The 108,297-nt window shown below is 37.8% G+C and overlaps 1 protein-coding gene across 3 annotated transcripts; it reads left to right on the forward strand.

Moving 5' to 3' along the window:
* The first annotated feature begins 8,108 nt into the window (after positions 1 to 8,108).
* Positions 8,109 to 107,943, forward strand: dnah5 (dynein, axonemal, heavy chain 5). 3 transcript variants are annotated; one of them, XM_059012810.1, is made up of 80 exons: positions 9,574 to 9,716; positions 30,777 to 30,911; positions 31,009 to 31,093; positions 31,569 to 31,732; positions 32,095 to 32,313; positions 32,584 to 32,721; positions 32,816 to 32,992; positions 33,113 to 33,226; positions 35,269 to 35,376; positions 35,832 to 35,954; positions 36,248 to 36,463; positions 37,067 to 37,093; positions 42,663 to 42,770; positions 43,113 to 43,198; positions 43,708 to 44,029; positions 44,593 to 44,799; positions 45,370 to 45,541; positions 45,919 to 46,064; positions 46,349 to 46,523; positions 46,632 to 46,871; positions 47,663 to 47,856; positions 48,534 to 48,627; positions 48,966 to 49,108; positions 49,484 to 49,685; positions 56,069 to 56,304; positions 56,631 to 56,849; positions 57,078 to 57,140; positions 58,242 to 58,480; positions 58,713 to 58,953; positions 59,286 to 59,485; positions 59,654 to 59,807; positions 60,051 to 60,214; positions 60,358 to 60,514; positions 60,718 to 60,930; positions 61,318 to 61,542; positions 62,024 to 62,196; positions 63,692 to 63,870; positions 64,329 to 64,516; positions 65,102 to 65,296; positions 65,605 to 65,739; positions 65,855 to 65,962; positions 66,691 to 66,844; positions 67,336 to 67,482; positions 73,443 to 73,684; positions 73,835 to 74,011; positions 74,450 to 74,654; positions 75,037 to 75,179; positions 75,524 to 75,658; positions 76,036 to 76,158; positions 76,484 to 76,697; positions 78,182 to 78,405; positions 78,557 to 78,755; positions 79,315 to 79,487; positions 80,885 to 81,015; positions 82,059 to 82,212; positions 83,306 to 83,573; positions 84,139 to 84,370; positions 84,698 to 84,812; positions 86,022 to 86,198; positions 87,072 to 87,275; positions 87,852 to 88,031; positions 88,148 to 88,285; positions 89,785 to 89,920; positions 90,843 to 91,159; positions 91,366 to 91,521; positions 91,931 to 92,113; positions 92,421 to 92,664; positions 93,513 to 93,627; positions 94,347 to 94,537; positions 95,625 to 95,746; positions 96,290 to 96,439; positions 96,811 to 97,056; positions 97,585 to 97,804; positions 98,330 to 98,535; positions 98,762 to 98,965; positions 99,078 to 99,293; positions 99,858 to 100,070; positions 100,635 to 100,787; positions 106,851 to 107,082; positions 107,497 to 107,943. In XM_059012810.1, exons 1-80 carry the CDS (start codon positions 9,675 to 9,677, stop codon positions 107,646 to 107,648), a joined length of 13,917 nt encoding a protein of 4,638 aa, XP_058868793.1. In that variant the 5' UTR covers positions 9,574 to 9,674; the 3' UTR covers positions 107,649 to 107,943. The 3 variants fall into 3 exon arrangements, with proteins under 3 accessions (XP_058868791.1, XP_058868793.1, XP_058868792.1); XM_059012809.1 differs by lacking the exon at positions 9,574 to 9,716 and adding an exon at positions 18,852 to 18,999; XM_059012808.1 differs by lacking the exons at positions 9,574 to 9,716; positions 37,067 to 37,093 and adding an exon at positions 8,109 to 8,389.
* Positions 107,944 to 108,297: the final 354 nt, after the last annotated feature.

The following is a 108,297-nucleotide window of genomic DNA, read 5'->3' on the forward strand; positions in this document are numbered from 1 at the left end:
ATTTGACATACAACTGACATAGATGCCTGATTCACTAAAACTGACCCCTGTGCCCAAGGGCTTTCTCAGTGTAACTCAGATAGAGCATTGCTGGTCAAGTGCTTCCATCCTCTGAACAGAGCTGTATACAAGTTGCTCCATAGACTATGTGCTACAAGACAACATCCAAGTTTCTTTAGCTCAGTGTCAGAGAAGAGCTTCTGTTTCAACAATGAACCAATTTTTTTTCCCTCTCAGCACTGCAACTTTATTTTATAATTTTGCTGTAAATGGTTTAATTTTCCAGATTTTATTTACACTTTTCAAAGGCCAAGTTGTTATGTAACAGCACTGCGGTCCAAGTTCCCTTCCTGTGCAGAAAATAAGACTGTCTGACTGATCACTTTTGTGGAATAGAAAGTGAGCAACAATAAAGGGAGCATGTGTTAGTGTCCTGGCTGTGCCAAGTTGGGTGTTCCTCAAGAAAGGAAGGGTTGCATTGGCTATGGGGCTCCTGCAGGTTAGGAAGGAAAATCATGAGGGACTGATTCTCTTCATTGTGCTACAGTGGACCCTACTGGCCAGGCACTGGGTGAGCTCAGGCGGACCTGCAAGCTGGCCTTTGTCCTCTGTAAACACAGGTGAAGACAATACACCCAATACTATATTTAAGACTTAAAAAAGATAGCTGCTGGTTATTATTAAGTTTTGTAATAATACTGATATCTGTTTATTAACATGTAATTACAATGAACAATAAATAGAAAGTGACAGGATGGGGAAAGATTTATCACAAATGTTTGTGTATAATACACATAAACATCTGCCTTTATGTTGAATGCTAATGCAATTATTGCTGAAATATATTATACTGTTCATGTGTATACATGTATATGGGTGATTAGCTATGTAATTTGCCAGATCTCTGAATTTACAAATCATTAAACGACCATTTTAGCATTTACTGTTTAAAGTTATGAATACATTTATTATACTTAGCAAAATCACATGCAGAAAAGAACAATCACCAACCAATCAATCTGTCTTATATATATATATATATATATATATATATATATATATATATATATATATTATATATATATATATATATATATATATATATATATATATATATATATATTAGCTCAAAGAGCCAGCTGCCCAACGTTTCGATATGTTGTACATATCTTTCTCAAGGGAGCCTGTGTTTGAATCAAAACATTGGAGGTATTTATAGGTTTTTGACGGCATGACAACTATTTGTTATTGTTTACATTCAAATCCATGATTTATTCTTACATGATGTAATGGTGTTCTATATATTGTGACATCATTTTTACTTCTATCTTTGAATCTGTATTAATTCTAATTAACACTACTTTATATAAACTTATATTTTTATTATATCATGCAATGCTGGCTCTGAGGATCAGTCTAGATTTGGCCTCCTCAGCGCATCAGTATGCACAACTTTTGAATGAATTTTGTTTATTTATTTAAATGTTATATATTTATTGAAGTTAATTAGTTCATTCTTTTCTGTTGAGTCCCGCTGGCATAATCGTGTTCAGTCTATTTATCCATTTACTTTCTTTTATTCTTCTATATGTCGCATTGTCTAATTTGAGCTGTTCTAATACTACAGACTTTACATCATTTATGTCATGTCCCTGACTGGTGAAGCGCTGTACTATTGGTTCATTCATTTTTTTATTTCTAATTAATGAAAGGTGGTTCTGAATTCTTTTATATAAAGTAGTTCCAGTCTCTCCAACATATTTGATTTCATCACATTTTTCACAGGCTATTCCATAAACAACATTGCTATTTTTACAGTAGGTATTAGTTTTTAGTGGATATGTGGTGTTCTTATGTTTAATTATATTTTTACTTTTGTCTATGTATTTACACACTTTACATCTACTAGTGCACATGTTCGTAGAACCTATTTTGTCAATTATTCTTTTATGTTTACTGTGAACTAAAATATCACCTAAATTAGCTTCTCTTTTGAATACTACAACTGGGGCATTAAGAAATACTTTTTTTAATTTTTCTGAATTATGTAGAATCCGCAAGTGTTTCCAAACTATTTTAGAAATAGAGTAAGTCATTATTAATGGGACTCTTTTGACCTTTTTATCTCTATTTTTATAATCTAGTAGATCATCTCTTTTTAGTTTATCCACTTTTCTTAACTCCGTCTCTATAATTATTTCTTTGTATCCTCTTTTTTTAAGATTTGTTTTTAATACATTTCTTTGTTTTACATAGTCACTTTCTTTTGAGCATATTCTTCATATTCTTATTCCTAGACCCTTTGGGATTGCCCTTTTAGTGTGTATCGGATGTGCAGAGAACATGTGTAAATACTGGTGCATGTCAGTAGGTATACAGAAGAGGTCAGTCTCAATTGAACCTTCTTCAAGTTTTACTATGGTATAACGAATATATATTTATAGCATGCCCCTTACTGTTTTTTGATGATGTTTCAATCTTGCAGTATCCAGTTATTTGTTTTCTCTAAATTTACCTTTACTGGCTTTGAGCTTGCCCGGACTTTCCTAACTGCATAATTTGAATGAGGAAGTATGTTTAATGCATGGCAGTTAGAATTACCATACAGCAATCTCATTTTCTCATGTAGATCTCATATGTGCAGTTATTATGCAAACGTGTATTGTCATTTTTAAATAATTATATCTGTGCATGTAGGTCGTCAATTATTGTTTCACTTCCAGGGCCATTTCACCTCACTAGGGGAAGCAAAGAAGGCGCTAAAGGGGTGGAGACAAGTTTACTTGGTACTGTAACCCAGGGGTTCCCAAACTGTGGTCCGCGGGATCAATGACATTCTATGATTTTTTTTTTCTTTCTATTAATAGCGAAAAGCAGGCGCCGCGCGCAGCTGTAACTAGAAAAATAAATTGTAGCAAGGCAGTATTGACGGACGTCAATCAAAGCAGAAATTCACAAATCAGAGCTAACAGTTTGGGATGTAGAGAGAGAGCTCTGACAACAGGGCAGTGTTAAGAGGTCATGTTATCGCTCTGCTGGCAGATGTAAAAAGTGTGTTCAGTATTAATAAAATTAACAATATGTCGAATCCTCTACCAAAGAATAGGTTATAAAGAGTATAGTATAACGAACAAAAAAGGCTGCTACAGGAGTTTGAATGCATTTGTACCATGGCTTAGTTTTGAGGTGCTGGAATGTTTTTTTTTTTTTTGTTTTTTTTTTTGTAGAAACGTTTTCATACTAACTTCTGTACTTGATAACATTCATTTAAAAATTGAATTGATGCCTATGATAATACGTTTTGCTACTGTATTAACATTTAAAATATTGAGTACTTTGATGTATGTTTCAGTATTAACTAAATCAAGTATTAATCAAACTGATAAAACGTGTCACATACCGGTAATTGATTTATTAAAATGTTTGGATATACTGTAATTTTATCAATTACTGGCTCGTTCCCAGTCGTCTTAAAATAACGCTAGAATATGTTTTGTTGGAAAAGAATAATAAAAAAAAACGTTTTCAAAACGACTATAACGTTATACACTTTACTACTATAAAATAAGACTTATTGGAACGACATTTTCTAGGTTGTTAGAAACCAGTGCCTTGCTTTAAAAATACTTGCATTGTACATTTTGCATTCCAAATTTGGGAGAAAATCTGGGGTAAAATAATTGGGCACAAAAAAAAAAAAAAATACATAAACAAAATAAAATTGAAAGGAGCAACATTTCAAACTTGAATTTTTCCAACAATTGAGTATTTCAAGGGAGCACTCTATACACTGAAATTAACAGATATATTCATTGTATTATGTGTATAACACCAATGACACACAGCTAAACATGAGACCCATAGCTATCAAAATGCATATAGGTTTGGTCTCTGGAGATCAATTTTTCAAGCAGTTTGAAAATTGTCCATACGAATGAATGTCTCAGTATGAAGTGCAGGCTCCTCTGGTGTTGGTGCAATCTCTATATCGGTGCATCACCAAGCTTTCTAATGTCACATGGAGGGCTACAACACGGGCCCACAAGATGTCATAGAAGGTCCTTTCCAAGATGGGAGTGGTAGAAATTCTGTTGTAAAGCATGTGAGTTCATAGTTAAGTGTTTCTGCTGGAATAACAAAGAACCAAGCATTTACAAAGGTAATATCATCTTTGTAGAGGCTGGAAGATGAAAGAAAGATAAAGCTAGCATGCTGCTGCCATCTATAGAAAAAACACAACTCAATCTTGGTATTTTTTCTGCTTAAATTAGTAATATCAAAATTTAAAAAATTAAAAGAAATAAAAAAAAAACGTATACTATACTCATAGTAACTGACCTTACTTTAACTATTGTCTTACAGACAAAAAAAAAACTTTCATATGTAAAAGGCATCTTAGGCCACATTCACACCTGTGATTTAAAGGGTACATTAGGACCTTTTTATTTTATTGTGTTACATGTTCCCATGTGTTGCTACAACTGTTTACATAAGATGTGTGTATTGTTTTAATTATTATTATTATTATTATTATTATTATTATTATTATTATTATTATTATTATTATTATTATTTTACATTTTGACCACTTTTTTAAACTTTTAAATTACATTCCCTGCCTCAAGATGGCTTCCCATGTACCCACATGGACTTCTCAGAACTAAATTTCCCATCATCATCCTGCTCACATACAGACGTGCTCAAATTTGTTGGTACCCCTCCACAAAAAACGAAGAATGCACAATTTTCTCTGAAATAACTTGAAACTGACAAAAGTAATTGGCATCCACCATTGTTTATTCCATATTTAATAGAAATCAGACTTTGCTTTAGATTTTTTATTCAACATAATATTGTAAATAATAAAACAAATGAAAATGGCATGGACAAAAATGATGGGACCGCTAACCTAATATTTTGTTGCACAACCTTTAGAGGCAATCACTGCAATCAAACGTTTTCTGTAACTCTCAATGAGACTTCTGCACCTGTTAACAGGTAGTTTGGCCCACTCTTCCTGAGCAAACTGCTCCAGCTGTCTCAGGTTTGATGGGTGCCTTCTCCAGACTGCAAGTTTCAGCTCTTTCCATAGATATTCGATAGGATTCAGATCAGGACTTATAGAAGGCCACTTCAGAATAGTCCAATGTTTTGTTCTTATCCATTCTTGGGTGCTTTTAGCTGTGTGTTTTGGCTCATTATCCTGTTGGAGGACCCATGACCTGCGACTGAGACAGAGCTTTCTGACACTGGGCAGTACGTTTCGCTCCAGAATGCCTTGAGAGTCTTGAGATTTCATTGTGCCCTGCACAGATTCAAGGCACCCTGTGCCAGGCGCAGCAAAGCAGCCCCAAAACATAACCGAGCCTCCTCCATGTTTCACTGTAGGTATGGTGTTCTTTTCTTTGAAAGCTTCATTTTTTCGTCTGTGAACATAGAGCTGATGTGACTTGCCAAAAAGCTCCAGTTTTGACTCATCTGTCCAAAGGACATTCTCCCAGAAGGATTGTGGCTTGTCAATATGCATTTTAGTAAATTCCAGTCTGGCTTTTTTATGTTTTTCTTTCAAAAGTGGAGTCCTCCTGGGTCTTCATCCATGGAGCCCACTTTCGCTTAAAAAGCGACGGAAGGTGCGATCAGAAACTGACATACCTTCACCTTGGAGTTCAGCTTGTATCTCTTTGGCAGTTACCCTTGGTTCTTTTTCTACCATTTGCACTATCCTACTGTTCAATCTGGGGTCGATTTTCCTCTTGCGGCCGCGCCCAGGGAGGTTGGCTACAGTTCCATGGACCTTAAACTTCTTAATAATATTTGCAACTGTTGTCACAGGAACATCAAGCTGCTTGGAGATGGTCTTGTAGCCTTTACCTTTACTATGCTTGTCTATTATTTTCTTTCTGATCTCCTCAGACAACTCTCTCCTTTGCTTTCTCTGGTCCATGTTCAGTGTGGTGCACACAATGATACCAAACAGCACACTGACTACTTTTCTCCATTTAAATAGGCTGAATAACTGATTACAAGAGTGGTGACATGTGTGATACTAATTAAAGAAACTAATTAGTTTGAAATATCACTATAATCCAATTATTTATTATCTTTTCTAAGGGGTACCAACAAATGTGTCCAGGCCATTTTAAAATATCTTTGTAGAATAAGCAATAATTAATCTCCTTTCACAGCTTCTTTGCTTTATTCTATGACATACCAAAGGCATGCAAGTATACATGATAAAATAGCTTTTAATGTCATCACTTTTCACAAGGAATGAAGCATTATTTCAATGAGCTGTAAGGGTACCAACAAATTTGAGCACGTCTGTATGTAACTGAGATGGAATTACCAGTGAGCAGGAAGATGATAGGAAATGTTAAGGGCAAAACCCAGCGGTCTGGCGAGTCTAATTTTGCCCAGCCAATGTAGTTTGTGTGTGTGTGTGGTGAGTTTGCCTGCGCATATGGAGGAGCGAGACTTTTTGACTGGACTTTTTGACTGGACTTTTTGACTGGACTTTTTGGAAAGAGTGGAAAGAGTGTCCTCCCTTTTCAGCACTGTCGCTGGAAACCCAGCACACCTTCGTTACATTGTTGTCAGAAGTGGAGGCTAAGAGCCTCTCCTATTCAAATAATAGGCTAATACATTTTTAAGTATACTGGTATTTGAGCTTTACTATGATTTGTATTTAATAAGAATTTGATAACATATTCAGAAGAATAAAATGCATTTTAAATCGAAGTGAGACTTCCTGGTAACTGGAGTTGAGATAGCATTTCCCCTCTAAGTTACTCTCTTTTTTTTTATAAATGTACTAATCGACAATTATTTTATTATTTTCTCCCAATTTGGCATATCCAATTATTTGTATGCTCAGCTCAGCGCTACTACCCCTGTGCTGACTCGGGAGCGGCGAAGACAAACACCCGCTGTCCTCCAAAGCAGGGCAGCAGTGTGGTGTAGTGGTTAGGGCTCTGGACTTGACCGGAGGGTTGTGGGTTCAATTCCCAGTGGAGGACACTGCTGTTGTACCCTTGAGCAAGGTACTTTACCTAGATTGCTCCAGTAAAAACCCAACTGTATAAATGGGTAATTGTATGTAAAAATAATGTGATATCTGTATAATGTGAAATAATGTATAATGTGATATCTTGTAACAATTGTAAGTCGCCCTGGATAAGGGCGTCTGCTAAGAAATAAATAATAATAATAAGCGTGTGCCGTCAGCCAACCGCTTTTTTTCACACTGCAGACTCACCATGCAGCCACCTCAGAACTACAGCGTCGCAGGACAACGCAGCTCTGGGCAGTTAAGCAAGCCGACTGTGTTAAGGCATATGCAATCTTGGCTAGATCAGCCAAAATGTCTTTATATTAACAAGTACCACTAGTGTACAGCAGTGTATTGCTAGCAAAACAAAAGGAAACATGACAGGTCACAAGATGGCAATGGCTACATAAAGATACTTTGGCTGATCTAGCCAATGTTATATGTATCTATGGCACACAACCTGAACTGAAGAGACTAAGGTGAAAGCATCTATCTATCTATCTATCTAAATGACATATACATTTTTTTAATGAAAATACACATTTGACATGTGCTTCTTTCAAAGCTGTTCAAAAGAGACCTATACTTCCACTATGTGTAGTGCAGTAAGATGTGTGCATCTATTTCATTCGCTATACCACTTCAGAAAATTACACCTACACAAAACAAACACAAAAGACATACACAAACACCTCTAGTCGATGTCTTAAACGTTTCTTTTTAATGCTATTACAGCATGTACCGTAGTTTTGCACAGCTATCTGAACCACGTTTTTGAAGACCTCATTCACTGTATTTTTATTGTATGTAGTTAAATAGTGTTATTGTTAAATAGTGGGCCAATATATCAGTGGGATCAAAGACCAGCAGGGTTAATATGTAGATAAAGAAAGGGCGTGGTAATTTGATCTGTTTAGATCATTAAAATACACCCCAGTAACTGTGAAACCACGCGTGTGGAGAGACATAGATTAGGACCAACCAAGAAGTTTCCACGGCAACCAAAAACAACCTCTTGAAGACAAAGTAAAATCTCAGAGCAGCCATATAGGAAACACAAAGCAAAGCGCGCTTAAATACTAGCCAATCGCACAGATTGTCGAGTTGTAAAACGTATTTGCCGATAAACCCGGAAAGTGTGCTTAGGAAATAATGGAAAATGTAAACGGAGATTTTCCAATGAGATCTAGAAGCGCTCGCGCTGGTCTCATCCGTTCATGTTCTACAGAAAATGTCCCAAATATTAATGTGAACGAGCAGCAGGCAACCTCAGTAAAATTTACTTTCAAAAGCAGACCGAACCAACCCATCACCCCTGTGGAGAACATAAAAGAAATACAGGTTTGTCTCTAATCATGTGATTTTGTTGGTCGTACATATTAATTGATCATGGTCGACAATGTCGATTTATTTCTATCAAGTATGAATGCACTCGTGTATGTATTTTAAGCGTTCTTGTTGGAATATTGTTTTTCTGCTGTTCTTATTTTGTATCAACAGCTATCAACGGTAAAATACATACAAAATACCACGAGCTTCTCCTAAAAACCTAAAATTAAAGTCTATACTGTTTTTTTTTCTTCTTAATTTTTGTGATGTTTGCGTTGCTTCCCTGAACAGGCTGCAGGGGGCCTATTGACATTCCCCTGTTGTGCCATACTCTACTGCGACTACCTGTAGCCTGTGCCAGGCATGATTCACAGAGCTGTGTGTTACACGGGCACTTGGCAGACAGTAGGATGAAGTTCAGTTGCATTTGGGACGGGAAATAATCATATGTTAACACTTAGCCCGATTGTGGGACAATAGTGATTACTTCAATTTTAAAGACACAACAATTACTACTAGAAAGGGAATACTTTTTGCAGGCAGTATTAATTAATGTATGTGAAACATTTGAAAAAAGTCAGTTTTCAATCAGATCATCAACCTACGTGCACGATTTATATATATGGAATAAGACAATAATGGTACATACAAGTATCACAATGGAAGTATCAATGTGTTTTTTTCTGTTTTGTTGTGTGGTGATTGAGATGTATCTATTATCACATTATTTTATTATTTTTAGGGCTTTATTGGTGGCTAATTTGATGTTTACAAATGTGTTTACTTGGTTGGTTTAATTTCCCTGATGCGTTTGATTGGTGGTTTGGTTTGTTTTTTTAAATTGAGCTAGAATGGTAAGCAGACACCTGTGTACAGCACAAGGCTGCAGACTTGAGGCCCTTAAGGATACATTGTATCTTGCGTACGATCCTCTGAAAATTCATTTGTGAGAGATAATGTTAATAGTCTGTTTACATTAAAAGTATTATAAAATACCTCTGCTGCATTGCTTTGATTTATTACTGAAATACGAAATAATGCTGCCAGAATACTGTAGTACATTATACTGCAACTACCTATCAACATTAGTACGCCCACCTGGCAACATGTGAACAGTATACAAACCATACTAGCGCACGTTTAGTATTAAACTGAACTGAAAATGTACGGCATTTTCTATTGAAATTCAGGAAAGTAAATAATTAAGTGTTACCCGACCTGGCTAACTAATTCAGTTGTGTTAGCTGTGCTAATTAGGCCAGCAACCGCGTGAACAGTTCTGAAGGCTGCAGTCGCAATGACAACAGAGGCAGGAAGTTTTCCTCGGAAAACAGCAGAGGTACGTCTTTATTTGTATTTATTTTTAAAATCGGATTCGTAAAACATGTACATACCAGCAATTTTTAAAAAAAAAGGAATTAATAAGAATAATTTTATTTCTTTATCCGCTTTTAACCATTTACAGCGTTACAATAAAACATTATTAACGTTTATTATGATGTACTGTAGCCTAACATCAGTTACCAGAAAAGTCGCAATTAAAGAAAAAGATCATTTTTTTTTTTTTTTTATCTATCTAGTGTGTCTATAAAGTTAATATAGGTCAACTTACCAGTAGGTCCTTAATAATGTAATACTTACATGGATAGGGTAACAAGGTCTGGAATGCAATGTGAGCCTGGGAATGATTAATTAACTGTGTAAAAGCGTTGCTACCAGAAAATTCAGAGATGCGGTTAATATGTACACCGCAACGTTAAGTGATCTGTTCCATTTACAAATGGTCAAGTCTTCTTCAGTACACTCCTTTTAAACAAATATATTAGCTGTGCCAATTACAGTATCAATCTGCTTATCTGCCTCCATGTGCTCTCATTGATTATGTATAATATCAATAATGCATGGCAGCTAGTCATGATAGTTACAATGTGATCTTCGCAGTTGAGTAGGCCTACTCAGCGTCGTAACTAGAGCTGCCATTCTACCGAGGTCAAACTTAGGTTTCACGCTATAGCTGGCAGTATTTATATGACTGCTTGGTGTTTACTATTCAACCTCCAAATCTATGTTACACGGCAAACCAACAGAGAAAATTAAGGAGTCTTGTACGTTACCAGAATTTTCACATGAGCATCAACATTGGTGATGCAAAAAAACAAAAACAACCAAGGATAAGACCTAGGTGTCCTTATAGCTGGTTAGGGCCATGGGGCTACTACTTAGCTAGAACCACTTGCAGAGACATTTGCCAAGAGCTGAAGCCTTTTCTGGTGTGTGGAGGGTATTTTGCAGACAACAGGAATAATAGTGGAGGCATGTGTATATATGTCATAATTTATAATTTTAAATCTATTGTGAGAATCATGTATCCAATTGTGATTAAACATGTTTAGAACATTCTTTAGGGGTTAGATATTTGAGCTATCCTTTTTCATTTGTTTTCCTTGTGGCTCATTATAAGGGTATTACTTCTATGTATCAGATTTTAGACAATCTGCCTGTACATATTTGTTAAATTGAGGGTTGAAAAGTCAATATTGCCAAGATATTATCAAGAAAACCAGTAACAAATGCAGATTTCTTTAAAAAAAATGTTTTTCTTAACCCTCTAATTGTCTTCCGCAGACAAAGCATCTGGCTGTAAGCTAGTTTTCTCCTGGGAAATGGCAACCTCAATAATATAGCTTGGAGGAAAAATCTACAGAATATATTATTTATTTATTTATTTATTTATTTATTTATTTTGCTGCAAAGCAGTCCCAGTTGCAATCTTGAAAATCTAGTAATTTAATCCAGCTGTTCCATCATTTCAGATGTTTTGGGTTTTGTTGTTTCTGTAAGGTGTATAATTTCTACTGAAAAGTTCTGAATTTCATCAGATATTGGACAAAGTGGGAGGTGGGGGTAATGATAATAGTGTTTGTAGTATTATCACTTTCTTTTCTTGCATTGAAAGATCTTTCATTTTATATATGAGCCAACTTCCCAATGTTTCGGTATGTTTAACATACTTATGTCAAGGAAAAGTGTGTTTGAAAACAAACAGTGGAGATCTGTATACAGGGCGATTAGAAAGTAAGTTTACCACATCAACGCATTTCTAATCACCCTGTATAATGGATAATATAAATGAAAAAAATACAGTATTCCCAACGGGAGCCACAGTCTTGCAACCTCCTTATATAGGGGAGCAACTTCATTTTATTAATCAAAATAGGCTGAAACATTATTTCAACAACTCACAATTTAAAGCTTTGTGAATATACTAGTATGTTAATGAAGAATGAGCAAGTGACACGCAACATTAAAGGGAACTGAGGGAATACTAAGATATTGCACAGAACCTGTTACTATGTTGCATCACAAATCCTGTTAATAAAAACATAATAAAGGATAGAAAACTTTTGATTTGCAGTTTAGAAAATGATTTCACTGTACTGTATTTTAGGGCAAATGGATTGATACTGTTTAATACAAGAAGTATTCTGTAAAAAAAAAAACCAACACTTTAGCAAGTTTCTTTCAATGAATTTGCTTTTGACCGTCTTTAAAAAAAAAAAAAAAAAAAAAAAAAAAAAAAAAAAAATTAAATAATCCAATGTTCTTGCCAATTGCAGTCATGAATCTAATCCAATGACTGCCATTGTGCCACCTCTGAACCTATTACAAATCTTGGATTTCACTTTGTAGTAATGTGTGAATGTAATTCCAGGGTTGAACATTATGCCCATGGAATGAAAAAGTGTTTTTGTTTGGTATGGGACTGTAATATCAGGAGTAAAGCTTTAGTTAGTGAGCAGTGAGTGTGTTTTATATACTGCATATAAAGTTTGCTAAACAATTAAATCATACTGCAAAACCATTCACTGTACTAAACAGCAGTGTACATACACAAAGTACTTAGTCTTAACACAGTTGTATGGTGCCCTCTACTGCACACATAATGAAATATCTGATTCACACCAATTATCCAGATTCCTTTTAAATCTCTCTCTCTCTCTCTCTCTCTCTCTCTCTCTCTCTCTCTCTCTCTCTCTCTCTCTCTCTCTCTCTCTCTCTCTAGATATATATAAATATGATAGATAGATGCTTTCACCTTAGTTCAGGAGCTGCTCTTCAGTTCTGGTTTCCTGTCATAGATACATGTAACATTGACTAGATCAGCCAAAGTATCTTTATAGGGCCATTGCCATCTTGTGACCTGCCACGTTTCCTTTTGTTTTGCTAGCAATACACTGCTGTACACTAGATAGTGTTGGTACTTGTTAATATAAAGACATTTTGGCTGATACAGCCAAGATTGCATATGCCTTAACACAGACAATATAACAATGCATAAAGTAAAAGGGGCAACTTTATAGTTTCGAGCAGTTCAGAATAGCCAGTGACTTAGTGCAGGGAGGGTGTGGGAGGATCCTGTCTCCCTTTTATATAAGATATCAATAATGTCTTTAATCTTGTAAAGCGATTAGCAAGAGATGGTGACTTAGAGGGGAAATGCTGTCTCAACTTCAGTAATCAGGAAGTCTCACTGCGATTTAAAATGCATTTTATTCTTCTGAATATGTTATCAAATTATTATTAAATACAAATCGTAATAAAGCTCACTTTAGCTGGGATTTGTCAAATACCAGTATACTTAAAAATGTATTAGCTTATTATTTGCATAGGAGAGGCTGTTAGTAATACATGTGGTGTGATTTACTGATAGAACTGTGACAACAAATTGGTCATTCCTATTCCTGGAGCTGGTTTCCTGTCAAGGTCCTTGGCTGAAATGTGGACCTTGCAACTATTACTTCTGCCACTAGGTGACATCATAGTCACACATGCATGCCATTCTGTGAACAGAGGTACAAGCAACTTGATTTGGAATGGTCATCCAGAACTCCAAGTAAAATTATTAAGAAACTAGAAGCCAGCCAAAACTGTGGTCTTATCTGAGTTTCTTAATGATTTGGAATAGGCATAATCTTTTAACCGTAAGGCCAGACATTTTGACTAAATGATGGGAAAACTGTCATTATGTAAATACATTGCTATAGAGTGTTGGGGATTCCACGTTGATTAATTCTTGCATTTTTTAAAAATATGTTTTCGTAGACTTCTTCTGAAACTTTAAATCTGGGGAAAAATAAAAGCTCAACCAACAGAACATTATTCATCACCTAATAATAATAATAATAATAATAATAATAATAATAATAATAATTTAAAAAATGACTTCTGTAAAATAAATACATTTTGAATAACATTTAAAGCCAACACACAGTCTTTTTAAAGATTCTGTTTGTTACTCTTTCTATTTTTAAATAGTGCTTATTGATTATCAGCTGGTTTCAAACTCTCTGTATCCTGTTCTACTTAATTTTCCTGTTTTACATAAAGGAAAAAAAAAACTAAATTGGTTCATGCAGTTTAACAATTAAATGTTAATTGTTACCATACATAATTTTATGAGCCATTGTAATAAATAAATAAATAAATAAATAAATAAAGTATTGCTTTACAGCAAAACGTCATCCTACCTAATTGTGAGATGACTGATTGATTGCAGTACTTTTGTTACAGGCCGTTGCCTGGTGATGTCAAAAGTTGTTGATAAACTGGAGAGGATATGCTTGGTGCTTTCTCTATAATTCAATTGCTAATTCATTTGTTAATTTAGGGTCATACCCTCAGAAACAGAATGAAGGTAATCCTGCTTCTGTAAGTGTGGGATTCACTTTGAAAACTGGTGGTTGTTACTATAACGTTGTACAATGCACATTGTCTGTAGTTTGGGGTCATCTGAAAGGAATTGTTTTACCCAAATAGAAATCTTTCTGAACTGCCTAAAATTGGAAACATGTACACAATTGAATAATTAACATATGCTAAAATGTTTACTTATGATAAAAACAGAAAACAAATTATAGTGACAAACTAAGAATGTCAGTAAATCATGATCATGCAATATATACATTAACATATGGGTTGTAGGGCAATAAATATATGTTTAGTAGAGTAAATATTTAAACTATGTTCCTATTAAAATTATACACAGTTGACTTTGCCTATGGTGTACAATATATCAAGATACTGTAATGTGCAATTTTACAATGCAGTACAGTTAAGTTTAGTAAAACGTTATAAGAAACTAAGTCAAGCAGACAAATGTTTTCGACTTTTGCTTTTTCTGATATAAATAACACATTCAAAACCAAAGGTATTAAAACTTAATATACTGCCTGAGCAGAGGTTTTTCATGCTGTACTGTATAAACTAAATATCCATCTGGTACTGGTGAAATACAATATTTTTGTGAAAAAGCATGTAACCGATCCAAAGAATTCACTTTCTTTAGTAGAATAAATATGGTATTTCCTATGAACCACCCCTTAGGAACCTTCTATATGCTTTTCCATGGCAGATGCTCTGTCAGCCATGTCCCTCTTTATTAATGTAACACCAGCCGGTTTGCTACCTAATGGCAAATTCTGTAAGGTGATATTACAACATAGCTATTACTTGGCTGAAAGGATGACATCTAATATCTCAATAGTGAGATAAAAAGCCACTGTAGGAAAAACAATATTTTAATGTAGATGCTGCAGTGAACTGTATCAGCTGCCCATGAAAATTAGATACTAACGCAATTAGATACTAATGCAGGCTTTTGATATTATTGTCACATGATTGATTTAGAGGGGAGATTCTGTCGGAGATGTTCAATGAATGTTGGCGATGCTTCCATTTAAGTCTGACTTCCATTGCAAGGTAAGTGGAATAGTAATCACGGTAGTTTTACAGAAGTGGAATTCAGCATTATATTCGGTGCTGAATTCCAGTTTGTTTTCTTGATCCACCTTGTAGATAAGGTATAGGACAGACAATTTGCACCTTGGTACATTTTTTTTTGTCCCAGGGGTTGATACTTAATATCCAGGTACTTTATGCAAAAAAAAAAAAAAAAAAAGAATTTGTGATTACAGTATACAAAAATTAAGTCAATTTTGTGTGCTATGACCCATAAGGTTTTCATGTAATGTGTATGTTGACAAAAGATCACCTCAGTCTAACTACTCATGTGACAGTCTAAATAGACAATGCAATACTGGCTTGACGCTGAATAACAAGAAAGCTCTGTATAAAGATATTCTAAATTCCAAATGATACTGGGGTGGCATAGTGAACAGAGTCTTGGTGATTTACAGGTGGAGTTAGTAGTTATCTCTGGCCCCTGGTTGCTGTGACCCTTAAACTGTTCACACAGTCTGACTGCTTCAATAATTTAATTCTGCCATCTTGGTTCACGTTGTCATGTTTCAGTATGGTCAAATATTCCATAAGGGTAATTCCAGCTCAAGTGGACCAAACCCTGGGGAGGTGTTTCAAGGGCCTTCCAACAAAAACATGATTCATTTGAACAATGTCCATTTCAGCAGGAACGTCCCAAATTTGAGTGTTTATGTGCATAAAAATTTGGCAAAAAGAATGTTTATTATCTGTAAAGTAAATGGTTGATGTGGCTTTTAATTAGAACGTTTGTGGCAGTGCACAAGCCCTGCTGTTGTAAGTAGTGTGTGTGTGTGTGGGGGAATGTAAGGTGGGGAGGGATGGGGTTAAAATCTGTCCTTGCCAATAATACAGGTGTGGCCATTCCCCCATTGGGTAATTGGTGCTAACTGGGGAATGGCCACATTTATTTAAAAAATGAAGCAAAATTATTTGGTTGGTTGGAGGAGTTAGTCTTTTGTTTAAACCTTTTAGTTTGGCCCTCGTGTCATATTTATTTTGTTCCTGTTCTTGTGTTTGTTTTTGTTAAATAAACAAGCGCACCAGCACTTAAACTGCAGCTTTCTGTCTCTGGGTCTAATTCCTGCCGGTAACAGCTTGGGCCGTGACGCTACCCTGTCACAATGTTATAAATTGTTTTCAGATACTTTCCAAAATGCTTGGGCGTTTTTTTTTTTCTGTACAAATATGTACAGTAGTAACTGGACAGTACTTGCACACTTAAGTTTTACCTTTCTTTTTTTTTTTTATGTCTTCCACAACAAAATCCTTATGGTCACGAGCACATTCTTCTGGGTTTTTTGTGTGTATGCATTCAACATTTCGTCACAATTTGCAGTTCTGTTTTAAATCCTCCATATCTTAACTGTAATACAGCTTTAAATCCTGCGAACAAGCCTCCATTCATAATTGTAATCTCATTTTAAATCTCGGATGTGGAGTCAAATAGAAATGTGAGAATGTGCTGCCACTCAGTAGTTGGGGCGGGTTTAAAGTATTCAGAATGAGTCAATGATGGATACAAGTCAGGAAGGAGGGACATTGTCCAGCTGTACTGGGAAAGGCAGTTAGTGGGTTTTATTTCTTAATGGGAAAGGGGGGGTCAACGTGAATTGAGTAACCATTTCCACTGTTTATCCGGTGTAAGGGTCAAAGCCAATGCCTTCAGCGCAGAAAGCTATGTCCTCACCCAGCGCAATTGGCTGGATTACCAGTGGGGAGATTTAATTGCCCCGTCAGGGATCTCGGTGCACGGCTACCCCCAGTCTGCTCTCTGTGTGGTCTCGATGATGCCAGCTGTGTTTCTCCGAACATTGAAGCTGACCCTGTGGGCACAAAATTCACCTTTATGCCAGCGTGCCAGTAGCCACACAGGGCAGTTCATACAATTAAAAATGTACAGAGCCAGCTTCTGCCAAAAACTAATTTTTCTGAACAAATAAATAGTTATTATTAAGTTAAATGTTGTTGTTTCGTTCTGTGGCTAATAATTAGATTTATTTATGAAACCTGGTGGGGGGGAGTGGAGTTTTTTTGCAGAAGGGTAATAATTTATAAAAATGTTTCTGTAAGTAAAAATTAACTACATCCAAACTTGCAATGAACTCGAAATCACAACATTTAAGAACCGTGATGTTTCACCTCACAATCACATTTAGAAGGAGGAAAGCATCTGCTCTGCAGAAGCTACTACTACAAAACCCTTTAATTGCAAGACGGTGCCTATGAAGGCGCGTGCCCAGGACCGTCGGAATGACCCGCAGTTGTTGGGAGCCTGGGACTTCGGGAGCAACAGAACAGAAGTAGGTCAGCTTAGGGGATGTGGATCCCAAAACAATATAGAGAGGGTTACCGTAGAGTAGTAGGTTCCTGGAGCGGGATGTTCCTGTTAGTGGGACTAGCTCTCGTCATTTTGTGTGGCAAACTTATTTTTAGCTTTGTTTTGTTTTGTTTTCTTTATTACATGTGACACTAGGGTTACCATTGTTGGTACCCTAGTGTCAGCACTGTGTTCAAATTAAATCTGCATGCCTGGGCAATGTATCAACACCAATGCTCTGTGTCTGTGTCAATATTTTCCAGTGACTACACACATACATAACACATCCTCTGTTGCACCCGGAAATCCTACATCAATTGTAAGATAGCACTGACATGGTCGATTCGCACAGGAGTTAAAACACACAGGACGCCTAAGTTTTAAATTTTACAGAAGGTCCCGATGTCCTGTAAAATAATCGGAGGACCTCTGAGAATTATCTGGGATAAAAAGAAATGGACGGTTTGCACGGGACTACACTTCACCAATGTCAGTAAAAATTCAGAAACCACCGCTTTATATGGTGATTTTTAGGCCTGTGAGAATCAGGCTTTAGATTGCACGTAGTTACTGGTACACCTGACGGTCCCTGCTGGAAACACTGGTACTTGAGATGAACAGGTTGAAAACCACTTGTGTAAAGGCAGTAGAACAAATGAAAAAATCACAGATTTTTTAATTATTTTTTCCTTTTCCCTTACTTGAATTAGCTGAGGCCATAATGTCTTCTATTAATCTTCAACTTCGACGTCTCATCGCACGTTGGTTTGAACAGTATGTGCACACGTGTTGTCCAAACAAAGGAGTTGAAGGCTGAATCTGGTGTAAAAATGACAGGACTCTGCCCAATCACAACTGGATACATGGTTGAATTATTATTAGGTGGGCAGCGACGCAAACAGCTCACGGATCAGAGCTTACATTGGTTGGGACGGGTTTACAGTGTTGTAAGTGGCTGACATTTCCTTCTCTCCAGTGTTGTTGAATAATGAATTTGGGGGGGGGAGGTGGCGGGGGGGGGCAAAACCCAAAACCACCCCCCTAGCTACGCCACTGGTTCTGTCTGACCCCCAGGGCTTAACAAACACTGTATCTTGGAAGGTAAGGGTTATCAAAGTGTGACGGGCACTCCCCCGATAGAACCGTTTATTAGAATTTAGCTGCACTACACCCTATTGACTTAGTAAGAGCAGCAGTTAGAATGCAAGTAATACAAATGCAGATTTGAAGCTATTGAACCTGAGAAACTCATTGACTCAGGTTTAACTATAATTCCTGTCAGTTTTTTACTTCTGTTTACTCATGACTTAATATTGTTTGATTAGTTATTACAATTACTTTATAGTATTTGGACATCAGAGCTTTATATGCACAATGCAAAAGCAGTTGTTGGCCCAGACAGATATGTATGTGGAAAGAGACGTTACACTGAGTGCATAGTCTGGTGATTTTGTGAGCTTTAACCAAAATGTCCAGGACTTTTAAGAAGCAGCTCTGGAAGCAGAGTATTACAAGAGTCCTCAAGGTAAGAAAGACATCTCCATGTAATTTTTTTTTTTTTCTTCCCCATTGCAGTCTTTTCGTTGTACAGTAGACTTTCACTGATTTGAACCAGTTGGGATCGGACCCTGTTCAAAATGTGGTGTTTGGAGTACTGATTGTAATCTGTACCACACCAAGAGTGCCTTGTCTAATCTTTTTTTTGTTTTTGATACTTCTGTTTAATCCAAATTCTTAACCCTTTGCATTAAAAAATCCAGAGACTGTTGTAAGTGTTTTACACACATTCTACAGCAGCGACACTGAAGTTTTGTTTGTACAGCTGCTATCATGGATTGGATTGCAGGTCAGTTTGTAGTCGAGAGAGTTACTTTATCCTTTTATTTTCTTAAAGTAATAGAGTAAAGCAAATTCACATTGCTAAAAATCTAATACATTTTGTTTAACAATTATAAAATAAATGTTGTTTATTGGATGTTTGAGGTTAGGCTTTTATATAGTATTATTTTTCTCTGTCTCTCTTATTCTTATATATATACAGTGTGTATATATATATATATATATATATATATATATATATATATATATATATATATATATATAAGGCTTGAAGTTAACGTATATTTGGTAGCAAAAAAAAAAAAAATTTGCTACTGTGTTTTTTTTTTTTAATTTTTTTATTTTTTTTATGCAGTAGCATTTTTCTGATACCTTATGCTGCAGTTTGTATGACCGAACCTGAGTGAACAGGTACACAATTACCAGTATTAGTTTTTTTTAGAAAACACGCACATTATTAGTATCTTTCATAAAGCGGGAAACCATTGCTAATAGAGCTTCCTGATTTGTAGATGACTGAGGTTTGTACCGTCCCATGTAGATATGCGTGAGGTCCACACTGCAAATCGTATTGGACAGTGCAGTACAAATACCTACACTACCAGAACAACATGGATACAATTTCAAGATATGAAGTTTATTTTATAGACAAAGTAAAATTTCTATAAAATTCACATTTAATCTGTCATGGAGAATGGCAGCTCCGGTTTTGTTAAAATTAAGGCTTCTGTTTTTCAGTTTGTATTTTTCGGTGCTTATTTTTGTAAGTCGTTTTTTTCGGGGGCTTTCGTTTTTGATATACTGTATGAAATTAGTGTTTTCGGTTACTTTCCAAAATGCTTGAGCGTTTTTTTTTCTGTTAAAATATGTATAGTAGTAACTCCACAGTACTTTGCTGTCTTCCACAACGAAATCCCTATGGTCACAGCCACATTCTTCTGGGGTTTTGTGTGCAGGCATTTTTGTACATTTTGCCACAATTCTATTTTAAATCCTCTGTATCTTATCTGTAATACAGCTTTAAATCCCACGAACAAGTCTCCATTCCTGATTGTAATCTCGTTTTAAATCTCGCAAGTGGAGTCTCCAATAGAAATGTAGGAATGTGCTGTCACTCAGTAGTTGGGGTTGGTTTAAAGTATTGAGAACGAATCAATGATAGATGCAAGTCAGGAAGGCGGGACATTGCCCAGCAGCACTGGGAATTGTATTTATTATTATTTTTGTTCTAGGTTTTATTTTTTAATTGGAAAAGGGTAAAGTCAACGTGAATTGATTAACCATTTCCACAGTTTTTCCAGTGTTTATTGGCTATCCACCGATTTGATTTTTTTTGTATTTGGGGGGGGCGGGGGTCAGAAACCCGAAGCCCGAAGCCCTAGTTATAATTTTAACTGTAGTTTCACCCACGCTAAAAATGGACACATTGGAGGCTGTGTGGTCCGTGGTTAAAGAAAAGGGCTTGTAACCAGGAGGTCCCTGTTTCAAATCCCAGCTCACTCACTGATTCAGCCTTGAGCTTAAGTCACTTAACCTCCTTGTGCTCAGTCTTTCGGTTGAGACATTGTTGTAAGTGATTCTGCAGCTGAGCATAGTTCACACACCCTAGTCTCTGTAAGTTGCTTTGGATAAAGGCGCCTGCTAAATGATAATAATAATAAATTATTTTTATTATTACTTTATCAAAATTCTGACTATGGGGGGGGGGGGGGGGGGTAATAAATAAAAAAACAGGAGCAAATAGAGCTGTAATGTTACCATGATTCAAGTAACGGCTTTGTTGTTTTATCAGTATGAATAATAGAAAATATACAATCTAGTTGAGGTGCATTAATTTATCTGTTTTCTTTTTATAATAGATTATCGCTACCTTGCATACTTCTCCTGTTAACTAGAAACGTGTGCTTTAACAAAAAAAAGTTTATATATATATATATATATATATATATATATATATATATATATATAAAATCTTGCACCATCAAACTGTAAGACAGATAGAGGATAATTTTGTACCACTTAATTTGCACTGATGAAACATAACTAGACTTGCAACTTTTTTATATTAATCGGTAAAGCTTGTTAAACGTCAAAATCCCCAAAAATATGAGTTCGATTGAAATAAATTTATATACGATAAACGCCGGTAAAAACACTCGCTATTTTTTATTTTCTTACCAAAGATGATAATTTAGAAATCATCTCTAGTTTGTGTAGTTTATATGTACTTGCTGTCTGTCAGTCATCTCAGTGGTCCGTTAGTACTGGAGTTTCACCCTGTTCTTTTGCTTTAGGTATACGGTGACAGTTACTAGTTTGATTTGAAAATGGGGCGCAAGAGAAAAACACTTAATGAATATTGTGCACAATACCCTGGCCGACGGCTGAAATCTGCATCAGGACAAAGCGGGCCCGTCTGCCTTGCCTTCCAGTGACTGAGTCCAACTGTGCTGAAGTAGGAGAGGGGGAGGGAACTCGGACTCTGAATAATAAGTACAAGTTAGTTCTGTTTAGCTATCTAATGTTTTGTTCTGTGCATAGTATTTTTACTCAAATTTATGATATAAAAGCCTGTTTAATACATATGCTGCGTTTACTACGGTTTATTTGAGACCACTTTTAAATGTATAGCTCAGGTGTGACCAAATGTTATTTCAATTAGAATGTTGGTAACCATGGTTTTGTTGCATGTTGAATATGATAAAAGTTTCCTAGACAGAAAATAGACGTTTGTAATATTTGAAAGAAGTCAGAAAAAAAGAAATGACAAAATAACTGAAAGCAAATAAATAGTTATGTTGAGATCACAAGATCAATTATATCTGGCTCTCAAAAGTATGAAATGGTCAAAAAAATGAGCCACCATATAAAAGTACAGATACATTTATTACAATAAAGTATGATATTTATTAGTCCTGTATTTCGTTGTCAAAGAGGAATATACAGAAATGCAGTGGAGGATGGTTAATAAGGGCTGAAAGGGCTAAGCCCCTTCAGGGACATATTACTTCACCGTGTTAACTTAGTGCCACTATTCATTTTTAGGCTACCAGCTGCCACTGGAAATATGTAAACTATATTTTTATGTAAATCAGACAGGACGTTGCAGGGCTTACTCCAGTGAAATCCAAAGGAAATTTCACCCCCCTACAGTGTTGTTAGAAAGGCAAACTGTTACAGAACTGGTTTGTCTTTTCAGGCTTTACTTGAACCGATTTTGTGAAAACTGTACAGTCTAAAACCAACCTACCCCGCAGCAGGTCTGACTTGAAATGAACAGTCTATTTGTCTAGAATTAGTCTTGGTTTGATTTTTCAGACTAGTCTGAGCACAGCTTTGGTTGGAAGTCAGATAGAACCAACATCCACAGCTAGATTGAAAATAGCTTGTTTGGATTTTATTTGCCATCTGATGAAATCACCTACCTGTCTTAACAGTTGCTATAGCAACAACAACCAAGTAGATTTGACAAGCTTTGGATCTTTGAAATACAATATTGTTATGAACATGATGCAAGTTGGTTCTACTTTAGAATAACAATGAGAGCTAGAACTGTGCCCTGAACTGTATCAGTATTCATAGTTGGATTAGGATATTGGCAAGGGAATACTCTGACCTAGGTAATGGGATTCAGTTAAGAAAGTAATTTGAATCTAAATGAATGCAATGTGAGCCATGCTTACATTGGATAGATGTCAAGACCACACAATCCAACATTACATCTGGCACTAATTTAATTGGTATCTTATTTGGCAGCCTCTCGGAGGTCATGTATTGTACAAGTATGGGTATTAAACTCCACTCACTCTCTCTGAAGGTCGTCATTCAAGTACAAGTACTATAGAAAACATGTTTTCAAATCAGCAAGAACTAAGTTGTAAGTAGTGAAAAAGGACTCCACAGACCTTGTCTTGCATAAATATTGAAATATTTATTTTAATAAAGCTTTATATGTTTTATGTTAACATAATGTTCACGGGACGGACATAACATAACGGGACGGACATAATGTGGGAACATAAGGTTCCTGGTCCATAACACATAAGAAGAACATAAGAACATAAGAAAGTTTACAAACGAGAGGAGGCCATTCAGCCCATCTTGCTCGTTTGGTTGTTAGTAGCTTATTGATCCCAGAATCTCATCAAGCAGCTTCTTGAAGGATCCCAGGGTGTCAGCTTCAACAACATTACTGGGGAGTTGGTTCCAGACCCTCACAATTCTCTGTGTAAAAAAGTGCCTCCTATTTTCTGTTCTGAATGCCCCTTTATCTAATCTCCATTTATGACCCCTGGTCCTTGTTTCTTTTTTCAAGTCAAAGAAGTCCCCCGGGTTGACATTGTCTATACCTTTTAGGATTTTGAACGTTTGAATCAGATCGCTGCGTAGTCTTCTTTGTTCAAGACTGAATAGATTCAATTCTTTTAGCCTGTCTGCATACGACATGCTTTTAAACCTGGGATAATTCTGGTTGCTCTTCTTTGCACTCTTTCTAGAGCAGCAATATAGTTTTTGTAACGAGGTGACCAGAACTGAACACAATATTCTAGGTGAGGTCTTACTAATGCATTGTAGAGTTTTAACATTACTTCCCTTGATTTAAATTCAACACTTCTCACAATATATCCGAGCATCTTGTTAGCCTTTTTTATAGCTTCCCCACATTGTCTAGATGAAGACATTTCTGAGTCAACATAAACTCCTAGGTCTTTTTCATAGTTCCCTTCTTCAATTTCACTATCTCCCATATGATATTTATAATGCACATTTTTATTGCCCGCATGCAATACTTTACACTTTTCTCTATTAAATTTCATTTGCCATGTGTCTGCCCAATTTTGAATGCTGTCTAGATCATTTTGAATGACCTTTGCTGCTTCAACAGTGTTTGCCACGCCTCCTATTTTTGTGTCGTCTGCAAATTTAACGAGTTTGCTTACTATACCTGAGTCTAAATCATTAATGTAGATTAGGAATAGCAGAGGACCTAATACTGATCCCTGTGGTACACCACTGGTTACCTCACTCCATTTTGAGGTTTCTCCTCTAATCAGTACTTTCTGTTTTCTACCTGTTAACCACTCCCTAATCCATGTGCATGCATTTCCTTGAATCCCTACTGCATTCAGTTTGAGAATTAATCTTTTATGCGGGACTTTGTCAAAAGCTTTCTGGAAATCTAAATAGACCATGTCATATGCTTTGCAGTTACCCATTTTCAATGTTGCATCCTCAAAAATGTCAAGTAGGTTAGTTAGACATGATCTCCCTTTCCTAAAACCATGCTGGCTGTCTCCCAGGATATTGTTACCATATAGGTAATTTTCCATTTTGGATCTTATTATTGTTTCCATAAGTTTACATATAATAGAAGTCAGGCTTACTGGTCTGTAGTTACCTGGTTCGGTTTTGTCTCCCTTTTTGTGGATCGGTATTACGTTTGCTATTTTCCAGTCTGTCGGTACAACCCCTGTGTCAAGAGACTGTTGCATGATCTTGGTTATCGGTTTGTAAATAACTTCTTTCATTTCTTTGAGTACTATTGGGAGGATCTCATCTGGCCCAGGGGATTTGTTTATTTTAAGAGCTCCTAGTCCCTTTAACACTTCTGCCTCTGTTATGCTAAAGTTATTTAAAATTGGATAGGAACAGGTCGACATGTGGGGCATGTTGTCCGTGTCCTCCTTTGTAAAAACCTGTGAAAAGTAATCATTTAATATATTTGCTATTTTTTTTCTTCATCTATGATTTTGCCATTTGTGTCTCTCAGACATTTAACCTCCTCTTTGAATGTTCTCTTGTTGTTATAATATTGGAAAAACATTTTGGAATTTGTTTTAGCCCCCTTAGCAATATTGATTTCTATCTCTCTTGGCCTTTCTAACTTCCTTTTTGACTTGTGTTTGCAGTTCCAAGTACTCTTTCTGTGTGCTTTGTTTTTGGTCCCTTTTAAACGCTCTGTAAAGTGCCTTTTTTCGCTGAATATTTTTTTTAATTGATCTATTAAACCATTTTGGCCATTTTGTTTTAGATTTAGATTTGTCTACTTTTGGGATGTAATTGTTTTGTGCCTCTAGTACTACATTTTTAAAAAACAGTTTTGAACCACAATGAACACTGCTGAAATGACAACCTTAAAGTACTGAGAAGGTGAAATCGATCTGTTGTGAGGAGAGGCAAAATATATCTCCCAAGCAAAAAACTTGTACATGCTGAAAACTCTGTACAATTCAATGACAAAAGTTAGATTGAGTTTTGGTTTACATTCTTGTATACTTGGATTTGGTGTGGTCTCCACCCCCAAACCATAGTGTGATAAACTGATAATGGTCCCATCAAGAGGAATGAGTGTTTTGGCACATATTATTTGACATTTAACATGAACCTTGATAGGTGTGAATTGGTCAAGAATTGAGCACTGCTTCACAACCACTGGTAAAAAGAACAAAACCACATGACACTGGAATAAAAACCAGTCATAAATTACACCATGCTACCTGTCCTCTAGTCACCATCGCCACAGCTATCAAAAGTACTGTACAACCACAGGACTTAGTTACAAACTAACTGGTTTCACTGCCAAACCACTAACTTTGTTTACATTATTTATTGTAAAATAGGTACTGCTCAGTACAGTATGTTGGCAAAACTAATCGGTGGCCACTAAATTTGCACAATAAAAATGAGATTTTGAACACTTGGACTCTTAATCAACATGCTCGTAAATTGAAACACCACACAGCAGTATCAGTTCTATTTCCTACCAAAATGCTGCAAGAAAGAATTGTTAGCATAACTAACAACAGACACTCATTCAGAATAAATAACACACAATATTTCACCAGTAGTACACCCTCTTCCTTTGCTTTTACCTTGTTGCTTTCGCTGTGTTCTTAACTTGAATCCATTCAGTTAACTTACAATTTACACATTTTACCATTTTACTTGTTAACGTATTTACCTAACATTTTTTATTTTATTAAATCCTGCATCTTCTCTCTGTCTGATAAGTACCAATTCACTCCACCAGAAGGTTAATTTTAATGTATGTTTGTAAGTGTTTGGTGGCGACATCTAATCAAGTTGACAGTGTATCTCTCACATACTCTTTGCTGTGTCATTTTCTTTTAAGTTTATTTTAGTATTCCTACACCATTTAATGTTTTATAGTTGATGAATGGGTGTCAGCACTTTTGATAAAAAGTACTTAACTAAATTCTTATTTTAGATATGGTAAAAAAACAATAACAAAAACAAAAAAAACTTAAACTTACTTAGGTATTTAAGTAGTAACAGTAAATTCAGACCACATAATGGTTCATTAAGAATCTGAAACCACATTACTTACAGACCCCAGTGTATTTTAAACAGTTATCCATAAATGATAGCATGCAGTTGTTTATAGTCCTGCCATAGTTACACACATAACAACTGTTTCATTCAAAGCAAACACTCCAAGCATAATAAGGTAAAAAGTAACTGAAGTAACATGACACATATAAAAACATAATCCCTTTTTTTGTGATGTGTCATTAAAAGTAATCGGCTGTAAGATGAGCTGATATATATTATTTCATCTTTAATGTAAACAGTATTACTGTCACATTAGTCAAATCCCTTAACCCTTTACTAACAACTGCTTTCATTATTACTTTTGGTCTGGTATTTATTTTGCTGCTATTGAACCAAACAGACCCTTGTTGTCTATCTATCTATCTATCTATCTATCTATCTATCTATCTATCTATCTATCTAATATACTTTTTTTTACTTCAGATTTATCAATACACTAATGTCAAGTATGAACATATGGGGGAAATACTTTTGTCTGATACTTTTGTTATATTGTTTGTAACAGATTTCCAATAGCTGCTGGAAAATGTGGTGTGTTTATTTGTATATGGTACAGTAGGAATGTTTTTGTTTTAAATTATTAATTGAAAAGGCAATAATTGAGTTATAGATGGTACAAAACCTGTGAATGTACATATTTTCTAAAATGTTAATAAAAATGGCAAGAATGCACAGGGATATACAACAGTTTAGTCCACCCAGTTTTCTATTTACTTTTTTTTCTGCCCATCTGTACCTGCCATTAATGCCTAACTATTCTCTAACAATATAGTATCTATTTGTGATGTTGGTAGGAGGGGACCTACACTAAAACTAGGTACCTGAAGGGTTAATGCTGGGTTGCTCCATTCCCACAACTGTTGCCTTTCAACTGGTTCAATAAACAACTACAACAAGGGAGGGGTTCAAGCTGTTACACAGCAACAGCGTGGCCTAAGGCCTTTCATCAATCCTTTCTCTGGGTTATTTTATCAGTACTGACATGTGATTTATAATGCTGTCAGGTTGCTTGTTTGTTTTATACTGTAGGTTAATAGCTTTATTTGTTTTCTCATGCCTAGGCTTGCTGTGTTATGAGAAAGATAAGTTACTAGAACTCTGGTATATTTTTGAAAACACTAGTTCATTTATGGTTTCTCTGAATAATACTATGTTATTGATCAAACTGATGTAAAAAAGGAAGAGTCTCAAGACAAAGCTTCATTTTAGTTTGAGTGATAATTTAGTCTTACAAATCAAGCTTCCTTAATTCATTATTGACTAACAAGGAAAATATGTGTACAGTATATACAATATGAACAACCCAAATTTGTGTTGCCACCTTGTAATTAATCTTGAACGACACATAGGGATCCTGAAGTCATACAACCAAAAGGCAAGGTTCAGAAAAAAATAAAACTTTACTTATGGTGAACAACATATTTATACTGGAGTTACATGTTACTTAAAAGCATTTTTGGTGAAGTAATTTTTTTTTTTTTTTTTTTAAATACCAGACTTTTATTCCAAAGTTAAATGTCAGAACCAACTACATGATATCTGCAATACTGATGAGGACACTAAAAGAATGGCTTGTGCATGATATATCTCTCATAAGATTTATAAACCTATAATTCTAATTCATGACCACAGACCAGTAGTACAGTTCATGGTTAAGTATAACGTTCTGGAATAACTACTGAAAAGTGGACTAACGCGACAGGAATCGGAAACAATTAAATTAGAAAGGTACATAATTTGATTGACCCCTGGACTTTTTATTGAATTGCTTTAAAAAAAAAAAAAAGAAAAAAAAGGCCGACAGTAGTACAATGCTAGAAAAGAAGGAAGGAGGAAGATTTCTTTAATGGAGCTTTCAGCTTTTATTGGCTTGCTTTTTCACTGTTACCTAGCAACAGAGTCTAATGACTCACTGCAGTTACTGTTATCTCTCACTGTTTAATAAGGAGGCCCTGATTTTGTTAACGCAATTCTATATGCTGAATGCATCCTACAGTAAAGTTTGACCATGGTACAACACAACCTTATTTGGGGGAGTTATTTGTTCTGGTGACTGGTTCTTTAAAATGATGGCATTATACTCAAACAGCTTTGGAAAAGATTACGGGGGAGTCAACTGGATGCTACACTATACGAAAGCAGTGCTTTTAAGTAATAGTAAATAGTCAACAATTTACCTGATTGTGATGAGCCTGCCTCTCTGGTCGACTAAGTTCACATTTTGTTTTAGCATCATATTGGTGCTGGATCTTTAGATGATATGTATGCTGTATACATTTTGAACCTGATGTCCCTCTCAGCAAGAAACTTTTTCCTGAATTTTGTTCATTTCTGTGTTTTGTGATTGTTCCATTGTATTGACTGGTAACTTGTTTGGAAAGCTTTCTGTATGAGCTTTTAATGGGAGGAGCACTTTTGGCTCAGTTCAACAGAGTTATCTACTTAAGTGAGTTACGACAAAGTTTGGGACTCTGAAGAGGTGAATGGTGATCTCTGCCAGACAGAAGTAAACATGGCTAATATGAAGACACAGAAGAATAAAGGAGAGCTGCAGTCATCCCTGATATCCAATAGTCAGATCACCGCATTTAAAGTATGTTTACAATTACAACTTACTATACTAAAGAATATGTTTAATGTACTCGGATAAAGTAATGCATTTATTATGTACATGTATTTATTTATTTATTTTAAAGCAGTGCTGAACTGTATACAATTAAAACATAAAATGGAATGAAAAAAAAGTTTTTCATTAATTACTAGATCCCATAGCGAATTCTGGAGAGGGGCAGAGAGCCACGAGCAATACTTGTATATTCCCACTGAATCTCTTATTATGCTGATTTATGCCACTAATTTAGCTGCCCCCAAGTTACAGGGAGCAGTGGAAATTAAGGTTGGCTGACATCCTATCTGGGGATTAGCTGTGTGTTTAAAGAAGGGTAACAACATTCAGAGTTATAATATGCACTTATAAATTATATATGACTGCTTAAACATACATCATTTAGTTGTAACCATATCCAACAATAGCACATTTTTGTTTGAACAGCTCCATATGGCTTCTGTGGTTCAAATTTTGCAGAACGTATAAGGGGCAACATGAACTTTCCAAATGTAGTATTTCGAAGGATGCTTTATTTTAAGGAAGTTCTAGCTTGCTGAATCAGTGTGTAGCAAACTGGTAAAACACTTTTTAGTTCCCAGGGAAGTCATAAAATGGGCAACAAAGGGAATACTTTGTTAGCAACTACTCTTCTCTTTGGAATGCGTTGTTCGACTTTTAATAGTTGTACCTACTAGTTTTCTCTGTAGAATATAAACTACTTTTCTCTTGGTCAGTCATTGTAAAGTGAATTATTATCTAAGCTGGTAAGTGTAAAACATAAATAAAGTAAAGGAAATTAAAAGGCAATCAATCTTTTAGATGAAACAAAACAAATATACATTACACAAAAAAACTAAAATGGGTAATGAAAGAAGAAATCTCATGCGCCAAAATGAAAATTCAGTCCTAGACAATATCCTATCAGACAAAATGATTGTATTTATGTAAAAATGTCTGAAACAAAAAGAAAACAAGGCAAACAATAATGACACACTAACCCTCTTGAAAAAATCTTATGGCATAAAGAACATGCATATTTAAAAGCTGTGCTAAGCTGATTCATATGCATTAAAAAAAACAGAACAGTACACATTTTTTTTTTGTTTTGTGTTTCTTTTTGGTTAAACCTTACGAACAGGAAATAAGTGTGCAGCAAGTTAAGGATTTATCATTAAACAATAAATGATATTGTAACAGGCAAACACACCCTCTACGTGCATGTCATTGACAATTATACATTTATATTTATCCATGTTTAGAAAAATGGCACGTCCAAGAATGTAGTCTGAGAGTTATAGATATGCAGTACAATATTTTTTTCAATGTCAGTGGTCTACAGTGTAGCTACTATATAAGGGATGCCTATTCTATTTGGTTGTGCACATATGTATACTTAAGACTTTCAATCAAGATATTTTGTTTGTTGCTCAAGCAGTAGGCCAGTTAAAGGCCAGTTGACTGTTGTAGTTGTGAACATTGGCCTTATTTCCTGTTTCTTACAGCAAAAGCTGAAGGAGGAGCGTGAGGCAAAGCGAGCTCAGTTAGACAGCAGACATGACTATGTGCTGGGGATTGTGGCCTCCTGTGTGGGACTGGAAAAGGGGGAGATTGAAGATGCCATTCTGGAGGGCACACAGGTTAGCAACTTGTATTATTTAAATTTGTATTTCACGTTCTTGGATATTCAGTAATTTTTCTCTATGCTGTATAAGTTTTGATTTATATTCCTAACAGATTGAGCGTATGGACCATTTCTTTGATGCTGGGGGGCTTCCTCATATTATGTTCTACTACCAGGATGTGGAACCAACAGAATCAGGTAAATGCAACAGTGACCTTGCTGTAGCTCTCAGCATGCCAGCAATTGACTCAGGAATGTGTTTTATGGGGAAAAGAGGAAACTGTGTGGTGTACAGGGAATAATATATCTTGAAAATGATAGCTCTAATTTACAATTCGAAAACAAAAAAAAATTAAAATATATTCTTAGCATAACCTATAACCTATAACCAAACATGACATGGAGAGGAGTAAATATGTTCTAGGACATCTCATTTATACAGTGTTATTCATTTGTGGTATATTTTCAGTTTTGTATAAGAAAATGGCTGTAATGCAGGACAAGTGGTTGTAGCTATAGGACTGTGCCTTTTTATTCTGAATAATATATATATATATATATATATATATATATATATATATATATATATATATATATATATATATATATATATATATATATATATAAATAAATTATTGGTATCTGGGATAATGAATGCTCTGAAATTCTGAAGCACATCCAGGTCCTTCACCTGCAGGGACAGCCCCAGCTACAGGAAGAAGTAAAAAGCCCAAAGTTTTTGTGACAGAAGGGAGAGATGTGGCTCTGAATGGGATGTGTGTTTTCTTCACAAGGGCTAATGTCTCTAAAGATATCACCACAGAGAATGTGCACAGGGTAAGAAACCTGCTCTTTCACATTAAAATGCACTTTTTTAAAAAATTGCATTAGTTTACATTTGGGACTTTGTGATACCTTCAAATAATTAAGTACATTTCATACCCCAAAAATGTCAAAAATGTTTCTTCAACTGAATTTAAAGTTTCTAATTATTGTACGAGTACTGGTTTAACAACTTGTACATTTCTTACCTTGCATGTAATGGTCATACAAGAGAGATTCAGTGATTTTTAAAAATTTTTTAAACCTAAATAATTTTGGTTTAACTCCATCTTTACTTGCATCACAGATAACAGCAATCAATGATGTTTACTGTACAGAGACACCTGACTTGAAACGATCATCTTTTTTAACTACAGGAAGTGAACTTTAATGTTTTGGACACATCTGAAGTTGGAGTGCTAAAGAGTGTGGAGCACCTTCTGTCTCATATCTTTATTCCAACTCTGAAGAAGATGAACCATGGCTGGGGAGAGCTTTCTAGCCCACAGGCAACAGCTGTGAGACGAGACTTCCTCAGCTCCCTCGACAGCTTTGTGGCTGTGCTCGGTGGTGCCCAGGAGAGCTTAATGGAAAAGGTACAATTAGTTCATCAACCCTATAGTGAACATTGAATTAGGTGGTCAGAACAAGTTTTTAACATATGCTTTATTTATTTTTATTTTAAGATTTATTATATTTCTATTTTAAATATATATTTAATTCATGCTTTTGTCCAGTATACTGGAGATGAAAGAATATAATGTATTTGCATGATTTAGTTTATTTATTTATTTTTTAATTGCAAAAAAGACCTAAATACTCTTAACTGTCCGCTTTGTCCAAAAATATATTTTGATTTGTTTAAGGTGAACCTTAAAGAGTGCGAGACCTATGATTTAAAAACTCTCAAAGGCCCATCGGACTATATAGCTGTAGCCAATAGTACAGAGGCCCTGGAGAAGATAGAAGCCTGCATGAAAGTGTGGGTCAAACAAATCGAGCAGGTAATGCAGAGCTTCATTTCTAATGCAGTAAGTTACATTTCACTGTGATGCACCACCCCTTTCATTAACAAGAGAAAACTGTGCATGCCTCTAGGTTCTAGCAGAGAGTGACCAGTTGAGGAAGGAAGCGGACGACCTCGGACCCCGCGCTGAGCTGGATCACTGGAAGAAACGCATGTCCAGGTTTAACTACTTGCTGGACCAGCTGAAGACCCCGGACGTTAAGGCTGTACTAGGAGTGCTCACTGCAGCAAAGTCAAAGCTAATCAAGGTATATGTGAAAAGGTGGATACAGAGTTGATAGTCTTGATTTTGGAATTTCGCTGCACTTAAGCAGTTTCTGCATAGAAAGGTTTCGATACATTCCAGTTCATTTGTGTTTGGCTTTTAGACCTGGCGAGAGCTGGACACCCGTATCACTGACTCTGCCAATGAAGCCAAAGACAACGTAAAGTACCTTTACACTCTGGAGAAATTCTGCGATCCTTTGTACAACAGTGACCCGGTGAGAAAAACACTTCATTGTTGTTTTGTATGGATTTGTTTTTGTTTGTTTGTTGGGAGAAGGTATAATTGTTTCATCTGTATCTGTGGAAATGATTATGACTACCATTACAGTAAAAAAAAAAAAAACTAAAACAATATACACCATAAAGCAACCGTTAAATCTGTGAGAAATGCAATTTTAGCACAACAGTAATGTACTGTAGCTTGAAAAATGCAATTGCAAATAATGTGGTATGAATTTCAGCAATTCCCTTTCAAGTACAAAATGCAACCATTACCATATGGGTATTTACCTCCTAAAGAACCAAAACCTGATTATTGTGTACTGATGCAGTCGGCCTGCCCCGGAGGGCACAAAAGGACTGCGCTCACAGATCTCTGCGCCGTTTTTTCTTTCAAGGCTGACCTGATCGTAGAGTCTGGCTGAAGCTTATTTTAATTCTCGTTTTTGCTTTTTAGCACCATACGAGGTGTTTTATGTTTTTTTATGTAATTGTTTACTGTTTTTTGTTGAGAAAGTGTGTGTGTGTTTTGTTCTTTTACAGATTATAGGCGCAGGCCTGTCTGTAACATGGTGCTCAAGCACACATACAGCAAGAGCAGCTGCTTGGCTCAGCAGCACTGCGCAGGACCAAGATACTCGCTTCGGTTGTTGTTGCTTGAAGCAATTTCATCCACAGTATCTTGATGCCGTTTTGGTGACAACTTTTTAGCATCACCATTGCGAAGACTGTTAGTCCATTCTAACAAGCAGGTTTCCCTCCGTCTCGTGTGTGGTACTGACTGAGTGGTTTTGCCAGTGGCTCTTGCAGGTGAGCATCCCTGTACGTTGCCACCCGCGGGGACTGTGAACCTGTGGACCTGTACCAAACCCATAACGACCCCGTACTTAAGTTACCAAACTGGTACCGTACCCGTACTGAACCATTGCTAAAGCCACCGAACCGGTACCAACCTACATGGTATAAAAGCCTACGAACTGGTCTGGTGCGAACCAGGTTCCGAACCAGTACTGTATCAGTCCTTTTTGTTGCAGTCATGGTCCCACAGGATGCTGCTGTGGTGTCTCAGGAGGTAGCAGCTCTGCTGCAAAAATGGGCTATTTGCATGATCGACCCCCTCAGGTGGAGGAAGGGTTCTACTCCAGGTGCTTACGAGTGCCCAAGCGGGATGGTGGCCTCAGATCAATCCTTGACCTCAGACAGGTCAACCTGTATCTGAGCTGAAGGTGGTTCAAAATGTATTGCTATTGCAGTCAATCAGGGCAGGCGACTGGTTCACCACCGTGGACCACAAAGATGCCTATTTCCACATCCCCATAAAACCAGTGCACAAGAAGTACCTGCGGTTCGCCTTTCAGGGAACAGAGTACAAGTTCCATGACTTGCCATTTTTCCTCTCCCTAGCTCCCTGTGCCTTCTCGAAGTGCGTAGAAGCTATCTTGGTCCCATTGAGACTCAAAGGCATCAGAGTACTCAATTATCTGGATGACTGGCTCTTTTGTACCCAGTCTCTAGCACAGAACACGGAACTGGTCACCAGCCACCTTCAGCTCATGCCTTCCCAGACAGCCTCCTCTCTAGGAGTGTGCTTGAAGTGCACAGAATAGCCACTTGTTTGGAGCTCTCTCAGCCAGCAGCTTCCCAGACCTTTCCATTGGGTCTCCTGCGCATGCTCCCTCTGCAGGCCTGGTTCAACAGCAAGGTTTTTCAGTCCACGTTGAACTGCGACCGCCTATTGATAGTGTCCCAGCGGTCGAGGACTCATTTATATGTGTCTGGAGAAAATCAGGTAGGATTGGGCCAAGGTGCTCTTAGTAGTCCCTTATTGGCCCAGGATGCATCTCCTGAACAGCCAGCCGTGGAGACTGCCGAAGCTCCGCAACCTGCTCAGTCAGGCGCGGGGATCCACCGTGGTGAATGGTATAAAATATTCAGGTTTCAGGTCTTTAGGAGATAAATACCCATATGGTAATGGTTACATTTCTATTTCAGGAAACCAGGGTTATGGTAATGACCTAACGTTTTCTTTCACTGCTAGGTTTCCATGGTAGATGCTATTCCTGGGCTTATAAATGCTATTCGAATGATTCACAGTATTTCACGCTACTACAACACCTCAGAGAAGATTACATCTTTGTTTGTGAAAGTAAGTTTAAATATTTTATACAGAAAATAACAATATACAGTGCATTATTCTTACTGGACCTGAATCTATGACACATCTTGCAGACATCTATGACCTGTAATCATTGCTCAGCTCATAAAGTGGGTGTGATATGTCTTTTGCTCATTGAAGCTGTTCTGACAAACATATACTGTATGTGATATGGTGAGGTTTACAATCTGCTCATAAATAACCCAGATTGTCAGATCAGCATCTTTCTCAGGCCTTATAACACAGGCTGTTTCAATAATACTTTACAGTATATATTTCACTGTCCATTTCGCTATGACCACATCAACTTATGCTTGATGAGGCCCCTTCTGAATTCTGCACTCCCCTACTTCATACATTTTGTAATAATTAGACCAAAACCCTGATTTTTAAATGTAAAAATATGGTGATCTTGTACTTATTGATGCACAATCTTATATCTTTAGGTAACAAACCAAATGATAACAGCCTGCAAGGCTTACATTTCCAACCATGGAGCTGTTACCATATGGGACCAGCCACAAACCGTTGTAGCTGATAAACTGAAGGCTGCTATTCGGTTAAATGAGGTACTGTATTCATAATGGAAATGTGCTGTACATATTCACTTCAAAGAAGATAGTGGTGGCTTTTTTAGGATCATTCAAAGTGTGGATGCTTTTGCACTACATAAACATAAAACTGCCCTGAGGCCCGATTCTCCACTGTGGGGCATATTTTTTATATGTTCAGCCTATATCATTTGAAATGAATATGTGAAAGTAAAAAAGTCTTGGGAGGAAGGGGGACCTCAAAAAAAACTTCTTATAATATCAGAACAGAAAATATTCTTACAGGCCTTTCATACTTTGTGACTTACTAGGAGTATCAGCGATGCTTCCATAAGACCAAACAGAAACTGGAGCAGAATGCCTCCGAGAGGCAGTTTGATTTCAGCGAGATGTACATCTTTGGGAAATTTGACACCTTTCAGCGACGCCTCACCAAAATCCTCAACATGTTTAACACCATAACAACATACTCTGCCCTCGAGGATTCCAAGATTGAGGGCTTGGAAGTCATGGCAACCACGTTTCAGGTATCTGTCTCTGCATCTTTGATGTTCTTTGAGTGCAAATGTGAATAACATTTTTTTTGGGATAAAAATTGAATGAAAGTAGAAGAGTACTGACTCAAACTGTGTCTGCATCAAGACTGTAGCGGAGAGAAGTTGACCACTCTTTTAAAAGTTTAATTAGAATATGCTTGTAATTCCCTCTGCTTTTATCATTTTAAAAAAATATAAAAATGAAAGAATCTGTAGTTTTATCATCTCAGAGAGTTTTAAACATTAGATGTATCACAGGCATGTTTTTCCTACATTTAATGTTATGCCATGTGTTTCCCATGCTACTACAGTTCCATGCATTTTAATGTACTTTTACAATGCTTTTACCATGGTGTACAATGGTAAACGTTTATATTGGTAAGCAATGCCATGGCTGAATGCAGGTTTTTAGTGGGCCAATATTGGGTTCTGCTTGACCGAAGTTCTGCTTACAGGGTAATAGGATTAATTAGCTAAGCAAACTCGCATCAGGGAGTTTTTGGGGAGGCAGAGACACTGACTAATGGGTCTGACCTTGTGCAGTCAGGTTTTAGTTATCTTACAGTGTATCTCTTTATTCCTTCCTCTGTACAGACTGCAGAAATGCAGGAAAAATGGGAGGTAATTTGTTCATGAGTTTATGTACTGGGTGACTGTGCTCTTCTTGTATTGCATGCTATGTAAATGAACATCTTCAGCATGTGGGAAACGTGTTGGGATCACCACTTGTTGCTGTCTATGTTTAATATGCTCCATTATTACACCTTTGATGTGTGACCTCACATTACTTTGTATTGGTATCCATTCACCATATCACTTCACTGCTCTATTGTATACAATTCACATAATGTGTAAAAGATGGCTAAGAGGTAGCATTCAGAAGAATAAACCATAACTCATGACAGATCTTCAAACCGCATGCAAGTGGTTTATTTATCTGCATGTCATCTATCCATGTGTGTTGTTCATGTGGTGAATTCTAGGCACTGTATTTGAACATTTTACATGAACCTATTACTGCAGGTCTTTAACCCTACAGAGAAATCAAACAAATAACCGAAAGGTCAATGTCTAGAATTGATAAACTTCACCATTTGCCTTACTTTTGAGAATACCAGGTTCAAATCTGGCTGGCTGGACTAACCAAAGCATCGTCTAGAATTGTTATTTTCACGATGCGTTTACACGAATGAGGTTTGTCAAGTTACTTTAGAAAATGTGCACCGTCCCACTTGTAACCTGCAACTTGGTGCCCAGTTTAGATCACTTTTCATTACCACCTACCCAGTGGACAACAGATGATGTCATAAACACTATTGTCATAAGTAGCTTGCAATAGGTGTCCCTGATGTAACCATATGCTTTTCAGAGGCAAAATGAAGAACTTTTTTTACTGCCTGTTGTGCACAATTCTTTTTTTTCCCCGAAATATGAACCCTACCACAAACAATACATCTTGTACCAAAGGTGTCAAATGTAGTTCAGAATAGCAGTGGCAGAGACACAGGTGTTGTTGTCCATCAAATCAACAGTACAAAGGTCACTCTTGAAATCAGGACTTAAAGGATTGTTGCAGTAAGAATACCTCCTCTTAAGAAACGGGAACAAGACTAAAAGGCTAAAATATGCACAGGAACACAGACATTGGACTATGGAACAATGGTCAAAGGTGCTTTGGACTGTTGATGGACGGACAATCACACCTGTGCCTTCTGCCAGTTCTATTGTCAATTTAACACTTGTTTTCTTTCTATTCCTTAAGGATATTATCTTCAAGTATTGCTCATCCTTGTTAGACAGCTTTTTGGGTCTTCCAGTCCTGGGTTTGTCAACTACAGATGATGTTTCTCTGTACTTGTTGATTATGCTTTGGATACGACACCTTGAAAATCAAGTGATGCAAGCTATTTCAAAAGAAATGTATCACTTACATTTGGATAAAATTCACTAGATGTGATCGAAAAATGACAAACTGTGTTTTAGAGCAGGTGCAGTGACTTTTTATTGTGCTGATTTAACAATTGACATCACGAAGATGCTGCAAAATGATCTGTCGATCTTGGACAGGTGTTGTGACTCTTGGTCTCCCAGTTTGTCGCCTGTCATTGACAGAGTGTGTCTGGTTATACCGTCTTGCCAGGTTTGCTGGCTGTGAGCACCCAAGACGGCGAGCCACAGTACGCTGCCCTAGTCCAGCCTCCAACATGCCGATTGCATGAAGGCGCTGCTCTCTTGACAGACGTGGCATACTGTTTTTTTTTCTGTTATTTTCTTTATTGCTTTTATTCAAGTTTGCAATTCAACAGCTGAAATCACTCCATATCCAGTGTCCAATCAACGGTCTCACTAATTAGGTGATTTGGTGCATATGCTTCAGTCACAGTCACTCAAGCGTGTCATGGTCAAGGATGAATGATCGAGTGATTAAAAAGAAACCAAATACACTTCTTCAATGTCCATTTATATAAGGTCAAACCTGTATTAAGAGACCACCCAAGGGATGGTCTAATAGTGGCCTGTTAACACAGGTGGTCTCTTAAAAGAGGGCTCATAACTTATGAATTTTCTATTTGTCTCTGACATGCTTTCTTGTAATTATGTATGTCTTACATACACTGTAAAAGCCAGAAGATGTAATATAAACAAAATGAAGTATGTAGTTTTAATAACATTCATTTAGATAATGTGTTTACAAAACAGATTACTGTGAAAGTAATGAATGCTTGCCTGTCTCAGGTCACACAAAATGTTTTAAATCTCAAATTTCAATGCCTGTGTCTACCTTTCAGGTGCATGTTGATTCATTGCATCCTGAAACCAAAGCCAGCATAAGCATAAGATTTGTTTCAATTACCACGCACATTATTTTCATACTCTTACAAGTATGGCTTGAATGTTTCAGTGTTTATTTTCCTTTAACGGTTTGCCTTTAAGTCTTAAGCCGCTACATCCTAATTATGAGAACATTCTGGTTGGTGGGAAAGAACAACACAACACGAAACTGACACATTGGAAGCTACCTAGTTCCCAGGCAAATGCGAGAACGAAATGCAAGTTAAAGTAGCATTTGGGGGAAGTGATTAATGTCATTGCTTGCTCTTGTGTTCAAATAATGAAGAAGGTGAAACAGAATCAGCAAGTCAATCAGGACATCAAGGTAAAAAGAAGCAACTTTGTTTAATAATTAACAGTTTAATTAAGATATTGAATCTTCTCAAAACACGGTCACGTGAACAAAAATAAAAACCTAAAACTTCAAGCCCTAGTTCTTTCAGTTTTAAAATGCTGTATCTGCGTCTTTCTTGTGCCAAATTTTTCAGCAGTTTTTCTGGTACTTACTGTCTTTACAAGTTTAATAACTTTAATTCTGTCATCTAGGGAGGACCTTTTGTTTCTCCACGTTTTCTCTCCTCCTTTACACGAGAGCGCTGTTGTTTTATTGATTACGGATAAAAGACCCCTAAAATGGTTACCGTATTCCTTTGAATTTAGGACGTACCATTTAAAACCATATTTTTCTTATAACAATAGCCCTGTGTAAGGTTGCTTAACACAGGTTTGAGTCCGTGGCTGGGTAAGAGAATTGTGGTCGCTGGTCGTGTTAGACAGGTGGTTGCTTGATACAGTTCAATAAAAGCACAAATATCATTGGAAGAATTTAAAGTGGTCGCTAAATAAAGGTGGTTGCATGAGCAGGATTGACTGTACCTTATTTTTTTCGAAAATAAATGTTTAATAGTGTTATAATAGTGATAAGTTTCTTTTGATGCTCGGTATATATATATTAGTATTGGGACAAATATCCGAAAATTGCAACGAATATTTTTTGACATGTATTCAGATACAAAATTCAGATGTTCGTATTCGCTACAGATGATAAAAATACCTTGCACTTATTTACCGTCTCGCCAGAATTTGCGCAAACAGTTTAAAAAAATGGCAAATGAAAGAGTTCTGTGTGATATGTGAGATTAATATATATATATATATATATATATATATAAGAATCAACAGAAACTCTTGAATTGTAATTAAAAGTTTCAGACAGCAAAAAGTAAACAAACTAGATTATGCACGCGCCACTGATGTAATCGAGTCACAAAAATTGGGACTTGTGTCGAGTCACTGAGGGGTAAGACTCCAGTCAAGTCTTTGACATGCCAAGCTCGAGTCGAGTCGAGCCGCAGAGTTTGCTCGAGTCGAGTCACCTATCTGGCTCGAGTCAATTCAAGTCATTAGTTCTGACCGTTTGATTTAATCAGATTAATTTTACAGGAGATTAGCAGTCTACAGGTAAAGAAAATTACATTTAAATTAAAAATACAAAATTGAGATGCACAATAATGTGGTTATGCTTGCCCCACTGATGTTCACCAGGTCGAAGGTTTCTGTCGTGTTGTGTCTCTCCATTTCAGTGAATTCATGATTCCTTGCCCTATTTATAAGCAGGTTTTGTTATTGACCATACAGAGGCCCTTTTACCTATGGTCAGTTGGGTTGGATGTAAAGTAATGGATACCACAAAACAAAAGAATGCATTTAACCATTTATTTACAATTTTACTGATGGCAGCCTGAGTGTTTTTCACCTTTCAACAGTGAAACTCCCTGATAGTTTTTTTTTTCAGATACCTTAACCATATGAAAGGAAATGTTGTGACAGGTACTCTAGATTTACCATCCATGCTGCTGACATTCTTCTCTATATTGTCAAGTGTTCCTCTTACTCATAAGAAGTAAGATTTGTACCATTAGCAGGGCTGCGGTTATTGAAAACGAAAGTGATCGTGTAATTTATTTTATCATAAAGCATAGGACTCGAGTCAAGTGGAGACTTTTGGGCAGGGAGTAGAGTCTTTTGAGCAGAGACTCGAGTCGAGTATTTTCTTGTAGGGAGTCAAGTCATTTGATAACAATGACTCAAGTCGAGTCACCGCAAAGTGCGACTCAATTCATTACAACTCTAGCGTGCACACACATACTGTAAAACAGGATTTTTTTGGGGCAACTTAATTTTGCTAATGGCCTTTAAGGTCCATTTTTGCTGCAGTAAATGTTTGCGCTTCCTTTTTCTTTTAATGTATGGCACATGTATGAATAATATATTTCATGGCACATTTTGCAGATTTGTAAAAAACGCGAAATTATAAACATTTCTTGCTCGCGAAATTTTCTCGTTTTACTGTAGTTATCTATGGAAAGCCATCTGGGACAAAAATGCGTTGTGCTCCTTTAGTGTGTGCTCCTTTAGTGCGAGCCAGAAAAAAAGCAAGGATGTCATTCTGAAGTGCCTCGCTTAAACAATACCCAACTTCCTGAAAATGTTGTGTAGTGATTTTCATATAGACTGTATATATTATATATATTTCGTTGCGACTTTCTGTTATGTGGAATGTAATAAACGAGAACCCAAACGGTAAGTTTTTTCCCCTTCACTTTACAGTGCCATTTCCACGTTTTTGTTTTATTTGAAGTTTTAAAGTTAAATTTCAGTTTTTGTTTGCTTGTTCAGCTACAAAAAGGCACAAGTAAACCTCATGTTATTACTTTATGAAAACGTGTCGATGGCCACTGTTTACTGTGAAGAAACAGCAATGACAAGGAATTAAATAAAATGCATTGTCAACTTTATGTACTATTTATTTCAGGAGTAAACAAAACAACATTTAACTTGAACTGCTATTTGGCATCCTTTGTTTGGTAGTTAATTCACTGGGGAAAGTAAGTCCTACACGACGTAGTCTTTACTCCAGGGATATTTTTCTATTTTAACGAGTTACATATTGTAACGTCTTGCTATAAAATAAAGGCGCGCACACACAGGGGCCACGGCCACGCCCCCTGACCCTGCTGCTATGCTGTCTCTGCCTGTGTACAGAGCAATATAATGGCTTTTATTACTTTTTGAAAAACGAACAACTATTTAAATTATGAGCGAATGTCCGAATGTGAAAATCCCATGTTCGTCCCAGCACTTATATATATCAGTACATACTGTATATTCATATATAAAGAGAAACTGTATTATTAGTGTTAATGTGAAACATTGTTTTAGCTGACCCCTCAAATGTTTTACAAGGCAATATGAAAGATGGAAAGAATATAAAGGTGTGTTTATTCCCTGCTATAGAGTATTATTTAGATTTTGTAATATACTTTATCTTTTATACATGTATTTCTTTTTTTTTTAGACCATTGTGTTATCTATGAAGAAAAAACAATATAATTTTCTGGATCAGAGAAAGACTGATTTTGATCAGGATTATGATGAGTTTTGCAAACATACAGATGATCTCCACGTAAGTTACTCGCTATTTAAAATGTAATGAAACCCAGGATTGTTGCTGACAGAATGAGAAATGGACATTAACTGCTAGAATAAGACCAGTACCCAGATATATTAATGTTAACACAGAAGCACTGTAAGGCAGTACTAGATGGCATACTGTAAACACAAAAGTATGGCTTATGATTTTGTTTAGTTTAGAATAGAACAGCTGAGCTAGACATGCCTCACAATGTTTACAATGAAAATGTTTTTTGCTTTCACAGAAAAGTAGTCTGTTGTGCTGCACTGTAAATACCACAGGATTGGCATCCCCTAGATATGAACAGCTGATTTATCTTCTTTCTACTTTCAGAATCAGTTGAAGACTTTTATGGATATTACCTTTGACAACATTCAGAACACAGAAAGAGCCTTGAATGTACTTAAGAAATTTGAACGGTAACATTGTTTTTGTTGTTATTGTGTGTGTGTGTGTGAGCCGCATGCCCAGGACAATGCTGTTATTTTTGTTTTTTTATAACTTGCACATGTGTACTGTGTCATAATGGTGGGGGAACAAAACAGGTAAAGTTACAGATTTTTATAACAAACTGTTCCCTAAAATCTGCCACTGGCCATGTTAAAGCTATGATCATAATAATTTGCACACTTCTTGTTTTGTGTATTTACTGATTCTGGTTATACAGTAGAATTGAATACTCTGACATAAAGAATATAAGACCTGATAAGCAGTTTTGTTTCCACACTCTCGCTTTAGCAAGCAAGCATCCTGTCTTGTGCCTGGACCAGTGTGTTCTGATCTGGTACCTTTTGCACTAGATATGGGGTTTGTCAGTGTGAGCCACAATTTATTGGTAAAACGGGTCACAAAAAATAAATAGATAAAATAAATAATATTCCTACTAACGGCACTTACTGTTGAATTTGTTATTTTATTTATTTCAAAGATTGGGAATACCTGACTTGGGCATTGATGATAAATACCAGAAAATTCTACAGAACTATGGCCATGACATTGAAGCGGTCTCCAAGATATACACCAAGCAGAAGAACGAGCCTCCCATTGGCCGGAACTTGCCTCCTACCACAGGGAAGATCCTGTGGGCTCGCCAACTGTTCCAACGGATACAGCAGCCCATGGATCTCTTCCAGCAACATCCTAACATCCTGCAGACGGCAGAAGCCAAGCGCATTATCCGCAACTACAATAAGGTAGCCAAGGTGCTGCTGGAGTTTGAGGTGCTCTACCACAGAGGATGGCTCAAACAGGTACTGTATGACACAATAAAATACAGTTTGGTTGGCCTAATAATAGAAGAACCATTTTTTTTTTTTGTGTGTGTAGTTTTTAGAATTGGTGAAAATACATAGAACTGAGACTGCTGGGTTAAGGTTCACGGTGACATAAATGAATACTTGGACCATATTTAAACCAAAAAAAGGTACAATATAGCAGATGTTATTTTCTAGGGGATATCATGTTTTGTGATTGCTCATATAAATTAAAGCGTCATGCATGTTTAAATACTGAGGTGTATTTAGATAAAGGAGGCTGTGTGGTTAAAGAAAAGAGCTTGTAACCAGGAGGTCCCCGGTTCAAATCCCACCTCAGCTACTGACTCATTGTGTGACCCTGAGCAAGTCACTTAACCTCCTTGTGCTCCATCTTTCGGGTGAGATGTAGTTGTAAGTGACTCTGCAGTTGATGCATGGTTCACACACCCTAGTTTCTGTAAGTCGCCTTGGATAAAGGCATCTGCTAAATAAACAAAATAATAAAAAAAATAATAATAATAGATACTTAGTTGTCTGTTGTGTTTGTTTCTTCACAGGTTGAGATGGCAAAAGCAGGGCTGCAGGCATCTCTACTGGTGAAGGCTCCTGAATCCGGTGAACTGTTTGTGAACTTCGACCCTCAGATACTGACTTTAATGCGGGAGACAGAGTGCATGGCCAGAATGGGACTGGAAATTCCTCCATTTGCTAGGGCACTTCAACAGAAACAGGACATTTTTAAGAAGAACTATAATAAGTTGCAGGCAAGTCCTTTTTACAGAAAATGTATTTCAAGTTACACAGGAAGTTTTAAACCTTTATCTGGCACAATAAAAAAATGTTTTTAAAAAGATTTAAGTGTGGCAAGGTTCATAGCCATAAAAATGTCAGTCAATACTACATACATATAAAAAACAGAGCATTTCTCTTTTCCCTGAATAATAATAAAAAAAAAACAGAAATTGCCAGCAGCTCGTACAGGTGGTGAAGATGATAATAAACATTTCTAACCTTTAGTATCACAGTGATGACAAAAAAAACCTTGTTGTATGGATAGTTTAAAAGGTCTTCAGCAGCTAGGCTTGTGGCTATGAACCTTACTGAGCTGAAACTTAAAAAGAAAAAATTTAATAACGTAATGAAAAACAGAAACAAGACAAGAATTGGGTAAGAGAATAATACATTAAAACCCATCCTACCATTCACACCAATGTATTTCAACAGAATCCATGCTGATATGGTAACAAGTAGTTTGTATGGCTGCAGACCATTTATTTTGTATTTTGTTGCATTGTTTTATTAAACTGAAACATTCTTGTTTTGACAATTCACAGATGATTTTGACAGAGAACACACGAGTGAGATCAAAAATCCAAAGTGTCTTTGAGCAGCTCATGGTGCCTCATTTAGCGAAAGTGGTTGATGCCATACAGCCGGGTTTAACCTCACTAAACTGGACTTCCTTGAACATAGAGAAATATTTAAATAGAATTTCGAAAGCTCTGGGTAAGCAATCATTCTAAAATTAAGTTAAAGAGTTTCAAAGACAGATATTTAACCAGCAAATTTGTTTTTATTTAATTAAGAAAATCAATTATTCTGTAGGTTGCATACAATTTAAATACATTTGGGGATCATCTGTGCTATTTTTCCTTAAACCAACTACTGAATGGGGTAACTATAGACATGTAGTCCTCTTATACAAGTGGTCTTTTAAAATGGTTTGATTTTGTTCTCTTAAAATGGTTTGTCTTCTCTCTGAATAATTATTCTTAAACTACCAGCAGGACTAAGTATATACAGTAGTTGCAGAGGAATTGCCTTTCATAGGGTAGTTTCTGTTGACAGCCCCCAGTCTTAATGTATTTGTCTTTATTTCACAGCTGAGCTGGAGCTTCTGACGGACCGTGTGAATGATCTGGTGGAGTTCCGGATTGATGCAGTGCTGCAGGAGATGAGCTCAAGAGCACTGTGTAAACTACCAGAGGATGACCCAGTCACATGTGATGAGTTTGTGCAGATGACCAAGGTACGGTGCATTTGGCTGCATGATGTGTTCTAGAACACAGTCTAGAGAGAACAAAAAAATGGACCTTGTAGAGATGGAGAAGCCTGGCTAATTGAGGTTTTATAAAATTTAGATGGCATGGGGTTAGTGGGGCTCATGTCAAGGCTGAGAATGGCTAACCAGGCTGCTTGAAAAATTGAACAAGTTGTAGATTGTCAGTAAAGGTTCAGGTAAGTATGAGTAATATGTGAGATAAATACAGAAACACATTTTAATTGCTTTCATTTTTTTTCCATTAATTACAGGAACTCTGCATCAAGGGTGCTCAGTCTTTGCATTCTAAAAGCTCATTGGTTGAAGAAGCAGCAAATGAGCTGATCAATATGTTGCTGGATTTGGAACCGCAGAACAAAGAGGATGAGGGGAAGTCCAAAGAAGAGAATAGGAGTCAAAGTAAAAGTGAAAAAGAGGAGAGTGAAGGTACAGAATGTAATGACATACCAGTGTTAGGTGTGTTGTAAGATGTTGTATAAGATGTAGGTGATTTATTTTTTATATATATATATATTTTTCTCATTCCATTGTCAGAGGAAGAAGATGGAAAGTCTGAAAGTAGGCTTTTCTCTCGCAACACCAACACCGATCCCGCCTCTCCATTGGTGAAGAAAAAAAAAAAGAAAGACATGATAGAGATCCTGGAGGAAGAGGCACTGGAGCTGCTCTCCCACTTCAACCATCGCAACGTGGACGCACTGCTAAGGGTCACACGCAACACCCTGGAGACCATCCGCAAGCGCATCCACTCCTCCTCTGTCATCCACTTTCTGGGTACGTTTACTGGATAAACTCACTACTGCTGGTGACGTACAGCTCCTTTTTTAGTTTTTTAACTTGTACTGTGATCCGTACAAAAAAATAACAATGCTGCATACGTATGTAGTGTTCTATGATAATGCAATTTCGCTATTTTTTTTTTTATTATCATCAGAAAAATTATAAAGATATATATATATATAAGCTCAATTACCGCATGATTTATTTTGTATATCAAAATATAAACTACTGGGGATCTTTTAGTCTGAGTGACAGTTTCACAACAACAGAACACAAACAAACATCAACTGTACCATATTGAGTATCTACCATACTTTATTATCAGTATCTACAGTTGACATTACCTGTTTGACAAATCATACCTGAGGCACCTGTCAGAATTCCCTCTAGCTATATTAACAATCGAAGCAGTATAAAATAGTTCTAGGACGGTGAATGTGTTTGGGTCATATCGAGGTGAAGTCCTATAACTCAATAATGCATTTGTATATATAAAAAAAAACATTTATTTATTTTTAAAATAACTTTTTTTTACTAAGTACAAACTACCCAACACCTTGAGCAGGAAAAAAAGCATACCTGGCCTTAGAAAAGGCATGATAAAAGTATATTAAAGTGTTAAATGGAACATATATTGATAGTATCATGTTAATCAACCTACATATATAAGGGTAAGCAGCCAAAAATCTGCTGTACTGTATGAATGTTTCAGAACCTTTACTATGTACCGTAAGTAGGTATTAAGGGCAGCTCTTTTTTACTTTTACATTTCATTGGTTCACAAGCGGAGAGCAATTCTGCAAGTAGTCAGAAAACCGTCGTGCAGCCCATCTTCAGGACGAACATCAACCTGTCCATCCCCAACGTCAGCATGGTGCCTTCGCTGGACGAAGTGCAGCAGGGCCTGAACAGAGCAGTGGAGTGCATTGTCTGCGTCACCAAGGGAGTTGGGCAGTGGAGCAAAGAAAGGATATCCAAGGTTTGTCAGGGATATTATTATTATTATTATTATTTATTTCTTAGCAGACGCCCTTATCCAGGGCGACTTACAATTGTTACAACATATCACATTATACATTATTTCACATTTTTACAGATATCACATTATTTATTTTTTTTACATACAATTACCCATTTATACAGTTGGGTTATTACTGGAGCAATCTAGGTAAAGTACCTTGCTCAAGGGTACAACAGCAGTGTCCCCCACTGGGGATTGAACCCACAACCCTCCGGTCAAGAGTCCAGAGCCCTAACCTTTATTTAGAAGCACCAAAGTTTAGGAGAGCAAAGTTTCAATTTACTTAAATGTAAATATGACATTGATAGTACCTTGAATAGTTTTATTTTTAGTTTATCCCCTTTGGTCTTTCAATTACATTTTTTGACAAAGTTAGTGTGAACTCTATGAAGTTATAGAAGCTGCCCTACCAAAACTTTGAAAAAAAAACATTATAAAATAGATACATAGATAGGAAACTTAACATGGTACAGTTATGCATGCAGTGACTGAAGGGGATCTATAATGTGTGTATTTGTGCTTGATCAGTAATTTTTTGGCAAACTTTTCTGGTAGTGTGATAATATATTGGTATCTAAATGACGTCTTATATATGATATTGAAAGCATTTATGTCTTCTTGTTGTTGTCATTTAGAGGAAGATGAATGAAAGGAAAATTGCAGCTCTGAGACGTAACAGCAGGGATACTGACTCTGATGATGGGGAAACTACATTCAGAAGTATCCACGGTAAACAAAAATAGCATTTGCATTGTCAGTTAGTTTCACAAAATTATTAGAATTATGTTTTTTTTCTCCTGAGAGCTAGCTAATTGTTCATATAATCTATTGTCCCACTTTTCTCCTAACCGTCAGTGAAAATAAGATTATACAGATCCGTTGTTTTAATTCTTCACAAACATCACACCTCCCCTTCATGTCCATTAAATCTTTGCCAATCAGCACACGTCACTTTGTATGTTTCCAGTGTGGCATCATACCAATCACACCTTGTCTTGTTTAACTTGTTGCCAATTAGAAGTAAAAGCAGAAACAATGTTTCAGTGTTTTAATGTTTCTCGTTCCAGATGGCAGTATGTCTGACATCTCTGCCTCTGTAAACCTGGTGGTCCCCTTTCAGTCCAGGAACTACTACAAGAGTGTGTCTGAAAACAAGGAAATTGTGAAATTGGTGTCTGTATTGAGCACTGCCATTAATTCCACCAAAAGGGTAACAATAGCTCTTATATGTTGTAAATAAATGTCTGACCTGTAGATCCATGAAACTAAGACCTTTTCAATTAGAATCTTTGATTTCAGTGATACCTGGAAACAAAGCTCAAAGGAAATTAAGTACAACAAAACTGAATGGCCTTTTATGTTTTTTCAACACACTTGTTTTGAATACTCCAGTGCTATAAACATTTTTTGGAATTATTTCATTATTTAAAATAAAAAACATCCATTAATATTGAGGTTGTTTCCGGCTGCTACCAGAATATATTCTGGTGGAAGCAAAAATATTATCATATAAAAAAGATGTTTGGAAAACAGTGATATTACTTATTACTTGTTAATTATCATTGTCATGTTTCGTGTTCAATAGGAGGTTCTTACAGCTCTAGAACATTTCAAGTCTTATCACCACATCTGGCGGAAGGAGAGAGAAGAAACCATTCAGAAGTTTATAATGGAGAGGCCCCTGCTGTCTGAATTTGAGTCCCAGATTATTTACTATAGGGATCTAGAACTAGAAATCAATGCTGAACCTGAATTCATCACTGTTGGAGCCCTGGCTCTTTATACAGGTAAGAAAGCTCATCAGTGGCTGTTCTGCTTTGATCCTAGTTAGGGAGGTTGAAGATGGGACATTCTGTCATTTCTCCCAGTGCACCTACCTTTTTAACCTCTGTGCCATTTTATAGCAAATAATCTAAATACTAGTGTTGGCAACGATATGAACATTGTATATTGATGTCGCGCATGTAATTCGATGACGATAATATCGAAGTCTTCCAAAGCGAAGAAAAATGTAATCACACAATTGCAATGTTGCAACAGAATTGCACTCCTCTCGTTCATTCGCCCTTATAAAAAACTTTGACCTTACACAGAAATTGAAGGTTTCAGTGCTGACGTGCACTTTTAAGAATACAAGCTCCCTGGTGATCTCTGCTCATGGAGCTGCAAGCTTTCTTTTTCTAGTCTGTGGCTGTTCCCAATTGACACCAATTATCTCATTTGGGAACAGCCACATGTGTCACATGTTTTTGGCAGGGAGGATTTTTAACCCTCTCCCTGCCTTGCTACACATCCTCTCCCTTGTCTTTTTAGGACACCAGCCATACACGGCCACCTCCCTCCAACATTAACCCTCTGCAGTCCATTTATTAAGTGCGTGTCAGGCACGTCAGGTCCAATTTATTTTCACACGCGCAGTTAATTTTAGACGCGCTGTTTAAAAGTATTTTTTTCCACATTCAAATGGGTTTAAAAGGCCCTGCATATCAACAAAGCACTCACTAGGCATCTCCAGCCCTGCCCCACCCTTTCGTTCGCTATCGCTTTCACATATGCTAATAAATAAATAATAATAATAGTCGTACATACCGATCAATCATCTCCTGATCACTCGTTTTATCACCAAACTCCTCAATAATGCGATCCAAGTCATTATTTTTGGAGTTTTCCCAAAAAAATGCTGACATAAATAATTGTAGACATCTATTTCTTGTAGCTTTTCTTCCTCATCCACAAAAACAAAACTTTTGCTACAAAAGACTTTTCCTAACATTCTTTGTTGAGAAGTTTCTAGAAATTATACATTTCGATTGGGGTATGTAAACTTTTGACCACAACTCTGTATATATACATATATATGTGGGAGTCTGGATGTTGTTGAAGCTGACACCCTGGGATCCTTCAAGAAGCTGCTTGATGAGATTCTGGGATCAATAAGCTAATAAGCTACTAACGACCAAATGAGAAAGATGGGCCGATTAGCCTCCTCTCGTTTGTAAACTGTCTCATGTTCTTACATTTAAACAATGCACAAGGACAGCTACAGTGGTATAATCCAAAGGTGGAATCCAAATGTCAAAGATCTTTTATTTTATGTTTTCAGGGGACAGACAGAGCTACCATTGAAGAGCTTGTTTGACCTGCTTACCTGAGTAGTGTCATTCACTCACTCACTCATCTCATTCATAAAAACTACACAGGAAGTCCGGTTTCAGAAAATAGGCGTACATTTAAAAATGTATTTTAAAATGTATTTTTATTGACGACATGACTATATAAAATAGTTAATGAGATATATAAGACTAATTAATTTATTTTAAACAAATTATTAAAATCTAGATATGTATTCAGGGGCGCCTAACTTTGTTTAATAGTGGGAGGGCAAAGCTAAAGAAGAACTGCCGAGTGTAGCAAGGCTATTTTTTTTTTTTTTTTTGCTAAGAAGCTCCGGTAAACCTCATTCTTTTTCAAATTACAGTTTTTGTAATAGTAAACTCACAAAATTGGACAGGTGTTTCAACATAAAATATTGAATATTTACTAACTCAGCATTTATTAAGTACAAACACAAGTAGCACCAAATGGCAGAACCAGTTCCAGTGGCACATCTGCACAATGCTGTACAGTAACTATAATTCCAACATGCAGCTTATTAAAGGGAAGTGCTAAACAAACACAAACAATAACATGTACATAATGTTATAATGTGGCGTTTTTATTGATAGATATATTGACATAACTATGTTAAGTTAAAGTATTCCTTGCTCGGCTTTGTTTTAAATTTAGTGCTTGGATGCTAGGGAATGTTTTTCGCATTTTGTCATCAGACAATGCTGAGCTCAATAGTCACAGCGAAACCTGCTGCTACGAGACTTATGGAAAGTAAACACTATTGTACTGACAGCACTCGCATCCTTAGCCACCAAAATAAATAAATAAATAAATAAAAATTGATGCACTGAGAATGTGAAATTTACCTGCCCCAGACCAACGGAGTCGATGATATACTGAAACCTAGATCATGAGCACTGGCGTAGCTAGAACATTTTTGCCACTGGGGCAAAAATACAAATATCTCTAGAAACTTTCAATTTTTCCCTAATATTCCTGTTCTGATTCAGTTTTAAGTACAGCTATGGACAAAAGTTTTGCAGTACCTAGAATTTTAGAATTGAGACAATTAAATAATAATAATAAGAAAGAAAAGAAAAAAAAATATATATATATATATATTTTGCGATACCATTTTGTAGTTTCTTTGATTACATGATAAACAAAATATATAAAACTATGTTCATATATATATACTGTATATATACATATCTATCTATCTAGCTCTATATATATATATCTATATATATATATATCTATATATATATAATATCTATCTATATCTCTCTCTCTCTCTCTCTCTCTCTCTCTCTCTCTCTCTCTCTCTCTCTCTCTCTCTCTCTCTCTCTCTCTCTCTCTCTCTCTCTCTCTCTCTCTCTCTCTATATATATATATATATATATATATATATATATATATATATATATATATATTGTAAGACAGCAGGGAGGGGGTTAAAGCCTCCCTGAAGAAAAAAACATGTTTTATTAGTTTTAATTATCACCCGCACCTGGTTAATTGTAAATTAGAGCCAGGTGCAGGGTTTAAAAGAAAGACAGCCAGTCTGTTCAGGGCTGCTGTGGGTAGAGCCCGCTTGCGAGGGTGTGCAGGTGTACAGAGAAGAAGGTACTGAGAAACCGTGAAAGGTTGCGTGTGAAAACTGTGTTTATTTTGTTTTGCTTTGTTGTACAGGGAAACAGCTTAGCTGTCCTGTTTGTAGTTAGGTTCCTGTTTGTTTAGTTAGTGCTCGTAAAGAGCTAGGTGTTTGTTTTGTATTTTGTTTTGGTGTTTATTAAAAATAGCGCATAAAATCAATTTCTTGTGTGCTGGGTCAAACTTTTAAAGGGGCAACGAACCCGTGTGAGGTGCAATCATATTGCTATATATATATATATTGTGATAGAATTGCAACTCACTCGGTTCGTTGCCCCTTTAAAAATAGACCCAATACACAGAAATGGATTTTTTTTTTTAAGTGCGGTTGCACAATTTTTAATAAACACAAAAATAAAATACAAAATACAAAACAACACCTAGCTCCTTTGGAGCGCTAACTAAACCTCAGGAACACCCTGACTATACAGTGGGACGGCTAAGCCGTTTCCCCACAACAGAAAACACATACACACAGTATTTTTCCAAAATCCTTACTTTTCCCGTGGCTGCTTGGACACAGAACCCTCTACCTGTCTCCTTCTATACAGCAGCCCTGAGCAGAAAATCTGCCTCCCTTAAATACCCTGCACCTGGTACTAATTTGACAATGGCTACCAGGTGCAGGGGATAATTAATACTACAACAATTAACAATAATCAATTAAACAATAAAGCAAACAATTAAATTAAACAAACCCACACATTTTACTGCGGGGATGACTCCAATCCCATCCCCACTGTGTTACATATCCTCCCCCCCAAGTGTGCAACACTGACTGGCCATTCCAAGGCCACCCCCTCCCCTAAAGCATAACCACCCACCCTCGAGTCCACATAGTTCCACCTTCTCCCGATCCTTCGGGTGGGCTTGAGGATGGGTGGAGTCCTCCGGCGCTTCAGGGTAGGGACCATGATCCGGCGAGGAGGGACCCAAACGGCTTGCTAGGGGCGACCGACGCGTAGGCCGGTACCCTGGACGGTGCAGCAACAGGCAGAGGTGTGAGCCACGGGACCGGCGCAACGACCTCTGAGACTCCAGGGGGAACACAGCGGGAGGAAGGGGGAACGCCAGTGACGTCACACGACCGCGTCGTGACGTCTGAGGTTTCAGGGGGAGCGGAGCAAGGGACCAGGTGAGCAACTGTGCCTGGTGGTGCCCCGATCTGGGCACTAGGTCGAGCACAGGGAGGTCCATGCATTCCGGCATGGTGTCCACGAGCACGGAGCAAGGGACCGTACCCACCAGCGCCGGACTGCTTTGCTGGGGTGGAGGTCGGGGTTGTGGTGGTACTGGGCACGTTAGCTCCTCTTTCTCATTCAGCTGCAGCTCCTGCTGCAGCTCAGGCAGCTCCTCCCCCTCTGGCGGCGGCAGCTCCTCCCCTCTGGGCTCTGGAAACGGCGGCTCCTCCCCTCTGGGCTCTGGAAACGGCGGCTCCTCCCCTCTGGGCTCTGGAAGCGGCGGCTCCTCCCCTCTGGGCTCTGGAAGCGGCGGCTCCTCCCCTCTGGGCTCTGGAAGCGGCGGCTCCTCCCCTCTGGGCTCTGGAAGCGGCGGCTCCTCCCCTCTGGGCTCTGGAAGCGGCGGCTCCTCCCCTCTGGGCTCTGGAAGCGGCGGCTCCTCCCCTCTGGGCTCTGGGGCTGGAGTCTGCGGGGCTCCTCTCGCTTGCTCCCACCTTTGGAACAACAGCTCCAGTTCGGTCGGCTCCCGCACTTGTCTCTTCAGCGGGGCCAACCCCAGCTCTCTCTCCCATCTCTCATTCTGCTCTTTTTGAGCGGCGGTATTTTTATTGATCACCTCGATCAGTTCTTTAAAATCCATTTTCTGGGTCTCTAGGGGCGCCCACACACGCTGCCACCACATGTGATAGAATTGCAACTCACTCGGTTCGTTGCCCCTTTAAAAATAGACCCAATACACAGAAATGGATTTTTTTTTTTTAAGTGCGGTTGCACAATTTTTAATAAACACAAAAATAAAATACAAAATACAAAACAACACCTAGCTCCTTTGGAGCGCTAACTAAACCTCAGGAACACCCTGACTATACAGTGGGACGGCTAAGCCGTTTCCCCACAACAGAAAACACATACACACAGTATTTTTCCAAAATCCTTACTTTTCCCGTGGCTGCTTGGACACAGAACCCTCTACCTGTCTCCTTCTATACAGCAGCCCTGAGCAGAAAATCTGCCTCCCTTAAATACCCTGCACCTGGTACTAATTTGACAATGGCTACCAGGTGCAGGGGATAATTAATACTACAACAATTAACAATAATCAATTAAACAATAAAGCAAACAATTAAATTAAACAAACCCACACATTTTACTGCGGGGATGACTCCAATCCCATCCCCACTGTGTTACAATATATATATATATATATATATATAATATCCATATCCATTTCTGGGTCTCTAGGGGCGCCCACACACGCTGCCACCAAATGTAATATGATTGCACCTCACACGGGTTCGTTGCCCCTTTAAAAATTTGACCCAGCACACAAGAAATGGATTTTTATGCGCTGGTGCGCTATTTTTAATAAACACCAAAACAAAATACAATCATGTTAGATTTCAAAATGTCACATTTTTTAATTTTTGTCCGTATATGGAAAACTACAAAGCGTTATGTAATTCAATATGTTAACATTATTCATCAGGTTTCATTTGAATTTATGAAGCAAAATGTGTTACTTCTATAGGGTGATACAAAACTTTTGGCTATAGCTGTATGTCAGTGCCTAACGTTTAAACATTCATAAAACGTAACCAAAATGCATGTCCCTATGTTAGCTTATTAAATAGCTAATATTAAATAAAATACGTTCTCATATCTTACATGAATATAGATTCATATTCATTAACCAAGGTGTATTTTTTATTTTTTTCCTGAAAACAAAGTTTCACGAGTTGGATGGGGCAAAACACCCATGTTAAAAACATTGATAATGCATACGATTTCCAAAGGAATTTATGGACGGCCAATAGTGCCAAATTTAAACACCAATCAATGGAATAAAATGGTTAAATAATACTTGTGTGTGGTGTTTCTTTGCCCATGAGACTGACAATGATTGATATGTAGAGGGTTTATTGTATCTTAATATAAAATAAACTTGATTATACTGCGTTTTGAGTTTTTAGCAGTATTGGCGAACGTACAAGAATTTCGTTTTTTTTTTTTAAATCCCACGATATCGCGATATGAAAATTATTATTGATATCTGACAATATCGATATCCTATGAAAATATCTATATTGGTGCCAATCACTATTAAACACTGTTGCGTCACAAGGTTCAATTTTTCATTGTAACTGCACGATAATAAAGTAGACACATGCATTTTAATAAACAGCATTCAATGAGTTGCTTATATTAAGTAATTAACATTTATATTACAGCTGACTTGAAGATGGCTCTGACTGCAGAGACGAAGGCCTGGATGGTAGACTTTGGGCGTCACTGCAATAAAAAGTACAGGACAGAGATGGAGAACATCTTCACCTTTGTGGAAGAAGCCAGCAAGAAGATGAACCGTCCAATTAAGGACTTGGATGACATCCGAATAGCCATGGCTTCACTGAAAGAAATAAGGGAGCAACAAATTGCTATTGATTTTCAAGTTGGCCCTATAGAGGTAAGACAAGCTTGTGACCTTAGAAGCTGCAAAATTGTGGCACATTAGACATTGTAGTCCTATACTAAGGAACCATGCACAAGGACAGCTACAGTTGTATAATCCAACAGTAGAATTTGCCAAAGTGGTTAAATGTTTATGTTGTGATATACCAATAATATCACAATAGTCTGAGCCAATACATTCATTCTATTAGCATGAAACTATTTATTATATCAGTGTTTTTTTTCTAAATATATCCCCACAACAGAAAATTATCTAATGTCAGCGGTATCCAGTTTAGTCCAGTAACACATACAATAATTTCATATGTTGACTATTTCCAGGAATCCTATGCAATGCTAAATAAGTATGACCTCCTTGTGGCAAAAGAGGAGACAGAGAAGGTTGACACCATGCGATACACCTGGGAGAAGCTGCTGGTGAGGGGGAGTGAGGTACAGAACGAACTGGTGTCCCTGCAGCCCAATTTCAGAGGAGATCTCATCAGCAATGTGCAGACCTTTGTGGAAGACTGTGATCACTTTTACAAGGACTATGATGAGGTATATGGGAGACCTAACCAACCATTGTACTTTGACTTTTGTTAGTTCAGTTGGTTTCATTTTTACTTTCCTGATCAGAACAATTTGATGTGCGGCGCACCAATAGTATTATGCTAATGTTTAAAACTGAGTAAAATACTTACACTTTACATTGTTCAGAATAAATGTCAGAACATAAATAAGTACATTTATTAACTTTCCAACTTTGTTATCGTTTCTCTTCTGCAGGATGGTCCAATGGTTGTTGATTTGGCACCTCAAGATGCCAGCGACCGACTCATAATGTTTCAGGTATGTGATAGATGGTTTTATGTAAGAAATCAATGGTGTTTTTTTTTTCATTTCCACAACTTAACACTAGAACTACCGGAGCAGTCTTTTTGACTGATTATGGTTTTTTAATGCATTTTTCTCTGCTGAATTGGTAGCTAGGCGCTTGGGCTTTTTTTACTTTTCCTGAATATATGTATTAAAAATCTCGAAGAATCACTAGACCCAGGGCTGCAAAAACTTATGGAGATATAATACATTATACCTAGAACTACCAAAGCTGTCATTTTGACTGTCACAGTAAAAACAGTGGGCTTGGCTTAGTGCTCGTGAGATAGCTACAACAGGATACTTTTTTCAGACGTGATTTATTTATCAACAACTGTAAAAATACTTATTGTCTAGTGAAAATGAATAGACCAACACAATGTAGGACTGCACGGAAAGTACCGTTTATTAGCCAACAGAACCAAACTCGGGCACAAAATAAGACAGATAAACAGAAAACACTTGTATAAAATAAAAGTCAAACAAACAAATCTCGGGCACTGTAATTCTCTACTGTTCCATAGTGTCGTAAGCTCCCGCTGCATCCAAAAAGTCAGCTCTGAGCAGCTAAAACCACCCCATTTTATAGCCCAGCATTTGCATAAACTTGCAACATTTTAAACAATGCAACCAATCATAACTCCCCTAACACCCCCAAGTCTCGTGCTGTAACAGGTGTCCCTGACGTTTACCAAACAGGCTGCAGAAACATTGTCAAACATAATCCTGAAGGAAAACAAACAATAACACAGAACAGTTTCGTAGCGTGCGATGCAACAATAGTTATATGCATTTGAATATAGCGATTTAAAAAGACAGCACCGGTAGTTCTAGGTATATGTATGTCCGGTAGTTTTATTGTTGACCTATTTTTGTTATCGTTAACATTCGATGTGAGTAGCAACTCAAAATAATTGGAATGGAAAGCTTAGTTATTCAGTGTATTTCAATACATTTATGAGGCTTTGGACACACGTCGCTGTATAAATTTAGAATAGTTTTTAGCAAACTTTATTTTCTTCATAAAGTCAATAATGTTTACTTGTCTCATGTTGTGTTTTTTTTTTTCACCAGAATCGCTTTGACAACTTGTATCGCAAATACATCACATACACTGGTGGTGAGGAACTGTTTGGCCTTCCTGTTACCCAGTACCCTCAGCTGCTGGAAATCAAGAAACAGCTGACCCTCCTCCAGAAACTGTACGGCCTTTACAATAATGTAATCGACACTGTCAATGGCTACTACGACATCCTCTGGTCCGATGTCAACATTGAAAAAATCAACAATGAGCTTTTAGATTTTCAGACTCGGTAAGAATAGAAATTGTTTGTTTGTTTGGTGTTAAATATTTTGTAAAGAACACTGATTTTAATCTCTACAGTTTTATATTCACTCAGATTTGTCATATACATAGGTATCTCACTAGTTTGCTACTCTGAGGAGTCTTGGGGAACTGAAGAAGTTGTTCACAAGTCTTCTATATTGTTTGCTACATGAGGTAAAAAGTCAGAAGGTGTTTCTCACTTTCTTCACCCAACCTAGATGTCGCAAGCTTCCCCGTGCCTTAAAAGAATGGCAAGCTTTCCTCGACCTGAAGAAAACCATTGATGACTTCAATGAGTGCTGCCCTCTACTGGAGCTGATGACCAACAAGGCCATGATGGCTCGCCATTGGAAGAGGATAACAGAAGTAACAGGACACAGCTTTGATGTTGAAAGCGATACCTTCAAACTCAGAAACATAATGGAAGCACCCCTTCTGAAATGCAAAGAGGAAATAGAGGTAAACCAGATGTTTTGTGGGGCTGGTCTTGTTAGCATTTTTTTATTTTTATGATACTAAGTGAGCAGCCAATAACAAATACTTTCTTGGATGTAATAAGTTAAGAATCTTCATTGAAAAAAATTGTGTTGTACCGCTGTGCTGATGACATATAATAAAGGCTATACTTGTTACCCATTAAAATACAGTTTTCCTTATGTCACAGTTATAATACATGACTATTGCATTATCACAACAAGGTGTTAAAATGTAATTTAATAACGTGTGAACTGCTGTAAAAGGTAATTTATACTAGTCCGATTGATAATATTGTGATTGAATGTTTTGTGTAGGACATCTGTATCAGCGCAGTCAAGGAACGGGATATTGAACAGAAGCTGAAGCAGGTGATAGCAGAATGGGATAACAAGACATTTACATTTGCAAACTTCAAAACTCGCGGCGAGCTGCTTTTAAGAGGAGACAGCACCTCCGAAATCATTGCCAACATGGAGGACAGCTTAATGATCTTAGGATCACTTATGAGTAACAGGTAATGTAAGACTAACATTTTCTGTTATGCCAAGACAGCTGGGATATAATATAGCTCATACTACATTCACTCCACTAAGCTGTGTAGACCATAACAAGAATTTCATAAATGTCAGATCTTAAAAACTGCTATGGTATTTGTATGTAATGTGTGTAATTTCTTCTACAGATACAACACTCCATTTAAGACACAAATTCAGAAATGGGTGCAAAACCTTTCAAATACCACTGATATTATAGAAAACTGGATGACTGTTCAAAACCTGTGGATTTACTTGGAGGCGGTGTTCGTTGGAGGAGACATTGCTAAGCAACTTCCAAAAGTAAGGGAATGTATAGAAAAAGTGTAATAACTTTTTTTTTTTTTTTTTTTTTAACTCTCTTGGTGTGAATACATAAGTGTTATTCAAAAACACCACTTTCATCAAACATAATTCTTTAAATACATGCACTTTTTTTTCTTAACATTTATGTAGGCTCCAATGTATTACGCATCTGTATATCCATCAACCAAGCTTTTAGAGGTTTTCTTTTGTTAACTTTTTCGTTTCTTTTTTGCATTGTAGGAAGCTAAGCGTTTCTCCAACATTGACAAGTCCTGGGTGAAGATCATGACCCGAGCTCATGAGATGCCCAATGTTGTGCAGTGTTGTGTGGGAGATGAAACCATGGGCCAGCTACTGCCTCACCTACTGGAACAGTTGGAAATCTGTCAGAAGTCTCTTACAGGGTAAGCCTACGAAATGTTATCAAACATTAATTTCTTTCATACAAGTGATCTTGTAAAAAGGTAATATAAGACTAGACTTGACCACATAGGTAACCTCACAAGACCCCTTTCTTCCATATGAATAATTTGTGTGTTTATTTCAGCTATCTTGAAAAGAAGCGTCTGCTGTTCCCTCGGTTCTTCTTCGTTTCTGATCCTGCACTTCTGGAGATTCTGGGTCAGGCATCCGACTCTCATACCATCCAGGCTCATCTACTGAATGTCTTTGATAATATTAAAACAGTTCGATTCCATGATAAGGTAAGTGTCACTACTTGCTTTTTGTTACATTGGTGCTCACGATAAAGTGTTTCCAGTGTGTTTTTGCCACATTCATTGCTGGTTATGAAATATGTAGTGCTCATCTTGTGAGTATTTAATATAAATAAAAACATACAGGTAGTTGAATGCACATGTCAGCCAGGTGAATAACTCATCAGCTGTTGTTGCTGCTTCTCCTACAGGTGTATGATCGAATCCTCTCTATATGTTCCCGTGAGGGGGAGACTGTTGAACTTGACAAGCCAGTGATGGCTGAGGGCAATGTGGAGGTGTGGCTGAACGCTCTGCTGAAGGAATCCCAGAGATCATTACACCTTGTTATTCGCCAGGCAGCATTGGGCATTCAGGATTCCAGTTTTCAACTCATAGAATTCCTTAACTTCTTCCCAGCACAGGTACATAATCTGAGTGTTTTTGGACGCAATTAAATGGGTATCTTGGTGTGTAAAGTATAACAATGTAGAAACCCAAATCTGTGTTGTATTTTTTTCTTTTAGCACTGAATTCTTGTTTGAAAATGCATTTACCTTTCTATGTACTTTTCAAGCTACCTACAGAGATGTAATCCTACGTAAATTTAACGTAACGTAAGTTTAATGTACAACTTTAAAAATTATTTCATGCCACATTGAGCAAAGGTTGTTGGTCTTTGCCCCCTTTATTTTCAGACATTCAGGAGATGTGTCATGAATCATTGGAGGTTAGAGAAATGTGTGGTGGTGTTTTTTTTTTTTTAAATGAAATGTGCTTCCTATTTTTTTTTTCTTTCTGTATTTCTTTAGGTTGGTTTACTTGGAATTCAAATGATTTGGACCAGAGATTCAGAAGAAGCTTTAACAAATGCCAGGTATGACCGGAAGATCATGCCAAAGACAAACCAGTCATTCTTAGACCTGCTAACCACCCTGATTGATATGACAACAAAGGACCTCAGCGTGATGGAGCGCATTAAATATGAGACTCTGATCACCATTCACGTACACCAGAGGGATATCTTTGATGACCTGGTGAGTCCAAACCAGCAATAAATATTTTATAACACTTATCATTTTACAATAATCATCTATATTAAACTAAGCTGTTTTACAGTATCAAAGCCTTTTTATCTTAGTGGACCTGTTGCAGCATTATGATCTTTTTGTGCCACTGTTTTATGGAGTGCCTCATTTTACTAATATAGAACCCCATTTAAATAACCATATCATAATTCTCATTAGTGTAAACAGTTTACTGTTAGAATACCCCAGTAGAAATACAATATGACCCCATTGACTTGGAGTTTATAGTGGCCCAACCCTGTCCTCAACACCAGCCAAAGGGGCCCTATAATAATTATCCTCAATGGGTTCACTGTTCTGCTATTCTACTGCAGGTTTTTTTTTTTTCCTTGTAATCGTTTTTGTAACTAACACTTGACGGTGATGTTCATGAGTTACAAAGTAAAATTAATAAAGTGTCCTTGTGTGTTTTCAATTTCTTTTTCTGCAGTGCCGCTTGCACATCAAAAACCCGAGTGATTTTGAATGGCTGAAACAGTGCCGCTTTTATTTCAACGAGGACTCTGACAAGATGCTCGTTAATATCACTGATGTTGGGTTTATCTACCAGAACGAGTTCTTGGGTTGTACCGACAGGCTAGTCATCACTCCTCTCACTGACAGGTAATTAGTGTCTTTTACTTTTAACTTCTGCAGCAACATTCTGGGCATATCAAGCTAAAGCATCTGGAGGTTATTTGTACTGTAATGTATTGGTGAAATAGAACATATATAAATATGTTCCCTTCTGTGATGCATTTATATCTTTAAAGGATAGAAGTTGTACAAATTAAACTGGCATTTGCAAGCAAGGCATACTTTTATTCATTAAAACGGAATGCTTTTAGAAAATAATGAAAAAGTTGTTAATTTAATACATCAACGTTCAACACATTGGGCAGGATTTTCAAAAGTTTGTAAATTATAACTCAGTATGATCTCTAGAACACGTCTCAGACAAAGCAACAAAGCACAAAAGTCTACAACAGTTTGCCATTACTATATATTACAGGTTTACTGCATAACTTTACTCCATGAAAAGTGTGATGTGACTGTGCTGTTGCATACGGGGGTATGTTTGCATTCAGCAGCTGCATGACGTGTTTAATGCGTGTGCCACCAGTAATAGGGAGTTGAGAGCCGCAAGAGAATTCATCAAATCTGTTCTTGTTATTAAATACAAAAGTTACGTTCAATACCGGATTTGTGTCTTTTATTTAAAGAAGAACCGCACACATTGGAGGGATATGCGTCTGGGCAGATCTAGGATTTGGATTCGGTTCATCTTCTTATAATACTGCAAGTGTTCAGTGCCCTACTTCTATTTATGTTGAGCTTATTTATCACGGAGGCGAGCAAACAATACCAGAGAAAATGCATGATTAGAGGAATTCACCGAACAATTAATTATAAACACATTGTGTATTGGGTTGAGGAGTTTTATCACAATTTTAAAAGCTGAATAAAAAATTATAATTAAGTGTAACATGCATGGTATAATAACTAACAACTACAAACACAAATGGCACTTCAAACGTATTTATTTATAGCCTACAATCGTACATACTAAAATACAGACAAAAGTAGATGTCAACATAAGAAAATAAATTCCATCCCCCCCCCAAAAAAAATATATATATACTGGAAATATATATTTTTTGAATCTGTGCTGTCCGATTTTTACCCACAAGTCAGATAATCGTAAATCAGCATTGTATATGTGAAGTTAGTTAAATAAATGTACATTCTGCATGACAAAATGCACAATTTTAAATGAAGTTTACAAATTATAAACATGCATTTTGATTGAGTTTCCCTTATTTAGTCATTGAGACAGGAAGTGAGGTACGTGACTTGCGACAAGCTTTTTAACGAGAAATGCGTTCGCTAGACTTCATCGACTCAATTTCAAAGAATTAACGGATTGATTTAATTAACACATTTTGCTTGAAAATCATTTGCTACTAAAGCTCTCGTTACTATACCACGAGTTCGATACAATAACAGTGTTTTTTTTTTTTAAATCCTACCCATTATTTCTTGTCATTAACCAATCAGCTGCTTTCCTATTTAAGGACATTCTTTGTAGCCTTTTAATCCTTTGTTGTTTGTGCTCCAGGTGCTACATCACATTGGCTCAGGCGCTGGGAATGAGTATGGGAGGAGCACCAGCTGGGCCTGCTGGAACAGGGAAGACTGAAACCACCAAAGACATGGGCAGGTGTCTGGGCAAATACGTTGTGGTCTTTAACTGCTCTGACCAGATGGACTTCCGTGGCCTTGGACGCATTTTTAAAGGTTTGCCTTTTCTTTTCCTTTGGTTGCAAGTAGTTTACAACATTGACTTGTATGTAAACGCTTAACTCTCTAACAGGAAATGTCTGTCTTGGAGGAGTTTGTTTACTAAAAATGAATTACTTGTGTAAGGATAAAAATAGTGACACAACAACACAGACACATTCTAAGAACCCTGGAAGTCCAGTATTTATGATGCTGTGGAGTGGAATTGTATGTCTTCCATCACAAAACTTGGTTACCTTTTTTTCTCAAATGTGTTATCTGAGCATTATTTTATGCTAGGTGCAAGACCTTTTGTATGGTATATTTAGCACCCATGATAGGAGTATGTTGTGCAAATTCTCGTCCATATAATTTACCAATTCTGTTGACTTGACATAAAAACAAAACTACGTTAAATTGCGAACCCCTGCTTTTTTTTGCTGTCTTAGTTTACTTTAACTTTTGTAATTTATCAGGTCTTGCTCAGTCGGGATCATGGGGCTGCTTTGATGAGTTTAATCGTATTGACCTGCCAGTGTTATCAGTAGCTGCCCAGCAGATTGCTATTGTTCTGTCCTGCAAGAAGGAGCGCAAGAAGAACTTCATTTTCACTGATGGTGATAATGTGGAAATGAACCCAGAGTTTGGAATATTCTTGACCATGGTGGGGCTCTATAGGTTATTGTCATTAGTCAAAAACATTTATCAATAAGAAAACAAGTTTACAGGATGTACTATAAAGAGAGACTACCTAGTGTTATGTAATTGTCTTAATACTTAGCTATGGGTCATGTAAACAGGACAACTCCTTTTTGGTAACAATTACGATATGTGCCTATTTATTCCCTCACAGTAACAACCACTAACCACTGTTCATGTGTACAGGCATATAAGCCATAGCTGTAGTATACAACAGAGGATGACACTTATGGGATAGTTTTATATCATCTACATTTTCCTAATACGTAATACTGTTTTATTATCTCCTCGTGTTCTCTGTAGTTTTCCATAGCGGTTTCTGCTTACAGTAGATCATCATTTGCCATGCTTACTATCTTCCAGCAAAAATGGTCAGATACCCCATCTTGCCCATTCCTGCAAGTACCAGGTGTGACACAAAAATAATATGCACCTGTGACAAATTAATTTTAAAATCCAGATCCCATGTCTCTGTCTTTAGCACTGAACTGATTAGGCCACCTTATCTCCTTGAAGCTCATCATCTTCCCCATTTTATTTTTGCAATCAGAACCCAGGCTATGCTGGTCGTCAAGAGCTTCCAGAGAACCTGAAGATCAACTTCCGTACTGTAGCCATGATGGTTCCAGACCGACAGATCATTATTAGAGTCAAGTTGGCCAGCTGTGGGTTTAACGACAACATTCTGCTTGCCAGGAAGTTCTTCACCCTCTACAAACTGTGTGAGGAACAGCTTTCCAAACAGGTGCGATGGGCTGTCAATGATGGATTTCTTTAGATTGATGTAGTGGACCATAAAATACATTTAACCCTGTATTAAAAACCACCACTATAAAAGGACCAGCTGTCTATAGATAGTCCCTTTGAATGGCCATTATCAGCAAGTCTGACTATTCTGTATTGCCACAGACCCTACAATGACTTTCCACATTAATCCAGCAAATGGATATAATTTTACAATGGCACATAAATCAGCTTTCCCCATTCTGATTCTATGTAATTCACATTTTGTATGTTTTTTATACACTTTTTGTATTATTCTGTATACCTTAGGTGCACTATGATTTTGGTCTCCGAAACATTTTGTCAGTCTTGCGTACACTTGGAGCAGCAAAGAGAGCCAGTCCCAGCGACACAGAGTCCACCATCGTCATGCGTGTCCTGCGTGACATGAATCTGTCTAAACTGGTGAGTATTCCCCTGTACTCTGTTCTGAAATGGCTTTATTTCAGAGTTTAACCCATTTGTATGTGTTTGTATATATACTATATTAAAGTTTGTGTCCTGTGGTTGACTTTTGCAGATTGATGAAGACGAGCCACTCTTCTTGAGTCTAATTGAAGATCTCTTCCCTGGCATTCAACTAGACAAAGCAGGGTACCCTGACTTGGAAGCTGCAATTGACAAACAGGTTAGTTGTCTGTTTTGAGTGAGGTTTATTTTATTCAAACCAGCACACAAGGAAAATACTAAAGTAACAGTTCAACCAGCAGTAGCACGATTGCCTTAAATTATGTTGAATGATATATATACACCATTTACAGTCAAAGTGCAGTTATTTTTTCTTTACTGGGTATAGGGATTCACAATATGCATGAAAAAAGTGATGGCTGTATACAGTCACTTGAGGCAAGTGTAATAATGCAGGACAACTGTTAGATTCTAAATATTAATGGTAAATCATAGGCAAAAAATACAGTATTATTATTATTATTATTATTATTATTATTATTTAGTTTATTTGGCAGACACCTTTTATCTAAGATGACTTGCATGTGTGACAGGGCAATACAAGGCTACAGTGCAAAAACAATTTTTAAATAGTGTAGTTTACAGTAAGTGCGAATACTAGAATACAATGTGAGAAGAAGTAACAAGTTAGGGTTAAGACCATTTCTATCTAATTAAGACAAAGCTGTTCACAAACTCTTGAGTTATTTAATGTATATAAATATATTCTGATTAGAAATAAAGTTTTGTGTGCCTGAAATTGTTGTTTAAAAAAACACACACACAACATACCTGTATTTTTTGAATGTCAAATGCATTTTATTCATAACAAAAATAAAAAGTATTTCTGTAAATAATTCAGAGCAGAATTTTACTCTTGCTTATTTTCCCTTTTGAATAATTTTACAGGTAGCAGAAGCTGGTCTTGTTAGCCATCCTCCCTGGAAACTGAAAGTAATCCAGTTGTTTGAGACTCAAAGAGTACGCCATGGAATGATGGCACTGGGGCCCAGTGGTGCTGGAAAAACTACTTGTATCCACACCTTAATGAAGGCTATGACTGGTGAGTACACATTCAGAACAAATGCTGCAAATAGTTGCTTCATTAGGTATGAAGATCAATAAATACTTTTCAGTCATAGCAAAATACCTCAGGTCATTAAATGTGTAGTACAGGTATGGTGTTTAAGTAATGTAATAGAGATTTTATATATCTTATGAAAAAAAGAGAAATGTCTGACTATGTACCGTGCAAATAAAACCCTCACTAAAATCTAAGCTAAAAAGTATTTTCTGTACATGATGACTCCACCTACAAAACTACTTACTCTGATTCAAAAAAGATCTTCTGTTCACGTTAAAAAATAAATAAAATAAAAAATTGCTTAATATATGTTGCAAGTAAAAGTTTATAAGTATGACTTGTACCATAGCTCATCCTGCCAATGTATCCAATGCAATCAATAAGTTATTCAGGCGAGGTTCAAGCCCTACAGACTTCATGAAAATGGGCCTAGAGAGCTGTGCTTTCAAGATCTGCCAATGTCGTTGTAGACTGCGGGCAGCCCCACCGGGAGATGAGGATGAACCCCAAGGCCATCACTGCACCCCAGATGTTTGGTCGTCTTGATGTGGCCACCAATGATTGGACTGATGGAATCTTCTCAACCTTGTGGAGGAAAACTCTGAGGGCCAAGAAAGGTTGGAGGAAGAAATTTAGTTATTACAACAGTTAACTAAAATGAAGCAACAGAAGTTAAATGGACACCCACATCCCAAAGTTGACCAACACTCAAGTTATAATTTGATTATCACTTTGGTATGTGGGTGTGTTGGGAAAATAAAAAAAACAAAACAATCAACTGCTATCATAGAATTATAACTTGAGGGTAGGTTCACTGTGGCATGTGGGTGTCCAAAAGCCTTGAAAGTCTACTGCATATACCACATTATGTTTTGTATAGATTGAGTAGAGTTTTTCTGGTAAAAGGGGAGATTACGGAGGAGGCATTTTTATGTTTTATTTATTCCCTACGAGGCTGGGTTTTTTGAAAAGATGCAAGTCTAAACTCTTTCTTGTTCTTTATTTCCCTCCTGCTTGTACCCTCGAGATATGTTAATTCTTTGGTTCATTGTATGCTAGTGGTAACAATAGTGCTCCCAGCATGCTTTGAAACTCTGAAGGCCCCAGGCACATTTATAAAAATGCATGGAGTTTTAGAAGTTTGTCAGAGAGTGCCAATTATCTGCTGGCAGTACAGTCAATCCCCAGAGTAGCTGAGAGATTTCTGAACCCAGGGGAGGAAAGCAGTCATCCATTTATTCCAGCACTCGGAGGAACAACATTTCAACAATATGTAAAATACTGGAGAACTGTAAATCATCAAATGATAAATGTAGTCTCATAGCAATATTTTAAGACCAGTTTTGACATATGGCAAAGTAGTTTGTTAGAATTAGATATTGTGACTTTTTATATGGTTTGAATAACACTATGAGGCAGAACTACTGAAATGATAAAAAAAATACTACTGTTGGGTTTAAAATAAGAAAAAAACAATCTAGTCTATACACACATGTTTAACATTTTACTTTTTTACTTAGTTATATATTGTTGTCACAGGAAATTGGTAGACCGTGAAAAAAGTATATATTGCCTATAACTCGTGGGACAGATTTCCTCTCGTATTTTGCTGAAAACAACTGTTAGCCCATTTAGGTCAGAAAATCTTTTAATTTCGGCTAAAGTCAATTTCTCGCTAACATTTCAGGTACTAAAATTATGGCTACTGTGTCATGTACAGTCTGTGGTTACTGCAATCGCTGTTTGTATCTAGCAGGGTTTAGGACCCAGGGGAGCCCTGTGGCAGGCATGCATTCAGCACGCGAGGCAAGATCACATACTTGACCATCTATGATGGCTGCGTGTACGATAAGCCCTCCTCGTCCTGTAAAAATAAAAACACCAACTATGTTTTTAATATGCCGTACCGTACCTCTGCTTCAGTATGCAGAATTAAGTTTGCAATGCATTTTTCTATGGTAAATGTTAAAAAAGAGCTGTACTAACTGTTCCTTTTCAAGTATGAAATGTAACCATTACCCTATTGGTATTTGCCTCCTAAAGACCCGGCAACCTGAATAAGATATACCAAAGTTGCTTGCAGAGCCTGTGACACAGTCGTGGCCTGCCCTCGAGGGCACAAAGGCACTGCATACACAGATCTCAGTGCCATTTTTCCTTTTAAGACTGACCTGATTGGAGACCCTTGTTCAGATAAGTACATGGTTGCTTGCCTAAGATACTGTAGTCTTAAAGCAGTCCACTAATAACAATGTACTGTAGGTCAGTCAACAAATAAAGGTGTTTTGAAAAAACAGCTTATTGCTGGCATTACAATATACAGACTAGTCAAACAAGGGGCATTATTACAAAAGTATACAATTTTCATAAAATTAAATTCAATTAAATTCAATGTTCAGGACAGTTTTATCTCTCCCATCTGTAGTTTCATCTGGAACAACGCAGACTGGTTTATGCTGTACTTGCTGTAAAACTGCTTGCATGTGTTTCTCGTATACCCTGGACAGATAGAGTTGCCTTAAGGGCTCTTCAACTAGTTTTTTTAAATTAAGGGGGCCAGATTGGACAAAAGTTAGGAGTAGGCGGGCCAGAGTATTTTACTCTGCACATTTTTAAGCAATAATAAATATTATATAACTTAATGTTCATATATTGAACAAGACTTACACATTTTACCATATGAATAGTACTTTAATAATAGAACAGAGAATTTAACAGAGTATCATTACAAACATTTTAAAATGTATGTGACATTCTAATAGTATAACTGTTAAAAAGAGATCAGCGCTTCTAACTACTGTGCCCTCTGGATACGTATTTCCAAAAGCTCCTTGTTTGGTATCATATTATATTCCCTAACTACTGACACACATTAATTGCACAATAAACACACTGACTTTGCGTTCAGTACAGTGGTAAAATAAATAAGTATTTATTGGTCCACTCTTTGTTGAATCTACAATTTTCACCATTTTCTGTTCTTACTAGCTAGAGTAGAGAGAGCCATGTTATAGCAACACGAGTAAAAAAACTAAAAATCACAAAAACTCTCACAAAACAGCTAGTTGCTTTTTCCGCGATTCCGTCCGTGTTTCCGCAATTGTGGAAAATCAGTAGCCCTATGCTTCCCTTGATTTCAATTCTACACTTTTCACAATATATCCGAGCATTTTGTTGGCCTTTTTTATAGCTTCCCCACATTGTCTAGATGAAGACATTTCTGAGTCAACATAAACTCCTAGGTCTTTTTAATAGATTCCTTCTTCAATTGTAGTATCTCCCTGTGGCAAAGTAGTTTGCAGTGCTCAGGTGTAGTGGTGATGTGTGATTAGACATGGTTTATTTAGATTTCCAGAAAGCTTTTGACAAAAAAAAGATGAATTATCAAACTAAACACAGTAGGGATTCAAGGAAATGCATGTACATGGATTAGTTACACGTAAGTTTACATATAACAGAAGTCAGGCTTATTGGTCTGTAGTTACCTGGTTCGGTTTTGTCTCCCTTTTGTGGATCGGTATTACGTTTGCAATGCTCCAGTCTGTCGGTACAACCCCTGTCTCAAGAGACTGTAGCATGGTCTTAGTTAGCGGTTTGTAAATAACTTCTTTCATTTCTTTGAGTACTATTGGGAGGATCTCATCTGGCCCAGGGGATTTGTTTATTTTAAGAGCTCCTAGTCCCTTTAACACTTCTGCCTCTGTTATGCTAAGATTATTTAAAACTGGATGGGAACAGGTTGACATGTGGGGCATGTCCGTATCCTCCTTTGTAAAACCTTGTGAAAAGTAATCATTTAATATATTTGCTATGATTTTGCCATTTGTATCTCTTAGACATTTTACTTCCTCCTTGAATGTTCATTTGCTGTTTATAATATTGGAAAAACTTTTTGGAATTGGTTTTAGCCTCCTTGCAATCTCTCTCTTGGCCTTTCTAACTTCCTTTTTGACTCGCGTTTGCAGTTCTAAGTATTCTTGTGTGTACTTTGTTCTCGGTCCATTTTAAAAATTCTGTAAAGTGCCGTTTTTCTCTTTTTTTTGTGGCCATTTTGTTTTAGATTTTGATCTGTCTACTTTTGGTATGCAATTGTTTTGCACTTGTAGTACTACATTTTTTAAAAATAGCCATCCTTTTTCTGTGGATGTTTTCTCTATTTTACTCCAATCTACTTCTGTTAGTCTCTGTTTCATTCCTTCATAGCTTGCTTTTTTAAAATTGTAAATCTTAACTTAAGTCGTTACTATTGGGGTTTTAAAAAGCACTTCAAATGAGACCATGTTGTGATCTGATTAGTTAAATATCACTAACAGTTTTTACTAATTGTAAAAAGTAGTGTGCACTACAGCCTGTTGTTTGTTAGTCCCGCTGTGGCATTGTGGCTTGAGTCGTTCCTTCCCAGGGATCCAGTAACATAAGTTGTACATAAGTACCAAACCGACCCGGTTCCACCCTGGTCCTACGCGGCCCACTACGGACTGGTGCTCAGGTCACAGGTCGGGTACCAAACTGGTCCCGCTCGGGTCTTGACCCGCCCGGTCGATTTAACTATAAGCAGATTGAGGCAGCAATTGTATACTGTACACTGCATTGCTTGCTTCTTGCATCATGCCCAGGTTTTATCCCTGTGAGACATGCAAGGCCAGTCTACCTATTGAGGACTAGCATGGCAGTTTCTGTTCCTGCCTGGGTCCAGAGCGTGCCAAGGAGGCACTGGCTAATCACAACTGCAAGTTTATCATCCTCCTCTGCTTGTCTTCTCTGCCCCTGAGGAGGAAGAAGAAGAGTCGCCATTCCAAGCAATCGGCAGACTTGGAGCAAATGGAAAAGCTCTAGGCAGCTGTTTCCTACCAAGGAAAAGTGCGGGAAAGTTCGGCCCCACCTGGGGCCCCAGGGGGCTACGAGCAAAGATTGGCAACAGGAGGACATACTGTCTCTGAGGAGGTGGGCGAACAGGAGCTGGTGTTCCCGTCTGAGGACGTGGAGTTAAGCTCTCCCTGTCTTCTACCACTGATCAGGAGGGCCACTGCAATAATGCAAGTGCCCTGGCCTACAGAAGGTGAAATAAGCCAGTCAACTTTTGATGAGCCTACCACCTCTCCCATATCCCCCCCCCCCCCCTCCTCCCAAGTTCACCCAGATACTCATTTTGAAGTCCAGTCTTCCTGGGATCATCTGGCAACAGCTCCTTCAGTTTCCTGGTCGATGGACACCCTGTATAGGGTACATAATGCAGAGAAGTGGGTGTATCATACAGGTACTCGTACACTAACTATTTTTGTATTTGCTGTTCTATACCAGAGAACTTTTGTTCTGTTTTTACTATGCTTTTAATTTGTTTAGCCCATTTTCCAGCAGTTGAAGCTTCTATTACCGCCTTGCTCCAGGCACTTAGTTTAGCGCTCCTGTCCAAGGATGTTACCTGCCCCAACAAGCTGTGCCGGGTCTCTGAGGTGATCCTCAAGCACGCCTATTCTGCAAGCGTGTTCGCCGCAAGGCTAGGCATAATAGCATCCTAGTAGCCTACCAGTGCCATTTGCTGAGGTCCCTTTCTGAGAGCCACAGGATCCCACCACAACAGTTGGATGAGCTGTGCCTGGTTAACAAGAACTTGCTCCGTGTGTCCAAGCTCAACGGGCAGGCTGTGGGTAGGAACCTGGCTGCGCTGGCAGCTGCAGGCAGGCAGCTTTGGCTTTCCCAGGCACGCGTGCCTGACGGGGACAAGGCACCGCTGATAGATGCCCTGATTACACCAGGGCATACGCTTGGTCCCGTGGTGGATGAGATGCTGCAGTGCTCTCACCGTGCGCAGGAATCCATGAAAGAGCTGGTTCGCCCACTTCCCAAGCAACCACTGCCAGTGCGTAAACCAGCGACAAACTTGCACCCTAGGCCCCAGCAGCCTCAAAGACCGGCACAGCCGGCCGTGCCCGCTGCAAATGATGTTTGGAACCGGCCTGTGGCTTCCCTAGGAGTTTGCTGCCATAGGATCAGGGCCGCTTTTCAGGGAGCCATCTGGAGTAGTGGCGTCAGTGCACCATGGACATCTGGGTGCTTACTACTGTTCGGTCCCCCTCCCTTTCAGAGCGTGACTACAACATTGCATTTTCAAAATACAACCTCAATTACACATACAAGAGTCATTACAAGAGCCATACAAGAGCCATTATACAAAGGAATACTCAGTTTTTTGCAATGATGCTACAAACTTGTCTATTTGGCATATTGATAAAGCCATGCCTGTAACAACAACAAATATCTCCTTGTCATCATCCTCTGAGTTGGAGGTCCTCTTTTATTACTTGACATCTCCCAGATAATGACTTCTGCTTTGAAAATGGCTGCCTATAGGTCATGGATGATTCGAGATCAGGCAGTAACGTTTTTGTTAGTCTTTTCTCGGCAGTCAGTCATGTTTCTACTTGTGTGCTCTATATATACATTACTTCCTCAGATATTTGGATACCACCAAAATATGGAAACACACAAAACACCACAGTCCTAGTACTAAACTTTATCACAATGATTTCATTCCTCTGCTGCCACCTTTATTGATTTGTCAACACTTTGTTTGCAGGAGAGCACATGTGGATTGTCTTAGATGGGCCAGTTGATGCAATCTGGATTGAAAACCTGAACTCTGTGTTAGATGACAACAAGACCCTCACCTTGGCTAACGGAGATCGCATCCCTATGGCTCCCAATTGCAAGGTTGTCTTTGAGCCACACAATATTGACAATGCCTCCCCAGCCACTGTGTCCCGGAACGGCATGGTTTTTATGAGCTCATCGGTTCTGAACTGGAGCCCCATTCTTGAGGTAAGACATTTGAATAATAGTTGCATTTATCTAGATTGTTCAACTCCATGCTTAAGGATGCATGTAATTCTAATTGCTTTTCTAAATTGGAGCTTGCCAGTTATCATTCACTTAGTTATGTATATATACTTGTATTTTGTCCCTTTTCAGGGCTGGCTAAAGAAGCGTTCTTTGCAGGAGGGGGAAATATTGAAGAATCTCTACTCATCATCTTTCCCAGCTCTGTATCGATTCAGTGTGCAGACCCTGGAGTACAAGATGGAGATGCTGGAGGCCTTTGTAATCATGCAGAGCATAAACATGCTGCAGGGCCTCATCCCTCCCAAGGTAAAAGTCTTTGAACCCACTCTTCTTTTTGCAGACAGATGCTCTTGCACACAAAAGGTTGTTGCCAGTATATTGTTGTTCTATTTATCTGAATGGCATTCATAGTTTTCCTCTTTCTTTTTTAGTTTTTGGCCTCAGCTTCACTGGGAATGTGTAGGCAGATGGGCTGATGTTTTATTAAGCAGGTCCAACTAAAGGAATGTCTGCATAGATGGAAATATGGTGGTCAAAAACTATAGTGACAATTAACAATATAATATCGAGGGGTATTTACAGCACATGAATAAAGACTTCTTATTTAATTGAGTTTATTAATTCAACTGACAGGACTTGTGGGTTTGAGTTTTATATAATGTTGTCATTTTGCCAGTGGAGTGTCAGTTAGCATTCTGTGTCCTTCAGTACTGGAAATCATATTTCTGTTGTATTGTTGTTTAGGAACAAGGTGGAGAGGTGACTCGGGAGCACTTGGAGAGACTCTATGTGTTCTCCCTCATGTGGAGTGTCGGTGCTGTTTTAGAGCTAGAAGACAGAAGGAAACTGGAGAATTGGCTCCGGGACCACGAGACCATCCAACTCGATCTGCCCAACATCCCAGTCGGCAGCGAGGACACAATGTTTGACTACCATGTCACATCTGATGGTGAGTTGTGACCTTTCTGTAAATAGGGTATCTCCCAGTATGGACCCTCGGTCCCCTTCAGAACATCTCCAGGAGCCCGTTATAATAAAAGGATTAGTGGTGATCCTCAGCTCATTTTCAGCCCACGATAATGTCTTGTAACTGAAATGTCATCAACAAGTTGCTTTGTGTGCGGTTGCCAGTTGCGTACAATCAGTTAGAAGGCAAAAATGTATCTTAAGCAGCCAGTTATGCGTAACATTTTTCAAGCAATATATTGATGTGAAGGTGACACTAAAGTGTCTGACTGGCATTTATATTGGCCACCTTGCAAAATAAATGTGTATGAAAGCGTCATGTGACTAATAATCTGCTTTCAAATGCTACTGCAAATGATTTTCAGGTAAATGGGTTCATTGGAATACACAGGTGGAGGAGTATATATACCCACCTGACATCACTCCTGAATATGGGTCCATACTTGTGCCGAATGTAGACAATGTCAGGACTGACTTCCTTATACAGACAATTGCTAAACAGGGCAAGGTAGGATCCTTTTTCTCTTAAGTTTCTAGTCCTCTCATTCTAAAGCACAGATTGTTTTCTATCAGACGCCAGCTTTTGACTTGAAAAATATTTGAAATATTTCTTATTCAGATTAATAATGGGGTAAATAAATATGTAGTTATGGCATTCTTGTTATGCATATTGTAATATAAAATTGTATATTCTTTTTCAGACATGTTATTTTATGTAAAATATTAATCAAACAAACTGTACAGCAATATAATTGAAAACATGTGATCATCTTCTCTTTCAATATTGGATTATTATTATTATTATTATTATTATTATTATTATTATTATTATTATTATTACTTCTTTTCTAGGCTGTTCTGTTGATCGGAGAGCAGGGTACGGCCAAGACAGTCATCATTAAAGGATATATGTCAAAGTATGATCCTGAATCCCACATGGCGAAAAGTCTCAATTTCTCTTCCGCCACCACGCCTTTGATGTTCCAGGTAGAGATATCAAACATTTTTCCAGGGCATACACCCTTTTACCAAGTTTTTAAACTGGTCATTCAATCTCCAATTTTCCTTTTCCTCTGCAGCTATTGTGGGGTGATAAGGACCCACTGAAAGCTTTCTCATGAAGATGTCATGTGGTAGTCACAAGACCATCCCTCTTGGCTGTTATGAGCAGTTTTTTTTAAAGATATCCAAAGATATCTATTCGGTTCTTGAAAAACAAAATTGTAGGGCAGAGTAATGTTTAATTAGATTTTTCCGCAATACATATAACTCCCTAGGTATGTATTTGTGGGTTTAGTTGTTAACTATATGTAACAAAATAGCACTAATAGACAATCATTTATTATTACTTCTTTTATATAAAGCGTACTATTGAGAGCTATGTGGACAAACGAATGGGTGCAACCTATGGACCTCCAGCTGGAAAGAAGATGTCTGTTTTTGTTGATGATATCAACATGCCCGTCATCAATGAATGGGGAGATCAGGTGAGTAAGCACAACTGTAGGTAGCAAAGAATTGATCATGTTTTTTTTATATAAATCTGCTTCTTTTTCAAGAGCTCATCTATGATAAACAGTTTGATAATGACTGACTTAATCTATTGTAAATGGCTGCCATTTTAATTTTCGAATGATAGACCAAACGCTTTGAGCTATGGGCTTCACACTCGGTAGACAGCTAATTTCTATAGTCAAAGTTCTCAAAAATAATGAACCCTTTGTGACAATTTTTTTTTTTTTCATAGCTCCATATTGGTAGCAACAGTTATAGCAATGTGTTTCATATGTGCCTTCTTTCTCCCTCCTTTAGGTCACCAATGAGATAGTCCGCCAGCTGATGGAACAGAATGGATTTTATAACCTGGAGAAGCCGGGGGAGTTCACGAACATCATTGATATTCAGTTTCTGGCAGCCATGATCCATCCCGGTGGAGGAAGGAATGACATTCCTCAAAGACTGAAGAGGCACTTCTCCATCTTCAACTGCACCCTGCCCTCCAACTCCTCCATTGATAAGATTTTTGGTAATGATGTTATGATTTACTAACAATTTTCTGTGAAAAATAACAAGGTTGTATAGACTGGTGGCTTTTTGTTTATGGTAGACCAACTTTGGTCTTGCTTTGGTCTTGCTCTAGGCCCAAGTGAAATGAATTTAAGCAACCCAATAAACTTTAAGAGGAACCAAAAACCAGTCACGACACTATAATAGGATAACAGCTTCCTTTGGGAAACTGTGTTTATTAAGAATGCACACTGCCTTTGTTCAGAACACATTCTCAATTTAAGAACATTTTCTTTAGTTTACAACAATTCTATCTGTCAAGAGTGTTAAATCTATTTTTAAGCATTTTGCAAAAAGAAAAGTAGCCTCCTTCAGAGAGATTATGTTTATCAAGAGTCCAGGCTCTCAATTAAAAAATGGTAAGTTTTAAAACAATAATCCTATTTTTAAGAAGTCAATTCTATAAAAAGCTAATTCTATTAAAATTAAGCATTTTGTAAAAAGTAGCATTCTTCAGAGGGACCATGTTTTATCGAGTCCAAGCCCAAGCCCTCAATTAAAAACCGTTAGGTTTAAAAACATAAAAACTTGGGCAGCAGTGTGGAGTAGTGGTTAGGGCTCTGGACTCTGGACTCTTGACCGGAGGGTCGTGGGTTCAATCCCCGGTCAGGGACACTGCTGTTGTACCCTTGAGCAAGGTACTTTACCTAGATTGCTCCAGTAAAAACCCAACTGTATAAATGGGTAATTGTATGTAAAAATAATGTGATATCTTGTAACAGTTGTAAGTCGTCCTGGATAAGGGTGTCTGCTAATAAATAAATAATAATAATGATCCTGTCTTTTAGGGGCTTGTGCCAAAGGGTTTAATTACTGGCGGTTTAGCTACAGCTCCCAGACAATGACAAATCACAGTGTAAACAGGCTGGCAAAACAACACACAAAACTCACAGTTTCTTTATAACACAGTTCGTCCTTATAGGTCTTTCCGTAACCATACCCAAGGAACAGATTGCTTGGCCACATCCCCTGATATACCTTCAGTCACACCTCATTCGGTAGCATAATCTAATTTTAGCAGTTCACAAAATGTTCAATGTGTGGTTATTCTTCTGAGTCAGTGTTGATATTCTCAGAAATAACTGTTATTTGGAAAGCACGCAGGCCCTTATCTTCTCTAACTGAGAACTCCACGTTCTTTATTCAGCTAGTGTGAAAGTTGCTTCAGAGCTCTTCTTTTCCAAGGCAGGAGAAGAACTGGCTCCTGTAATGTATTACAGCTTCCTCTGTTTTCTCCCTATACTTTATGCACCACTAAATTAGACAAAGATCCTGCCTGAACACCTGTGCTTATTTGGTATATTTTCCACATCCAGTCAGGTCTAAGGATCTTAACTAGCTCTGTGACACTATGATCACCGTTTTTCATGGGTCCAGCTTAATAAACCCTATCAGGAGCTCTGCCTTGTTGCATTAATAATATTGATCTGTTGTTTCTTGTAGGGGTGATTGGAATAGGACATTACTGTGCACAGCGGGGGTTCTCAGAAGATGTAAGAAGCACTGTAGCCAAGCTCGTGTCTCTGACCCGAAGGCTGTGGCAGATGACCAAAATCAAAATGCTCCCCACTCCAGCCAAGTTCCACTACATCTTCAACCTGAGAGACCTGTCCAGGATCTGGCAGGGAATGCTAAATACCATCTCTGAAGTCATTGTTGGGTCAGATGTAAGTGTTGTTGGAAAGCCATTGGAATATAAAATAAAATGAAATGTAAAATTGGTTGGCAATTTGCAATTCATGGCAGAGCTAAGTGACAGCAGCAAAAGATTTTTTCACCACATATTCTCTTGGTCTATCAACATGTTGTTTGTTGCAGGTGGTTCTTCAGCTCTGGAAACATGAATGCAAGAGAGTTATAGCTGACCGCTTCACCAACTCGGAGGATGTGGCCTGGTTTGACAGGGCTGTGGCTAAACTTGTGGAGGAGGAGCTGGGGGAGGGGGCCAAAGCCACTGTGGACTTTGGAGTTGAAGCCCACTTTGTTGACTTCCTGAGGGATGCTCCTGAGGCGACAGGTGAACAAGAAAATATGACAAAGAAATAGTCCTGACCTCTGCCTAAGTCACTAACCCATCTGTACAATAAACGGGGTGCACAATATTAACGATGTGTTTTAAATTACCTAATGACACAAAATAAACCTTTTAACATACATCTTAAAACTTAAATCACTGCATTTGAGAAAATGTATACAAAATCAAGAAAGTAAGTATTTTTATTGCATAGAATTGGTGCTATGGGTGCTTCAGCAACACACAAGTCATATGCCTGGTAGATGCTTGTTAAGCCTAATACTGTTAGTAAAATATAGAATTTTTTTAAAAAATTTTACCCATAGTTGCTCAGCTGACTGAACTGCGGAATTTATCAGGTCAGGTCATTCTGCACTATAGCTCAGACTGAGATCAAAGTTGAACTGGATTCCTTACTCTTGACTTTGACATTTGCCAACATATTTACATTACTTTTTTTTAATTTTGTTTTTATGAACAGTACCCATTAAAAATGTTAACAAATATATATTCTAAAAATACATTTAAATACCCAAACTATTATTATTCATATATGGTCCAGGAGAGGAGCCAGAAGATGCTGACTTTGATATGCCCAAGGTGTATGAGCCTATTGAGTCATTTGAAAGTCTGAAGGATCGTTTGAACATGTTTCTGGCTCAATATAATGAGAGCATCCGGGGAGCTGGCATGGACATGGTCTTCTTCCGGGACGCCATGATTCATTTAGTCAAGGTAAAGTAAAGCTTAGTTGTTTTGTCAAGGTTTTCTCATGTGAAGCAATGTTTTGGTGCATACTTAGCACTTGTGACGGAGTGAAAACAAGAGAAACGCACGTCATCACTACGATCGTACATCATTGTATAACAGAATTATCCAAAAGACTGTCTTTTTAATACTGTTTATTTGTGATTAACATTGTAAATGTAAAATAATAACGGATTGCTATGAAAAGTTACCGCTGTAACTGTGTTTGTGTTTAGTAATGAATAGGTGCACATGTGATTTACAAGGGCAATATGTTACTAGCGTGATGCTTAAGTTTATTTTAAAGCTCAGACTTTCTTTTAGTTAAAGAGAAGTGAAAGCGCTTGTTAATATTTTTTAAATGCATTTCATGTTCTGAATAAATGTGAACGTGGCAAGCTGGTGTAGCTCTGGGTGCAACCATCTTGTGGTGCGCATGCGTTGACGTCAGACTTTATTGTAGCCATGAGCGCACTTAAGAATACTTAATGTGGGGGGAATTGTATCTTTTAGCTGGGTTTTAATTATAGTATGCTTAACTGGTGAGAGTGGGTATATAATGTTTAAACAAAGGGAAAGGATCCTAACATTTTAATAAGTGTGAATCGGTTAAATGCAGATACTGTAACATTTATAAAACCATACTTTAATGAAGGCGTAGTGGATTAGTCCTGGGGAGGGACAAGTGATAAGGGAGGGTATAAGTACCTGTGTAGAGCTCATTTTTGGGGACTAGATTTGAGACTCCAGTGAGGCTGGAGTGACTGAGTAGCTGTGTACTCAGTAAATAATATCTGTGTTTAAATACAGGCTTGTGGATTTGTTTTTTTACTTATTAGTGTTTTGTACTGCCAATTTTCACCTGAGACTTAAATAAAAGCTTGCGTTTGACATTTTAATTGCGACTTCTGACTGTTTTCTGCCACCTGCAATAGCCACTTGACCACGATACTTTATAGTACTCTAAACTAAACTCAGAAAAATAAGGTTTTAGAAAAAACAACAACATTTTGGAAATGCTTTTGACTTGAAGAAAACTATTTTCCCACATAAACATCTTCCCAGTTTATTTTTAAATCTGAATTGCTCTTATAAGTTTGATGTTCTAATGAATCAACTAGTCTGGCAAAAAAATGAAATAAAAATAGAGAGATAAGGTTTTGATAGACCTGTGATGAGAAGCACATCATTGCGTCTTTGTTTGTCACAGGAACATAGTTTTCTTTTTCAAAATATGAAAGATTTCACTGTTTTCATATCATTTGTATATTGTGTATTGAAGTACATGAAGAGAATAATCTCTTTTAAGCTGCACATCGTAAAACAATTTGAAAACCCAAATCCATGTTGTAAAAATAAAAACAAACCATGGTTCACTTTTGTAGATTTCTCGAATAATCTGCACACCACGAGGAAATGCCCTTCTGGTTGGAGTTGGTGGCTCTGGTAAACAGAGCCTGACAAGACTGGCTTCTTATATTGCTGGCTACAGAACATTCCAGATCACTTTAACAAGGTAGGTTTGTTTTGTTTATAAGGTACACTATGAATTGAATAAGTCTTATCTTCATTTTTTGTTTAATTCATCCCCCAGTGTAATGGTTGCCCTTTTTCTGTAATTCAAATACATACTGTAAATGCTGGACACTATACAGGGTCGTTTTCTACCACCAGATGGTAGCTTTGTATAGGCTATTTTAGGGTCCATCACATTGATTTACGTAACTCCCTAGAGTCTAGTTTTTCATTTCAAGTTAGGAACACAAACATAAAAATGTTGACCTACCTAACAAGTAGACCAAATGCATTTGTTTAAAGTGCATATCAATCAGCATAATTGTGCAACCATTTTGATGTGACAATTTACTAATCACTCTATATTAATACACAAGTAAACAACACTGTGTAAACACTACTGTGTTGCAACCCGTGGAACACGATGGAGGGGCATAGGTTTAGGTATAGAGGCTAATCTGTATGAAGAAGGGTCAAATATTGCCAGTGGCACTAATAATCCTGAGATTATATTTCATAATTATAGCAAAACATTTTCACACTATAATTAACAAATGTATGTAATGCTGCTAGAATCCATAGACCATTTGTTTTTGTTACTGGTGAGTAGAATTGGGTTTCATGTTGTCTACCGGTACCTGTAATAATATCAAGCCCTGACAGTTTTTGCTTGCCCGTTATTTTTTCCGCTGTGTGTACCTCCACCCCCTTTTTTTTTTCTTCAAATAAAGAAAATAATAAATGGTATACAGTTCTTAGCCATTCGAAATGACATGTAGCTACAGCTCTCAGCAGCTCTTGGGACATGCTTGCTGCTTCGTGTGGTAGCAATACTCTAAGTCTGTGTGGTGGAATCAATGTTAACAATAAAGCAAACTTAAAAAAAAAAATAGTTTCATCGGATTTGCTTCTGTTCTTGCAAGTGTGTTGAACAAAAGAATCCGAGACCCACAAAAATAAAGTTTATTATACAGAAATTGTAAAAGAGCAGTGGAAAGGTACACATGATGTACTTAATGCTATATCTATGGTTTCTTTTCTCAGATCATACAATGCCTCAAACCTGATGGAAGACTTGAAAGTGCTTTATAGGACTGCGGGTCAACAAGGCAAAGGCATCAGCTTCATCTTTACCGACAATGAGATCAAAGATGAATCCTTCTTAGAGTACATGAATAATGTTCTGTCATCAGGAGAGGTAGGGGAATTGAGCTGTGCTTATAATATACACTTGTCTCATACCTCCAGCTAGGATACATACAGAAACCATGTATTTAAAATGACATGAAAAAGCAACCTTTTGATTTATCCTGACAATATATTCTTCATACAAGGTATACAAGATTTGCATTGTGGGGGAAAAAAATGCATCTTTAAAAGACTGGCAGTACTTTTAAAGATGTAAGCGTCCAATATGGGCTGTCAGGTGTCAGGTTTCATTCATGTTCAAGTATGGTGTAAGCAAGTGCAAATGTAAAAAAAAAAAAAAAAAACGAATAATATATAAAAATAGCTGGAAACAACTTGGTTGCTGAAAGGCACAGTTTAATTGTTGTTTTGAGTAGATTGTTGCTAAATCACAACCACATTTTTTTAATAGAAAGTCATGATGTGTGGAATGCTTTAAATTAACAGAATTGCAGTCTTTAGCTGTACTTACTGGACAATTTTTTTGTCATAATAGCAAAATCCACAATGTGTGAATTGACACAAGCATACTCTTTTTTGGGGATTTAGATTTATTTTTAAATGAAGGCAATCTTAAAAAATCTAATAGAATAACCATGTGAGCAGATTTTGGTAAGTACTTTGTCATCTGGTGTCGTTGTAGACTGCAATGCATTATACAAGCTATTAATGGATAAATGAAAAAAGCAAGCAAATCAGACAGCCCAGCAGGTCTTCACTATAGATATTATTTATCCAAGCCAGATGGGAAAGTAAATTAAATATAATTTTCAGATTTATTTTGAAGATTATTTTAGAAGTTGGTTGTAATATAATAACCTCATACTACTTACTATTTTCTCTGAACCGGCCAGTAACTCTGAGTTTACATCCAAAAGTAGCTAACAGGTAGTAATACTCCTTTCTTATCAGTACAGAGTCTTGCCTACCAGTTGTCCTCTCCCTCAAGAAATGCTTTCTCTCCATGCTTACAACCTGCCTTGCTCCCAGCCTTTGAATGTCAAGTCAGGCACCTGGCGAGGAGTGGTTGCTGAATCGCAATGAGTTTAACTCCAAAAGATTTACATTTCAATGACAAAAACTAAATGTTGGATTTTGTTTAGGTCTCTAACCTGTTTGCCCGTGATGAAATTGATGAGATCACCGGAGATCTGATACCAGTAATGAAGAAGGAGTTTCCACGACGACCACCGACTAATGAGAATTTGTATGACTACTTCATGAGCCGGGTCCGACAGAACCTTCATGTGGTGCTCTGCTTTTCACCCGTGGGGGAGAAGTTCCGTAATCGGGCCTTAAAATTCCCGGCACTCATTTCCGGCTGCACTATGGACTGGTTTAGCCGGTGGCCTAAGGACGCTCTAATTGCTGGTAGGTTTGTTCACTGCAGCTGTGATATATTATTTTATTAAAGTTATATTCAAATAATTAAACTTCTGCTGTTGAAATGAGAGAAATACATTTGATCAAACTTCAAACAAATAGAAGTCAACACTTTAAAAAGTGCAGCACTTGTTCGGTATTTATGGCTGGTTTCACAGACCTAGACTAGTCCTGGATTACTTAATGTTATTTTAGGTAAAGTAATCTAAGATTTGTACTAATCAGGGTCTGTAAAACCAGCCGTTAGAATTTAACATCATAGTCTCAGTCCATGATAGACAACATATAATTTTATTCCTGGTAGTCATGTGTGACAAGGAGAAAGCTTATTCTGTAGACCTTGTAAATATTCAGAACACAAACCAGTTTTATACATGTTGTCAGAAAACACATGAAGATTTTAGAAGAATTCTGTTAGTAATAATAATAGAAATACATTTCTGAGTAGATGAATATGAATAACCAGTTATTATCCCAAATTAATGTAATAAGCTTTTAATATAGTCCTTTAGGCTAACCACTTCAAAGCCACTCAATGTACTTCTCTGCACAGTGTCGGAGCATTTCCTGTCTACCTACGACATTGACTGCACAGCAGGGGTGAAGGGCGAAGTGGTTCAGTGCATGGGCTCCTTCCAGGACGGAGTGGCCGAGAAATGTGTGGACTATTTCCAGAGGTTCCGCCGCTCCACCCATGTCACACCCAAGTCCTACCTCTCCTTCATTCAGGGCTACAAAATCATTTACAAAGAGAAACATGTAGAGGTGCAGACCTTAGCCATCAGGTAAGAGCTTCTGTTTAATTTAATGGTTGCGTCAAAGAACCACAAACTTGTCATTTTTAACCATAAATGTGTTCTAATAGAACCCTTTTTTTTCTCACTGTTTGTGATGAATGTCCTGCTCTGCCACATCTACAGAACAAAAATAGAATTCACTTAATGGATCTGCTTCTGTAGAAAACTGTGGTTATAACTGAATTACACCAATCTATTTATTAATACAAGGAATGATAAATATTTGCTTTTACATTTTAGGGCTTAATTGGTTTAGCTAAACTGTGCAACTGATTTAATTAATAATACCGTTTACCATGCTTATTCCCATGGCAGAATGAACACAGGTTTGGAGAAGTTGAAGGAGGCTTCCGAATCTGTGGCAGGCCTCAGCAAGGAACTGGAGGTCAAGGAGAAGGAGCTGCAAGTCGCCAATGAGAAGGCAGACATGGTGTGTAGTTGTGTATCAATCATGAAATACTATGCTCCAGATAAGGTTTTGGGTTTGGGAGTAACTTACCCTCTCATTTTAACATTAAATGCAACATTACCTTGAAGTCATGAGTAATCTCGATAAATACTGTACAATCTTTAATGATAATAGGATATACATTAAAAAAGAGCCTTCTATTTTAACTGCAACATTACTTTGAACTACAGTACAACCACGCGTGTGTTCTACAAGGTTCTTTATTGGCTCAGCACATCTTTTTCAAGGTATCACACTGACTCTGCAAATTAATTAAGTTACTTATATTTTAACATTAAATTCTTAAACTCAGTGAACATGTTAAAACTTCAATATAAAGCCATACATGTAAATAAAATATGAAAATGCATTAATAAGTTATAAAAACAGTTTGTTTAATATTATAGGTAGCTTTTTTTAGCGGTTGCCTCTGATGATGGTTCCAGTTGGATTTGTAACTGGACTGGGGTGTTTACGCTTCAACCTGTGTAGTTTTCGAATTTTTCTTATTCTTACTGTGATTGGCTGCAAAGACAACAGGTCTAGCCAGGGATTGGATAATGTTTGTTAGGTTTTTGTTTCCCTAGTAACTGAAGACACTGTATTGTGGGAGATGTAGTTGTTAGTGGAAGTTTTAGGGGAGGCAGACAAGCTTTGCAGCAAAATTGATATGCCTATTTTATGCGGTCAATTTAAATTAGTGTGTTTTTTCAGATTTTTGAATGCGTAAAAATGGCAGATATGCAGTTTATCTGGACCACTGACCATAACCATGGATCAAATACACTAACTATCAGGGTACTGTTGCATCAAAAACAGAAATTAACTGAATTCATATTCAACTAATAATCCTCACTCATGCAGTACTTGTGGAGTTGATGTATTTTCATTTTATTTATGGAAGAAAAGCTAACAAAACACCACAGTTCTACAGATATTCAAAGATTGAAACTTATATAGGATATAATTTGAAGGCTAATAGAATGTGGTTAAATAAAACAATCTGATAGATAGTTGGAATACAGAATCAGACCAGTTTAAAAAAAAAAAAGGCTGTAGGAACATTGCTTTGCTACTTTTGGATAATCTTTGATGACTTAAATGTCTGCCTAACTGTGAGTGTGTATTGTTTTAAATTCCATGAGAGGGTGGTAATATTGTTCTAACTGTCTGCTTGTTTCTACATTTCAGGTGTTAAAAGAAGTGACGGTGAAGGCCCAAGCTGCTGAAAAGGTGAAGATTGAAGTGCAGAAGGTAAAAGACAAGGCCCAGGCAATTGTGGATAGCATCTCCGCTGACAAAGCCATTGCACAAGAGAAACTGGAGGCAGCCAAGCCAGCACTGGAGGAGGCAGAGGCTGCTTTGAAGGTATGATGACATTTACATACATAATCTGATTCACTAATGCACAACATTCCGTCAGTCTCTGCTGCTTCACTCTCCTCCAATAAGTAAATCAATAATTATTATTATTTATTTCTTAGCAGACGCCCTTATCCAGGGCGACATACAATTGTTACAAGATATATTATTTTTTACATACAATTACATTATTTTTTACACATTATTTTTACATACAATTACCCATTTATACAGTTGGGTTTTAAGTGGAACAATCTAGGTAAAGTACCTTGCTCAAGGGTACAGCAAATCACGACTCGGTAAAATTACACATTACACAACTCGTTCACTGAGGCCACAGAGCTGGAATTAGATCTTATCTTAAAAATAACTAAATCTTCTACTTAGACATCACGCAGAGTTTCTTATTCATAGGGTTAGACAGCATTACTACTTTAACGGGAGCAGAGCTAGTCACCTCCTAGCCCTAAATTTCCCATCATCCTCCTGCTCACTGGTAAATCCACCTCAGTTACATATGTGACCAGAAGGATGATGGGAAATGTAGTTCTGATTACATTGTTTGTATTGTTCTTTTGATTCGCTAATTAAACATTTGATCATACACACACACAAAAAAAATAAAAATACACTAGGGGCAAGGTTAGAAACTGTTCAAAAATAAAAATAAATAAATAAAATAATCAGAATCTTAACTCGGATTCCTAGCCTTCTCTACAGATTATATATACCTAATTCCAATATGATGGCTTAGTAGATAAATGCCAAAAAAAGGGCATTTCCAGTATTGTATAGGTTGTTTGGTTTGGTTGGGGGGGGGGGGGTTGGGGGATTTTAGAAGGTGTGCAATTTGTTTGCTAATTGCCTCCTTTATCGCAGACCATCAAGCCATCAGATATTGCAACGGTGCGCACCCTGGGCCGGCCCCCGCACCTCATCATGCGGATCATGGACTGTGTGCTGCTGCTCTTCCAGAGGAGGGTGAACACTGTGAAAGCCGACCCAGAGAGGAGCTGCACCACCCCATCCTGGCAGGAGTCTCTCAAACTGATGACTGCAGGCAACTTCTTGGGCAGCCTTCAGGTAAAGGAGCTCGTAAACATTTTGGTGATGTCAAACTATAAATCATGTATGAGAAATCAATGTTAAGTATTTCACTTCATCGATTGTTGTGTATAGAGATCATCCTGTACGTAGGTGTCACAGGATGGCTTGAGTGGTGACATCAGACCCGGAACAAACACACACAGCACTGCGAGTGAATTGAAAGAAAGCGCTGCTTGCACTGTTTAATAAATGAGCAAATAAAAGGTTTGAACAAAAACACAAACACTGACACAAAACAAAACGGCGAGGTGGCCAAAACAGACAGACAAACACAGTGGACGAACATTAAACAAGTATTGTGCGACTCCTCTTGCACGAGTAGCATTTGTTACTGTTTTTATCTTATTTTTGTCTTTTATTTTCTCTCCTCAAATCTCAACTTAATTGAACAAAAAAAGAGAGATTTGGGCTTGGACCTCCACTTTCTCCTGTGCAATGACTATATCAGCACAGGAATCCACTATCATGCCCTTTTTAATAGTGTGAAGAATCATATCTATAAATGTTTAGAACAAATCACGGTCTCTGACTTGCCTTCATGCATCTTTACAGCAATTCCCGAAAGACACCATCAATGAAGAAGTAGTGGAGCTGCTTCAGCCTTACTTTGAGATGGCAGACTACAACATTGAAACAGCCAAAAGAGTGTGCGGGAACGTGGCTGGTCTGTGCTCCTGGACTAAAGCTATGGCTTCCTTCTTCTCTATTAACAAAGAGGTGCTGCCATTAAAGGTAAGATCGGTCACGAAATAGCATGTATGTGGGGTATTGACTTTTATGTTTATGTCATAATTGCTCTACATTATTCATGACACTATTATAATTTATCTTTCATTTGTTTCTCGCAGGCCAATTTAGCAGTCCAGCAAAACCGACTTACCATGGCTAATGCCGATCTGCAGAAAGCACAAGCAGAGTTGGATGCCAAACAGGCTGAGCTGGATGTTGTGCAGTCAGAGTATGAGAAAGCAATGATGGAAAAACAGGTCAGCTTTTAAAATAAGAAATAAGAAAAAAATGTAATGGTCCATTGAGAGTGGTCTTGATTGAATGGAAACAGGTGTGTCTGATCCAGTGTAGAGGGTTTTTGTGATTTATGCCACTATAGCACATCTGTTGCTTGTCACAATACATAACACATGTCTGTGTCTCAAGCTTTCACAACTGGGGTTTTGCTGTCTGGTTGTGGTTTTCTGAAAACCTTTCCATTCCCACAGCACCTGGGGGACTGTCTTGATGGACAGCCATTGTGTTGAGAAACGAGCTACATGCTGCATTAATTACCATACATTGCAGATTAATAGATTTTATAGTTGTAACAAAATTCTGTAACTTTTTTTGGGAAGTTAGTGTATGTATTTATGTATGTATGTATGTGTGTGTGTGTGTGTGTGTGTGTATGTATATGTATATATATATAAAACTAATAACTGAACAGAAGCCATATATATATGGCTTCTGTTCAGTTATTAGTTTTATACATACATACATACATTTTTTTTTACCAAGTATACACTGTAAGACAACAAATACACTTTCAGACATCCACATATGGTGAATACAAATACATCTTGCATTTGCATTCTGTATAGCTTCTTCTTATTCCTTAATAATTAAACTTAATGTAGAATTATGCAGCTAGACTTTCTTAATTAACAATAAACCTTTATGAGGGACGAGTTTGGTGTTCCAAGTTCTACATATTGAACAGCTGCTCCATTTTATACTTTGGTATTCATCTCATTAAAATATTGTTTATCCTTACAATGGTCTGTCAAGAGGTATGGTTATTTATATCCATTTGATCTTGAATATAGTCCCCTGTTGTATACATTCTTGGGAGCGTTATTATTAAGATTATTTTTTGCATTAAATTGCTAAAAAAAATATATAAATATATATTTTCAATACTTTTAAAAGAATGTAGTTTAAATGGTGAGTAGTTATCCATGAGACTAGACTCCTTTACTGCCCCATCAACCAATCAACACTGGTGTCCTGGATATATTCCATTACAGGTAAAATAAGTTAATTCTCACCTGCCCTGCAAATGTATATTTAAAAAGTATAGTTTCGTATTGTTGAGGGTTTGTGAAACAGCCAAAAGAGTGTGTAGGAAGAAATTGGGATTAGGATATCCCTGGAAGGAGATATCATCTTATCTATACTGCAACTGAGCTTATTTATCCTGCAAAAATAATTTTATATTATTATTTATTTCTTAGCAGACGCCCTTATCCAGGGCGACTTACAATTGTTACAACATATCACATTATACATTATACAGATATCACATTATTTTTACATACAATTACCCATTTATACAGTTGGGTTTTTACTGGAGCAATCTAGGTAAAGTACCTTGCTCAAGAGTACAACAGCAGTGTCCCCCACTGGGGATTGAACCCACAACCCTCCGGTCAAGAGTCCAGAGCGCTAACCACTACTCCACACTGCTGCCCTATCATAATGTTATTTCCTGCAGACCTTGATGGAGGATGCAGAGCGCTGTAGACACAAGATGCAGACAGCTTCCAGTCTGATCAGTGGTCTCGCTGGAGAGAAAGAGAGATGGACGGAGCAGAGCAAAGAGTTTGCAGCACAAACCAAGAGGCTTGTTGGTAGGTGTCAATGGATGTGGGAATCCAGAGACAGAGGGATTGCGGTTGACACGCCGGCACAGGCGACCCAGGTTTTATTTGTTTTAAAGCAACAAACTAAAAAAAAAACTACCACATGCAGTGCCAGGCGCCACCATCGTTAAACAAATGAATAAGTGTCTGGCCATATTCCACACACGTTTTTGCAGAGAGTTTTTAGCCCCATCCCTGCCAAATTTCACCAGAAATTCTAACAAACTTTATTTACAAAAAAAACCCCCAAAAAAGCCACGAAACAAACTCTGTGGCATGATGCAAAATGCTGCTTGTTGTATTTTAAGTCAAACAAGTGCAACCAGAATTATCCCAGGTTTAAAAGGCATGTCGTATGCAGACAGGCTAAAAGAATTGAATCTATTCAGTCTTGAACAAAGAAGACTACGTGGTGATCTGATTCAAGCATTCCAAATTCTAAAAGGTATTGACAATGTTGATCCAGGGGACTTTTTTGACCTGAAAAAAGAAACAAGGACCAGGGGTCACAAATGGAGATTAGATAAAGGGGCATTCAGAACAGAAAATAGGAGGCACTTTTTTACACAGAGAATTGTTAGGGTCTGGAACCAACTCCCCAGTAATGTTGTTGAAGCAGACACCCTGGGATTCTTCAAGAAGCTGCTTGATGAGATGCAAGATGGGCCGAATTGCCTCCTCTTGTTTGTAAACTTTATTATTTTCTAAACAGGAATATACCTACTTGCCAAGTTACTTAGAAGTGCTGGAGTCGACCATTATTATGTCTTCACTTGACTTGAACAAAAGGAAACTATAGCAGTGGTTCGCCCTGAGCTCAACTATTTATATTATGAATTCTCTGGAAGAGAGGGAATTTGACATAATTAATCTAATATATTAAGCATATTTTTTATTTTCATTTTTCTAGGGGATGTTTTGCTGGCTACTGCCTTTTTGTCATATTCTGGCCCCTTCAATCAAGAGTTTCGTAACCTTCTTTTGACTGACTGGCAGAAAGAAATGAAGACACGTAAGATTCCCTTCGGAAACAACCTCAATCTCACAGAAATGTTGATTGACGCACCAACTGTCAGTGAATGGAACCTCCAGGGATTACCCAATGATGATCTGTCCATACAAAATGGAATCATTGTCGCTAAGGCAGCTCGTTTCCCCTTGCTGATAGACCCACAAACGCAGGGCAAGATCTGGATCAAAAACAAGGAAGCCAAAAATGAACTTCAGGTAATCAAAAGCCGTTTGTATAATATGTTTTGCATATTGATATATATAGGGTGTTTATGGAGTGCAGTTTATAATTACTAGTCTAATTCATGCTTAGTATTATAAAGTGTATTATGTGAAGCTTTATCAAGGTCCAAGAATAAACACTTCATTTCTTAAGGAATATCTTGTGTTGTACATATTAATATGTTTATTGTTTTTCGTAGATTACCTCCCTGAATCACAAATACTTTAGGAATCACCTGGAGGACAGCTTATCTTTGGGGCGACCACTTCTAATAGAAGATGTGGGGGAGGAGCTGGACCCAGCTCTGGACAATGTTCTAGAGAAAAACTTCATCAAAACAGGATCCACCTACAAGGTGACTTTATTTGAATGAAGGGAAGCTCTTTGTACTTCTCATTTCTAAGGAGCCCCTGTGTCTAAAGAACCTCTGGGGTTTGAAAATATAGATACAATTGTGGGGAAAACAATAGAGCAAATGATAACCACTGGTTTTATTTCACTTGTGCTATGGAATCATCATAGTACTCAAAGTGAGCAATTAAGTCTAAAAAACAAGAACATATTAATACATATATGCATATATTATCTCCAGGCAATATCCATCTGTGATGCAGATGATAGCTATTGGTTAATATTTTTTTTATCCAATATCAAAATCCAATGTCAATAAAAAAAACAATCTTGGTCCAAATATCAAAATCTAATTTTTTTTAGCTGAAACAGTCCACAACTTTCTAAACACACCAAGTATTGTCTTATTGTAGGTAAAAGTTGGTGATAAGGAAGTGGACGTAATGAACGGATTTAGATTGTACGTCACCACCAAGCTACCCAACCCTGCGTACACCCCCGAGATCAGTGCTCGCACTGCCATCATTGACTTCACTGTCACCATCAAAGGTCTGGAGGATCAGTTACTGGGAAGAGTAATCCTCACTGAAAAGCAGGTATGTGCTTTTAAAATCTTGAGAGGAAATGCGTTTACATGGCTTTTGAATCTTAGCATACAATCATCTGCCAGGCTCATTTTGATGCTGAATTGTTGTGATGATCTAAATTGAGATACCTGTCTTAATTACTGTAGTTAAGAAACCTAGTTCATCTCAGTAGAATGAGATTACACATTTCCAAAAGGACAACTTGGAGTAAAGGTTGTAATTGGCATTGCCTGAACATTCTGGCCTACAAAAACCTGATACAGAATTGGAGATAAGAGCCAAACTAAAGATATCAAGTCTCATTGTGTACAAACAGGAGTTGGAGAAAGAGAGAACAGACCTAATGGAGGATGTGACCGCAAACAAGCGAAAGATGAAGGAGCTAGAGGATAATTTGCTGTACCGGTTGACTAGCACCCAGGGGTCTCTAGTTGATGATGAGAGTCTCATCATAGTGCTGGGCAACACCAAGAGAACTTCCGAAGAGGTCACTCAGAAACTGCAGATTGCAGCTGAAACCGAGATACAGATCAATGCAGCCCGGGAGGAGTACAGACCAGGTGAGAAACAATATTGCAGTCCTGTCAGGTCTTCAGTTCGTCATTGAACCCTTTACCTCTTATCAACAACTTCCACAGGTTACAATCTATAGTAACGGCTATAGGCAACTTCAAAATCAACCAGCTGATATGACTTAAAAATGGTCCCACAAGCACACCGAAAAGGGTTATTAGGGTGACTTTGATTTATTGATCTTCTGGTTTATCTATTCCATCTAGCAATATGCAAGTATGTTTTGGGGAAACTGTGTAGAAACATTTAAGCCAGGCAAAACCGTGATGAAACAGTTTTTGATGGTTTTTATGCAAATGCAGAGTAACTCTTGCCTTGCCATCAGTTTAAAAACGTGTGCAAAGAATAAAGCGACCATATGGCTCTGTGTCAGTTTGGGATAGTTCAGGATTTTCAACTTGCGATATGGTCACCTTAGAAAAGAACAACTATAAATTGCTTAGGTTAGTTGATTTGGTTAGATATTGTTAAAGGTACGACAATTACTATATATTACTGAAATAGAACAATCAAAATCCTTGTTGGCGTGCAGTTTTATTAAATAGACAAATTACATTTCATTTTGAAAGTAATGAGCTGCCTTTACAAGATAGATAGTTCTCATTATCCACTGCTCCAAAATTGTGCATTGTTTTCATCCCATGTGAATGTGGGAGGTTGAAACTGAAATAAGAACTTGCTGGAAATTAGTCAACTAGTAATGATCCACTCCTCTGGAGATATGGTAGGTGGAATTAATCTGGCTTTCGGTGTTGCTATTTTTATATTTCTTTGCTTGTGTAGAATATAAAGAGATACTGCTTGAGTCATCTGATTTTAATTGTGTGCTTTACAGTTGCAACCAGAGGCAGTATCCTGTATTTCCTTATCACAGAGATGAGCATGGTCAATGTTATGTACCAGACTTCCCTACGCCAGTTCCTGAGACTCTTTGACATCTCCTTGGCCAGGTAGTGCTGCAATGTGATGCAAGTTCTTTAAAACTGCATGTGCATTTCTCCTGAATCCTCTGGAATTTTGCACAATGTCCCATGTTTGCTGTGCTATTAGGCTGACAACTGAGAAATGCTTTAATAAGATGATTACAACCTGCAATATGCCAATGGAAGCAATGTCACTGATTTGCCTGGGCAATACACAGCTTGAACATAGATAAACAACTTTCAGAATTTCATTTACTGAAACAAAAGTATTTTTTAAACACTTCAGTTCACTTTTGTTTTTCATTGGTCTTCACTGTTCAGGAGACAAAAAGCATTGCAAGCTGTGTAGTTTAACAATTGTATTTCACTTGACTAAGACAAGCAGTGTGAATTATGTTATTCCCAAGCTAGATTCCCAGCATAAGCCAGAAAAATCTTCCCTTTCCAGCTGTGTAGGTCACTGTATAAATAGTATATCAGAAAATAAAACCTCAATTAATTAGTGTGAGGTTTTGAAGTTGTTCCCACGGGTGCTGCTTACAGGGCTAGTGAGGAAGATGCGATAGAAAGCACGATAATAAATGTACATACTAAGATGGAGTAGTACCACCCTAAAGTCCCTAGACAACCCCCCCCCCCAAATAGTTATAACACCAAAATCTTAAGTGTGAAGCATGTATCATAAACCATGTGCCTAAAAGAAATAGTAAATTGATTTTCAATGTCTTGTCCTTTTTGCTTAACAGGTCTATTAAGAGCCCAATTACCAGCAAGAGGATTGCTAACATCATTGAGTACATGACCTTTGAAGTGCATAACTATGCTGCACGGGGCCTGTATGAAGAACACAAATTTCTGTTCACCCTCCTCCTGACACTCAAGATTGACATGCAGAGCAAAAGAGTGAAACATGAGGAATTTCTCACACTTATTAAAGGTCAGGGTGAGAGCACACCAGTGATGCTGTGTGCAGATTAGGAGGTGTCTTGTGTTGTTTAGTCTTTTACATTTGTTCAAGTGATTGCATGTGTGGATTAACGAAGATCTACAGAGAGATGTACAGGAGCACTGTGTGGGGTTTTTTTCCCCCCAGAAAAGTCCTACATTTTACTCATTGAGGCTGCTGTTTGGTGTCATCTTATACCATCTGCAGGAGATTATGGTATTGACATTATTTAACATTTTATAAAAAGTATTCGATTGTTGGGATATATGAAGACGTTTGTCTGTTTATACATATGACCATCTGTAGTTCACACTTTTTTACAACTGTGTATCTTGAGAAGTTATTCCATGTACAGTAAATCAGTCATTTTATTATACTTTAACATTATATTAACATCTCATTTACTATCCTAATGATGACTTTTTAGTCTTAAATACTACTTGTCCATTTTTAATTGATCATTACTATTTTTTTTTATTCTGTCCTGTACATACTGTTGATATACACTTCATGGTCAGCAACTTTTAAATCATACTGATAGCTCTAGTTTTTATAGCCAAGGCTGGGGATGTAATAGACATATTGGTTGTCGTTAGTTAGTTTGTTAGTCGTCACATACTGTACATCCTATTACCTTTTACAATAATTAAGTTATAATGTCTAACAAAATTGGTGATGGTATGCAGATTTTAGTAACAAATGACAATGCAGTTTGAAAGTAATAAGCTGCCAAAGGTATAAGTAATTTACACCAACTAGGCCATTTATTTTCTGCAAAAGTAGTAATGACTTGTATGTGGTCTGGTAGAAAACCACAGTAATGTCTTTTGACAGTGTAAATGAACTTGCAGTTCTATTTACATTTAAGGATATTTCTTTTGCCACAGAAAATAGCTGTTTAACAATAACAATTTCTTGTCTTTCATGCTCCACTGATCATGTAATACTGTATAAGGATACATCTTAAGCTGAACACCATCAGAATCAATGCTGTGCTGCTTCATAGTTTCACAAAGAGAAAAATAAGTTGTGCCTGGAATGAGCTGTACAGTAGTCTAACTCTTTTAATATTGTCTAGGGGGTGCTTCCTTGGATCTTAAGGCTTGTCCTCCAAAAGCATCCAAGTGGATTCTTGACATGACTTGGCTGAATCTAGTGGAGCTCAGTAAACTCAGACAGTTCTCTGACATTCTTGATCAAGTAAGTACCAAAAATACTTAATAGACATATTTACGAATCTAGCATTGTTATTAAATTGAATACTTTGCAAAAGTACAACCACAATAGGATGAAATGCTACAAGTACTTGGACATAGTTCAAGTAAAGGTTTTAGCAAAACACATACATTTTCTGTATAATATTTGTATTGGTATTTAACCAGGACACTTATCCCAGTTTTTTTGTTAAAGTGTGCAAAATTAATTGGTGGATGGTACCTTAAATAAATTAAGAAAGGGATGTTATTCAAAACAGTCCATGTTCTGTTTAAGATACAGCCATACATTGAGGAAATTATCTTTTAAACATATTTCAAAAGTTTAAATTAACCACGTTAGACAATTTTGTAACCAGATTTTCTAGAATAAAGTGGTAATCTGAGTACACAGAGATTCCAGAATGTTGCTGTTTCTGACTGCAGCATACACATACCATAAACATGTAATTTCCCCAAGATAATGCTCTCGCCCTAAAAAAACCCTAACAAGGCTAACCACTGATCTGTTTGTATGCTTACTCCTCAGATCAGCAGGAACGATAAGCAGTGGAAGAACTGGTTTGATAAAGAGGCCCCTGAAGAGGAAGTCATCCCTAATGCTTATGATCGGGCTCTGGATTGCTTCAGGCGTCTTCTCCTCATCAGGTCATGGTGTCCTGACAGAACAATTGCTCAGGTATCGTAGAAGCTTATTTTTTCTTTTTTTAATGAGGGGTTATATAAAAAAATCTTTAGATAATTTTGTTAGTTTATAAAATGTCAAACTTATCAAACAGAACACATAAGGGCACAAAGCTTTAACTCATGTTGTTTAAAGAATGTTTTTTCAAAGTCTGTTTTTATTAATATTTTATGATATTTATTAAACTGTTCTAAAGAAACTGCCAATTGTCCAGAACAGTTTCAGAAATAGCTTGAGACCTGCATGTTAGATTTCTGATAGCCTTGGTTAGTTTTGAATCCACAGCTGTCCACTACTCCATGAACAGTGTGTGTATTGCACAGTATAATAATTTCAGTTACTGCTTTTCTTTTAATGCTAAATAGGCCCGCAAATACATCATGGACTCCATGGGAGAAAAGTATACAGAGGGTGTGATTCTGGATCTAGAGAAGACCTGGGAGGAATCCGACCCACGCACGCCTCTGATATGTTTCCTGTCCATGGGATCGGATCCCACGGACTCTATCATTGCTTTGGGAAAGAGGCTGAAGATAGAAACACGCTATGTATCAATGGGCCAAGGACAAGAGGTCCATGCTCGGAAACTTCTACAGCAGACCATGGCCCACGTAAGGGAATCTTCTGAATAAAAACTTCTCCTGTTTAGTACCATATTGCCAGAATAGCTGTCAATAGAGGTTTTAATTACTGCACAAATTACTTTTAATTGGTTACATGTTGTATTAATAACTTAATACAACCTGCCAGTTTAATGAAAGTGTTGACTTTTTATATTTAGTGTTTGCTATTTTATATTTAACATATGTAATCAGGTTTTAAAATTATGAATATGTTTACTGAAACAGCTGTCTATTGTATATTGGTGTTGACAAACCTTATTTAAAAAACAAAGGTTTTTCTTTACTAAATGTTATGGGGTACAGTTACTACAATTCTATATAATATGGAACTTAAATGTGTTTAATCGATCAGTACACTATTTCATAGCTTAAAAGAAACAATTAAAAATGAATGCACCTTAAATAAATGTTAGAAATGTAGTTCAAATAATTTCTAAAGATTTTTTAAAACAGGTAGTAAAGTTATTTCAACAGGTGACCTGTTAATTTAACAAATCTTATTTATTTTTTGCTCAGGGAGGATGGGCCTTGTTACAGAACTGCCACTTAGGGCTTGATTTCTTGGATGAGTTGATGGACACTGTCACAGAAACAGAAACTGTGCATGAGACATTCCGGTTATGGTTGACCACAGAGGTCCACAAGCAGTTCCCAATTACCTTATTGCAGATGTCAATCAAATTCACTAATGAGCCTCCTCAAGGGCTCAAGGCTGGTCTCAAGAGAACTTATGGAGGTAAGACAGCATTGCACCAACTGAAAATATATTAAATGTGAAAGAAGTGCGTGCCTTACAGGCTTAATTGGGCCCTTGTCCAAAACAAGTTCTTAGTATAAAAAAGCCAAGTGAGGACATGAACTGAATTAATACATTGGGTTTTAATAGTTTCCAGTACATTTGGGAACCATCAAATCTATACAAATGTGTCTAATACAAGTACACAAAAACACATTTATATCACCATAGTCTCCTCATATTATTTACCTGCTTCACTATGTTATTATTCTTCACTGTTATTATTACTTTCTATGATAAGGATTCACGGTTCTTTTTACAATAGTTGTTCGTACTTGTATACAAGGAGATATAACTCTTCATATCCATTGGTATGTCTATAGGTTATTTTCTATACCTTATAATTTATTACTGTGTAGCACTGTAATATAAAGAGCGAGGCAGTATTTCACTTTGTTTTTATCTGACAAGCAATACAATCACCATCTGAAATCTGGTATTTGAATGACTGTTTTGTGTTGACAGGCATCAGCCAGGACCTATTGGATGTCAGCAACATGACTCAGTGGAAGCCAATGCTCTATGGAGTAGCCTTCCTTCATTCCACCGTGCAGGAGAGGCGCAAGTTTGGACCTCTGGGGTGGAACATCCCATATGAGTTCAATCAGGCAGATTTTAATGCAACTGTGCAATTCATACAGAACCACTTAGATGACTTGGACATAAAGAAGGTGTGTATATAATATTACTAACCAGGCAGATGTTACAAAACCAAAGCAGGAGAGGATTAAAACATACAGTGGTCTATTTAGTTGATAGACCTGTTGCAAGTGGACTGTCCAAGAATGAGGTAGTTGAATAATCTTGTCCAGCAGTATTCCAGTGGGCCAATTAGATGTGGTATACAGTATATTACTTGTTGATGAGAGGTTAGTAATAAGTATCTATTCTTTGCAGGGTGTCTCTTGGACTACAGTTCGCTATATGATAGGGGAGATTCAGTATGGTGGCAGGGTGACTGATGACTATGACAAACGTCTGCTGAACACATTTGCTAAAGTCTGGTTTAGTGAAAATATGTTTGGACCGGATTTCTTTTTCTACAAGGGCTACAATGTCCCCAAGTGCACAAATATGGATCAGTACCTTCAATATATACAGGTTTGTAAAGCTACTTGCAAAAATAATTAAAATAAATAAACTAACACACAAATGCTGCATCACCTCCATAGCATAAACATTGTCATTCACTGTAATGTCTTTAACATTCCAGGGTCTACCTGCATATGACACTCCTGAGGTGTTTGGACTTCACCCCAATGCTGACATTACGTACCAGAGCAAGCTGGCTAAAGATGTGCTTGACACCATCCTCAGCATCCAGCCCAAAGACAGCTCAAGTGGTGGTGGGGAGACCAGGGAAGCCATTGTAGGAAAACTGGCAGATGACATGTTGGAAAAACTTCCTCCTGACTACATCCCCTTTGAGGTTGGTGGTGGTTGCATGGCTATTTGGTCAGGGCCACGTATATAGTACTCTGTGACTTAAACTTAAGAATTAAGGACATTTCACAATCAAAGTTTAATGAACAGTTAATTAGGAAAATACTACTTTCTTTCATTACTGGTAGTCTTTTTTATTATACCTACTATTTGTGTTGGTGATGCATTGGTAATTCATCTGATAAGAAGATAAAAAGAAGGTGTCTGTTGGTCATCTTTGTATATAAATGCATGTTACCTGGGAAAGGTTGTGCAAAATAGTAGCCCATCCTATGAACTTAGATCATTTAGAAACAATTTATAATTTGCTTGAGCTTTAAGAGATAAAGTCAATGCGATTTATTAATGCTGTGGAATGCATATTGGTGTTAAATGTCACAGCATCTTTATTTCTAGAAGTATCGTGTGGATGAATTGTGGATACTTTACCTGATTCCTACCCCAGATTTATCCTGGAGTGTACAAATGTTAAATATCTCTGTTCATGGCTATATGTCACATTGTAAGTCAGAATTTTAGATTTTAAATGGCAATGCTGCTTGTTGAACAGGTTAAGGAGAGACTTCAAAAGATGGGCCCCTTGCAGCCCATGAACATCTTCCTGCGGCAGGAGATTGACAGGATGCAGAGGGTCATCATCCTTGTGAGGACTACTCTGACCGACCTCAAACTCGCCATTGATGGAACCATCATCATGAGCGAGAACCTGCGAGACGCCTTGGACTGCATGTATGATGCCAGGATCCCTGCACGCTGGAAAAAGGTGGGTAAGGAGCTCACAAACAGGATGTACCTTCTATTTATCTAGAACACTGTTCAAACTACTAAACACAACTTTGGTGCTTAGTTGCCATTTTTGCCCTATTTAGGGATAACCAGTACAAACTCTAATCGACCAATGATATATGAAGGCTCTTGGATATAATAGATGCACAATCTCTATGTGCTTACAACTTGTACCATTCTGCAGCAAGGTAGTGTAAAATAGGTCTTTTGAACTTTTATAGAGGATCATGTATTATTACATCCTCATTTTATTGCTCTTTCTAGTTATTTTACTTCATTGGTAGTCAGTTAATACATTCTATACATTAAGGAAATTTAACTACAATCCTCTTAAAAAGAGCTACTGAATGCTTTTATTTTCATAATAGCATAATAGTGGAAGTTTTCATTTATTGTAGAACCATCAGAACAGTTTTAATTATTATTATTATTATGATTATTTTGCCAGTTAAGGTAAAGTAGCTGTATATCAGAGGTATTCTAACAAAGAAGCTCACATATGTTGGAAAGCATTAACCTGCTTTTTGTGTTTTGCTTTCAGGCCTCCTGGGAGTCAAGTACTTTGGGATTCTGGTTCACTGAACTGCTGGAAAGAAACCGCCAGTTCCATTCCTGGATCTTTGAGGGAAGACCCAACTGCTTCTGGATGACAGGGTTTTTCAACCCCCAGGGCTTCCTGACAGCAATGAGACAGGTAAGCTTGTTAGTCTTCAGCTTTCTGAGTTAATATGGTTTTTACCCCAGTTTTCTCCCCAATTTGGAATGCCCAATTATTTTTATCAACCCCCCGGCAACTCGGGAAACGGAGGCTGAAACACGCGTCCTCCGAAACGTGTTCCTGCCAATCCGTGATTTTTTCGCACTGCGGATCCACAGTGAAGCCACCAGACCCGTAGTGTCGGAGGACAACACAGATCTGAATGGCTCCACTGTAGACCCGCAGGCGCCCTATCGGCCACAGGGGTTGCTGGTGCACGGTGAACCGTGGATTGCCCTGCCAACCTAATCCCTCCCTACCCGGGCAGCGCTTGGCCAATTGTACGCCGCTCCCTAGGAACCCCCGGTCACGGTCGGCAATGACATAGCCTGGATTAAAACCTGCTATCTCCTGGCTATAGGACGCATCCTGAACTCCACGCGGAGCACCTTTACTGGATGCGCCACTCGGGAGTCCCATAATCTGTGCTTTTTAATTTCCATTAAATTTATTTCTGAACAATGTGTGTCGTGGTAAAAACTCTGTACAATTTACCTTCAAAAAACCTGCTCCATGAATAACTATAAAATACAGTTCTTTAAATAGATGAAGACAACCACTATAGAGACAACCACTATAGAGTAGCCACCTGTCTAAATCTTGCATGTTTTAATTGCCACTGGGTTATATCCAGAAGGTTACACTCAATTTTACCCGACGTGAAATAAAAATATTGAAATAGTTGTTTTACATGAGCTTAATTCAGAATGTTTAACATCATATATATATATATATTTTTTAACCCTGCTTCCAGAATTGTACCACATGACAACTCCAAAGCTAGAAAGACCCAGTTATATGCACAGCAGTGGCATAGCTAGGCTTGGAAATGTGGGTGGGCCCCAACTTAGAGTGGACGGGCAATGACCAAAGGTCTGATGTCACAGGAAATAGTTTACATTGCAAAAATGATTTAAATTCATTATAACCCTGGATTCATCAAGTATTACCCCTGAAAATCCATTTAAAATGTTTCAAGTAGACAAAAAATAAATGTACATACATCAGCAGTGAATGCTCATTAAAAAGCCAAACAGGCAGCGTCACCTAACCAGCGAGAACACAGTAATATTACATTTTAAGCAATTATTAAATATAATGAAAGCTAGTAAATTACTTCTAATTGCCTAGTTCGTATTCTGTTGTCTGTGCTCCACCTTATAGAGGAAGGTGTCGGTGTTTGCTGCTGAATATTTCAATTAGTCATACTCCAGAGAATCGCACATGTCTCTTTCAAATGACAGGAGAGACAGCATGTTCAAGTGACTTGTCAGCATTGAGGCTTGTGCAGCTGTCTTAATCCTGTTCACGGTGGAGAAGAGCCTTAAAAGTGTATGCATATTTGGAAAGATAATCAAGTGGCAATCATCTAAAACTTAAATTAGTGTTGGATCATTTTTCCCCACAGTCGATTTGCGCTTTATTTGTTGAACAGAGACTAAAAACTTCAACTTCATCCATACTATTATTTGTTTATTTAGCAGACGCTTACAGAGACTAGGGTGTGTGAACTATGCATCAGCTGCAGAGTCACTTACAACAACGTCTAACCCCAACGACAGAGCACAAGGAGGTTAAGTGACTTGCTCAGGGTCACACAATGAGTCAGTGGCTGAGCAGGGATTTGAACCGGGGACCGTCTGATTGCAAGCCCTTTTGTTTAACCACTGGACCACACAGCATCCTATTAACAAATGTAAAACAAATTACATGCCAGTAGTAGACTTTCTCTATTGCCGAATGTGTCCGATGTTGGCAAACATGCAGACATGGCTTTCATGAGGCCATATTAATGTGTCATTTTGAAAGCGGCTGTTCAGTTCGCAAAGTTGACAATCTAGTAAAATATGATTCCACATTGCTGTCAAATCTTTATTTATTTATTCATTCTTTAACCAGGAAATTAACCCATTGAGACCGACGCCTCTTTTACAAGGGTGTCCTGGCAAGATGGCCACAGAACAGGCAGCAGTAAATACAACATACATTTTACAGAATCAAAACCAAATAAGTGTCTACAAGGCATACATCAGTGATTTCACATAAAACATAACATTTACAAATTGTTAATCCATGATATCTACCCTTTAAAATAGTAGATGTAACATTAGCCATTATTCTATGTTTATCTGGTAAATATTGGCTACCAGTTAGAGGCACAATCATATCCTTAATATTTTTGTCCAACCGATTCCATTCCATAGACGCACTATAGCTGAAGGCTGTTTGACCAACACAAGACCTTCTCCCCGTTACTTGATTATTAAGTGTAAGGCTGGGTCTTAAATTATACTTGGTTATATTTGCCTGAAGCATCAAATCTAGATACCCTGGTGACAAGCCTATTACTGTTTTACACACCAATAGTATCCAGTGAAGTTGTCTTCTGTAATCTAATGAAATCCACTTTAAGGATGTAAGTAACTGACAGTGATGAGTCTGAGGATGACACCCTAATACAAATCTGGCTGCTTTATTCATTAGCCGATCCAACCTTTTTAATTGTTCAACAGAGGCATGCAAGTACAAGGTATCACCATAATCAAACAAATAAGATGAAATAACAAACAAATCCAGTTGATTTTGGTAGTTTTCTCTTCCAACATTTATTTTCACATGTTGCCATTTCCACTGCTGAAGTAGATGTAAATGAATAATTTGCAGATTCAGAGGAAGAGTTTGATATGCGAGTTGGTTCCCTATCAAGTACGAAATGTAACCACTACCTCATGGGTATTTATCCTTTAATGCGGTCTAACTTGAATAGATATAGCAAAGCTGCACATAGTGCTTGTGACGTAGTCGTGCCCGCCCCCAGGGGCATGTTCACATGTTTTAATACACTCAGTCATGGTTGTTTCGTTAGTCACTCAGCGGCCTTGTGCCCCGCACGAAGCTTGCAGCCCCGCTGCCCCTTCCCCGGGATCGAACGCCTTAAGTCAGCTACTGGTGCTCTCTCTTAAACTGCTAGCTTCGGTTGAAGCATAAATAGAAAATAAAAAAATTGTTATAAAAATTATATTAAAATAAAAGTAATTGTTTGATTACTGTTTTGTGTGATTAAAAATTGTTCTCTCTGTGGTACTTTTGTCTTTTTCCACAGAAATACTAGCGCGGCTGCTGGGCTCAGCTGCTCTGCGTTAGACCGAGACGCTCTTGCTGGGTCAATCTGCTTGCAGTTTTTCTCAGTGTCTCATTGCCACATTAAGATCTGCTTGCAGAATTAGTGCGAAGACTGTTAGGACTCTAGCAGTAGGCTTTCCTCAGGTAACGAGCTGTTGGTTAGCCAAAAAGGTGGGCATCCTTTTTTCGCTCCTGTGGTGACTGTAGGTCACAGACCTGCTCCTGTCGACACTTTGTACAATGAATGAGGTTACCTTATAGATTCACTAGCAGCTTCTGGTCTCAGCTCTGCTTCGGGTCTGACTGTTCGCTGTCCTTCCCGCAGTGTTTCATTGCTGCTTTGGACTCTGCTTGCAGTGCCATTGCAATAGCTGTCACAGCTTGACAGCAGGCTTCCTCCAGTCTTAGGGCTGTGTTGTGTTAAGCCAGAAGCTATTCAGGTGGGCATCCCTGCATATTACTTTCTCAGTAACTGTAGGTCACTGATCTACCACCGTTCTTAAGTGAACGAGGTTACTGTAACGGTAGTGTACCATGCTCTGCACCATACTTTGTACCGTTGCACCGTACTGTACAGCATACTGTACCGTACACTGTACCATTGCACCGTACCATGTGTACCGTGCACCGTAACGTATCAGGGGTATCGTGCTCTGTGCACCATACCGTACCGTTTGCACTGTACCGTGCATTGTGCAATATACCATACTGTTTGCACTGTATCGTGCATTGTGCACCATACAGTGCATACTTGTTCGTTGCCCTGTACAGTGCTTTGTACACCATACCGTACGGGTTTCACAGTACCGTGTGTACCGTGCACCATACCGTAACAGGTGTACCGTGCCTGGTGCGCTGTACCGTGCATTGCGCACCACACCGTATGCAGTGCACCGCACCGTACCATTGGCACTATGTGTACCGTACACTGTACTATAATACAGTGCGGGTGTTTAAGCATTCTGTACAGTCCTGTAATAGTGCTTAGGCACAGTGCAGGTATTTAAAAAGTACCATACCTGATTTATCACTGGATCTGGTTATAGTCATTTACCTCTGACGCATTGCCGGTTGCATAGCAACATTGCTGCATGTGTTGTTCAACAGTTTCCCTTGGGTACTGTAATATATGGTATACTGTTACAGCAATTACAGCTGATGGCATTTCATTCTTGTGATGTATGCAAGACGGGTCTCCCCATGGAGGACAGGCAGGGCAGATGTGCTGCCTGTCTGTGTCCGGAGCATGCAAAAGAGGCAATCGCCAACCACAACTCCTGTGAATTTTGTGCATCTTTCTCTCATCATCATCATCGGCGATCACTCAGGTCGAGCATGGTTGTCCTCCATAGGGTCTTATATTTTTGGGTCTTCAGATGGCTGTAAAGGCCGATCCGGGAGCCACATATTTTGGTGCAGTGTGGGCAGGGGTGAGTGTTGGTTGTGGTTGGTAGTTGGGCCTTCCTGGTGTTGAGTCTCTCCTTGTGTAGCTGCCTCATCCTCTCCTTCACCATCTCCCTCCCCTTCTCCGGTTTCCCCTCCTAAGAAGAGGAGGAGAAAGAGCCACCAGTCTCATAGATCGGAGAACTATGAGCAGCTGAGCAGCTGTATAAGCTCTGGGAGGTGGTCTCCCAACAGGGCAACATGTTGGCCGAGCTACTGCGCGACCCCACTGCTCCACCTGCTCCCTCTATGCCGTTAGAACAACAGGGAGTAGTACATCCAAAATGGCAGCAAGAGGGTCTGCTACCTATCGCTGCTTCTGAGGAGGTAGTAGATCAAGAGTTCCCCTCTGAGGAGGGTGACTCGGATAGCATAACACCAGTAGCGCATATATCATTGTAAGCAGAGATTTTGATGTTTTAAATGTCCCATGGCCTGTAGATTCCTTTTTGAGATACATTCATCCTGGGGTCACCCGGTTACAGCACCTGCTGCTTCACGTTCCTTGGGGATGCTGTACAGCTTACATGAGGCAGAAAAGCTTGGCTTGGCTTGGCTGATTTTCCACCAGTAGATGCCGCTATTGCTAGCGCTTTTGAAAAAGGACTATGCATGAACCCTCTCCAAGGCTGGTTCAACAGGAGGGTTTTTCAGCCTGCATTGAACCGCGGCCGTCTGCTGACAGTGTCTCGGCACTGTCTGCAGGCGCTATCCTATTGGACACAGCCTGCTCACCTACGCTTAGGCGTAGTGCTGGGCAGTGTTACCAGAAGGGAGGTTATCACCCCAGATGTGCCCAGCCTCGGTTGGGGCGCCGTGCGGAAAGGGATATGGAGACCCCCATGGCAGGGTCAGTGTTTCTAGCCTTGCAGAATTTTTTACAGGAGATTCAAGGGAGACATGTGCTTGTCCCAACGGACAACACTACTGTGGTAGCTTACATAAACCACCAGGGCGGCCTCAGGTCCCCCAGTCTCCATCGGGTAGTACATCTGCTCGGAGTGACAAATTGGGCAGTGGACCTTTCAAGGGGAGTCCCCAGTGCCTCAGAATTTTTTAAAGGAGCTTGGCGGCTTCAGCCGCTGGAGGCTTAATGTGGTGCCTGATTACATCCGCTAAGCGGGTGGGTGAGATGCAAGCTTTTACAATTGCAAAAGTTTGCTTAATTTCTAGAGAGGCCAGGGCGAAAGTCACACTTAGCACTAATCCTGCTTTTTTGCCGAAAACCATCTCGGCATTCCACATTAACCACACGGTGGAACTTGAGGCTTTTCATCCGCCTCCTTTCCAGTCTGATAGAGAGTGGCAGCTCCATACACTTTGCCCAGTGCGGGCACTGGTGTATTATGTGGACAGAACTCAAAGTTAGAGTAGGCACAGATTTAACTCTATGACTCTTGGCTTGAGATATGTAATGCTTTATTTTTTGTATAGGAAATTACCCGTGCTAACAAAGGCTGGGCTCTGGATAGTGTGGGGCTCTGCAATGAGGTCACTAAGTGGATGAAGGATGACATCACCCAGCCTCCTTCTGAAGGGGTCTATGTGTATGGCCTGTACTTGGAGGGAGCAGGTTGGGACAGGAGGAACTGCAAACTGATTGATTCCAAACCCAAAGTGCTGTTTGAGATGATGCCAGTCATCAGAATCTATGCTGAAAACAACAGTGAGTAGAGACAATTCTGGTGTAACATAACCTATTCATTTAAAATGTAAAATGTAGTTAATGTATTTTTTTTATACAGTTTTTATAAATGTTGTCCAGTGAAAAAACATTGGGTTATATCGGGCATACATATACATACGATGACATAATAAAACAATTTTATAAAAACATCTGCACATCAAGTTGTTCTTACAATGACTACATTTGCAAGATAAAAAAAAAAAAAAGTTGCCTGGAAGCATGCCAGTGGGATTTTATGTGAAAAAAGAACTGTTATATGCCGAGTGTCAACAGGGCAGGTATACCAGTGAAAATTGCATTTCTTCAGGATGTTATACCTTGTCTTTTACACTATTTACCATGCCTATAGATGTCTAGTGCATACATTTAGCTAGCTTTTTTGTCTCTCTGTAGGTACAAGGGATGTACGCCTGTATTCATGTCCAATTTATAAGAAGCCTGTGCGAACAGACCTGAACTACATTGCTGCTGTAGACCTGAGAACGGTACAGCCACCTGAGCACTGGATCCTGCGGGGGGCAGCACTTCTCTGTGATGTCAAATAAATATAACCAAGCCTTTTCTCATGTCTCAGTTGAATTAACATTTGCAGTTGTTTGGGATCAGTGGCAAATGTCAAATCTACCTCTTGCTGACAGTGAGGGGCGAAAAATAAAATACTACAGTTTATTTTTTTACTACTACCACTACTAATCATGCATCTACTTTTTTGTGGTACTTTTGTTGAATGTGCTGATGTGTGTTTTATATATGCTTCTATATGATTGCCTCTGATATTCTGTTTGTATACTTTATGTACTGTAATTAAACACTTTTTGAATCCACTCATTTGGGAGTTCTGATTTTTTGTGTGTGTTTTATTACAAGTGTATGTGTTTTACTATTTTTTTTTTTAGCAATGTAAAGAATAAAACAATGACAATTAGAATTGCATATTGAAATTGGTTCTTTGGGAAATAGTTTCTGACTGAAAGACTGCAAATGTGTTAGCTACATTTAGGAAGGGAGATAAACCAGCCTTACCTCCATAACATGTATAGTCATGGACTTAATCATAGAAGGTAAATGAGAGGATTATTTGTATAGTATCAACATTATAGGAGACAGCTAAAATGTATTCATAAAAGTTGGACCCCTGCTCTTTCTTATATACATACATATAATAATAAGAATAAATATAACATTTTAAACTGG

This window comes from Acipenser ruthenus, chromosome 3 (assembly GCF_902713425.1).
Source record: "Acipenser ruthenus chromosome 3, fAciRut3.2 maternal haplotype, whole genome shotgun sequence".
NCBI lineage: Eukaryota > Metazoa > Chordata > Actinopteri > Acipenseriformes > Acipenseridae > Acipenser > Acipenser ruthenus.

Bases quoted from the DNA above. Each gene is read 5' to 3' on its own strand.
- dnah5 (XM_059012808.1), top strand. From the start codon at position 8,201: ATGGAAAATGTAAACGGAGATTTTCCAATGAGATCTAGAAGCGCTCGC. The intron at 47,857-48,533 runs GTTTGTCAGGGA...GTTGTCATTTAG, and splicing joins GCAAAGAAAGGATATCCAAG to AGGAAGATGAATGAAAGGAA. The intron at 93,628-94,346 runs GTAGTGCTGCAA...TTTGCTTAACAG, and splicing joins TTTGACATCTCCTTGGCCAG to GTCTATTAAGAGCCCAATTA.